The 144,179-nt window shown below is 41.8% G+C and overlaps 2 protein-coding genes and 1 long non-coding RNA gene across 7 annotated transcripts; 2 read left to right on the top strand and 1 right to left on the bottom strand.

The window, feature by feature from the left end:
- The first annotated feature begins 23,837 nt into the window (after positions 1-23,837).
- OPRM1 (opioid receptor mu 1) lies at positions 23,838-66,724 on the top strand. The gene is made up of 4 exons (XM_077349196.1): positions 23,838-24,465; positions 49,415-49,767; positions 55,681-56,201; positions 62,530-66,724. Exons 1-4 carry the CDS (start codon positions 24,248-24,250, stop codon positions 62,587-62,589), a joined length of 1,152 nt encoding a protein of 383 aa, XP_077205311.1. The 5' UTR covers positions 23,838-24,247; the 3' UTR covers positions 62,590-66,724.
- A 5,595-nt stretch (positions 66,725-72,319) lies between these two features.
- IPCEF1 (interaction protein for cytohesin exchange factors 1) lies at positions 72,320-140,624 on the bottom strand. Of its 5 annotated transcripts, none has more exons than XM_077349149.1 (12): positions 140,440-140,624; positions 119,324-119,403; positions 113,676-113,725; positions 108,648-108,684; positions 106,683-106,852; positions 97,035-97,108; positions 96,223-96,294; positions 92,572-92,630; positions 90,379-90,461; positions 82,654-83,026; positions 73,855-74,045; positions 72,320-73,596 (listed from the first exon to the last, which is right to left on the bottom strand). In XM_077349149.1, exons 3-12 carry the CDS (start codon positions 113,697-113,699, stop codon positions 73,393-73,395), a joined length of 1,287 nt encoding a protein of 428 aa, XP_077205264.1. In that variant the 5' UTR covers positions 113,700-113,725; positions 119,324-119,403; positions 140,440-140,624; the 3' UTR covers positions 72,320-73,392. The 5 variants fall into 5 exon arrangements, with proteins under 5 accessions (XP_077205264.1, XP_077205272.1, XP_077205288.1 ...); XM_077349157.1 differs by lacking the exon at positions 140,440-140,624 and adding an exon at positions 121,686-121,711; XM_077349173.1 differs by lacking the exons at positions 113,676-113,725; positions 119,324-119,403; positions 140,440-140,624 and adding an exon at positions 108,852-108,980.
- Positions 117,747-143,536, top strand: LOC143843323 (uncharacterized). Its single transcript, XR_013233534.1, has 3 exons — positions 117,747-117,862; positions 142,432-142,516; positions 143,389-143,536. It is a non-coding gene; the product is annotated as an uncharacterized LOC143843323 (long non-coding RNA).
- The last annotated feature ends 643 nt before the right edge of the window (positions 143,537-144,179 follow it).

Below are 144,179 nucleotides of genomic sequence, written 5' to 3'. Positions count from 1 at the left end.
CATTTTTGCTTTTGGGGGGAGTAGAACTTGTTCATTTGGCAGAAATGTTCTACCTTATTTCTACCTCTATGCCTGTAGAGAATTCAATAGTCATTTATGTACACAGTGATTATCCACCCTCACCATGTGTCAACGATACGCTGAAACGGCACCCAAACTATTTCATGGAACATGGAATACTAATCTCTTTAGCAACTGGCAGGTCCCTCTGCAGTCTGCACAGGGAAGAATCATATAAATGGAATTCCTTTAGGGCCATATTTTAAACAATACTTTTATGTAGCTTAATTGTCATGCTTATGTGTTCTGGAACATCTCAGCTAGATATTGCCAAACAACAGAAGGGGCATTCACATACATTTATGTGGATTGATTTTCATATTCTTATGTTCTAGAACTTCAATTTCTCCTTACTTGAATCCTTAATTTATTAATTTATTCTATTTTAAACATTGGTTAGCCACTCTCTCTTGTGTGTGCTCTGTCTCTGTCTGTATGTACATACATAAACCAATGTTTAAATAAACCAATGCTTAAAATAAACTATATTCATTGGTTAGTTTTGGTATGCATAAATTTACTCTACTGAAATCTTGTAATATGAATTGACATGAGGCATTCTGCATATTCTGCCAAATGTTCTCTGTAACTGTTTAATTCGTTTAATTGCTAAAACATTGATATCCTGCCTTTCCTCTTGGTTCAAGGCATCATTCACACATGCCAGTCTGTCACCACCTGATGTAGGCATCTAATAATAAATGTGCACATGTAAACCAGCTTTCAGAGTATGATGCCATTGATTGAATAACTCAAGATGATGAAATGCTAATGAGACCATTATTTATTTATTTGGGAAATTTAGGAAATGTAATAGAGAAAGACCTGCTACTCAGTCTTTGTTGAAGTCCATGAAATGATTGGACAAGCTGGAGGTGGGGACTTGAATGCCAGAGTATTTAAAAATGATTTGTGCAGATGGATCTCAGAATTTCTTTTTAAACCCTTTTACTAGTAGGAAGTACATCATCCAAAAGAGAAATGTGGTCAGATATAGGATGTTCAGCTCCATCAATGCAGGGTGGGAGAAAGTGTCTACGGGCAATATAACACTGAGTGATATGGAAATCTCAGCAAAAGAATGTCGTGCCTGTTGGATATGAAGATGAAATCAAGTGGAGATATATCTATTACAATGTCTCTTTCTAAAATAAAGTAAACGTGTAGAGGAATTATTAAGTATCGTAGACTTCCTTAAATTTCCTTAGTTCTGCTAAAGGTAGCAAGAAAAGGCATTTTTCAACGTCATTCTCCCTTGGGCAGTGTCGTGTAATGCCCAATGCATGTGAGCTGGAAGTGACACTTAATTGAGCAGCTGTAGACTGACTTACATATAACAAGGTCTAAGGGCATTGTCATTCAGCAGTCTTCAGCCTTTTCAAACTGTTTCTCTTCTCTTGTCATAGATGAAGGGGCCAACTGACCACAGATCCCAAAAATACCTGAGTATAATTAATAATTAACAGCCATCAAGCTGCAGCCAATTAATGGTGACCCCCTCATGGGGTTTTCAAGGCAGAAGGATGAGCAGGAGTGATTTGGCATTGCCTCCCCCTGCTTAGCAGCCTCATTCTTCCATGGAAGTCTCCCTTCCAAGTATTGATTCTGCGTAGCTTCTGAGCCTTCACAAACTCCATCTAGCCTTGACTACTAAGGCTGCTACTTTAAAAAAAAAGAATGTCAAACATTCCTTGGAAACACCAGCATAGCATACAAAAATAACATGGTAAAGAAATTATGAAGCTACAAACGAAAACTGCGTTACTAGCTGTTTGAGAAGAAATTGCAGCTTTTCGAATCATTAATGTTGCATTAGAGTTATGTGACCTTGCCCCCAATTTCATATGAGCTGATTGGATGCTAAATAGCATAAAGAGCCTCTGGATTTGTTTGCTCTCTGAGAACTGCTATTTGCTTTCTTTTTTTCCTAACAAAGCTGTGTGTCATGTTCATTTAATACATTTGCAGTGGTAGGTGATCTCTGGATTTCCAGACTTGTCCTATTGGATAGCCTTGAGTAGGCTAATAAGTACAGTTGTTTAGGATTGCACTGCAAATCTTCTCAATTACTGCAGAAGAGACATGTATCTCCTACCATGGTTTGGGCATTAAAGGGACCTTTTTTGCTCCTACACAATTGTATGCATCCTTTAAATGGGGGAGTATTGAATAGACTGTTTCATCTGCTTTTAAAATCTTTTAGCACAAGAACAGTTTAGAAGATTAGCTAGGCTCAGGCAGTTATCAAGGGCACAAGCAGCAAGTCTCAGCTCAAAAGCCCCTTTAGTCATGTGCCTTTTGAACAATTGGAGGTGGAGGCAGGAAACAGGTGGGGGAAGTGGTTGAGGGACAAAGCAGCCCAATCCAGAAAGTGGTCAATCATAGCTAAGGGTACTACATACCAACTTCAAAAGTTCTGTATTTCCCAGATCCATGGAGAAGACTTTATATATAAAGTCATTATACATAAAGAGGCTCATCTTGTGACTACTATTTTGAAAATTTGTCCTCAGATTACATGACAATTTTTGAGAACAAAAAATTCTTTATATTCTTGGATTGTTTTAGAAAGTAAAACAGACATGTACCCTCCATAGGATTCAGTGGACACACCATTCATTCTTAAGGATGGATCAAGTTAGCACAAGAGAACTTGAAGTTTAGCGGACTAATGCTGAACCCCCCCCCCCCATCCATTCAATAGTCTTACCTTATTCTTCCCCCAAGAAGTTTAGGCCATGAATATTCAACAGAGAGAATATTTTATCATTGACAGCCTTATGAAATAGTTTAACCTAAGAAGTACTGACCTGCCAAACATTACCCAATGACTTAACATTTCCTACATCCATATCAAATGGACTAGCAACTACATGGCTCATTCAACAAGATGAATGAGTATAGAACACATCAATGCTGTTTTTAAGAGGTTTAGAAATATATGACATACCATCAGGTTTTTTTCATACATTTCTTCAGTTTCCAAGAATATAGGATTGACAAACTAGTACCTATATAACAAAACAAAATCGGAGTCCAGTGGCACCTTTAAGACCAACAAAGATTTATTCAAGGCGTGAGCTTTCGAGTGCAAGCACTCTTCCTCAATATATAGTACCTATATAAGAAAGAAAAAGAAATGCAAGAAATCAAAATGGCTGTCTGAGGAAGCTTTACAAATAGCTAAGGAGAGAAGGGAAGTGAAAGGCAAGGGTGAAAGAGAAAGATACACCCAATTGAATGCAGAATTTCAGAGAAAAGCTAGAAGAGATAAGAATGCCTTCTTAAATGAACAGTGCAAACAAATAGAAGAAAACAATAGAATGGGGAGGACCAGAGATCTTTTCAAGAAAATTGGAGATATGAAGAGAACGTTTCATGCAAAGTTGGGTATGATAAGGGACCAAAATGGTAGGGACCTCACAGAAGCAGAAGAGATTAAACAAAGGTGGCAAAATTATACAGAACAACTATACAAGAGCGAGCTTAACATCCCTGATGACCACAGTGGGGTAGTTACTGACCTGGAGCCAGACATCCTGGAATGTGAAGTCAAATGTGCCTTAGGAAGTCTGAGCAACAATAAAGCTAGTGGTGGTGACAGCATTCCAGTTGAACTATTCAGAATCTTAAAGGACGATGCAGTAAAAGTACTACACTCAATATGCCAGCAAATTTGGAAAACTCAACAATGGCCACAGGATTGGAAAAGGTCAGTTTACATTCCAATCCCAAAGAAGGGCAATGTCAAAGAATGTTCAAACTACCGCACCATTGCACTAATTTCTCATGCTAGCAAAGTTATGCTCAAAATCCTACAAGCTAGGCTCCAGCAATATGTGGACCGAGAACTTCCAGAAGTACAGGCAGGATTTCGAAGAGGCAGAGGAACTAGAGATCAAATTGCCAACATACGCTGGATCATGGAGAAAGCTAGGGAGTACCAGAAGAATGTCTACTTCTGCTTCATTGACTATGCTAAAGCCTTTGATTGTGTGGAGCACAACAAATTGTGGCAAGTTCTTAAAGAGATGGGAATACCAGAGCATCTTATTTGTCTCTTGAGAAATTTATATGCAGGTCAAGAAGCAACAGTGAGAACTGAATATGGAATCACTGACTGGTTCAAAATTGAGAAAGGAGTTCGGCAAGGCTGTATACTGTCGCCTTGCCTATTTAACTTGTATGCAGAGCACATCATGAGAAATGCGGGATTAGAGGAGTCACAAATTGGGATCAAGATTGCAGGGAGAAATATCAACAACCTCAGATATGCAGATGATACCACTCTAATGGCAGAAAGTGAAGAGGAACTAAAGAGCCTGTTGATGCGGGTGAAGGAGGAGAGTGCAAAAGTTGGCTTGAAACTCAACATCAAGAAAACAAAGATCATGGCATCCGGCCCTCTCAATTCATGGCAAATAGATGGGGAAGAAATGGAGATAGTGACAGATTTTATTTTCCTGGGCTCCAAGATCACTGCAGATGGAGACTGCAGCAAAGAAATTAAAAGACACTTGCTCCTGGGGAGGAAAGCTATGGCAAATCTAGACAGCATCCTAAAAAGCAGAGACATCACCCTGCCAACAAAAGTGCGTTTAGTCAAGGCTATGGTATTCCCAGTTGCAATGTATGGCTGCGAAAGTTGGACCATAAGGAAGGCCGAGCGTCAAAGAATTGAGGCTTTTGAACTCTGGTGCTGGAGAAGACTCTTGCGAGTCCCTTGGACTGCAAGGCGAACAAACCGGTCAGTCCTAGAGGAGATCAACCCTGACTGCTCTTTAGAAGGCCCGATCCTGAAGATGAAACTCAAATACGTTGGCCACCTCATGAGAAGGAAGGACTCCCTGGAGAAGAGCCTAATGCTGGGAGCGATCGAGGGCAAAAGAAGAAGGGGACGACAGAGAATGAGGTGGCTGGATGGAGTCACTGAAGCAGTAGGTGCAAACTTAAATGGACTCCGGGGAATGGTGGAGGACAGGAAGGCCTGGAGGATCATTGTCCATGGGGTCGCGATGGGTCGGACACGACTTCGCACATAACAACAACAACAATATAAGTTAAGCAATATTTGTTTTTTAAATTCTGTGAAAACGACCTGCCCCAAATTGGGTCTTGTTGTTGAACGTTCGCCAAGTGGTGACAAACTAATACACCAAGAGCAATTCTGAAAACACTTTCCTGTGACTAAGCCTCCCTGAATGGGCCTGAGTCGGATTCTGTTTAGACTTGCTTATGATTTCACTGGGAATTAAACAATTAACCCTGTGCCCACCATGATTAACTAGTTTACAATCAGATATTTAGTAGCCCACCCACCTCACTTGTACTTACCAATTTGAAATACTGTGCTCTGCAATTTCTCTAAAGAAAATATACCCAAGAAAATACAAAATTATGTTCCATCAGTAATTAAAGAACATCTCTGTGAACTTCAGCTTTTGAACTTGTTATTATTGTATTTCATAAGCAGCATGCATTTGAAGCTGGGAAAATAAAACTGTAAAATGAAGGAAATAGATGGAGTTTGTAAATTAAAACATCTATCTCAGGTAACTATCTGGATTTATGACTCTGACTCTCAAGAACTGAGAACGGATATATACCAAGTGCCATTTCATGACAGAAAAGATGATAAAGTGGCACAGCAGGGTGAAAATATGCATATCTCCAGGGGAACATCATTTTTCAAAATTGTGTGAATAACATTATGCTTTCCCCCCCAGCAGATCTCATACAATTAAATTAGTCACTAAGGTCATGATCCAGTTACAGAACAATCCTAAACTGAGTTTTACCATTCTAAGCTCATTGGCTTTAAGAGGTTGTTGCTCTGTTTAGGAAAAGAATCTATTGATTTCAATGGATTTACTTTCCAGTGCTTAATTTTGGAATAATCTCTGGCCAAAATATACTTGTGTCATGATATGCTGTCTTGTCTTTCCAGTTTCCAGTGACTTTGTATAACAAATGTTGTAGCAGTTGCTCATATAGAGCATATTTCTACGTGACACCATTTAAAAGGTGCACATTCCTTCAGTTCAGTTTGCCTACCTTCATGCCATTTTATTCTGGACTTGGTACTTGGAACAACTGTAATGGCATCAAAGGACATGTAAAAAATATGCCCAGAGAATAAGTTAACATGTTTACTACTTTTGTTTTATATACATATAAACAGGGGCCTCATGGAAGAAAATACACTCTTTTTACAGGAAGCACAACCATTCACTTGCATCCACAGAGAAAGCCCTCAGCCTATGCAGTGCTGTCCAACTCTCCACCATTCTCTGTCCCTGACTTCAAACTGAGAAACTGCCTTCTGTTGTTTTACTGTTCCTTCCCCCAAACATTGGCAAACACCATATGCAGAAGATGAGAGCTATTGAGGAACATGGCAATGCTCCTGTCAGCTCTCTCACCCAACCCCATCAGATGATGCCCCAAGCAATATTATGTGATATAAGATTTTATAGCAATTAAGAAGACCAAACTCACAAAAACCACCACAATTTTACTGGGAAATTTAAGCTTTAAAACAGATTCAAACATGCCCTCTGGGCTTAGTTAAACTACTTATTTGCAAAAATGGTATGCTGGAAGAGAATAAGATATAGTATATGATGTCTCGCAGATACAGCCCTCTGCTGCTTGGTGGCAAGTGCTCCATTAAGGGGGAATAATTGGGTTTTTTTTTTTACTGCCATGTTGTATTGTTTCATTTGTTTTAATGGGGTTTTATTGATGTGGGATGTATGTTGTAACCCACCACAATCTGGCATGCTGGGTATAGATGTTAAATAACATCAGGAAGAGAAAATCTGCCTACCGAACCCTGCACTCTAGGGCTAGCCACTGGGAGGTTCTCTCCCCTAGTGCTACCCTCTGTCCCTGATCTTGAAGGAAAGACTGCAGCTGTATTAAATCTGTGCCTTGATTTCTAACATTGGTTAGGCTAGTAACCCATGATCAGCAATAGCCCACCCCACCTAGATCCAGCTGCTTCTGGAGATCATCTATGAGGGCAACCGGAGTTGTGTCCACTCCTTGGCCAGGTCAGAAGTCAGAATGGAATGGATCAAGAGACAGTGTTTCCTCCAGGAGATTCTGTAGCTGTTCTGCAACTCCATACTCAACTACCTTAACCAGGAATGTGAAACTGGGTGGTAGTTGGCTGAATCAGTTGAGCCCAGTCCCTGTTTTTTTCAAAAGTGGCCTAATCATGAACTCTCTCCAGGAAAGTCCCTGAATCCAGAGACGGGATGATAATCTCTAGGAGAGGGGCCCATATCTCCTCACTACCAGCTTTAACCAGCTTTAGCCAGTTAAATGCACGGCGGAAGCTACTGCGGGCTGCCACCATGCTGTTGTGGCGGGGCACAAAGCCCCACTGGACCCTGTGTATGCATGGGGGTGGAGCTCCCCTGGTGTATGCTGGCTGCCCTGCTGCAATGGCCCTGCACAGGCAACGTGGGGCAGGAAGTGGCGGCAGTGTTTTGAAGCGGTGGTTGTGGGGATCGGGGGCATGGGGCCCCCACTGCACGATGGTGGGGAGCAGCATGCTGCTCTCCCACCATGGTGGGGGTGGCAGGGACACCTCTGTCAGCTCTGCAGAGCTGCAGAGCTGGCAACAACAAGAGTTGTCCCTGCAGGGATGCTGTAGGTCAGGGGGGATTATACACAGGGCTAGCCCGACCTAGCCCTTGCCTGTGCCCTTGGGAGACCCAGGCCTCCGGAAGAATCCACGTTTCATTAACGAGGGTCTTCCAAGGTCCTGGGTCGTGCTAGGCCTCAGATGGTGGTGATGTCATGCATAATCACGGATTTCCCCCAAAGCCCCATTGCCGCCATCAGTGGCATTCCAGCCTGTGCATAATTGGTCCCTGAGAGGTATGTGTCAAAGAGGCATGTGATTGGTTGGACAGCTACCAGTCTTATTCCCATCAGCCAGGAAGAGTAAGAATCACTGTAGCAGTCTTATTTACAAACCTTCCTCACAACAGAAAAATATACGTTTGTATAGTTATTTGGTGCTCAGCTAAAAAATCTGCTTATGGATACCTGAAACACAGTCCTAGGCAAACAGTCCATGTCAAGTTTCTTCAGTTGCCAAGAAAACACAGTCTTTGACTTGAAGCAAAAGAGCAATAAATATAGTTAACTCAACATAATCTTAGATGGAACTGGGGTTCAGGAAATTAAGCACAGCATACATCCCCTTCTTTTTCCCACAAACACACACCTGTGAGAATCCAAATAATGCAATAAGCTTCAAAGGGAAAACAAACCAGGCAGCTGGAAGATAGGGGGGGAGGACAGGGAAGAAGCTGGGGGTGGGGAGATGTGAATGGAAGAGGAAGGGAATAAACAATAAATTCTCTAGAGTCGATCTACACATCTAACCACAATAAACCAAATAGCATAGGCATGCAGATGAAAAAGAACCAACATTCCAAATAGTTTAGTGACAGTGTCCAGACTCAGGAATCTCCAGGCGAGAACTGGAGATATCAAAGCTCTTACAGTGCAATGCATCAATGAATCCCAACCTGATTTACAACACAAATGCAGTTCTCCAGAGGAAGGCAAGGCAATTAACACATCAGTTGGTTTCATTTCAAAGACTGATAACTATATGCAGGATTGGGTGGGGGGTTGAAGGATACGCATTAAAGCCAAACTGGTTCTGACTGTCCACAGTCTCCAGAAATGCAACTTTGTAATGACTGTGTTTTTTTTAATTGTACATGCTGCCCATACAACATTGATTGCAGCCCACATGGATAATCTATAGCTGTCATAAAAGACAATAAATGAAGATGCAAGTTTGATACTTATTAATCTCATGGTGTTTGATTATGTTTAGGGTACTGAGATATAAACACATCCACACTGTAACCTGGATGGGCACTGATAGACATTCTTCCATAAACACCAGTGCTTTTTAAAAGGTATATTACTACAGTGCTGAGCACGCAGGTACGTACTGTCAGCTTTTCACTTGGAGATGAATGACTTGTACTGGTTCTTTAATCTGTTAAGTAGATAATCACAGGTAGCCCATAACAGGTGTTCCCCCAAAGCCTTGTACCCCAGTTCTCTAAGTCAGGAGCACTGACTTACCCTTCTATAGAAGGTTCTTTCCTCCACCCCATCCCTCGTACTAGTAGGTTGATGTCCTAGAAATATGAATTCAAAAAGACTATTCTGGGGTGGGCAACAAGCTTCTTTAACATATTGCTTTATTTGTTAACATCCACCATTGTGATGAAATAAAGAATCTAAAAGAAACTGTAATTACTTCCTGCATATAAACATAAAAACAGTACTTCCAATTCCCTCCTCCTACCTCTCCCCAATTCTTAACAGAATCAAACCATTCATATTTGAGCACCAGCTGATTCTTATATCACATTTTAATTTCATAATGTAATCTAATAGTGTGAGTGTAGCCCTTTATGACTCCAATTTAGTTTGTTTTGCTTATTTTAGACTATTTTAATTAATTGTTTCCTCATTTCATATCTCAGCTGAAGCTCAAAGAAGCTAACAGCATTTTAAAAACCCAGTGAAATTACACTGGAAATGCCATTCCTAAATCTTTCCCATTGCAACATCCAATCCGATTAACTTTGGCAAGAGCATGCCAATGACAGTGAAATAAATCCTGTTCAAAGCTACCTGAATCAACTCCTCTCAAATGAAATACTTCCTTGAATTTAAAAAAAAATGTTAATGCCTTCTGAAAAATATGGGCCATGATCCTTGTTTAGAATTTCTTCCAAAATGTTAGAGGAGTTTTTAAATAGACTACTGGGAAACCCAGGTAACCATATTTACATGCCAGTGAAGAAGGCAAGTCAAATTGTAAAGTGTTGAACTTTGGCTAGCTCATGCCTGCTATGTTTTCTGAACAAAGCGGTTACCAGACACAATTAAATGATGGAAAACAGAAAGCAAGTTAGATAAATTCATCAGCATAGTAGCTATTATCCAAAACATATGATTTACTCTGTGTAGAGGCTTTAAAGACCACTAAATTACGTGGCATAGCCATAGCAGACCTTTCTTGTTCATTAACTCCAAGAGTAGAGCATGGATCCATCTGGTGAGTGACAATCCAGCACAAATAAAAGCAAAGCAAAACATATTTAAAACCTACTCTGTATAAAGATATATATAAAAAAAAGATCATGGTTTATTTTAATTATGGTCAGTTTGTAAAATCAGGATTTGACTCACAGCTGATCATTCAAATATTAATTTGCTTCAATAGATGCTGGATTTCTTTCTGCACTTTTCCTATCTACTTCCTTCAGAGCCCTAGCTGGTGTCTCAATCTGGCCAGAACAAGGGAAACAACAGCACCCAGGAAACCAAGATTAAGTCAGAATGGCCATTATTATAAATCATGCAAAACCATAGCCAAGACAAAACCTGCCTTAACCATGGTTGCAGATCTTAGGTTGATGTCCTCTAACTACCTCTCATTATTGGAATTGTCTGTGTTCAGTTTTACTGTGGTCAGTGTAATTAAACCATCATTTTACATGATGCAGTCTACCTCTGAAGGAGACTCAGAGGCGTAGTCAATTATCCAATTATCCAATTGACTAATCCTTTCAAGGAATAAACCATGGAAACATGTCTCTTCCTTGTTGTGCACTTAAAGGAGGATGTAATATGTCCCTTTTGTGCATAGCACAAGCCCAAATTCATGCAATTCCATCTGTTTAAGAGGGGGAAGGGTAATTGCACAAACACAATGAATGCTGTCCTCTGGAGGGTGTACCTATATTTCACATTACTTTGAATACAATGTGAACAGCAGTGGTGTGCATTTCTTCTTCTGTTATCTAGAATAAATTTGGAGAACTGGGTTTCATTCCCCACTTCTCCACAGGCAGCCAACCTTGGACCAGTCACAGTTTTCTCAGAGCTCTCTCAGGCTCACCTACCTCACAGGGTGTCTTTTGTGGGGAGAGGAAGGATAGGTAATTGTAAGCCACTATGAGACTTCTTCAGGTAATAAAAAGCAGGGTATAGAAAACCAGCACTTCTTCAAATACTTAAATGTCTTAAAGGTATGTTTTTTTTAAAATACAACTTCTACTTCAAACCCTGTTTACTTACCCAAACACTTATTTTACATGTGATCATTTTACAAACAGTAGGAAGCACAAGATGCTTGTTTGCACTCCCAAATGTACTGGGTAACCAATTGAAAAGGTTGCTGGAAGCAGTGGGTCACTCCTTTGATGCTTTTCTTTCCACTTGCTTCAAAATATCTTGCCAAAACATGATTTCAAGTTGATTTGTCTTTACCAAACAAAGCACTATCACTCTTTACAGATTTTCCACCAAGCAGATTAGTGACATGGGCAGAAATGACATTCTAGTAATCGGTGGAAATGCTTTCACACAACTGCATTCATTTTTCAAAGCATTTTCCCAGAACCCTTTTTCCCCCCTCAGAAACAGTGTTGACTAGCGACTAACCAGTGAGAACACGACTCCAGTTCTGGCAAATAAAATGGCCGCAGATGTTTATTAACACAACTCCCAATGGAGGGTTGGCCTGATGCCGGTATGGGAGCCTGACCCCATCAGCCATCCGGCTGCATGATGACAGAACCATGGCGATCCGGGTCCTCGCCTCACTGCCAGCAGACGGGACTCCCTGCCAACAGGTTCCCTACCAGGCATAACTCGCAGCTGTGACAAAATTGCAATGCAACATGATGCAAAACATAACAGTATAGGGTGGGTGGAAAGGTAGCTGTTTGGGCGGCGGCTGATGCAGAGAGGATGGGCAAGCACGTGTCCTGCCTACATATAACCGGTGCTTTGTCCCTCTACTTGCTGCCCGGCCACGGCAGCGTGCTGATGCTTCTGGTGTTGCACTTCCCTGGGCACCCACCACTGCATCAACGGCAGCTGTGCTTAATCAAGGGCGGCTGTGCTTAATCAATCTTCACTGGCAGTCTTCAAGCAAAGGTTGGATACACACTTTTCTTGGATGCTTTAGGATGCTTAGGGCTGATCCTGCGTTGTGCAGGGGGTTGGACTAGATGGCCTGTATGGCCCCTTCCAACTCTAATGATTCTGTGATTCTGTGATTCTGATCATGGCTGCTAATTGGTGAAGCCATCTGTAGCATTTGGATAGAAATAGCTCTCTCACACAATATGGTGGGAACTGTCAAGTATTTTAAGTCAAGAGGCACTTGAGTAGAAACTCTTTATGGATCACAGTATGAGTCCTATCATATAATGGGAAAATACTGTGTCTGTTTCATAGATGGATCCTTCAACATTTGTTTGGAAGTAGAATGGCCAGTGTGGTGTAGCAATCAGAATGCTGAGCTAGGATTTGGGAGACCCAGTTTCAAATACCCACTCTGACCTGGGTACTCACTGGCAGATCTTTAGGCAGCCACACACTCTCAGTCCAACCCATCAAACAGGTTTGTTCTTGTGGAGATAAAATAGAGGAGGTGAGGACAATGTTGTAAGCAGTTTAGGGTACTCACTGGGGAGAAAACATGATCTAAAGAAACAAGTAGAATTGCTGTCTGATAAACATATATCATGAGCAGAATTCATTAATATCCTGTATAGTTATATCATGGAGAACTCTGGAGATCTTCAGGTTATCAGGGGGGGGTCCTTAGTTAGGAGATCAGCAGAGGTGGTCAAGGTTTTCTGAAAGACAGATTGCCACCATTAACACTGCCCTCTGAAAACTGATGTTGTGGGGTGGTACTGGTAGTGTTCTGATATGCATTATCTATAGATGTGGGGTGATTTTTTAAAGTATTTATTTTTTCTACAATCAGAAAGGAAAGGAAAAAAGAGATTATACATAACAATTTGAGACAAGATAGATTGGTGTGCATCTAGATCAGGCTTTTTCAATCAGGGTTTCATGAAACCCTAGGGTTTCTTGATGGCCCTGTAAGGGTTTCCCAAGTGGGTGGGAGTTAATTCATTTTTTAAAAAATTGTTAAACATTTATAGGGTAATATGATCATATATGGTCATGCTGACCCACCCACCCCTCTCAAAAGGGCCAGTGATGGTCCTGGAGGGGGTGGGAAGGGGAGAGGCAATGGGTGAGCAAGTACACAGCTATGCTTCCCAACCATATTCTGCACTATTGTGCCACTTCTGGGGTTTCTCGAAGCCTGGAGAAAGTTTAAGGGGTTTCTCAACAGTAAAAAAGCTGAGAAAGGCTGATTTAGATTATCTCTTCTCCGCCTCAAATTCTTAAAATATATTTCAGTTTATTCAAAGTTTACTGCAATGCCAGTTCTTTCATTATCACTGCTTATTCCATTGTACATCTTAAAAGTCTCTGAATCCACATTCACATTTGAACAAAGACATTATTATACTATAATTCAGAATAACAATTCAGGATAAATCAGGTATCATGAGGCAGACAACAGAAAATATTGTTATGATGCAATTCTTATTCTATATATAGTTATACAATTTTTCATTATTTTCTTATTATAGATTTGACTTCTGCTCTCATAGACTTTCCATCTTTCCTCAGACTCTCTTCAAACATATAAGACTTTATCATTCCACTGTCTTGAAATTGGACTGTTTTTCAAATATGACAGTAATTTCACCATTACACAGCCATTTTAGCATTCCAGTCTTCTAAATTTGGACAGGCAGCGCTTTACTATTTCACTGCATCAATAGTTCTAGCTGCATTTAACATGTTTTGGATTATCTTTTCCAAGCTTTCTGGTAGTTGATTGGGCAAAATTTCAAGTAGCATATTCTTAGAATTTGGAAATATGAAATTTATAATATTTGCATGCTTTCATCTATTTCCTTCCAGATTTTTTTTCACTTCTTTAAAAGTCTACCACATGGTAGAAAGTTCCATCTATTTCTTGACTTCCAACATTTTCCATTATAGCTTTTATCCATTTTTTCAACATCATTAGGAGTGATGTACCATCTAAAAAACATTTTGTACCAGTTTTATCTTACCATCCGACAGGCAATAACATTAATTTGGGATGTGGGACTGAACAGGCCAGTTTTTGCAGGGAACTAGACAGATTCATGGAGAATAAGTTTATCAGTTCCAACAGGTCATGATAGTTAAATGGAATTTCTACATTTGGAGGCAGTAAACTTCTGAATACCAATTCCAGGAAGCAACATCAAGAGAAGGTTTTGACCTCTACGCTGTTTTGGTAGAGCTCCAAAGAAACTGGCCAGAAAAGATGGCCATGAACCAGCTCACAAATTAAAGTTCATGATGAATTTTGTCTGGTTTGTAGTTCATGAAGTGGTAGATCAACAGGTACAAACTTTCCATGAACTTTCGAGCTGTTCATGGGGGTTCATGCCATTTTGTAAGCAGCACATTTCCACACTGACTGTTTTAGTTCAGACAAAATATTTATAAAACGTCAAAGTAATAACTTGGAGGGCATGCAAAGGAGCATCTGGGTGTACTCCCCTGCCGTTTAGATGCCTCTCGCTTGCAAAGGATCCATTCTATACACTTCTGATCCTCTTGAACTTGTGACTGTCAAAATGACCGCCTGTCATTTTGACAGGTGCATGTTCAGGAATTTATAGAACTGATCCTGTGCAAGCCAAGGACTCCTAACTCACAAGGGATCTCCAGGCAGCTTGTCTCTACTTGCCCTCCCTGTTTTGTGAGGATTGAATTTCTGGGGTCTGTGTTATGGCTACCCCAAAAAACTACCATCAGAAAGTGCTTTCTGCGGACAGGCAGTCATTTTCCCAGAAAATAGTTTCTGGGGGCAACTTCTTGGGGATCTGTAATTTGGACCCCATAAATCCAATCCTCACTGGACTTGGCAGGCAGGTAGAGAAGAGACATTCAGAGATCCCCTGCAAATTTGGTGTGTCTAGCTTTCCGCAAACTGAACCAGTTCATGAGGCTGCTTAAAGTTCATGATGGTGGCGAACAGGGTATGCCACAAACTGCCAATTGAACTGCATTTTCCTGGTTCGTGCTCACTGTGACCATTTATGCACTGGAGGTTTCATGCCAGGCTGCAGGCTGGAGTTTTAGTCATGGCAGGTGGCCCCACCTCTTCCTGCACCCACATGGGGGAGCATTTGGCCCAGTACACCTCATCTGCCCCCGATTTGTGCTCCTGCATGAGAGCTGCGGCAGTGAAGTTCCCAGTGCATAAATGGTCTGTGTGAGACAGGATGCTGGAGTAGATGCTCTATTGGTCTGATCCAACAGGGCCATTCTTATGTACTCATGTTCATATGTAAATGTGCAGTTTAGAATACACCCCAGAATACTCTGCAGATTGTCATAATTTCTCTACAGAATATCCAGTATAGAAAGGGTTACCTGAAGACAGATTATTTGAAAACCACCGAGCTACAGGGATCCTGACTAAAATTATTCGTGATAGCCACAAGGGACAACTGAACTATTTACACCACAGATGATGAGCAACCACGGCAGAATGTAACAGGTAGACATGACTTGTTAAGCACGTAGCTATCAACTTGATACAGTAGACACAAATGAGACTAGTCTCGGTATAAATGAATGTCCCTCTCATGTGAATGTTGACTTGATTTATTTTGCACAGTCACAACATATGAACAACCTTTATTGAATTTATGCTCCCCATTTATTTGGGACTGTAGGCCTTCAAGTGCTTGTCAGCAAATATTTTAGATAGCCCTCTGTCTTGAATTCTTCAGAGCTGACAGTTTTGTCACTGAGGTTTTGCAAAGGAGAGCTTTGTGGTAGATCAATGCACCAGAGTTTTGGTAAACATTACGATCTCCAGCAAATACCAAATCTGAGTGTCTAAATAAAGAAACAAGGTAAATAATAGATGCAGGAAAAGCAAAACAGACTAGTACAAACAAACAGAAGACTGAAATCTAGCCAATGATTTGCTAATGATTTGTTTATTTATCCAGATACTTACCACATGTAAAAGACATGACAAAGTTATTAGCAAATGGCTTTTTGTTTTAAAATTATAGATGGATTCTATCAACCAAATATAACGGAATTTCATGAAAAGGGTAGGGGGGAAGCAAAGGTCTGCCATTCTCTGTGATATGTTTAGTACTTTTAAATACTAGAATGCTTTCACAGCCAGACTGCAAAAAAGGGACTCAAGAGACAATGCCTTTTCAATAGAAGGCGCCCTTTGTCTCCCTTTTATCCTATATTAATTATGTTACATGCTTGAAATGGCATTAATTATATTCCTTAAATCCCAGCCTAGAAGTATGAAAGTTGTCTTCCTTCATCAGACTGTGGTCTAGATACTCCAATATTCTGTTGTCAGTCTTAACAAACTAGATACCTCTATATGTTTATATGCAGACATGAAGGTCTCCTCCCAACAGTCATTATTTAGGGGTATACTGCCTTTATCCATGGAAGTTTTATTTCAACAACTACCAGTCAATGTCATAAGAGTCCTTACTTGATCCATAGGCATGCATAAAAATAAGCACAACATCATTTTACAGACATTAACCACCCTGATTGAGCACACAAATGGAGTCATTAATCTTATCAAGTGATCCAAAATGAACCTAAACATGTTTACATGGAATCCAGCACCACTACACTCCATGGTCCAACTTTAATGGTCATGTTCTGAACTGAGGTGTGCGGTATCAGTATTCTTGCCTGGCTCTGCCTGTTTAATCTATAATTCACACAAGAGCACAGGAACTGGGAAGAAATCCAGCATCATTTCAAAGGGAGGTACGTTGCCTGCATAAGGTGGCCTATGGTCTGCAATTCATACAGAAGGTGTTAATGAACTGGTTAAATTAAATAGTGCTGGGGGAACCTGTTCTACTGAAGACTATCATTAAAGGCAGCCCTGACAACCTTAAACATTATAGAGAAGTAATTTGATCACACTCCCATATTGAACTGTTCACAGTGGACCTCTATTAAGAAATATCTGGGGAGAAATCCACGTGAAAAGAAAGGCACTTAGAAACCACGTGAAGCAGGCAGGAATCTGCTCTATTGTTTGCAAGTTGTTCCACACAATCCATATTTGTTTTGCATCCCAACAAAATATTTTCCCTATGGATTCTTCCACGAGCATTGAAATACTAAGGAGAGCTGGAAAGCTCATTTCATTCTGGTTGGCCTGACCTCCTTGTTCATTAAGCCCATGACTCCTGTCAAACTTCTATAGAAGGTTTCCATTTCTAGCATTGCCAGTGCTTCAAATGTAGATGCTACAAACCTCTTGCCTGTCTATAATTGTTCACGTGAGAAAACTCAGCCTCCCCCTATACTATTCAGCACCACCGCCTGTTCATCGTATAGCTGCAAACCAAAAAAAACTTATGAAAGTACACAGATGCTAAGCCCGTGTAGTATGTTGCATCCTGTCAGGCAAAGCTTTGCCTGAAACAACCAGCAGGAACAATAGTCCCAGACTGAGGAAACAATTGGTAACTAAGAGCCTCATGATACTGGGCTAACCAGTGCAAAGTAAGCTTGCACTTTGGTTGCAATTTCTGTAAAAGTTATCTGTGCAATTCATTCCACGTGTGCTCCAATATTTTTATTGTGAGTGCCAAAGACAGAGGTGATCTGCACATGATACATAGCCTTGCTGGACTTAAGGCAGCCCTGCTACTGTGGGGATGGACAATTGATACTCCTACACTAGAGAACACTTACTCTGCAAAAGGAACTTCAAAGACAGTTCAAGTGGTTCTCAAAACAGAACCTAGATGCCTTTTGTCAGTCTCATCTCCACTAAAAGCTGGAGTGAGTATGACAATAAACGGAGAGCTACTGCTGAGAATGACAGTTCTATGTTCAAGTTCAGCACCTCCTTTCCATAATGTGTAGTGAACTTTGCCAGTGTCATGGCAAGTTGTGTGTGATGACTGAGTTGTATAACAAAGTTGGAGACCGGTGGCACCTTTAAGACCAACAGAATTATATTGTGGGTATAAACTTCCCTGTGCATGCACATTTCTTCAGATGCATGCAGAGGTCTGCAAAATGAGTTGTGTGTTTCTCTGGAGTCTGCCTGTAGCAGCTCCTGTGTTCGTGATTCCATCCCATTCTGTCTCAAAGCTGGTTTGTTTCCTGTGCAAGTTCCCATTTTTGCAGCCTAAGGAAATGTTTAGAAGAAGACGAAGACGAAGACGAAGACGAAGACGAAGACGAAGACGAAGACGAAGACGAAGACGAAGACGACGAAGAAGAAGAAGAAGAAGAAGAAGAAGAAGAAGAAGAAGAAGAAGAAGAAGAAGAAAAAGAAAAAGAAGAAGAAGAAGAAGAAGAAGAAGAAGAAGAAGAAGAAGAAGAAGAAGAAGAAGAAGAAGAAGAAGACCTGTGGAAACAACATGTGATACAATGCTAAGGACTAAAGTTTGGAAAGGACTTCTGTAGGGATTATGCCCTGCCTCATGCAGGCAGAAGAACCTTCCACTGTCATAAACTCTTCTTTGGATCCAGCCTAGGGAACTGGCCTTGAATACAGGGATTGACTCCCTGCTGAATGACGAAAGGATAAGTTTGATCTCTGCTTTTCAGTTGAATCAAGTTCATAGGATTGTTGTGAGGTTAAGAAGAGAAGCTACCAAAATTCTATTGTAGGCTTTTCGTAAAAACTAAATATGTATGGCTCAGTTAGAGACATTCCCAAAAATGTTCAATAGAAGACCATGCTGCTTTTGCATTCTACGCCTGGAAAATGGAGATCATTCTCTGAGACAGAATCATTGAATGAAGTAACTGAAATACTAGACCAAAACTGAGGCTCCATCCCAACTTTAAAAGGGGGCAGGGAGTTTAGTTTCTTAATCCAAAAGAGCTGCACAATCACAATGGGATTTATACCCAAGAAGAGACTGTCTGCAGAGCTCCACCACCTTCATTTCTGGAGCAAATTCAAAGGACAAAATATGGTGTCTGGCAAATCTTTTTAAAAAAATGTATCCGAGAGGCTAGAGGCTTAAAAATTCCACATATTGGGGGCCTCTATTTATTTATTTTTGCCCAATGGTGATATTGATTTGCTCTTGGTGAGTTTTATTCTCACACAACTCAGGATCAGCCTTAAGTGGATGTCTGGCTGCAGGGCACAATGAAGCAGTAGCCCCCGGCCTTTGGCAATCATTGCTTGGATGCATTTCTTTAATTCCAGGTTTAGTAGAAAATTACACACAAGTGTTTTTCGAACACTCAGCATGTGTGCTCAACCAAGGCAATGCATAGCCCAAAGCATGCGGCCGATTGCTTCTTGGCCTCTAATCATATACACAAAGGACACAGCAAGGTGGAAGCAATATTGATTCCAAATACTATTTTGGAGTCACACTGGACTATTGGTTAACAACAACGTTAGCTGTGGTTAACGGCTGAAGTGAACTGCGCAAGAAGAATGTGCAGCTTACTGCTGGCTTTCTCCTGCACTGATTATATGAGGGATCGGTAACCTGGCATGGTTTCCTCTGTGTTCTATTACAAATTTAGCTGCCAGGATTGCCTTACCAAGGAGGAGAATGGTCTGGGGAGAGAAGGAAACTATCAACCTTTCTTCTCTTGCTCTTTCCTTGTTCAGGGGAAAATAATTCCAGAGCAGGTTTTGTCCCAGCTGGGGAATGCAAACATCAAAGCAGCTCAGAAGTATATGTAGCTCAGGGGGAGGTTTTTCCGGCAAGATACTGCAAGTTGGGGAGAAGTTTAAATCTCCCCACACATACATACACACTTCTCCTCTTCCTCCCCTCCAGGCTATTCATCTCCTTGACTAAGCAATCCTGACAAAGGCATCTGCAGAAGAAAAATAATCATTTAAAATCAACATTTGAGCCCCAGAGTAGTTCTTCTTGGACATTTCTATACTTCTGGTTCACTGCTATCTGATATAAACCATTAGGAAGATCTTCTCTGCATGAATTTTGAAAGGAGGGTAGGGTAGTTGCCTGGCTTCCATTCATTTCCCTGGAGCATGTGCAGAGTAAACTTCCTAGCTCTTGGTATTGACATAGAAGTGTAGTGCAGCATCCATTGCAAGGTATAGTGGGAAAGTATGAAATTATATGATGCTTATTGTTCTGACCACTGGGGGACCATCACACAAGGCTAGTATCTGGGGCATATAATGACTATGGCTGTTTTTCCTTTTTGGGTCTGACTGACCCCTGATTACCAATTCATGCACTCTACCATTCAACTCAGAATCGTGTGGTTTTGTGAATAACCATGAAAGCCAAAAATTTAGCAGAATATCTCCATTGCAGTATCCAAATGAAGGAGTGAGTGCATGGTTAAATGAAAGTGCACTTTCCGCGCTGATTGTTATCTTGAACCTCTTCCCTGCAGTAGTTCAGTAGGCGATGTTTTATTATTCTCTGCTCCCTTAAATGGGACAGACCCCAAAGCCATTTTAATGAAATCTTTAAAAAATACGCAGAAAAGGGGAGGGGAGCTTGCAACACCACGAAACAATCAGCCTATTTCTACAGAAGAATGCACAGCATATGAAGTGATAAAGGTCAAGGAGAAATGTTTACTTTATGTATATCTCTCCGGAGTCAGCTAGGACCATGCCACTTGTAAGAAGCTTTTAAAAGTTGTTGGTTCAGTATGTACGGTGCCCAATGGGAGCCCTGTGAGCTTAATAACACCTATAAAATGTAATTGTGAAAATGATTACAACACAATGGAAGACATCAATAATTGTCTGATCTTCAGAACGGTATACGAAAATTAATTATTGGGGGAAATGAAGACAAAATGTTATGGGGGAGAGGAGGTCAGGGCAAAGAGGATTTTTTTTACTTCTCCTTTTAATGCCCCTTCTCCTTCTCCAGTTGATGAAAAAACCTCCACTACAGCCATCCCTGTGTTCCAGGCATTCCCACACTTGGCCGAACCAGAGTGGTTACAGAGGGGGCTGCCCAGGCCCCATACGGCTTTGGAGAAAGAAGGCTTGGCCCCACGTTTGACCCACAAGCTATCCTTAGGATCTGTCTTAGAGTGAGGGGATGAACAGGACCAGACAAAGTCATCCCTTGATTTCAAGCTGCTCAGATGCCTAGGATGGCCCCCGTGTGAAGTTTACCCCCCTCTCCCCTTAATCCCCCATTGTCTTTGAAAGTGAACGTAGAATTAAGTTTTATAAAGAGAACATATATCCTAGGCTAAGGGAGAGTATCTCCTTGTAGTAATCTTCTGTCTTACTAATTTACTTGTTACATTTTTATCCTGCCTGCCCTCCAAGTAGCTTGGGCTGCATACATTGGTCTGCAACCCCCAAGAGATAGTTAGGGCAAGTGACAGAGTGGCTCAAAGCCACCCAGCAATCTTCCATGACACACTGGGGATTTGAATCTGGTTCTCCTAGATCTGAGACCAACACTTTAACCACTAAATCAAACTGACTTTGATTAGTAAAAGCAGCTCATAAGGCAAACACACAGGCATAAAGGCAAACATACAGAATCTAGCTCTTTGCTCCAGTTAGCAAGTTTAAGTTGTAAACAAAATACTGAATGAGGAATGATATTACAGTAAGTGATTCTGGGAATGCTTCCTGACCTCATAATTGGCTGGAATAGTCATTTATGCTAAGTGTGGAATTCAGTGAGACCTAGCCAATTAAAGCCACTGTCTTCGAACTTTCAGTATATGGTGATAAAGTGCATGTTCCCAGTGGGAGTTTAGAATACAATGTGCATTATCATTCTGAGGTGCCCTTGATTTCTCTAGTGCATTTGAAGTACATAACGTGAAGTGTGCCTGCTTCTGCTCTGTATACTTCCATTTGACAGACCCCAGTACTGATCTGTGCAAAGAGTTGGTGTGATCCCATCAAACATGTTTCTATACAGCGTGTTGTGATTTCATCCACACTCACTTCAATGCCATCTGGTTATATGCAGATACGATTATTTCCTTTTGAAAATAGGGGGAATCACTATACCAGGTAATATGGATATGGCTTCCTCAATGATGTGAGTCTAGATACTTCACTGTTGCTCCCCTCTTCCCCCCCCCCAAAAAAAAGTCTAGGCAACATACATTCGGCCCCCCAGGTGGCTTCCTTCAATGTATCTAGAAAGCCCATTGCTACTGGCAAGCACAGTACGGGATGTGAATGGCCAACGATCCCTGCCTCTTATTGGACAGGGACATTTCTAGTGATTAATGATGCAGCTCCATTGAACTATTTCATGCCCATTAAGGGGCATAAGTGTATGTGACTAACTCCTTGTAGATAAATATTTCTTCAAGACTGAGAGGCCTCCCAGTGCATCGCTCCAATGACGGAGAACTCATCTGCATCAAGACGGAATCATGATATGATATAATGAAACCTGTATGAACAAAGAGGCTTAGCTGCAGATTTATCATATCATCGATTGACATGTGCTTTATTATTCAAAGCCCAAGAAAATTCAGTACTCCATCTGTACTTCAAACCAATTAGCTACTGTTTGAAGATAATGATCTGGGGACTGATCAAAAAGTGGCTTCATGTACCAATAAACTTGTAAATGACTTTATATGTGCCAACATGGTTTACTATCAAAAGAATATTTGACGGGGCAATCTTACCTGCATATTTTTAATTGTTGTTCAGTACACGCTTAGATTCTGCTTACAAGGCATACAGGACCAATTGCCTGCCCTCCAGCAGTCCTTCCACATGATGTTAACTTTGATTTTTAAAATACATACATGATCTGGTTATTTGAAAAAATGAGCAGTCTTTCTCAGTGGTGCTGGGGTTCTCTTCAACCATTTTTTTTACTGTGCTCTGCAGCAGGAAAACTAGGCCAGAGGTCCCCAACCTTTTTGAGCTGGTGAGCACTTTTGCAACTCTTCCACAATGTGATGGGCTCAGCTTTGAAATGGCTGCTGCAGGAGGCATAGCTGGCCACGAAATGGCTGCCACAGCTTCCCCTCTAGCAACGTTTTTTAAGAATCTGCACCTCCAATCAATTCTCTGATGCTCAATCCGCCCCCTTGGTGGGCAGAAGCCCCACCTGGCCCAACCCTCTTTCTGAAAAGACTAGGTGAGGGCCAGGATGGGTGCGGGGGAGCATGGCACCCATAGGCACCACATCGGGGACTCCTGGACTTGCCAATGGCAGAAAGATCCATTACCCCAATCTTGTGCTTGCACCGGGATTGGGGGAGGGGGCAAAAGAGAAAAAAGAGACAGATCGCTGCTACCTCCCTACCCTCCCACCCCTTCTTGGAAGCGCGAGTCCATGGGCAGTGATGCTCTGCAGTTGTTGCAGAAGAAATGCGTGAATGGAAAGACCAAAGTTTCGCGGCTTGTTACATAACCCCGGAGAGGAGCATCCCGTGACCCGTGACTCATGGTTGGTGTTAATCACTTGTCGCTAGACCTCCCGCTCCTTCCCTTCAGCCGGGTCGCTCCCGCCGGCTCAGCGTCCTGTATCCTTTGCGCCATCGTTTGCCGAGTGAGGCTTTCCCGTCCTCGAAGAACTGGCCAAAGCAAGGGGGCTTGCAGAAAACAACGGCGTCATCGTCGAAAGGTGGACGTGAGCGCAGCCTTCAAGCTGACTCTGGGCAGGCTGGGTCAAAAAGAGCAGCGCACCTCAGCCCCCCCCCCCCTCAGCCCACCCCCTCGCTCCAGCAGCCCGAGGCTCCTCCTCCTCCCCACCCCACCCCCCTTTATCCAGCCAACTTGCACACGTGTTCGTGGTAGAGCCCGCTGTGTGAACGCACGGGTGCGCGCGCGCACGTCTGGGGGAAGAGAACGCCTTTGATCGTTGCCCAGCTTCTCTCGGTCTGCCTTCGCCCCCCCCCCCCGCCCGTCCCCTGGTCTCTCTGGGCGCCGGGAGAGGATGCGGTGGGCTCCGGCGGCAGAAGGTCGCGTTCTCCGAGGCGACGCTTGGGCGTGTGGCCGGCCCACTTGCTGCTCTGCCCTCGGTCTGGGGCGCCCCCATCTTTGACGTCCCTTGGATGGGACTCGGGCGCCCGGAGGCTGCTCCCCCGCCGCTGCCTTCGCGACGAACGTGCCCCGCGCCCGCCTCGCCTCGCCTCGCCTCTCCAGCACCGCGGACAGCTCCCTGGCCAGTCGCGAGGAGCTCGGGCGCCCGCAGTCCCGGCGAGCGTCCCTCCTGCGGCCGCGCGAACCTGTCCCGGCCGGAGCAGCCTCCCCGCGACCATGGAAGGCGAGCTGTGGAACCAGAGCGACGTCTTCAACGGCACCCAGCCGCCCTGCGGCGGCCCCAACAGCACCCAGGGCACGGCAGGGGCCGGTCCTTGTCCCGGGGCCGGGGTCACCCCTTCCATGATCACTGCCGTCATCATCATGGCTCTCTACTCGATCGTGTGCGTGGTGGGACTTTTCGGCAACTTCTTGGTCATGTATGTCATCATCAGGTAAGGGGGCACGCGGAGAGGGGGAGGAGCTGCCTGGGACCCGGCCAAGGACTCTTCCTGCGAGGAGGCAAGGGCACGGAGGGTGAGAGGAGCCGCTCATGTACTCATGCCTGAGCTGCAAGGGTCCCTGGTCACTCTCAGTGCCCACCCTCCTACCAGGGCATTCATGAGGCACTACTCTGGAGAAGGAAGAGAAGAGAGTAGGATGCCCTGTTGGACTGAACTTGGGGTCTGCTCTTCTCCAAACGCTTTTTGGACTCCCCACCCCCCACCCCCAGGTGGTGATTATTCTTAGGCTTGCAGGATCATCTGCAGAATTCCTGCTCTGATCATAGGAGGGGACAGGAGGCATTTAACTGTTGTGGACTGAACCACAGCAAAGTACTAGCCCATCGAAGTCTGCACCATGCCTCAAGCTTTCCTCTCCCACGCCTTGCCCCCCCCCCTCCAAAAAGAAATCTCTGCAGGGGCTGGCTTTTCCTCCCTAATATGCCTCTTACTGTCAAGGGAACAAAGATGGAGAAATGGGTGGTGGGAGGGAGAAACCTGTTCAGAAGCCATGTACCCCTTGTTTGATGTGAGCATTGACACCTTTGTGTGGGCAGCAAGAAGAGGTCTGTAACCAGAAAGTTACCAGCAGCCAACAGATCTGATTGTGAAACTAAACGCGGGGGAGGGGGGAGGGACAGAATAGTTTCTCAAGGAATGGAAACGTTCTTCTTGAGCAACAAAAATAATTGTCTAGCCACAGGTAATAAAGAAATATAAAGACATTACTTCAGATCGTATTTCTCATATCCACAGGCAGATAGGAGATCTCTCCATGGGTCAAACAATACGGACATTTACAAATGGATTATATTTTGAAACCAGCTTTCCTCCCAGAAGCTCAGGACAATGTGCACAGGCATAGTTTTGTCCACACAACAGTCCTGCAAGGTAGGTTAGGCTAAGCAACCTGGGCTCAGTCACAGTATCTTAACCTAACCTACCTCACAGGACTGTTGTGTGGACAAAACTATGCCTGTGCATGTTGTCCTGAGCTTCTGGGAGGAAAGCTGATTTCAAAATATAATCCATTTGTAAATGTCCATATTGTTTGACCCATGGAGAGATCTCCTATCTGCCTGTGGATATGAGAAATATGATCCAAAGTAATTGTCACTGAGCCCAGATCTTCCCCAGGAAGCTTCATGGCAGTGGAGACATTCTAAGCAAGGACTCCCTGATCCATGAACAGCTGTCTAACTACACTGGATCCAAACAGCCTAAAGCAAGGCTTGGTATGATCAGGATTCAAGTCATGTAGCAAAATTCTGAGCAGCCCTTTAAAAAAGACATAGCTAAGGTTAAAACGAATAATGCTTACTCAAAAATAAGTTTCTGAATATTCAGAAGGACTTCCTCCAAAATAAGAAGAGTGTAAACAATGCATGGATCAGTCCATCTATTTATCTTCCCCTCAATTTTGTAAGATCAGTCAAACACAAATGGTGCAAAACCAAATCTTCCCCATAAACCAGCTAGGAATATTGATCTGTCAAATAATTCTATGCTCTCATCTCTGAATTTCATACTAAAAAGTTTTCTCTTTCTTTCTAACAAGGAAAGATTCAAGCCCATTAAAACAAAAATAATTATTTTTTCTTTTCTTTTTTGCTAGCAAGTAAATTCCTTCCGTAAGTATAATATGAATCAAAGTTACTGTTTGAGCATCCATCTAAACTTTAGGAGTGATTTGTTGTTTAAAAAGAAAAAAATCATTTTTGTCGTATGTAAAATGCTTTTCTTTTTACAGGTGTTAAATTAGATTTATTTAATGAATGTCAGATAGGAAAGTAATCCAATTTGCTCCTAGCACAGGGCTAACATTTAAGAGAAATGAAATTACAATCAATTTCAATGAGAGCACAGCACCATCTATTGAAATGATTGATAACAACAGGTGGAAATTGCTTTGGGGAGCCATCAGTTTGAAGGGAGGATCTGCTGCAAGAACATATCTGCCTCTTCATTGCCCCCCTTCCCTTAGCCCTAACAGCATAGAACGACAGGAGACCTAAGAAAACAAACTGTATATTCTAGTCATAAAAATAATAGATCTCAAGTAAAAGATGTCTGAAGTTTCATGCTGTTATTTATACAGTGCGATAAATGACTTGCAGGCTGACTTGTATATCTGTGTTATTTATGTCTACTGGGGTTGGGGTTGGGATTTATTTTTTTTTTTACAATTCTGAAATAACAAACAGCACTACTTTCAGTTGGACCAACCAATGTCCCATGTGTTGCTTGAGCAAATGGAAGAAACATTGAGAAGCATGCCGGCAAGTGCTAGCTACTAGTTTTAAGATTTAGAAGATAATGAAAAAAGCCCCCTGAAGACACACAATGCAATCCTATATTTAGGATATTGTCCCCCTTGGGGATAGACTGGAATAACTCCAGGACTGCGGTAACAAGATGGTAAAGAATATGGTGTTATCTGCAAAGGACTCAGATTCCAGTGGTGCATGCTGGGACTGAAAAGCAAGAGAACCTCCCCTTTAAATACTGGGGTGTGTGTATATGTGTGTGTGTGTGAAATTATTATTCATAGTAGTATGAATTATTTGAACTGCTTTGAGATGTTTACATTCCACCTACTTTTCTGATGGGTTTTTTTTGTCAAGATGGCTCACATAGGGTTCCCATTGATCTTCTACACAAGCAGTGATCAAAGCTCTGCCCTTTTATTTATCTGTAGAACTAATTATTCCAGAAGACCCTTTCATCCCATCATCAAATAATGCCACATTGTTTTTAAAATAAGATAGAGTGATTGATATGATATGATACATAAATGTGAAACAGGTCTGCATAGTTAAAGCCAGTAACAGAGAAACTGAATATGGCCTTAAATTTATCCTCCCCCACTGAATGCACAGATATTTAAGAATGATGTTTCATGCTACTGGAATCATTCAACAGACAGTTAATTGCAATTCTCTAAATCAGTATTTTAAAAATTATCTAGGTTCCATTCATTTACGCATATCATTTAGCAATATATATGCTTACCAAGGCATGCAAAAGAGGTTACTTTCATTTTTAATTGAGGTGGGTGAGCACAATAAGAGACAATTAATAGGTCCCATAAGATCGGATTGCTTTCATCTGTGAGTGCAATTCGTAGTAGGCCGTTGTTCATAGTGGATATCATGGATTTAAGTGGGTCTTGTTTATTCCTTTTTATAAATAAATCTTGAGAGGAAACAAGAGGCAGAAAGGAACCTTGTCTAAATTTGCAATTTGTGCTTCAATAATCTTTTTAAAAATCTCAGATCATAAGTTGTCTGCTAGGTCCACAAAAATAAAAGGAAATGTCAAGTGTACGGAACATGTGTTGTGCTGGTAAGGGATTTACAAAACCAATCCATGTGATGAGCTCCTGATGCTAAGATTATAGACTAGGCTTTCTCAGCTAGGGTTTCATGAAACTCTGGGATTTCTTGACCGCTCTAGAAGGGTTTTTCAAATTGGTAGGAGTTTATATGTATATGTATATTAAAATCATTAAACATTTATTAGTTGATATGATCATATATGGTCATATTGACCTGTTTCTCCTCTCCCAAAATGGCCAGTGATGGGCCTGGAAGGGATGGGAAGGTGAGGGGCCCAGGTGACGGTGTACACAGCTATGCTTCTCAACCATATTCTACACGATCATGCCACTTCTGGGGTTTCTCAAAGCCTGAAGAATGTTTCAAGGGTTTCTCAATGGTAAAAATGGCTGTTACAGACTGTCTTCTTGTAGCAATCAATGGAAACCTGGATGTAGGACAATCTGTGAGTTCCAAGCTCTGCTTGACTACAAAATTCTTGGAGGCTCAGCATGAGACAGTTGATTATGTGCAACTTTCACTCCTTTTTCCTTAATGAAAAGTACCAGTTGGAAGCTACGATCTTTTTGAACAGGGCATTGGGTGGGGTGGAGGAATCACTTGTATCCTTACTTTGTGTTCCTGCACTCGACATCCTCTCCCAGGTTGTGTGCAACTGAGTGTCAAGTTTATTTTGAACTTTACTGATGGGCAAATCTTACTCTTCTCCCAATATAGGACTGCTGTAAGAGTGAAACATGTTATATACTGAACAACTTATAGAAATGACTGACAATCCCCTAGTGGTTAAGGCTGTCTTTCACAGGAAATGCTTGCAAATTAGTTTGCTTGCTTATTGCCACTAAATTGAGTTAAATGGGATTTATTTCCAATTTAAGGTACATATGATTACAGTCCTTGATTAAACGTTGCTGAAGATTTTATATATTTGGATTTCTGTAGCTTCTTGCTTTATGTGTGATTAATTAATAACACACTTAAAAGTCTAGCTCCTGACATATATGTAGAAAATACATTAGTGAGATTTTACATTAATAATATTTAGCATTATGTATTGTTCTGAGATTTAAAAGTACTTCACAGACATTACTGAAATTCCTACAACAGCCTGGCAAGGCAAATCAGTATCACTCTTTTGCCTAGCAGGAGGGCAGGTTTTTACCCACTAAAAGAAGACGCAACACCAGCTTGGGAATAAAATAGGCAACAGCTTTATTACAACTCTCACTAGAGCGCTGGCATAGCATGAGGAGGAATCCAGCTAGTATGGTCAGCAGACTCAAATGAACCTGGTCTCAAGTGGCGGCCTGGGAATCCTGCCTAGGCATCAGCCTGGAGCGTGATTCCCCTTGCCATCTGAAACCTCCTGGGAAGATGACTTAACGGGGATCCAATGGGCATAAATCTTTGTCTGGCTCTCCAAATCACATGGCAATGCAAGTTTGCCATCCCAGCCAGGTTGGCACCCTGCTCGCATATGCACCATCTCTTATGGATACCCCTATAACGAGGGAGACTGATTTGCAGACGGGTCTCCTCTAAAAGGATCCTCCAATGCCAGACCATCAGCTGTGACAAATTAAACAAGAAAGAACCCAACAACTGTTAACAATTATTTGATTAATAACTCAAACATACTGTCTGGGATGAGAGGGAGGGAAGCTTCCTGCAGTGTCTCTGGGGAGGAAAGAGGCTGAACGCAGATACGTGGCTTCTTTTAAAGGTGTTGATGATGACTACTCCTCCCCCATACCTGCCAGGAGCAACGTGTGCAAAGTGACATGCCTCCCTGTCAGAGGCAGAGGGAACTCCTGAACCACAATGATTCTCATAGGTCCTAAAATATACAGCATGAGGGCTGCTAGAAAAAGATTGTCCACAAGCATCAATCATTTATCTGAGTTTGAATTCCTACTCATAGAAGCTCACTGGCTGATCTTAGGTCAGTCACACTCTGCTATTCTGACCTATCTCACAGGGTTGTTGTGAGGATAAAATGGAGAAGAAGAGATTGGTGTAAGCCACTTTGGGACCCCATTAAGGAGGGAAATGGGGTACAGATAAAATAAATATTTTCAAGAGTACAAGCTTCTCACGATTGCAAGCTTTGCTTCTTTTTTAGACCGCAGGGAGCAGAGGTATGAATAGGAGATCTTTTCCACTTATTATTTCTTCTGTCTGGTACAATATAAAATGGCATGTCTTGCAGATATATCCCTCAGTGTGAGGTCTGTACCATTCTACTCCTTGATTCTGGTTGCTTCCTGACATTCTGTGCCTGCAAATTACTCTCAAGTCTGGAGCCAGGAAGCCTCTGCAGCAATGGGCTGTGATGGACGTGAGACAGGCCACCACATGTTGTCTTGTCAAGTACGAATCACAGCTTCCTGGGGGTAGCAGTCTGGTTTAGAAGGCATCTTCTGAACAGTGCAGAATATCAGCTCTAAGGGCCCTAAAACTGTCCTCTACATTTCAATAACATCTTTTTGTTGTAGTTTATAAAACTGAACAAATCAGGAATGGAGATTGTGAGGTGGCAAGGCTTAAACAATTTAATTTTTAAACATCAGGATATGTAATATATTTAAATGCATTCATGTGTAAAATGCAATAGGCAAGTTGTGTGGTTTTGAGAAAAAAACTCGAATGCTGGAGAAACCACTTTTAAAAGTACAGGTTGCTCCAAATGCTTTTTGACCTCTCTTTTAAAATTGCATACAGTTCAGGTACATTTCCAGATGTACGCAAAAAACAAAAACAAACCCTGATTGAAACGTTATCACAAGAGAGCACGCAACTGCCTAGGGCTGCAGGCTTAAGCATACATAATGTGGGGGGACTCATTGCTTAGTGGTACAGCACATGCTTTTTTAGAATCAGAGAGTTGGAAGGGGCCATACAGGCCACCTAGTCCAACACTCTAATCAATGCAGAGTAAGCCCAAAGCATCCAGGATAAATGCCTGTCTAGCTGCTGCTTAAAGACTCTCAGTGCTCACCACCTCCTTAGGCAGCCAATTCCACTGCTGAACTACTCTGGCTGTGACTTCTAACCAATACTGCTCAATAGGGTTGAGTGCTTCAGGTGCGAACGGCCGCTTCAAATGCTGAAGCACCCTACTCTACTGCTCAATATGTAGTTCAAAGCCATTATTGTGGGTCCTATCCTCTGCTGCCAACAGGAACTGCTCCTTGGAGTTTTACCAATGTACTCAAGGTGCGGTCTCACCAATGCAGTATACTATGCAGACTATGACATCTTGGAATTTTGATATGATGCCTCTATTGATACAGCCCAAGACAGCATTTGCCTTCTTTACCGCATTGCACTGTCTACTCAGATGTAGCTCACAGTCCACAAGTTCCCCAAGATCCTGTTCACACGCACTGCTACCCAGAAGTGTATCTCCCATCTAGCATGCATGCTTCTCATTCTTCACTTAGGTAAAAGTTTCATAGGCATACTTCCTGACATATCCAATTAAAAGTTACATTGACTTTTGAATTACCACTGTGTAGCCCTCTCCTTCTGTAAGATTCACATGCAATTGGGCCATTCCTCATGTGAGAGATCCAGCTGTAATGTACTATCCTTTGCATGAAGGCTCTTGAGAGATAGTGTGGATTATTCTGGAACAGGTTGTACAGAGCTATATAGTATTTTATTAAACACCATCAAAACCCAGGATGCTTGGCGGAATGATGTTAAAAGGTAACATTCCCAACAAGCTAAAAGTTGACAGTGGAGGATGCCACAAAAGGAGAGGATGGAGAGAAGAAGCCAATATAAAAAAGGATAGTATGTTGCAAAGGACTGCATTTTAAAATCTCATAAGGGTGGTGTAAACTGGTAATAGGCTGTGAAGGATTCATTCCTCACAGAGCCAGAGAGTCTTGAGTGACAGGGTGCTCCAAGAGATCCAATTGGTTAGCATCAGTTGAGCAGTGAAAGACATGAGAACTGAATGTTGAGGAGAAGAGAGTCTGAATTCAGCCCCAACTGAGAAGGATCTAGCACTGACCTGTCTTAGTGTAGCCGTGACAGAGAAGGGTTTAGCACTGACAGGATTTGTTTTTAGCCCTGGCTGAAAGCAGTTTAACACAGATAGAGAAGTGCCATTTCCATAATTTAATTTAAAGAGGGAGACCTTGTCCCTTCTTTCAAGCTCTGGTCTAAGCCAGCAGCATAATATCATATGGTTGCAGGATGGGACAGCCCGTTTTCTTCACAAAAGAAGCAAATAGATAAATAAGGCTGCTCAGTCAGAAAGAGAGCAAAACATGGGGGAGAAATCTTGCCTCTGAGAGAGGGAAGCGGCGAGGTTATAATTCATGTCCTTTGTAAAGGTACTAACCACCTTATTCATTTGTAAAGGATAATCAAATAACCAATATAATAGCACAGCCAGAAGTCAGTGCCAACAAGGTATAGCAAAAAAACTCAGCAGCAGTTTAATCCTCACTGGAATGGACTGACATATTGCAGACACTCAGAGCAATGAAACACTTTAATAGTATTTGGAAATGTAAGCATGAATCACCTAGTTGAATGAAACATAATAAGTGTCAAGGAGAGTAAGTCCTCAGTACTTGTTATTAAAGCATATTGTACACATGTCCATAATGGAAGAGAAGGGAAGACTAAACCTAAATTGTAGAGACAACGGGACACATGTAAAACAAGACTTGAGACATATCAAACACACTGACATCAGAAATGGGCAGTCCATCTCCCTCCCTCCCTCCCTCCTTCCTTCCTTCCTTCCTTCCTACTTAAAAGAATATAGCAGACACTGGTCATGCTTGAGTTTTCCATTTCAATCTTTAAAAAAATCCTTTTTGATTACAGAGACTCTCTGAAGACTCTCTGCATTCTAGCCACACAGGTACTATTCCTGTGCCTTTCAATCACGTCTATTTAAATTTCAGCCAACTTCACATGTGGATGTCATATTCACAAGGCAATCCTACATGGGAGTACCTTTGTTTCAAGAATTGTATAACATATGAATTGTTCCTTTGAATAAAAGATGACTAATTTCTATTTGTTTGTTTTTTAATAGGTGGATTAAAAAAAATTCAAACAAGCATAATTGAAAGCAGATACATAACCAATACTTAAAATCTTTTAAAAAGTTAATTAAAATATAAATAATGCACAAAATCCCCCAACAAAATGCACATTTATCAGGTTTTTAAAAAACATTCCCAATATTAGTGATCAACTTCCTTTAAAAACAAATTTCTATCAATGACAACTCTCTCTTATTGTTTTTCACAATCTTCAAGATCTTTCTCTATATACTTTTTCTGAAACTTCATTAAGATCTCATTATGGAGATTCCCTGGTTCCATAATTCTTCTAAGTTTTCCATATTTTTATTATTCTGGATATATGATAATTTGTTTAATAAGTAAGTCTCATTAATATTATCAATCCAATTAACTAAGTCTGGAAACTTCTTTTCTGATATCTGACAATATTTAATTCCAGAAAATTTTTGATATGCCACTTTGTCTAAACTATGCTATACTAATACTCTCTGTAACATTCCCATTTTAGTTTATGTGCTTCCAAAGCAAGTACAAGGATTCATAAATTGTAGGACTGATGAATAAGGTAAGCTTTCCAAGACCTGACCTGGCTTCATAAAATCAAACAATTTGCAAATCATAACACTAATTAAAAGTGGTGCAAAACCTGAACTCCATGTAATCCAGCATTGTTTCCAAGAATGGCCCATCAGGTACTTTTGACAAGCTCATAAGGAGGCCATAAAATTTTCATTTCCCCCTTCTAGTAATCAGGTTATTCTGTATTTGAATATGACTGTTCAGTTTTATTAATATGGCTAACAGGGATTGGTACACCAATCCTCCCCTCCATCGATATATTTAATCCTTTGAAAGAGCTGTCTGACTTAGTTATTTCCACAAGTTAGTTATGTGTTATACAAATATTTCCTCTTGTTTGTCCAGAACCAATTACAAATCAGCTTGAGTTCAGGAGGGTGCTTTCCATTCAATCTACCAAATATTAATAGATCACAATACATTTACAGGATAGGTCAAAGAAACATTTTGGATCAGATACTTCTAAATGAAATTCTCCTCCCCCCCCCATGCAAATTTATAACAGAACTCTCATTGCTTTCAAGAGAATCCTTCTACAGAAGAAAATAACGGCCTCTTTGCAAAACAACTGCCTAGCTGCTACTGGCTGTACTTGGAATCTGTTGCCTGGTGCAAAGGGCATCACTAATTGCTGGATCCTAAATGATCCAGGGAGCCACACTAGGGATACGTGCTTTTACACCTTAATGTGGTTTTCATAACAGACCAGCATGGTCTCGTTTGCTGGCTACATTCTTGCTTGCCTGCATGAGAAAGCATATTTATATTTAGCAAACTTCTGCAAAGAACCAGAAAATCAGAGCAGTAAGTTGTTATGAGGCTTGGAAATAATTCAACCAGAAACAGTCCATTAACCTCAATGTTTTCGTTTGTCAATGATTTCAAGCACCAAGCCAATGCTTTGCATGCTTCCCTGTTGCTTTGCTCATGCTGGATGTGAGCACCTGTTGAACAGTCTTGAGAATGCATTTTCCATTTCAAATGAATAGTTTTAGGAAGAAACTATCACCTCCAATGAGATCAGCCACAGATGTGCTTGCACAGGATCAGGCAGGGTTGTGTGCAGAGAATCACTGGAATGTTTGCATGCGTTGCTATGGAGGCAATCAGTGACATTGTCTTTGATAAACTCTACTGAAAGCGCCATGCAGGAAGTGCATGGTCAAAGGTGACCTTTTCAGTGATTTTCTTCAAATGTAAAACATATTCATTCTATTTTACATGTCTTATGTTGCTCAGCAAGACTATTTATTCAAAATATTTATTTACCACTTTCTTTGTGCTCACAGTGATTTATACACAAGCATATTCCCAAAATATTATACAGTATGGGGGTTTGGGAACCACTGGGCTAGAAGCTGACTATTAAAAATGTACAAATGATTTTAAAAAACCCTTCAATTAACAGCCTGCACAAAAATAAATATTGTGGCCTAGCAGATAAATGTAGGCACCAGGCAAACTTTAGGGAGGAGAGAATTGCAGTGGTGAGGTTTCTCTGCAGACAATGCCATATTCTTGTCACCACATACCTAATTTCTACAGGTGGGGGCACAGAGAGCAGAGCCTGAGAAGAGGATCTTGCTGGACAGTATGACCGTTTATGCACTGGGAACTTCACTGCCCTAGCTCCCATGCAGGAGCAGAAATCTGGGCCAGATGAGGTGCACCAGGCCAAATGCTTCCCCATGTGGGTGCAGGAAGAGGTGGGGCAACCTGTCATGACTAAAACTCCAGCCTGCAGCCCGGCATGAAACCTCCAGTGTATAAATGGTCTATGGGAGGAGATGGTCATGGTAACAGAGCTAGTTCCATCCCCAACTTCCAATTATTCATGGGCTCTTCTGTCTATCCATAAAGCTTCTGCGCTTGGGTGTGACAGACCTTTACTCCATCCTTGCTTCCAGCCTCTAGGAAACCACCAGCTAGGTTTATACCTCCAGCTTTTTTACATGGAAGGTCCTTAGCATAATGGCATGCTAGTTATTTGTTTTGGTGCTCAAATATTTAGTTTCTTTAATTTCTTTTTAAAACTGAAATTCCTCTTTAATAGCCATAACTAAAAGTGAGAATTTGCACTGCAGTATCTAATGAATTTATAATAAAGAATAAACAAAAAAATCTTTTTGCTTATAGTCTCCAATAATACTGTCAGGATTACAATACAGAAACAGAAATAAAAGGCATCATATTGCTTTTTTTGTTTGGCTCTAGCTTATGTCAATAATATGGAATAAAAAATTCCAGAGACAAAATTATGAGAATAAAACAGAGGAAAAATGAGCTTAAATATTAATTTTTAGAAACCTCAAACTATTGCGTATTTTATTTAGAATATGACTCTTGGGTTCCTTACTTTTTCTTTTACAACTTTGCTACAGTAAAGTAAAAACCTAAACATTGCCCTGATAAAAAGTGAATTATTAATCATTTTATTTTATTTTATTTTGATTTATTATATTTATTATATTTATTATATTTTATATACTTTTTTTCTAGGGAAACAATGAGACAATTTCATTTAAAATATAAGACGAAATGTAACATGGTCTGCAATATGGAGAAGATGAAGATAATTGTGTTATAGTGCCCAGACCAGCTATAGTCTCTTATAATATCTGTAATAGAATGGTAACACAAATCCAAGACTTTGGGGTATTATGAAAAATTCTTCCTAAAACAATCAGTGTGGCATTGACATTTTTCCTTTCTATATATATTTATGAAAGAGGGAGCACAGAGCACTTCCAGCCAATCATCTTCAGAGATAAACTGCATACATACATAGTTCACTTTCCCTCCATCCTTTGTGGGGTTGAAGCCCTTTTGTTATTTGTAGGTACTATGGCTTAGAGGGCACCTTGTTCACGGCTCTACAGAACTTGAGCCTTGTAATTTGCTTGAAATGTAAAAATACTGTGCAAGTAGCACTCCACTGGACTTTTGGCATAATTCTGATTGAAAAGCAGCCACTCTGAGAAATAATGGCACGTAAGAAATAATGGCAGACCAAAGGAAAAGTGTGGCAGGGATCTAAAAATGAAGCCACATTGATCTTATTTATTGATATGGAAACACATAGAATCATAGAATCACAGAATCATAGATTTGGAAGGGGCCATGCAGGCCATCTAGTCCAACCCCCTGCTCAACGCAGGATCAGCCCAAAGCATCCTAAAGCATCCAAGAAAAGTGTGTATCCAACCTTTGCTTGAAGACTGCCAGTGAGGGGGAGCTCACCACCTCCTTAGGCAGCCTATTCCACTGCTGAACTACTCTGACTGTGAAAAACTTTTTCCTGATATCTAGCCTATATTGTTGTACTTGTAGTTTAAATCCATTACTGCGCGCCCTACTAATGTGGCCCCTGAAATGGAAATTTCTATGGATATGATGTCCATTTGTCAAGCTTCAGGGAGTGCCCCTGTAGATGGTTGGTGGCTGGCCAAGCCTGGCACTCAGCCCTGCTCACTGTGCCACCACTGCTTACACTGCCCGTCTTCCACAGCCCCACACTCCATCCGGAATCAGTTTGCTGCAGGTTATGTGTGTCTACATAATCTGTGATAATCTGATTCTCTGAATTTTTTTTAGTTAAAACATTTATAGCCCACCTTTACTCTTGGTTCATTGCCATCTACAATAATAGTTACAAGTACAACATCCCCAGAAAACAAAAGATTGAAAAACAAGACCCCAAATCCCTCCCCCTTAAAAGACCTCTGCTATTCAACCCCCCACAAAAGGCCTGGAAAACAAGCAGGCCTTGCAGCTCTTCCTGGAGATGTCCAAGGAGGGGGGGGGGGCTTTCACCAGAGATCCCATCCCACAGAGCTGGAACTATGGTGGGAAAGGTCCAGGATCTAGTCAGTGGCAGATGGGCTACCATGAGTAGTGGTAAATCCAGCAGATGCACATACAGAAAGAGACATTCCTTCAGGTTTATAAAACAGACCACACCATGGAAGGATGGCAAATGTGATATTTGGAAAGGTAAGATGTTTTTGTTTATTGTCAGTCAGTCATGGCTGTCTTGAGCTCTCCTGTTAGGCTGCTGCTTGTCTGCCATTTTAGGAATCTGTAGAGAAAAGTGATGCTTTGCAGGGAGGACTATGTTATGGGCTAATCTGGTGCCATTATCTTTATAACCAGCTGCCTCACATCCTAATATGCATTTTTCCGTTATAAATTTTCTGGTAAATGAACATATTGGTCCCAAACTGCACAAACACAAAGTTAAATCCTGAACCAGTACTGTCCTATCCTAACATAAGGAATCATAGTAAAAATCCCCTCAAATTCTGAAATAATAAGTTTTTAGCATGTTCAAACTACAAGAATGTTCAAACTACCACACCATTGCCCTCATTTCTCATGCTAGCAAAGTTATGCTCAAAATCCTACAAGCTAGATCCAGCAATATGTGGACCGAGAACTTCCAGAAGTACAGGCAGGATTTCGAAGAGGCAGAGGAACTAGAGATCAAATTGCCAACATACACTGGATCATGGAGAAAGCTAGGGAGTTACAGAAGAACATCTGCTTCATTGACTATGCTAAAGCCTTAGATTGTGTGGAGCACAACAAATTGTGGCAAGTTCTTAATGACATGGGAATACCAGAATATCTTATCTGCCTTTTGAGAAATCTATATGCAGGTCAAGAAGCAACAGTGAGAACCGGGCATGGAATCACTGATTGGTTCAAAATTGAGAAAGGAATTTGGCAAGGCTGTATACTGTCACCTTGCCTATTTAATTTGTATGCGGAGCACATCATGAGAAAGGTGGGATTAGATGAGTCACAAATTGGGATCAAGATTGCAGGGAGAAATATCAACAACCTCAGATATGCAGATGATACCACTCTAATGGCAGAAAGTGAAGAGGAACTAAAGAGCCTGTTGATGCGGGTGAAGGAGGAGAGTACAACAGTTGGCTTGAAACTCAACATCAAGAAAAAAAAAATCATGGCATCCGGCCCTCTCAATTCCTGGCAAATAGATGGGGAAGAAATGGAGGTAGTGACAGATTTTATTTTCCTGGGCTCCAAGATCACTGCAGATGGGGATTGCAGCAAAGAAATTAAAAGACACTTGCTCCTGGGGAGGAAAGCTATGGCAAATGTAGACAGCATCCTAAAAAGCAGAGAAATCACCCTGCCAACTAAAGTCCATCTAGTCAAGGCTATAGTATTGCCAGTTGCAATGTATGGCTGTGAAAGTTGGACCATAAGGAAGGCCAAGCGTCAAAGAATTGAGGCTTTTGAACTCTGGTGCTGGAGAAGACTCTTGCGAGTCCCTTGGACTGCAAGGTGAACAAACTGGTCAATCCTAGAGGAGATTAGAAGGCCTTAGAAGGCCAGATCCTGAAGATGAAACTCCAATACTTTGGCCACCTCATGAGAAGGAAGGACTCCCTTGGAGAAGAGCCTAATGCTGGGAGCGATTGAGGGCAAAAGAAGAAGGGGACGACAGAGAATGAGGTAGCTGGATGGAGTCACTGAAGCAGTAGGTGCAAACTTAAATGGACTCTGGGGAATGGTAGAGGACAGGAAGGCCTGGAGGATCATTGTCCATGGGGTCACGATGGGTCGGACACGACTTCGCACCTAACAACAACAACAAGCATACTTTTTATGAGCCACGTTTAAACATAATTGACTGCCCATGCATAGCAACCCTTGACTTCCTCAGTGGTTTTCCATTCTTGTACTAGGCAGGTTCAACCCTGCTGAACTTCTAACAGCAGTCAAGGTCAGGCTAGCCTACAAAAAGTACTGTGTTTAAGTAGCAAAACATATGTGCAGCATAAATATGGGTTGTGTGTAGTGTGTGAAAGTAAAATAGGTACAATTGACTATGAACCTGGAGGAAAGGCAAAAGAGGCCAGTCCAGATTGCAAGCCAATGACAGTGGTGGTGGTGTTTTTTCCATTTGTAGGATGGGATTACATGTATGTGGGAGGCCCTGTGTCATATTTGTCCTAGACTCAAAGAAACAATGATGAGGCCCTAAATTTATGCACAATGCCACTTAATATAAATGGTACACAAGTATGAAATGGCCTGTTTCAGGGAAGAAATAAACCCCACTTTTATTGCACAGAGGTGTAACTATTTAGACAAATGTGGCCTCCTTCCATCTGCTGGCTTGGTATTTTTATATTTCCATTTCAGCTTGTGCACAAAATTTAAAAAGTAAAGTGCAAGCGTATTACAGAAATGGCTATTCAAATTTCTCCCCAAATTTTGTCTTTTTACATTGCCTGGTCTTGTTTCTAAAACAAAAGCCAAGGGAGTCTGTCATTGTCCCCTCCTTTAAAAGTCTAGATTTTGTACAGAGCACCGTGTGCTTGTAATTCACTAAAATCTTCCCTTCTTTCTGTTAATCTACATCTTCTGCTTTTCCTTCTGTATTATTAATGAGAACATGCAAGAGAGCACTAACGCTGAATCACATTAAGAGTTTTCTGGAAATGTTTTACTAATGCACACATTCACATCAGTAACATGGGAGTGGGTGTCTATTTATTTTAAAATATATAGCTATTTCCCTTCCCTAAATTCACAGTAGCTATTAACAATATTTTAAAACAAAAATTAATACATAACAAATGCACATCCATTAATGCATCACTCCATAAAACACATCTTTCCCCATCTAAAATAGAATGGTTGAGTCTCCCAAAATCTGCTGGATCATTTGGAACCCACTAAAGTGTCTGTGAGTAGACAGTGCCACTTGATCATCCACTGCTGGGAGGGAAGTGCCATTAGTGACTGTACCTTTAACAAATAATCTTTGACAAGAGACTCCCTTTCACCCCATCCCACCCCAACCTGAAGAATCTAGGGGATTTAGGTCTCCCACTATAGAACTCCTGGCAAATTTCCTCCGTCAGTGTGGGTGTGTTGCAGGCCAGCATGGCAGGCACTGGGGGAAATGGAGGGCACCAGCACTTCTAACTGAGAACTATGAAATGATGAGGGCTTGCTTGGCAGACCACCTGTCCACTGACACCACCTGTCTGGTATGTTACTGGACTGTGAAGGAGATGGTCTTGTGCCCTCTGATGAGTGTGCAGAGTGAGCAGTATTTTCCCCATAAGGGCAACCTTGTCTGCATGCATCACTCATGCCTGCTTCCCTGGAGGGTCAGCTTGCCACTTTCAAAACTTAGGGGTTCTTTTGAGGAAAGGCTCCAGCATCTATGCTGCAAATCTGATTTTCCCCAGACCACTGAATAGACAGTTTTCCATGGACCTAAATGGAGCCAAATCGATTTGGGAATCCCAAATCCTGCCGAATCTAAATCCCTATACTGATATTGGGATTTGAGTGATTTGGTATCTACTGAATCAATTCAGGCTGAAGCAACCTAATTTTTTTTAAGCTTCTCTCTCTCCCTCTGCACACCCCTAAGGTAAGCTAGGTGGAGTACCAGCAAAAGCACGAATGTATCTGGGTATGCAGTACAAGGTAAATGCAATCAAAACTGGAAAGTATCTGCACTCGAGTGGAAGATTGCTGCAACTCCTCACACTCCTGGTTGCCTAATTTATTACCACACGAATTAGCTGAAGAAAATGAAAGTTAAGGCTAAACTGTTTGTGATCCAGTTCTAGAATCAAGAGTAGAAATTCTTGTGGCAAAGCATAAGGACAAGTGAAAGATAGATAAAAATATCCCAGAACAATACCAGAATAAACTGGGAAATGTGCTCATTCTTAATTTCATGGTCAGATGTGAACAGTGTGCTGAATAGTTATATCCAAGTCCTAAATATGTCAAATGAATGTGCACTGGTTAGCAAGCTTAATGGTACCAGCCATATTGCATAGTCATAAATGGAGGGGAACAGCAGATTGAGAGAATTATTCACCTTTTTCCTCCCCCTGCCACTTCTCCAGCCAGAATGGCTCCCTTTTTGCTGTTGCTTCTATTTAAAAAGTCTGTTCTTTCTTTACTGCACATGGTTTGTATGTAACGTCATTAGCTTCTTAGACTAGAAGGCCTAAGATTTATAACTGTTAGAGATATATAATTTTGCAACAGCTTCCATGGGAAGGGCTGTGGGTACAACAGCATATTTATTTAGACCACTTTATATCCCACCTTTCTACTGCTCAGAGTGTTCCATATGCTTTATAACCATAATCAAATCAACATTACAAAAGTATTAAAAAGCAAAACTATGAAACACACTTTAAAAAACACAGCAGCAAATCTGTTTTAATGTAACAAATTTGTTTTAAAAAATGAAGCAACATTCAATGTAAGCAAAAAAAAGTAAAGTAATTTCAAATGATCTTCCAAATTATCAAATTTTAAATTGAATCAGAAACCCAAAGGAGTTGGGCTACCTGCATGGGGATAGAAGTATCCCATAGCTTTTGCAAAAGCAGCTGAGAAGGGTGGCCAAGACTTACCCAACACTACAGTTTGCGACACAGGGGGAGGGGGGAGGCAAGAAGGAAGCTTCCCTCAGGTCCATAGTGACCTCAGGCTGGGAAAAGGGCTCTGTCTCCTATATCCTGCTATGTCAGACTGCAAGTCACAAGGTACAGACTGCAAGGCCTGGGTGCTATTTAAATGAGCCCCTGAGCTTGTCTTGGCCTCTGCTTTTGACTCTTAGCTTTTCCAACACCCTCCCTTTAAGTATGATTAGCTATTCAGATATTTGTTTTTATTGTTTTTTCTGTCACAGCTTGGTGGTGATTTGGGCATTGGCATGGATCCTTGGGGGGGAAGTAGTACTTGCATGCATGCCTCCCCCATTTTGAGGGTTCTCATAAGGAGACTTACGGGTGTGAAGCAACATAGCCACATGCCCAGGTGGGGGATGCTGCCTGGTTTACAGTACTAGATGGCTGGGGACTTTGTAGAGGCCAGTGCCCGCAGCCATCCCTGGTTCTCACCCTTCCGTGGTTTATTACCCAGCAAGCAGGATGGGATTGGGTGTTTAGGCCACAGTCAAGTTGCCTGAGGCTGGGATCTGTCCCTATGCTCCACCGTCGCTCCTGGTTGTATATGCAGTAAAATAAGTTGGGGTCATTGGATTTACCAAAAATGGTTGTGTATGTGTTTATTCTTTCATCGCATCGCCCTCTGTCCCTCCTTGGACCCACTAGTCAGTTGGCCATAGCCAACTGCAACATTCTCCAGAGGACATATTCAGATTGGCATTCCCTTAGATATATAGGTCCTAGACAAGGAATGGCCTTAAATGTTAGCAGTAGAAGTTTGAACTAAATTTGGAACTCTACTGGGAGCAGGATGAGACTTATATATGTCCTCCATGATGGTCTAGTGAGGACTTGTGCAACAGCATTTTGGATCAGTTATAATTTCCAAACTGGCCCAAGGGCAGGCCCATGTAGAGTGAGTTACAATAATCAAGTCTAGAGGTGACTGTTGTGTGAATCATCATTGCTAGCTATTTTGGGGCCAGGTAGGGTGTTAGTAGCTTGGCCTGGCAAAAATGGAAGAATGCCAGCTTTACTACTTTTGTGACTTGAGCCTCCATGGACAAGGAAGCTTTGAAAATCATACCAAGATTTGTGGCCATCTGTGCAGTTGTTGATTGCACTCCTTCTTGGTTGTAGACCCCACCTTACGAAATAGCCAGCCTAGGGAGGTCAGGAAGGTTCCCACTATCCTGCCTTTGTGCAAATTATGCAAAACTTAATTATTAAAGAGAGTTTTTCTGTGCAAGCAATAGGGATGTACTATACAAAATGATTTACAAAATTAATTGGATAAATATTAAACTGCATTCTATATGAATGTTTATTGCTCATTGAAAGTAGGATATTACTGTGTAATTTCTGCATCATTTAATGTGCTGTGTAAACACTTTTGCTTTGCTTCAGTGCTGTTTTTTAGATTTGGATTGGTTCAACAATTTCTAATCCTATTGCATTTTTTATTGAATGTCCCATCCTGTTGACTGTATTAACTCACTCCAAGTGACAAAGGTAGACAATGAATGAATGAATGAATGAATGAATGAATGAATGAATGAATGAATGCATGCATGCATGCATGCATGCATGCATGCATGCAGGAAGGAAGGAAGGAAGGAAGGAAGGAAGGAAGGAAGGAAGGAAGGAAGGAAGGAAGGAAGGAAGGAAGGAAGGAAGGACGGACGGACGGACGGACGGACGGACAAATGAGATAACACAGGACCTATCATTGGGGGGGAGGGCCATTTGGCCCAGACCTCATATTCATGGAGGGTCTCAGATTTAGAATGTTGATGTTCTCTCCAGATAAGATTGTACATATGGTCATGGAGATATAATTGTCAGTTCTGAAAGAATATATTCATCATACAACTTGACACTTGTGTTCCATTACCAGGCCATACCACCTGTAGTGCACACTGAGGGCCATTCCACACTCGTCCAAAATAGCACAATGGTTACAAATTGAAATCGCTACTGTTTTGCTGTTATGCACAACGTCGTCGACAATCTGCAACACTCCTGAAACCGATCCGCAAAAAGCGCTTCGTTGTAGTGCTTTCAGGGAAATCCCAAAACGTGGATTCACCCTCCGGAAAGCGCTACACTCTTGCAGCCAATCTGCAACACTAGCGGGAAAGTTCTGTGTGTTACCATTGTTGCGGTTTCTGCACAGTCCCTCCCCCTAGCTCTCTCCTCTGATCTTCCGGCGAAGCGATCGCCATTTGTTTTTTCTCCGAGCGAGCGGAGATCAACGCACCGGCGAGCCTTCATTTACCCAGCGAGGCTTCCCTGGGTGCAGAGCTGTTTTAAGTCACCAAGCACGAAACAACACACAGCCCCGTTTGCTGGGTTATTTTCCCTTTATTTTTCACTGTATTTTTGGCCGAAAATCGCGCCCGTGCCGGGGGGGGGGTTAATTTTTTTTTCACTCGGGGGGAGCGTGGCAGCGATGAAACAGCAGCTCAAACACCACCTGCTACCTAGATGATCAAGATAATGGCCGCCCATTGGCTGCTTGACGGCCAGGTGCGGGATGAGCTCGGCAATATCGCTTCCTGGCTAGCGATTTTTGCCGAGACCGGAAACCTGTGGGAAATGATAGAAACGCAACTGGATTCCACTACAAAGCCAGGTATGCATAACGACAAATTCCACAATTTAAAATGGCGTTTTTTCATCCCACAACCAATTTGCCACATAGATCCTGGTGCGGAATGGCCCTGAGAATTAATATCCTTCTCCATTAGATGCAGGAAGGCCAGGAGTCATGCCAGAACTGTTGGTGGTGGAGGTGCAAACATAATGAATTGTTACAGCATGATGCCTCAAATATTTATGAGGCAGAAGATGGAGATAGAGAAGACCACAGTGGGAAGTCATGTTTGTGCTTTCCAAATCTTCTCAAAGGCACTTTAAGACAATATTTAGATGCATAAATATACACAAAATATAAAATATGTCTCTTTGAGTAATACATAAGATCATATGTTTAAAATGTTACGTTGATTCAATAAGGCATATAGGCTTATTCATAATTCATAATTCAGTGAGACAAGTAGTGTATAAATAAAAATTACCAGCTCACTAAATTGCTTTACTATAAACAATACATCTTGATTAGTTTGCTCATACAGATAAAATATTAACATTCTCCTTTGATAAACAACTACTCATAGCTATTCTTGCTATTGAATGAGGAAACAGTAATTTATAATAACAATTCTATAATTCCTCAAAATATAAATATCAATACCACATAGAGTTTACTCAGAGAAACTCCTTAAAATACTAAGAAATTCCCTCTAAAGTCTTGTCATTCCTGAACATTGTGAGCATAGCCCAAAGTTTCATAAACTTATTTGAAATAGCAGATGAAATTATCAGTGTTCTTTAGTGCTAAGTTAATTTAATAAGCAATATATTTTCTCAACACATAATTTAATCCAGTAGTCCCCCAACCTTTTTATCACCGGGGACCACTCAACGCTTGACAATTTTACAGAGGCCCGGTGGGGGGGGGTAGTTTACTCCTCTACTCTCAACCACTGCCCTAACGCTCTCTGATCGCTATGGTAATGTTTAAACATCCCTTCAAAATAAGATACAGACACGCCACAACAATGAACATAAGGAACATTTTATTTTCATGGAAATTTTAAGTCATGACAATGACAAGTCAATGGGAACCCTGAGCTGGTTTCTCTGCAACGAGATAGTCCCATCTGGGAGTGATGGGAGACAATGACACCCGAAGTGTGTTGTAAAGGGACGGGGGGGGGGATGAAGTAAAGGGCCGAGGGGGGGGAGAAGGCATCCTTCATGGCCCACCTCCAATTAGTCGACGGACCACGTGTTGAGGATCGCTAATTTAACCAATCTCTGAGTTTGTGGGTCTGTTTTACCCCCGATCTCACAGCATGGATTCTTTTAGCCACTGTAAGAAAAATTAAGACCCATTCCAAATTCCAAAATTATGTAATATTTCTTATAACCCAGTAATATAACCTTTGGATCAAAAGGTAAACTAATATTTTACATACCAATAATGAAAAGTATTACAAAATCCTCCCAAACCAATATCTTTATGTGTTTGCAAAGCTCTAAAAGATATGAACAAAATTGGCACCAAATGATCCACATTTCTAACAATTATCTTATATATTCCTATGCGTAATATGTGAAATAAGATTTCATTGAAACAAACACTTAAAAAAATTCTGCCTAGGCAAGGCAATGTTGAACAAAAAAAATTCACTCTGTAAATCCATTGATTGTGGTAACTATAACAGACTTCTATATTTTCAAACAAAAGAGAGATTCACAATAGATCCTCTTCTGTACTAATTATCATATTGAACAAGATTTTAGTTGGAAGGAACATCTAGGATCATCTACCCCAACCCCCTGCACAATGCAGGAATCCACAATTACCGGCCTACCCACAGTGACCCCAATTTCATGCCCAAGTAATCCCCCCACCAAAAATCTCCAGAATCCAGCATGGCCTGAAGGAAATTCACCTCTCACCCACAGTAAAATCACCATCAGAAAGTGTGCAGATGTCTCCTTTTTGCAAATTAACTTCCTTCTCCATGCCTCGTAGCAAAGCAGTCTTCCCTGATAGGTCAGGGCATTAGTTCAAAGACTTTCTGGTTCAGGCTTCTCTCCCTGTCTTAAAGTGACTGTGCTCCAGAAGCCCTAACTTCTCTCTGCAGAGATTTGCCTCTTGGATTTATTTCCCCCTCCTCTGCTGTCTCCAATTCTCTCCCCCTCCCCATTCAAGAAAAGAAAGAGACTCCTGCTGTGCTTGACACCACTCTCTGCTCTGAGCTTCCCCAATCAAGTGCAGAACACTTTCTGTTTTAATGGGGGGGGTAGAGGAAGACCTGAATTCAAATCAATCTGAATTCAGCAGGATCCATGATGGAAAAAACAAAATAAGTGCAGAATTAGCCTTGGTCTCCAAACTTGTCACCATCTTTGTAGCCCTCCTCTGGACATGCTCTAGTTTTTCTACATCTTTCTTCAGTTGTGGTGACCAAAACTGAACACAGTACTCCAAATGAAGTCTTACCAGAGCATAGTAAAGTAGTAACATTACTTCATGTGATCTGTACACTATACTTATTGTAATACAGCCCAAAATCCCGTTTGCCTTTTTAGCTACCAAGTCACATTGCTGACTCATGTTCAGTGTCTGGTCTACTAAGACCCCCAGATCCTTTTCACATGTTATACTGCTGGGACAAGTCTCGTCCTTCCTATATTGATGCATATGATTTCTCTTTCCTAAATGCTACCCCTCCCAGTTTAGTGTCATTTGCAAATTTAATAAGTATTCTCTCTATTCCTTCATCCAAATCATTTATAAATATGTTAAACTACAGGACAGATCCCTGAAGCACTCCACTCATCGCTCTTCTCCAAGAAGATGACAAGCCATTTACAAGCACCCTTTGGATGCGGTCAGTCAACCAGTTCTCAATCCACCTAACAGTAATAGGATACATACCACATTTTACCAACTTGTCAATAAGAATATCATGTGAAACTCTATCAAATGTCTTAATGAAATAAAAGTAAACTATGTCCACAGCCAAAGGTAGTAACTTTCTAAAAAATTTTTGATAAGATTAGTCTGACATCACTTGTTCTTGAGAAAGCCATGCTGACTCTTTGTAATTACAGCCATCCATGCAAGCTGGTCAAGGAACAACTGTTTGATTATTTGTTCTAAAATTTTGCCAGCTATACCCATCAAGCTGATGGGTCGGTAGTTACAAAGTTACAAAGATGCTCCTTTCTCCTCCTCTTGAAGTTGGGAACAATAGTTACCCACCTCCAACCTTCTGGCACTTCACCTGTTCTCCAAGAATTGCCAAATAAAATGGACAGAGGTTCAGCAATAATATCTGCAAGTTCTTTTAGTACCCGTGGATGCAATTCATCTGGTCCAGAGGATTTGGTTTTATTTAAAGAAACTAGTTTATGGACTACCCCTACAATGATCCTAGGCCACAACTCCCTTCCCTCATCACGTGAAATGATTTGCAACACAGAGCACAACAAAAGACTGAGGAGAAGTAAGAATTGAGCACTTCAGCCCGCTCTTCGTCATCTGTTACAATGTAACTTTCTGGTCCCCGCAATGGTACTACCATGTCCTTATTTTTCTTACTTTGAATATAACTAAAGAACCCTTTTTTGTTGTTGTTTTTAGCATGTCTTGCTAGCCTAAATTCACACTCAACCTATATACATTGGTTATTTGTTTATATTCCTCCATGGTTGTGAGGTCCTCCTTCGATTTCCTAAATGAACCTTTTTAAATTCTTTTGGAGGCTGTTTATGGAGCCACCCTGGTTTCTTCAGGTGCCTCCTAGGCAAAAAAGCCTAGCAATAAGGTGCAACTAAGATGGTTGGGGGAAGAGGCAGAAGGAATCAGACCCTGCAACACATGGATGCCTTTTGTCATTAATCTCCCTGTCCCCACTTTATGCATGAATGGGGTAGACACATTGCCCCATTGGCATCTTGCAGAGCCTCAGACATAGCAATTTAAATGTTGCATGGCGTACTCAGTGACATTTTTCATGGAACAATCTGAAATGTTTTTGGGCACCCTCAGGGCTGTTGCTTCTGAGGATAGTTGCTACCTATAAAGCAGCCATCATTTTTACGAGGGCATAGAAAATGCACAGGGCCATTCCACACCTGATAAATATAGTGTAATGCTTACCTTGTGCAGACACCATATTTTGGGTGTTTTGCATGATGTCACCAACATCCAGCGTCCAAGCAGCAAGCTGGTAGCTGTATCTTCCATTTTAAAGCGCTAGCCGGGGAATCACATAAAGTAGATAAACTATGTAGCACAAGCTAGAGGAGAGCAACCAGCAAGCCACATGCCAAGGAAATGTGTGGAGCCGAAGTAGCACTATCTCTGCCTCCAGTGCCCACCGTTGCACCCGCCTCCTTCTCCCTAATTGTGCCACAAAGAGGCAGGACAGGATAATTTTGTGGTAAAGTAGAATAGTGAACTCTTCCACTAACTGTTATTTGCGTGTCACAAATGGTTCTAACTTCTTCTTTTCTCCTTGACATGTGAAGAGCATTTAGTAAGTGTGAAGTGCTTTTCTGGAACAAGGTAAAAATTTAAGATTGGATCCAGTTGAAATTTCTGCTGACAGAAGGGATTTGCTGATACACTCACATAGAATCTCTGATTCTCCTCCTGTTCTCCTCTGTCTCCACCAAACCAGAAGCAGAATTTAGAGAGACATTTTGGACTGGTAGGGAAGGGAAAGAGGGAGAGATGTTCCTTTCCTCTGAGGGAAATCAACTCCTCCTTTCACTGGATATCTTGCCTGGGATCCCACCCTATTATTCCATGAAGATGTTTTATTTCTGAGTTTTGTTTTCATTTGATGTTTTCATTCTTCTATTTTGTTGACTTTTCCAGATACACCAAAATGAAGACTGCAACCAACATTTATATCTTCAACCTTGCCCTGGCAGATGCCTTAGCAACAAGTACACTGCCATTCCAAAGTGTAAATTATCTCTTGGGAACATGGCCATTTGGTACAACCATTTGTAAGATTGTTATCTCCATAGACTACTACAATATGTTCACAAGCATTTTCACTCTTTGCACTATGAGCGTGGATCGTTATATCGCAGTTTGTCACCCAGTCAAGGCTCTTGATTTCCGCACCCCCAGAAATGCCAAAATTGTCAATGTCTGCAACTGGATTGTCTCTTCTGCCATTGGTATCCCAGTCATGATCATGGCAACCACAAAAGAAAGTAACGGTAAGTACGGATTCCACTTTCGACTTTCATCTTTGTCAGTATATGACATATACCTGGATATCACTGATCCACATATCTGAATTCTTATGGTACTTCCCAAGGCAGCTCAATTATTAAGAAACATCCAGAATTCCGATAATACTACACCTCTATCAAAATTGGAATCCCAAATGCTTTCAAAAATGGTGCTAGTTGTACAGTATCGGATAGCTGAAATTTGGCCTTCACATAGCTCAAGAACACCTGCTCCCTAGGAAAACTTAACATTGGCAAGCTATGACATAGGACAATGTGCACCTCCAAATTGTTTATGTGGCTCCATGCCACACAGAAAGCTGAAGTTTGATTGAATACTTGATATGCATGTGCTATTCAAATAGGCCAGGATATACTGATCCTTTAGAAAGTTTCAAAATAGGAAAGTTTTACACTTAGTTATTAAACAAATTTATTTATTTATTATTTATTTATTTATCATACTTCTATATTGCCCTCCCCGGATGCTCAGGGCGGTTTACATTATAACAGAGAACCATACATAAAACAGTCTGTAGAACATGTACATCAATAAATTATAGCGTTTGCCTTGTAACTGTGACCATTATTTCAGTAAGAACACGTGGAGTGGCATGTGAAATGGACAGCTGGGCTTTTGTCGTGTCTTCACAGATTTCAGCCAGATCAGGATTTGGGGGAAGAGGCTTTCTAGCATCAGACAGAAGCATACAGAATACTGGGACCGTTTACTAGGATGTGGTCATAAATATGTATACAACTGGCAGCAGCCAGCTGTAAAAACATTTATTTTACTTTGCTCAAGCATTTATATTTTAAAATTCTGTATTTAAAAAGGCTTTGATTGATTACTTAGTAAAAACTAATTTTTAAAACATGATACTGTTTAGTGGAGACTTGTTTGTGGTTGAGATCATTTTAGGTTGAATCTGTTTCTAGAGCAGAGATTGCACAGGAGAAGAGGAAAAATGGCTTTTTCTTTAAGGAACAGATGGCAGACGTTTGGTATCAAGTCATTAGTTATCTCACTCTTTTTCTCCTGACACAAAAGAAGGGACAGAATATGAATGGAGACAGCGATAAATGTCCAAGTTATTCAAAATGTATTATTTATCAGCTGTGATCAATATTACTCCAGTCAGTTTGAAGATCACTTAGAAACCTTGCCTTCTGTTTCCATTCTTTAAACATTTGATACATAGATATTTATTTACACTCCACTCCTGCTTTTCTCCCTGTCAATGGGATTCAAAGAGGCTTAGTTTTATTTAAAACCTGCTAAAATAGTAAAGGTATTTAGGGCATTTGGCCTGCATTAAAAAAATGCTGGTGGTTTCCTTCTCTCACACAGTTTCATGAATATGCGCTGGTCTTTAACCGATTAAATGACCAATTTAGGGTCCTGAAGTAAACAAATGGTCACAAAATCAGAACTTTATTTTGATGCTGATTTACTGTTCCATGACGTTCCACTGCTTAGTAGCTTTAAACTGCCTTAAATAGAGTTTTCATTATCCTCACTGAATACTGCTTAAGCATTCTGTAAAAAGGAGAGATAGGGAACTATCCTAATTTATTCAGTGGGGCTTAATTACTCCCAGGAATGTATTTTTGGGATAACATCCTCAGAGCATTCAAATCAGTGAATGATTAATGATTAATGCCATATATCCTAGGCTAATATTTTATAGTTGCTAACAATGCAAAACAATATTTTGGGGAGTTGTGCTACTTTCATTCTGAGACTCAAACAATCCAAAGAAAAACAAACAAAAAACATGGCTAGGAGTCACTTTGTATCACCAATATCACTGCACATATGAACCACACATCCCATCCCAAAGAATCCAAAGGAGCTATGTAGTGTTGAGTCTGGGACTGCTGCTCATGCAGACTTGCTAGCCCAGAAGCAACTCACAAGTTATGCGGTTCAAGTACAGGAACTGTGTATTTCTTTCTTTATTTTGTATATTGATATTCCATGATCTCAACCAGCTATGGTTCTTGATATGATGCAGCAAAAATGGGAAACTTACAATAAACAAGTAAATGATTAGGATGTGAACAATGATTAAAGGCAACCATCAAAAAATCCCTTAATATAATGAATAAATCTTGTTGTTGTTGTTATGTGTGAAGCAGTGTCTGACCCATCGCGACCCCATGGACAATGATCCTCCAGGCCTTCCTGTCTTCTACCATTCCCCGGAGTCCATTTAAGTTTGGACTGACTGCTTCAGTGACTCCATCCAGCCACCTCATTCTCTGTCGTCCCCTTCTTCTTTTGCCCTCGATCGCTCCCCGCATTAGGCTCTTCTCCAGGGAGTCCTTTCTTCTTATGAGGTGGCCAAAGTATTTCAGTTTCATCTTCAGGATCTGGCCTTCTGAGGAGCAATCAGGGCTGATCTCCTCTAGGACTCAACGGTTTGTTTGCCTTGCAGTCCAAGCAATTCGCAAGAGTCTTCTCCAGCACCAGAGTTCAAAAGCCTCAATTCTTTGATGCTCGGCCTTCCTTATGGTCCAACTTTCACAGCCATACATTGCAACTGGGAATACCGTAGCCTTGACTAAGGGCACTTTTGTTGGCAGGGTGAGGTCTCTGCTTTTTAGGATGCTGTCTACATTTGCCATAGCTTTCCTCCCCAGGAGCAAGCGTCTTTTAATTTCTTTGCTGCAGTCCCATCTGCAGTGATCTTGGAGCCCAGGAAAATAAAATCTGTCACTATCTCCATTTCTTCCCCATCTATTTGCCAGGAATTGAGAGGGCCGGATGCCATGATCTTCGTTTTCTTGATGTTGAGTTTCAAGCCAACTTTTGCACTCTCCTCCTTCACCTGCATCAACATGCTCTTTAGTTCCTCTTCACTTTCTGCCATTAGAGTGGTATCATTTGCATATCTGAGGTTGTTGACATTTCTCCCTACAATCTTGATCCCTATTTGTGACTCCTCTAATCCCGCCTTGCTCATGATGTGCTCCGCATACAAGTTAAATAGGCAAGGCGGCAGTACACAACCTTGCCGAACTCCTTTCTCAATTTTGAACCAATCAGTGATTCCATGTTCAGTTCTCACTGTTGGTTCTTGACATGCATATAAGTTTCTCAAGAGACAAATAAGATGCTCTGGTATTTCCATCTCTTTAAGAACTTGCCACAATTTGTTGTGCTCCACACAATCAAAGGCTTTAGCATAGTCAATGAAGCAGAAGTAGATGTTCTTCTGGAACTCCCTAGCTTTCTTCATAATCCAGCGTATGTTGGCAATTTGATCTCTAGTTCCTCTGCCTCTTCGAAATCCTGTCTATACTTCTGGAAGTTCTCGGTCCACATATTGCTGGAGCCTAGCTTGTAAAATTTTGAGCATAACCTTGCTAGCATGAGAAATGAGTGCAATGGTGTTTGAACATTCTTTGGCATTGCCCTTCTTTGGGATTGGAATGTAAACTGACCTTTTCCAATCCTGTGGCCATTGTTGAGTTTTCCAAATTTGCTGGCATATTGAGTGTAGCACTTTTACTGCAGCACCTTTTAAGAATTTGAATAGTTCATCTGGAATGCTGTTACCACCACTAGCTTAATTGTTGCTCAGACTTCCTAAGGCCCATTTGACTTCACATTCCAGGATGTCTGGCTCCAGGTCAGTAACTACCCCATTGTGGTTATCAGGGATGTTAAGCTCACTCTTGTATAGTTCTTCTTTGCCACCTTTTTTAAATCTCTTCTGTTTCTGTGAGGTCCCTACCATTTTGGTCCCTTATCATACCCATCTTTGCATGAAATGTTCTCTTCATATCTCCAAGTTTCTTGAAAAGATCTCTGGTCCTCCCCATTCTATTGTTTTCTTCTATTTGTTTGCACTGTTCATTTAAGAAGGCATTCTTATTTCTTCTAGCTTTTCTCTGGAATTCTGCATTCAATTGGGTGTATCTTTCTCTTTCTCCCTTGCCTTTCACTTCCCTTCTCTCCTTAGCTATTTGTAAAGCTTCCTCAGACAGCCATTTTAATTTCTTGCATTTCTTTTTCTTTGGGATGGTTTTAGTTGCTACCTCCTGTACAGTGTTGCGAACCTCCATCCATAGTTCTTCAGGCACTCTGTCTATCAGATCTAATTCCTGTATATTCATCGGGGATATGATTTAGTTCATACCTGAGTGGCCCAGTGCTTTTTTTTACTTTCTTCAATTTAAGCCTAAATTTTGCAACAAGAAGCTGATGATCTGAATCACGATCAGCTCTTGATCTTGTTTTTACTGACTGTATAGAACTACTCCATCTCTGGCTGCAGAGCATATAGTCAATCTGATTTCTGTGTTGACCATCTGGTGATGTCCATGTGTAGAGTTGTCTCTTGGGTTGTTGGAAAAGAGTGTTTGCTATGACCATTGTATTCTCTTGACAAAATTCTACCAGCCTGTGCCCTGCTTCATTTTGTACTCTACTACTAGTGCTCTCTCTCTCTCTCTCTCTCTCTCTCTCTCTCTCTCTCTCTCTCTCTCTCTCTCTCTCTCTCTCTCATGCAGAACAAATGGACATCATGTCTGTATTCATTTCAATTACGGGGAATGCGCCAATAGCTGTGTTTCCACCTCAAACATTAATTTAGAATGCCAATATTTTAAGTAACAATGCATCTATTGTAAACCCTTTTAGAGTTGCCATCTCAGGTGGAGAACAAGAAATTCAAATAATAATAAAACAATAGCAATATAATTAAAACCATAATAATATAAAAATGTTAAAAAGTTGTGGCAATTGTCATTTCTCATCTCTGTAAATGGTATGGTTTGGCTTATTAGTATTACAAGTGGTGGTGGATGTGGGGGGGAGAGGAAGAGAGGCCAAATTTTGTTGTTCTAGTATGTTCCCTGGCTGGCCTCAACCAAAGGCCCAGATGAAGAGTTCTGTTTTACAGGCCTTGTGGAACTTAGCAACCTCTGTCAGTGCCCTGATCTTTTGGGGGAGCTTGGGCCACCAGGCAGGAGGCCAGATATATATTTTTGTTGCCCGACTCATTCAAAGTTAATCAGCTCAGCATAAGTGCATTTTAACTTACTAGATCACTGAGGAAGCTGGTCTTTGTTCCTCATATGTTTCATGTGTTGTTGTTGATTGTATTACACAGTGTATATAACTGAGATTTTATTAATATGTTTAACATTGTTGTTGTTGTTTCGATTTTTATTTCCTGCTGCTCTCGAGACCGTCTCATGGTGGGTTACAATAGTCCACAATTAAAACCCCCACTAAAACCCCATTAAAAATTGTAAAGGAACATAAAAATTACAATACATAGATCAACTTGCATGGTGGTATAAATCCACTACATCCCACCCCCTCCCCCATAAACATCATCCAATAGGGAAGTGGAAAGAGGAGTGGATAGAGTTGGAAGGGACCTCCTGGGTCTTCTGGTCCAACCCCCTGCACTATGCAGGAAACTCACATCCCTATCGCTCATCCACTGTAACCTGCCACCCCTTTAAGCTTTCACAGTATCAGCCTCTCCATCAGATGGCTATCCAGCCTCTGTTTAAAAATTTCCAAAGATGGAGAACCCACCACCTCCCGAGGAAGCCTGTTCCACTGAGAAACTGCTCTAACTGTCAGGAACTTCTTCCTGATGTTTATACAGAATTTCTTTTGAATTAATTTCAGCCCATTGGTTCTGGTCCGTCCCTCTGGGGCAAGAGAGAACAACTCTGCTCCAAACCTCTACATGGCACCCTTTTAAATACTTAAATAAAATATCAGCATGAACTTTTTGTTTTAGCAGTGCTTTTAACATACTTGCTTTGAATTATAATACAACAAGGAACATGTGTGTGAGGTGGGGTGGAAAACAGACATTTCAGAAAATGCAATAATTCACTAATATTACTCTGGTTTTGTTTTCACAGGTTCTATTGATTGCACCCTTGCATTTTCTCATCCAACATGGTACTGGGATAACCTGCTGAAAATCTGTGTTTTCATTTTTGCCTTTGTTATGCCAGTCCTCATCATCACAGTATGCTATGGACTTATGATTTTACGCCTGAAGAGCGTCCGAATGCTTTCTGGCTCCAAGGAGAAAGACAGAAATCTCCGAAGGATCACAAGAATGGTCCTTGTAGTTGTAGCTGTTTTCATAGTGTGCTGGACTCCCATTCATATATATGTTATAATTAATGCCTTGGTCCGTATTCCAGAAACAACTTTCCAGACTGTCTCCTGGCACTTCTGCATTGCTTTAGGTTACACAAATAGCTGCCTTAATCCCGTGCTTTATGCATTTCTAGATGAAAACTTCAAAAGGTGTTTCAGAGAATTCTGCATCCCAACAACTTCAATGATTGAGCAACAAAACTCCACCCGAATCCGACAAAACACTCATGAACATGCCTCCACTGCCAACACAGTGGATAGGACTAACCATCAGGTATGACTAGCAGTGGAGATGTCATCACTGGATTCAGGAATTCCTCCTCGTGATGACATGAATTCTGAAGTTACAGTCTTTACTGATGTATAGCTTCTGAAATATTTACAATGCCCTTTTGATTTATTTTCTTTAACTGGGGTTTTATAGAGAGAAGGACTTATATAAGCTTGTTATATAGCTTGAGTTCCCATCAGCTTTTGGGTAACCTGGGATCTCTTAGATGCATGATCAAGTCCCATGTATGACTCATTAGATGAGGAAAGAAATGCCTTCATGGTTTTTACTCAATGAATGTTTGTTACTGCTCAGTTTTCCAGAACTGTATATATTAACATACTTAATTAGAGCCATGGTCCATATAAAAATGGGCTATCAGCTTGGACCATCAGCCAGCCTTATGATCAGCTCTGTAGGCTTTAAACTGTCTTGCTCCTTAGCTCCTTGTTTGACACCTTGATAAACTTGCTATATATCTTTAGATATATCTCCAGCATCATGCTCTGTACTTTATGAGCATTTTTGATGATCCATTTTCATAGCAGTGTCTTCAGGATGTCCATTATAATGTTATTAAGGTGTAAACTTACTCTGAGGTACTTATCTGGCTGGCAGTTATTCATATAAACGCACAATAGGGAATTCTTTTGTGGAGAAGGTTGTGTGGGCTGAATATACAATTTTTCCATTATGTTCACTTAGTGCGTAAAAGCAAAATTATGTATCTAAACAAACTTCACTCAGTCTTGCCTAATATTTTTAAAGTGGCTCCTGAAGGTATCATAGAGCACTTTCAAATCTGTTTTAAAACAGTAAAAAATAACCAAAAAGGGTAAGTTGTTTTGTAGTAATAGAGTATTATTCTGTCATACCCATACTATAAACTGAAATTAGTACATATGATAATAAGAAACTATGATAGCGATTAGGAATGAATGACTTATATTCCTATTCCATGTTTGATTATTCAAATGCTGTGACAGCTCTAGTATTACCCCACTGATTATATAAATAGCTGAGTTATCCATTACTGGCAACAACTTTAAATTAGTCATGCATATTGCCATGCAACATTATATTTTTATACAACTGAAGTTTCTAGTACAATTGTAGGTAGTACATACATCTTTGCAAAGTTTAGATACAAACATAATAAATCATCTATTTCTCTTGAAAGCCAGTATAAGAATCTTCAGCTACAAGAATCAAAATGGAATGGGGTGGATCCTGCAAATCACAAGATCAAGCTGCTTATGGAGTTGGACCTTCCCCATTTTCCCCATCAGCCTCCTGTGACTTCAAAAAAAGTATTTTGTCCACATGGTTCTCCTGACCGGTATCAGGGTTTTTTTGGAATCACAAGAAACTTTGGATTGATGGAGAAGGTGAAGAATCTCTACCTCTATGAGCACCATCCACTGATAGTTCATAGGATCTAACTTTATAAAAATATCTTGAAACCTACACTTTAAAACCCTGATACATGACAAGAAAACCTTCATACAAGTATAGCACTATCTTAGTACTACCCTCAGAAATTGATCATTAATGTTAAAAAGAACTCATAAGAGATATTACTTACTTTCATGATCTACTACAATGAAGATTGACTTCCATGTCTAAAATTGTGGTTGAACTGAAAAGCCCATTCTGAGTGTCAAAGAAATTCAAACCACTCTAAAACTAGACATACAGCTTCTTCCTAAATCCTTCCCAATGATCTAGTGTTTAGTCAGTGGTTTGAATATTGGTATTATTTATTTCGTGTATTTATTTCATGTATTTCTATGGCACCATTCCATTCAGGAATACCCAAAGTGACTCGCATAATGAAATACAAACAAAATAAAAAGTAATTAAAAACCTAGGAACAATTAAATTTCTTTAAAAGCCTTCCTGAATGGATATGTCTTCAAGTGATACCTTCATGTGATCTTTAACAATTACTAACAACATTTCATTCAGGAGGGAATTCCGCTGTTTAAGGATGGCAACCAAGAAGGCCCCACTAGATAAACTTCTGAAAGCATCAAGTCTCTCATGATCACCAGTGCCCCTAAATTCACTCAGGTGGAAATGATCTTTCAGGTCCTTTGAAACAAAGCAATTCAGGGCTTTAAAGATTAAAACACAGCAATTAAGCCTGGAAACAAGTTCAAAATTAGCATAGGTGGTTATATAATGCACATTGTAATAGTGCCCTGATGTCATTTGAATCGTTTCATTTTATTGCCACAGGGGTATCCAGGTATAGCTTCTTCAAAATTAATTCTACATAGAACACATTACAGCTCCTGGAATGGCCACAGCTGATTTTTAATAAATACCCATCGACATATTTGCCACCTGTTTGTTCTGAAACAGGGAGCACCTCTGGATTCAGAAATCTTGTTATCTGCCTTGAGCTGATAGAGGAGGGTGGACAACAAGTGGAAAATTAGTGTCTGAATTTTGTGGAGAGTCCAACCCTTCCAGAATAAGCTGTACGTCAATATCCATGACATCATTGTTCCTGATCCAAAAGCAATTCCGTTTTATGTGGATTTTCAGTTAATTGACTTTCATTTAATCTTTGATTGCCCCTTGGCACTGGCTCAGCATTTTTACCACTTTGTTGGAATTCGGTTGAGAGACAGAGTTATGCATAATCAGTGTATCAGTAGCACACCATACCAAATCTCCTGATGATCTAGAGCTCATTGACTTCATCTATGTGAAGGCTAAATGTGATGGAGGACAAACTGAAACCTTCATTGTCTGATGATTGCTTAGAATATTATATTAGAGAAATGCTCCTGTAAATAATTCCTGAATCTAAAAAAACCCACAACACAATATAAAAGCAGTGAAGTCCCTTGCCTGCTTTTCTGGAGAGAGAATGTGAATACAGAGATTTATGAACTTCACCCCCTGCTCCCATAAATTGTTTTCTATAACACTTTTCATTTAAAAAATAGTATTGAAATTGGTCTTGAGATTCAGACATAGAGGTCTACCTAGTGGACAAAATTAGCCAAGGGTTCACCATTGGCATGCCACCTCCAATACTATAAGAAAAGAGCATCTGTGTGCGACAAGTTTTCATATGAACATTCTGTCCAGTATTCTGAACTCTCTCAAGAATGTTTCCTATTTTTAAAAGGTGAGGGTATAATCTGTGTGGCCCCAAATCCACATTAATTCTTGTCATATAATTTCTGTAGAACAAATATCTAATGGGAGACTTTAGACCTAAATTACATGAGAATTCCGGGCATGCTCATAAAGAATTCTGTTAAGTTCCTATGTTTTTATTTCTTAAAAAACTAAAAAACAGTCTTCTTGATTATATTAGTTGAAGAGCAGTCTCCTGTGAATATTTATTGGCCACTAAATAGAATAGGCCATTAGTACCTTTTCATTCGCTTTCGCTTTCTAACTATTGCATGGGGGATGGGGGTGGCCAGTTGAGGGTTATGTGATTATCTTATGAAGAAAAGATAAATAGTGTCTGGCCTCTTCATTATGGAAATCAAAAACAGAGAAGTAAACAGAAAAGAGGAGCTGCCTTTTGGAAGACTATGTATCTCTCAAGCTGGTATTTTTTCATCCTAGCATGAAATTTAAAGTAACCTCTATTTCTTCTTACTATTAAAATGGCACATACTAGTTCTTTAAAGATTTATCAAAACTGAGGAAAAACTTATCCAACAATAAAATTGATGTTTGCAGCAAAACTCTCATTGACTGTTTATGCACTGGAGGTTTCATGCCTGGCTGCAGGCTGGAGTTTTAGTCACGGCAGGTTGCCCCACCTCTTCCTGCGCCCACAAGGGGGAGCATTTGGCCTGGTGTGCCTCATCCACCCCCGATTTGTGCTCTTGCATGGGAGCTGGGGCAGTTCCCAGTGCGTAAACGGTCATTGTGAGGATCTGAAATGCTAGTCGTGGAGCAGGGCTCCAGATACAATTAAGCCAATTGGATCCATGAGTCATCCATAGATCATTGGAACCATTAAGAGCTTCAGAAATAACTTGGATGGAAGAACAGTGTTTGCAGAGCCAAATATATATCTGAGGTATCAATAAAGGCATCTACACATAGCACTTAGCGTAAGAAACTTAAGTTTTACAAATGACATATTTAATTTTAAGGTCTTCTAAATCGCTCTGAAGTTTATTATATATTGATGGACTTAAAAAGCATTTTAATGCATTCAAGATTGTGGCATTATTCTAGGATGTTCATGCTAACAAAGCCACATAGAAAGAGATATATATGATGGTAAAACCTCAGCCATTCCCTGAAATGAAAGTATTTTCAATATAAGCATATTTAAAACTGGCATCATTCATTAAAAGCCTGAAATCCCACTGCACACCACTGCAACCTAAGAGACTACAGTAAGAAACATCACAGGAAGCAGTCATTATATCTAATATAGTATAAACAGTGAATCTTTGTTCAATCCAGTAGAAGTATGCTGGTATGCTGGTTTATCTCAGTTGCATCTGTCCCATTCAGTCTTTTCTGTTTTTGCTATTTGTTTGTGAGAACCTTCTAAAGGTCTCAAGTGAAATAAAAGTATTTGTGTTGAGATGAACCCAAGGGTCAAATGCTGAACAGTCAAAGGCATCAGTCACACAGTTGAGTGGATCTATTATACCTTTTCCACACAATGACTAAAGGCCAGACCAGCGCTCATCCGGTAGTGGGGCTAATCTCTGCTTCCAGATGACAGCAGCACTGGGCCGGGCCGGGCCCAGGTCTGGCCCAAATCAGGCCCTCCATTACCCTGCAGCAAGGGAATGTGTATGTTTCCACATTCCTTTTTTTGCCCCAGGTGCCAACAGGGCCTATTTCAGGGCAGGCCCATATGGAAGGGGAAGAGTTTTTTTTTTTTAAATCCCACCACCATGAAGTGTGGCAGAACCTCTCCATCCCAGCTGCCTCACTAGGTCCAGTAGGAAAATCTTCCTCCATCTGGACCCGGGAAGAAGCGGGGCAAACTGTCCTGTTGTAAAGAAATGGTGGCAGCTCAGAGGGCTTCCACCAGTGCAGAAAGGGTCAGAATGAGTTTTTCCAACCAGTGTCTGATTATTCTGGGCGAGATAGAATGTAACCAGAAAAAGGGAGTGTTGGAAAGGTTTTATGGAAAGTCCAGTGGAAATGGTAAAAATGGAAGAATGATTTTGGTGGAAGAAATTGGTTTAAACAGATGAGCACTTGAGGCTGGGTGAGATTGTTGAACATTAGAAAAGGAGCAACATTTTGATTTTATGAAGATCCCTTCAGATGGGTTCAGAAACATTAAAGGTCTACTGTAGAGTCAATGCGCTTTTTAAAAAGAGGAGAAACTGCCTTCCTGTGGTAATAATTTCATATCTTATTTTATTTTTAAAATAATATTTTTTATTCCAAGTATGAATGAGTATTGTGTCCATAACTGTTCAGAAGTAACACGCTTGATTGTTCACACTCAATTGTTCTTTATACATGTGTTGAGTGATTCTTGTGTTATATTCAACACATATTCAGCTGACTGTGTGTCTGAAACTCCTCATTTATCCAGCTTCATTTGTAAAATGGACCTGATCTTTCTTACAAGCAAGTATGTGCATGTATATTCAGGTTGTACATGCTTTCACTGTTAATATGTGAGCTATGCTTATATCCCATGCTATTCATGTAGGCACATTCTCATGTTATGCCCATGTCACAGATATTATATTGGCTGTAAATGTTCTGTGGGTGCCTGATGTGTAAGGTGATTCACAGTTTCCTGGAATTAGGGATATGGGAGTAAACACAACTCAGTTATTTTCACCTTCTGCTACTGTGACATACTGTGACATACTGCGACATTCATGTGACAATTTAATCAAGCAAACTGTCTTGCAATTTTAGCTCATCCAGCATCACAAAGAGCCCTGGGGCATGCTGTTTCAGTGGAGTAACACTTTCTGAACAAAACCTCTGGGATTCACGGGAGTTTAATCTAAGGTCTCCCAGTAAGCCATCCATTGGGTGACATATTCACATTTATGGTGATAAAGGGCAGGATAAAATTGTCTCCATAAATACTATGATACTAAATTGGTCACATCAGGTGCTGCTCATTTTCCATTGTGATGAAACATCTATGCTTATGTTGGAAATGGCCCTCTCTTCAGCCTTTGTCCAGTCAGAATGTCATGTGAAAGGGTATTCTTGACTACGCAGAAATACTTTATTCCACTTTGTTGACTGATAAAGGAGGAGCAAATGCTGATCAAATTCACCACTCATGGTTTGAAGACAGCTAGCTGAGGGAATTAGCTCATTTCTCATTGTATTTCTTTCCTTTCAGTTGGAGCTTCTGGAAGCTGAAAACCACACCACTGCCGTCACAGGGCCCCCTGCCGTGTAGCAGCCACAAGCCAGTGCCACTGAGTGGTCACACTGTTTGCAGTGGGAATGTTTAGGAAACTGATTTCCCTCTCCCTTTCCCAACCAAAGGCATCAGAATGATTTGCCTAAATGGCAGATTTTCATGATACGCTTCAATATGGTCACAATATGGTAATGGAATGCTACACTCATTCTCTTGGAACTAAAAGATAGTCACATGAAATATACACAGTTTCTAGGACTGTCCTATACAATATCCAGCTTACAAAACAAAATGTCCTCATAAAAACAAATATGAATGACACAGGAAAATGCTACCCTGACAGCAGTTAACACTTAATGAAACAGAGCAGTAGTACATCCAGTGCATTTGAGTACCATGTTAAAAGGGTTTCAGTGATCCTTTTTATGTACAGTTATTTTGTTACAGGATAATTTTCCATAAATATATTGCCAGCACACCCTACTCAGTGGGAAAAACAGGACACAAACTGGCTGTAGTAACAACATTTCCAAGCTACCTCTGAGCTACAAAAATACCCACTATGTTAGATGAACCTGAAATTTTCATTTGTCAAATAGGCTGATTTCACCTGGATCAATAGTTCATTCACACAGGAATGTAAACAAAAAGGTACTCTCCATCCATATTCTATGCTGAGTTAATGTCTCCTCCTTCTCGACATAGTTTTGAAAAAATCTGAACAATAAAACAATGGAATGTTCCTTTCAGGTAGTTGTCAGCATGTTCTGACAATGTTTTGGTGTTATTTCTGATTTTATCAAAAGCAGAGAATAACTATTATGTCTTGTAAATACCATTGTGAATACTTGTACAGTGTTAACAGTATAGCAGCAAAATATATGAGGTATTTTTCAATAATGACATTCATTTATTTAGCCTATATCCTGTGTAACTCAAACAGCTCTTTTGTATATTTAATGATAGAAGATAACCTGCATTTATATATTATTTCACTGGCCACAGATGTACAATAATTTATGTAAGTGTGCTGGGGGGGGGTGTATAAATAATATCATCTGTGAAATCATTAAGCATTATTACTAAGTATATTTAGAAAACAGATTTACTATTTAAGCTGCACAAAATTATGAATTTCTTTGACAATTAAAAGAAAGCTTTATTTATATGCAAAGTTATCCTAGATAAGGTTTCTGTTCCATTTAACAAATGCCTTCAAGTAACTCATACAATTAACAGCTGACACAAGTATATTCTATCGAAATAAGAGCTATCTTGTTTCTGGCCTAAGCAACAAAAATAATCATAAAGGCAATTTGTAGCTATATTGCAGTTTTGTACTGGCTGCTCAGCATATGCTGTGTAATTAAATGATCAGCAATTACCAAGAAAGCAAAAAGCACTTTGATGAATTTGTGTGCATTGTAAATAAACTGCATTCCCAGACTGCTTTCTCTTTTTAAGCTTCTACTACTGCATGCCCATGGCTGCTTTATTGTTAAATTATATAGGTAATGCTTGTCTCATGTAAAAATATTTGGTCATGACATAAATCCATTCTTTACATGAAAGTAAATTCAGAATGTTTATACTAAGATAAATAAGCAGCATCTTGACATTTTGTGTTCGTGTGTATGGGAGATTAGCAAAACACAAAAAAGTGCCTTATGTCTCAATATTGTTTTGAAATCATGCCTTCTTGGGTAACTCTTAGCTATTAATACATTGTATTTTTGAAGAGTTGATTTTAGTAACTGTTTGGAGTATTTATTCTTTTTAAGGAAAATAATGCATTGCTACCAGTCTGTCCCACCAACTAGTGGCTCGGCATCCTGCATCAGGTCTAAACTGATTTCCATTCTGCCTCTTAGCCATGCATCTGTTGGGCTTGTCACCCTTTCCCAACGAACCCACCAGCAAGACCTTGCTCAGAAGAAAAATGACAGCAAAACTACTAAGTGACAGTCACTCAATATTTTGATCTAGAACAAAAAGGAAGGTCTCTGGGAAGTCTGAAACACCAGAATTGGCCGGAAACAAGTAAGATTTTAACTGAGACAGCCCCCAACCATTCTTATTAGACTTGTACCCATTCCACACGGTGGCAGCTGAACCAGGCTTCCACTTGTTCTTTGCAATGGGGCAGTTTGCTCCCGCTGCTTCTTGTCTCTCCATAGGGGACCATTTCTGACAGCGCACACCACCCACCTCAGATTTCTGCCTCCACATGAGGCAGCTGGGATGGAAAGGTTCCATCGCATGGTGGGTGGGATGGGGTTTCCTTAGGAATGTGGTTGCAATACCAGGTGCCTAAACAAAAAAATGCCCCAGGTAGGTTGGTGGTGCTGCACAGCACCATGGAACCGCCCAGGGCAGTTTTGTCTCTCTTCTAAGACACCATAGTTGAACCAGGGCAGGGGAGGAGCTGGACCTGCATAGGCTGTGTTGGCACCTGGGGCAGAAAAGGAATTTGGAAATATCCACAAGTATATTTTGATTCTAGTCAAAGGCTGACCCACCGCGGTCCAGTTGGCACCAGAGATCATCCATCATAGTGACCAGCATGGTCTCCACCCAATGGCCAGGACAGAAACCAGACTAGTATGGGTCTATGGCCAAAGTTTCCTCCAATAGTGCATCATTGCACCATTTCTGAGATTTTTCAAAGCATGAATAATGTTTCAGGGGTTTCTCAACAATAAAAAAGTTTTAAAAGCCTGGCCTAGTCCTTTAAACTGGAAATACTAGAGTAATGCCCCCTTCCTTGAGAGCTTCCTTTAGTTTCAAGAACAGGAAGTCATTTCTCTTCTGTAGTAATCAAATCCTGCCAGTCGTTACATGGAGGTTGAGCATGAATGCAGCAGATATATATACTTCCATTTTATTGGAAAGTATATGGTTTTTTTATAGTCAACAGTTGGTCATTCTAAGTCTCTTGGCGGTAGAGTTTAAATAATTCTGCTCAGAAGTAAGTCATGTATTATTCCTCGGAAAATAACTTTAGTTCAAGCTTTCTCAAACTGGGTTTCATAAACTCTGGGGTTTTGCAACGACCCTGGGTGGATTAACTAATTTTAATATTTTATTTTTTAAAAAATGATCAGGTGATATGACTATTTATGGTCATGTTGACTTCCCCCCACACACACACACACACATAAAGGGCCAATGATGAGCCTGGAGGGGGTGGGAAGGGAATAGACCCTGGCCATACAAATTCTTGCTGGCCACATCACATGTGGTAGCGAATGCAGACCAAAGGGGTAAGTATTCTCATTTTAATTTAACTGCAGTGGGGCCAGTGAAGTGGCACGCCCCAGCCCTGTTTCTGCAGGCTCCATTTGGTGAAGAAAAACAAACTGTTAGCTAGCCCATAGTGCAGGCATGGTTCTGTTCAGAAATCATCTGAAAATATTTCTGTGCTGTCAGTTCCTGTGCTGTAGGATTGGCCTGGTGATGTCACATTCGGTGGGAATGTCTGGGTGATGTCACTTCTGGTGACATGTGACTTCTAGGGATGTGGCAGGAAGGTGTAGTCCGTTGACATCACTTTCTGGAAGCCTAAAGAATGTTTCAGATGTTTCTCAATGGTAAAAAGGTTGAGAAAGGCTGCTTTAGTTGCTAGAGGATTTTCATATTACTATTTGAAACATTTTCTTCTACTGGATCCAAAAATGGAAAGGGAGATTAATCAAAAACACTTTAGGTAGGAAACAGGTCCGTTAATATCTCTGTTCTGTCCTCTTATAGGTTTGTGGACTTATTTTTAACCATCTAAATAGGTGTCACACTCAGTGTTCATTTCAAAACTTTTACTGTACTCTAGAGGATACTGTAATTAAAAGAGAAGTTGTGGTTTCTCTGCAGTCATTAGCTTTTGAAGACCCTTGTGATCACTTGAAACCATTATTTCTTTGATGCTGGGAGTGGGTGGATGCCTCTCTGAGCCTAGCAAGTTTATTCTATGGGTTAGTCAAAGCACAAGGGTTTGAAATGTTCATGTCACCTTGTTGAAAACACTTGTGGGAAACCCCTATGGAAAAATATAAACAAACATTGAACTGTGCTTTTCTGAGAAGGCACGACCATGTATTGTCCATGTATTACCGCAAGTGATATCATCTTGCTTTCTTGCTCCCTTCATGCACAATAATAAAGAAACTGAATCAAATATGCTTTTCTTTCATGTCATTATGGATATGGCCAGAAATATGGTGGAACAGTTGTTGGACTTGACCCAAAAAAAATCATAGAAGATGTTGAAGCCCTGAAGATCAGTAAGAAGAAGACAAAGTGGTAATAATCACTTTGTGTAGATTAGAAGCCAATTAACCCATTACCAATACATACAACTTGTTTCGGCCCCAGTGCAGAAACATCTGAGAATTGCAAGAATATCCAGCTTCATAGAAGTGGTGATTCAAGAATGGTATATTGGCTGAGGTCCAAACGCCATTCATGCATATGAGAAATTTGTAATAACTGTTTTTAAATAGACTTTGCTAAGGTAAAAAGTCACAAGAATGCAGTAACATTTTTAGATAATTATTAAAAATTGGTAAGTATAAATAACTTTGTGTGGTGTTTGAAGTTATAAGATAATGAGGTAGCCAAGAACATGTACCTTTATCTAGTGGGAAAGTTAACTATTGTTAGGACATGTTTTTAAAATCCTATAAATATGGAAAGTTGTATTAATCAAGAGCTTTTCAGATGCTTTTGGGCTAAGAGACTTTTACAGACTCATTTAATTATCTATGTTAGCGATCCCCAACCTGTGGGCCGTGGACCACACGTGGTCCGTCAACTAATTGGAGGTGGACCGCAAAGGACACCTTCTCCCGACACCCCGGCACTTTACTTCATCCCCCCCCCCCCGGCCCTTTACAACACACTGCAGGTGTCATTGTCTCCCATCACTCCCAGATGGGACTATCTCGTTGCAGAGAGACAAGCTCAGGGTTCCCATTGATTTGTCATTGTCATGAGTTAAAATTTCCATGAAAATAAAATGTTCCTTATGTTCATTGTTGTGGCGTGTCTGTATCTTATTTTGAAGGGATGTTTAAACATTACCATAGCGATCAGAGAGCGTTAGGGCAGTGGTTGAGAGTATTTACTTGCATCATACACCCAGAATTAACCTAAAGAATTACTGAGGTGTCCCTATAGCTAGGAATTACATGATCTAGGAATTACACGATAAAGCTAACTAGATCTGAGATTTCTTAAGTGCATTCCTATGCCTGAATCAGGCCTGGCCAGAGTTGATTTCAAAAAAGGCAACTTTACAAAAAAAGGGGGGGGGGATAGTTAAAAGGAAACTGAAAGGGAAACAAAAGAGAGTCAAAGACCTAGAGCATCTGGCCCGGGGAGTAGAACCAGCCCTTCCAATGCTCTTATCCAGCCCATGAGCAACTGGTGCAAGGGAAGCAAGGCTGGAAGCTGCTGGGAGGGGGGGGGGGTCAAGTGGGCATATGCAGTGAGGTGTGTGTGATCAAAGCTGTCATTACATAGAAAGGAAATAGCTATGGGGCAGGATTATGAGACTGAGGTAAAATAGTGTGAGCAAAATGGCAGTGAAGGTGGAGAAAGAGGAGGTGTGGAGTTCAAATAAAGTTCAATGTTGGTAAAATGCAGGGCTATGTATGTTCACTGGAACAAAAAAGGAGTGATGGCCACAGGCATAGACCGCATTACAAGGGAATTAGACAGATTAATAGAGGATAAATTCCCTTTAGTAGTAGCCATGGTGACTCAGGGGAACCTCCAGGTTCAGAGACAATAAATCTCTGTTTATCAGTTACAGGAGGCAACATCAGGTGGAAGCCTCTATGCTTTGTTGCTGGCCCTCCAGAGGAACTGGTTGGCCAGTGTGTAAAACAGGATGCTAGACTAGATGGAACTCCTGTATGCCTTTAACAGTGAGATAATTTTTACAGTGCTTGTAATATCGTGATTACCCAGCAGGTGGTAGTCATGTACCGGTTTCATCTGTTTCAAAGTTCAAGTGCTGTTGGTGTTTATCCTAAATTTAAAATCCGGATGGGCAAGAAGGGGACAGCAGGTAATATGCTTTTCATTCTTTCATGAAATTAAAACAATTCATTTAACATTTTTTATTATACATTAAGTAATAAAAAGGAGATAAATTTTAATGAAAAGTGTGATTTTAAGAATCTTAACCAGAGCTGTACTGCAACATCAGTAAAAATCCATTTGATTGATTTATTTATTTCTCATGTTGGGTGGGGGTGATTGAAACTATGTCATGGAAAGTAGTTGAACTCACCCCCACTACTATTTTCACAAATTCAGACTGCACTCTGGAGCCCCTGTTCTGTGGGGGAAATGTAATCTCTGGGGGAGAGGGGATCAGGAAAGAGTTAAACCTCTTTTCCTTCCATGCCCTGCCCCTGATTTGGCATTATTATTTGGCATTAAAAATACTAGAAGTTCATTCAGGAATCTTCCAAAATCTCACCAACCATGATCCAGTGCAACCACAAAGTGCCCAGTTTGATTTTCAAGTCTGTCATGAACTCTCTTGGTGGCTTTAAAATAGCCGGCATGATCACCTCTCCCACCCCAACCATATGAGGATATGTTGTCCCTATCACAGCCAGAAATCCATTCTAGAACCAAAGTGCTTTTGTAAGATCAGCCTTCTAAAAGCACATGGGCAGTGCTAGAAACTATGGGAAATGTGTATTTACAAATAATTGCCCAATATCCTCTGTATGGGAATCACTTGGTGACATGCTGCAAATTGCCCAGAATCATTACTCCCCACTTATGTTAATTGCTGTCCATCTCTGTGAAGGGATAAATTTAGCAAGTCTGAACTCTTTAATCCTGTAAGGGCCCACAGCTGGAACATTTTTGTACCATAATTAAGCAGTGAAATAGGCCGTCAGCTGTGGCTAGATAGGCACTTATTAGGGATGCTTTGGGCTGATCCTGCATTGAGCAGGGGGTCGGACTAGATAGCCTGTATGGCCCCTTCCAACTCTAAGAGTCAATGATGCTATTTAACAGAAGGCTAGGGCTGCATTTGGTAATGTGATCCTTGTGAACATTAGATAGTGCTGAAATTAGAATCTAAATCAGTTCAACCTGTAACATCTGACTTTGTCAGCCTTCCAGAGATTAATCTACTCCCTTGCAATATTTTCCTTGGAAAACACAAGGAAAACCCTGCTTTTCCTAGAGAAATTCTGTCCATCTTGAAATGTGTGTTTACCTATGATAGTAACTTTGAGGATCAGTAACTTAAAAGTACTACCCTGTATTCAAATGATGGAAACTGAAGGACTTTACTCCCTTGAGCTGCCTTTCAGGTTTTATTGAATCCCCTCCAGCTTCTACAGACAATTTCTTGTCCAGCTTCTTTTAAAAGGAGGTCTTATGAGAACATGGGGGTCACTGCAAAACAGAATGTGCTCCTTGTAGTGTCAAAGGTGTTAAGCATGCCCAAAGTTGTAGGAGCCAGCCTGGTGAAATGGTTAAGAGCAACAGCCTCTAGTCTGGTGAGCCAGTTCCCAGCTCCTCCTCTTCATGCAGCTAGCTGTGTGACCTTGGACTCATCACAATCCTGACAGAGCTGTTCTCACAGATCAGTCCTGTCAGGGCTCTCTCAGCCTCACCTACCTCACAGGGTGTCTGTTGTGGGGGAAGGGAAGGCTTTGAGACTCCTTTGGGTAGTGAAACACAGGGCATGAAAACCAACTCTTCTTCTACCAGACTATTTTTCATTTGTGAGATAAAAAGCAACTGTGTTTCATACTACCTAAAGATTAACATGGAACATTTATTTTGCTGGTTTTTAAAAGAACAGGGAAAAGAACTTGCAACATTCCAGGGAGCAGCTTAAAAACCCTACTAAACAAATAAAAATGGAGATGTATGCTGCATATTGTAGCTATCAGGTCATAAGAAAGCCACTTCCTTTCTATTCTTAGAAAAGTAACTAGTCATGTAAATTAAAAGGACATGTATTATAATGATAATGGTACCTTTTATTAAATAATTTCATACCAATGCAGAGCTGGGATTCAGAGCTAAAACAAAAGAACATAATGGTTATTAGTACTGCCCTATTTTACTAGCAGATTTTAAAGAGCAGCAAAACAATTTTCATTTGGGAAAATGTTGATTTAAATGTTTATTTTAAATGTATCTGTTTCTTTCATTGTTATTTCCATGCAGCCAAATGTCTCTGGTTGAACAGATCTACATTATTTGATTTATACTGACAACATATCAGATGTAATATCACCCTGTGGCCTATACAGTCATTGAATGACTGAATCATAGAGTTGGAAAGGTCTCCAGGGTCATCTAGTCCTATCCCCTGCATATGGTAGGAACTCACAACTACCCATCTACAGTGACCCCAATTTCAAAAGCCCAAGTGATCCCTCCACCAAAAATCTCCAGAATCCATCCTGGCCAGGAGGAAATTTACCTAACATCCCATAGTGACCATTAGTAATTCCCTGGATATGCAAGGAAGGGCCACAAGAGACAAACACTGGCACATCCCTTCCTGCCCAGCCACTCACAATCTGCCCAAGTTCATAAAATCAGCATTTCTGTCAGATGACTATTTAGCCACTGGTTAAAATCTTCCAAAGAAGGAGAACCCACCACCTTCCAAGGAAGCCTGTTCCCCTGAGGAACCGCTCTAACTGTCCAGAACTTCTTCCAGATGTTTAGCTGAAAATTCTTTTGAATTAATTTCAACCCATTGGTTCTGGTCTGACCCCCTGGGGCAACAAAAAACATCTTTTAAATGCTCCATCTTCTATATGGCAGCCCTTCAAGTATTTGAGGATGGTCAACATATCGACTCTTAGTCATCTTTTCTCCATGCTAAACAGATCAAATTCCCTCAACCTTTCCTCATATAACTTGGTCTCCAAACCCCTCACCATCTTTGTAGCCCTCCTTTGGATGCGCTCCAGTTTGTTTACATCTTTCTTCAGTTGTGGTGCCCAAAACTGAACACAGTATTCCAAGTGAGGTCTTACCAGAGTGTAGTAAAGTGGTAACATCACCTCACATGATCTGGACTCATTTTGATACAGCTCAAAATGATAGCACCTATGTGACTAACTCAGGAGGGAGAAAAAAGCAGGTGCCACCATGGCCTTATACAATCTCCCTAATGTTTGACTTTGCCAGAACTTCCATTGCCCAGTTTCAGAATGTATGCCAGAAGGGCAGGTCTAAGCCAATCCACTGTGTAGACTGCAGGTTAGAGTGACATCTGTTTATGGAATTCTGAAAGAATTGGAGTTTACATAGAGAGTCAGGTATGAAGAATACAGCATGCTCATGGTGAAGAAATTCTTGCACAAAAACTGCCAATATACATGCTTTTTATGAAGAGAATATCTTATGCATTACCATGAGCTCATAGTTAAGCAGGGATTTGAAGCAAAGTCTCCCATGCTCCAGGAAACAATAAAGGACCACATATGGAGAGAATGCCATGACTTGTTTTATCTTCCTCCTCCATTCCTCATTTCACTCACAATTAAATAATTGCCCTTTTGCTCAGAACTGTCACAAAGCCCAAACTGTATGGTATCATCACATGGACTAAATGATCCCTAATTGGCTGGGATCATGTACTGAGGCATTAGTGTTTGGTTGTTATTGTCTTTAAAGTACCAAAAGAGTTTCAAGGTAGAGGCAGGGAATAGTGCCTAGCATAAACTCAAGAAAAAGTAAGGAAAGTAAAGTTTGATACACCTTGGGGAACTTTAAAAAACATGGTTTCCATGTAAATATTATACACACCTATGCATTTCGATGCACATGTCATTAAAATACAGTTCCCAACATTCCCAATCACAAAGGACAGAACACAGAGAGGGACTGTAGAGATTTGAGCAAGTCTTTAAAGGCTGGTTGAGACAAAACTAACTCATCAGGAAAACAGGGGAAAGGGCCACCATGTGACATCATGGGCTTTTCTAGAACACATCAATCAAATGCCCTCTGCTTACAAATGTTACACCAGTATTGATATGCTTTGCACAGACATTTCTGTAAGATGTATTTTAATGTGTTTTTAAATGAGTAGTTGAATTCCCTGCTCCATAAAACAATCCCTCCCCCACAAAAAAATAGCAATGGCAAGGAATTTATTTTATTTTGTCATGAAAAAGAGTCAAATGTAATCCTTCCCACAAGACTCAGAGGCATATCTTTGCTTTGGCCATTCTTTATGCCAATAAAGGTACTCTGAATCTGCTTTGGCCATTCATAAATAAGGATAGTTTATTATTTCACAAGATGTCCAGCAAACAGCATATAAAAGATACGGGCCCTGGCATTAATATCATTATTCTTTGAGTGCTTCAAAGGGGTGACTATAGTGAGGAGTAACATGTTTATTGGAAGCAAACTTTAAAAGCCAAGCTTTTAAAAGCATTTTTATAGTTTAAACTTTTTGCTTCAGTCCACCAAGTTTTTATTTACAAAATATACATAATCTTTAAAATACAAACATCTACATGCTGAGTTTACTTAATAGTTCTCACTATGAAGTTTGGCCATTAAAAAAAAATGGGAATGCAAATTCCCTCAGTTAGATAAATGTTCTCAGAACGTCACCAAGTCTAGTTATCAGCATGTGAGCCTTTAGGTGGCGACATCTTTAATCATGGAATGCGAAGGAAACAGTGTGATGGGCCGTGGGCTGAATTTCATCTCATACAGAAGTGACAAGCTCTTAGAAAACCAGCAAAACTGGAAACAATCGCATCTTGGACTTTCCATAGATGGAGAGAAACACAGGCAGAACAAGTAATATACTGCCCACTGTGCTCAGATAGTACTTTCAATGAAAGAAGCTTTTTGTGGCGCCTCTGGCTCCTCGATATTCTCTTCAGACACATCCAGGACATCCTGCTGCGGATAGATATCTTGAACCAACAGAGAGTTTGTGTTCTTCCACTCTCTGTACTTCCTGGCTGTTAGTTTTCTGTCCTCCAGCAATTGGTTAATCATGGCCAGGTCATGTTCTTTGCACTAATGAACAAAAACAAAAAGGTTTGAGGAACAGAAAACACTGAGTTATAAAGGACCTTTCATTTCTGAAAGTGTCCAAATTACATTTTTGTTCAGAAAATACACATACTAGGTAAACACCCGGGTGTTAATTACAAGACTGGCTTCATTAGGAACAAACAGTTTTCAGGGATGACTGAAAATCCTATGAGTCACAGCCAATTAAATAGGATCCCACCCCCTCCTCTGCATGAGCTTAACACCTCCATAAAACCTTACCTTTAATGTACTATTCAGTGCTCGGATTTTGTGGAGTTTCTCATTAACTGATGGATTTTTACTCCTTTTGATAAAGGATTTTCTCAGCTCTCTTTTAGTTGAAGGTCGGCGGTCCCCAATAGGAGATAAACTGGCTTGCTCTAAAGACTTGTAAAGTTTCTCCATTTCATCTATGGAGCATTTCCCTTGTTCTGAAAGAAAAATATAAGTGTATATAAGCCACAAAGTTCGGTAGTTGCTAGAATGATATCAAAGTGCTGTTTGCCTTGATAGTCAAATGAAGATAGCAATAGCAAGAGAAGAGAATGAACAATTGTAAAAACTGAAATGTTGCTTGACCACATTTCCATTTTCAAGAGTTGCTGTGTGTCTGAGAGATGGTTTCAAATGGAACACATCACACACTAGTCAAACCTTTTCAACTACAAGGTCTTCATTATATGACACCTGCTAGTCAAACCTTTTCAACTACAGGGTCTTCATTATATGACACCCACTAGTCAAACCTTTTCAACTACAAGGTCTTCATTATATGACACCCTGCCCATAGTGAATCCTTTGGCTCCTAGACGTTCTAGATGCCAAACACAAAGACCATTTCTGCACTGGGAACTTTGCTGCCCCGGCTCCCATGTGAGACCACAAATCTGGGGTAGATGGGGTACACCAGGCCAAATGGTCCCACATGCAGCAACCTGATGTGACTCAAACTCCAGCCTGCAGCCGGGCACAAAGTCTCCAGTGTAGAGACAGTCAATGTATCACATTCTCCCAGGTATTTGTCTGTGGCAGGAAGTGTTTCCTCAGTGTACTTCTACACCTGTACTTCTATCCCTTGGTTTATTCACTGTTTCCCTCCCTCCCTCTGCTCATATTTCACTTTATTCTGATTTTTTTCCACCACTATGTTTTCTGTTGGTTAGCATTGTGCTGCTTTAAACATATTTAACTGCTGGCTACAATGCTTTTTTTATGACAAGTTTAATTTTGTTTCTGTTTTATGGCTTATATTAACCTGTGTTTTTACACCATATGTGGAAGCCACCACAAGACAATTTTGATAGGTGCTAGAGTATATATGTCTTGAGTGGCTAGAAATATGGACTGGTGTTATCATGATGGAAGAGTCCATACCAATGCCGTGTGTTCCTGGGGGCTTCTGGAATGCAGATTCTCTTTGCAAAAGGACTGAATTATATGCCAGAGCAGTTCCTTTGCATCTGTGTAGCTGTGTCATGTCATTGCCATGAGGAAGTGTTTATTGGCATCCACCTTGAGACTGCTACAATTCATTAATGATCCTGATATCCTGAGGTTTGTTTTACTACACTGCAGCAAAACAACTATCACCATGAAAGAAAAAGGGAACACAGAGCAATAACTAAATAATACATATTTTCCCTAAGGATAGATTCAAATGAGTAGCCGTGTTGGTCTGAAGTGGCACAATAAAATCAGAGTCTAGTAGCACCTTTAAGACCAACAAAGATTTATTCAAGGCATGAGCTTTCGAGTGCAAGTACCCTTCTCCAGACGAAGGGTGCTTGCACTCGAAAGCTCACGTCTTGAATAAATCTTTGTTGGTCTTAAAGGTGCCACTGGACTCTGATTTTATTATATTTTCCCTAGAAGAAGAAAACAAAGTTGCTTACCGTTTACGGTAACTGTTGTTCATTGACGTCTTGTGTGCAGGCACACATTGGGACTGCGCACGCGCAGGCCTGCCGCTCAGAACCTTCCCTAGCTAAAAGTCTCCAAAGAGGGCGCTCCACACCGCTACCACGCATGCGCCGGGTTTCCCGCGCACTGATCACGAGGACACGGGGCGGAGCGCCCACCCTCCTCAGTTCTCTGCCGCCGCTCATCGGAACGAATCCGATAAACTCTCAGACTCAGCGGGGCAGGTGGGAGGGAATGTGTGCCTGCACACAAGACGTCAATGAACAACAGTTACCGTAAACGGTAAGCAACTCTGTTTTCATTTTCCGTCTTGTAGTGCAGTCCCACATTGGGATTTTCATGAGCTAAATACCTGTGGAGGTGGGTGAGTCCTCTATGAAAAAAGTGAATGCAGAACCGAAGTTCCAAATCGAGCCTCTGATCTTGCCGACAGATCGATCACATAGTGTTTGATGAAAGTGCTTTCAGTAGACCACGTTGCTGCCCTGCAGATGTCATGAAGAGGAACCTGCCTGAGGAATGCAGCAGAGGTGGCCTGAGCTCTCAACGAATGTGCCCGCAGGTGTAATGGGCATGGGAGTGCTGCAGCCTTGTATGAGGCACGAATCGCGGACACCAGCCAACGAGAGAGGGTCTGGGAAGACGCCTTGCATCCCTTTTTGGGCCCCCAATAACACATGAACAGGGACAACGATTTCCTAAAGTCCCGTGTCCTATCCAAATAATAAAGAATTGCACGTTTAACGTCTAAGTAGTGTAGTTTCTGTTCTCCCGGTGATTGTGGGTTTGGGGAAAAAACTGGAAGGGAGACCTCTTGTGAGAGATGAAACTGAGAGACTACCTTGGGTAGAAACTGCCAATCTGGATGGAGGACAACCCTGGAAGGGAAGACCTTCAGAAAGGGGGGATCTATTCTCAGCGAGGCTAGTTCGCTGACCCTTCTCGCAGAGGTAATGCCAATTAAAAACGCTACCTTCATGGATAGCAAAGCCAAAAAAATGGAACCCATGGGTTCAAAGGGAGGACTCATTAGGGCCTGCAGGACTACCTCCAAAGACCACCGTGGGACCGATGGTTGATGGGGTGGAAACAAATTCGTAAGACCCCGGAGAAAACGTTTGGACAATTTATGGGCAAATACTGAAGTGCCCTGCACTTCGGCGTGGTAAGAGGCCAACGCCGCCAAGTGAGTCCTGACAGAGGTAACTGCCAGACCAGAGTTTGCTAATTCCCATAGGTACAACAGGACCTGTGGTAAGGGACAAGTAAATGGGCAAAGATGTCGTGATAGGCACCAGCGCTCAAATCTAGCCCACTTATTTCCATAACTTCGCCTAGTAGAGCTTTTTCGGGATTGCAACAACACTTCCCTCACGCTAGGTGGGAGGGGTCCGTCAGTGGTGTAATCCGCTATGCCGTAAGGTGAAGCCTGGATAAATCTGGGCATGGTTGGGAATCGGAAGTCAGGAGGGCAGGGTCCAACGGGAGTCGGATCCAAATGCCGTTGGCCATCAAATTCAGCTTGGTAAACCATGGCTGATGGGGCCAAAAAGGGGCAATCAAAATCGCATCCGTATTGTCCGCCGACATTTTCACCAACACCCTCGGGATAAGAGGCAGCGGGGAAAACGCGTAATGCAGAACCCCTGTCCATGTGATCTGGAACGCATCCCCCAGAGACTGGGGGTCTATCCCCCCTGGGGAGCAAAACTCTTGGGCCTTCGCAGAATGTGCCCTGGCAAAAAGGTCGATCTGGGGGGTTCCCCATAGGGAAAACAAGCGGCTCAGGACCAGGTCGTCTAGTGTCCAGTCGTATTCCTGAGAAAACACCCTGCTCAATCTGTCTGCTCTGGTATTCATGGAGCCCGCTATGTGTATAGCCCTCATGTCTGCTTGAATCTCGAAAAGAATCTGCCACACTCTCAGTGCCTCGGAGCATAGGGCTAAAGACCCGGTGTCCCCCTGCTTGTTGATATAGAACAGGGTCGCAGTGTTGTCCATGTAAAGGAGAATCCGCTTGCTCCGGCATAAATCTGAAAAAACAGGTATCTCGCTGACTGCCGGGTCTTTCTCAAGGAGAATAGGAAATCATCCGTTGTCTTAGCAAACAGCGAGGATTTCTCGAACGGCATGTCCTCACCCTTGACTCTGGTTTCAAGGGGAAGGGATGTATTTCAGAGCCAGGAATGGCGACGGACAATAGCAGAGGCCATGGATCGGGCCGCGATATCTCCAGCATGCTTGCCTGAGTTGATACCTTGTTTAGAAGCTTTGATCGCCTCGGCCTGGATCATGCGGGCAAGGCTTCGTTGCTCTTTGGGAATCAGCTCGATATACTTCGAGAAACTCTCCCACAAACAAAGTTGATAGGCGTTGATAGGTAATTGGCTATACGGAAACTGAGCGCCGAGGGGGAGTAGACCTTCCGTCCCAATGTATCCAAGCGCCTGCTCTCCCTGTCTACCGGGGAGGAATGCTGGCCAGGTTTGCGTTTCAACTGCATATCATCTATGATGGACGAGGTGGCAGAGGGATGGATGGAAAGGAACTCCGAAGAGTCAGGCTTCACCCTGTACAGGGATTCAATTTTCTTCGGTGCCGGTTGCACCGACGCAGGTTTGTCCCAGATAGGGACCGTCAGATCTTCGAAACCCTGGATAATAGGCAGGGCAATATTCGACGGGGTATTAGAATAGAGTCTGCTCAGGATCTTGTCCTTGGGCCTTGCATCCGACATTGAAACGTCCAGGTCAAGAGCCTTCACCATGCGTAGGAGCTGCTCTCCATACATTCTGTAGTCCTCAGTAGGCAAAGCTGAGGTAGGATCTGCCAAGGCCTCATCGGGGGATGGATCCGATGCGGACTCTGGGCTGGTGGGAATCGGAACGGACTGGGGCTCAAATGAACCCGACGGAACAGCCGACATCATAGCCGAAGCACTGTCAGGGAAGTCCAAGACAGGATCTTCCTCCTCGGCCATAGGCCGGTCCCATTGGCCGACATATACCGGTGAATGCCCCACAGGGACCTGGGTCAACGCCACCGAGGATCCCTCGTCTTGCACATCCAAGGAATAGGATTGCATTAAAGGCTCTCGCAACGGAGGCGTGGAGGACCGACGAACGGAACCCATGGAACCATGTTTTGGAACCAAAGGTTTGTCCTTGTGCTTGGACTTTTTCGCCTTTTTAATGGGAGGATCGGCCGAAGCGCCCCGTTCCGAAGGCAGTAAAACTAGTGCCGAAGCAACGTTAGGAACCTCAGACGCCACTAGGGGTCTCTTAAGAGGTTTCGGAGAGCCTCTTGATGGCTCCATGGCAGAACGGACAGAGGAAGGTCTGGATCCAAGAACGGATGGGGCCTTCGATGGTGCCCGAGATGGAGTCGGCTCAGACTGGGGACGTGGAGGTTCTGCCAAAAGGGCCTTCTCCCAAAGTGCCGCCTTCAGCCTCGCGGCTCTATCAGAGCGGGCCTTCGGTGTAAACGTCTGGCAGATTAAACACGAAGGTATGGAGTGGCCCTCACCCAGACAAATAAGGCAACGGTCGTGCTCGTCCGTCACCGGCATCTTCACAGCACACTGGCTACACTTCTTAAAAATAGCTTCGGAAGCCATCCTGAAGAAATTTTTGAAAAATATCGCTGACGCAGTAAGAAAAGATGAGGAGACTTACAAAGGACGTCCACTAATCGTGGCGGCGAAAAGAGAACTGTGGAGGGTGGGCGCTCCGCCCTGTGTCCTCGTGATCAGTGCACGGGAAACCCGGCGCATGCGTGGTAGCGGTGTGGAGCGCCCTCATTAGAGACTTTTAGCTAGGGAAGGTTCCGAGCGGCAGGCCTGCACGTGCGCAGTCCCAATGTGGGACTGCACTACAAGACGGAAAATGAAGAGTTGGTTCTTATATGCTGTTTTTTCTCTACCTGAAGGAGTCTCAGAGTGGCTTACATTCGCCTTCCCTTTCCTCTCCCCACAACAGACACCCTGTGAGATGGGTGAGGCTGAGAGAGCCCTGATATCACTGCTCGGTCAGAACAGCTTTATCAGTGCGGTGGCGAGCCCAAGGACACCCAGCTGGCTGCATGTCGGGGAGTGCAGAACTGAACCCAGCATGCCAGATTAGAAGTCCACACTCCACCAAGTTAGACATAAGATACTATAAACAAAAACATGTAGGAAGTCAATCTATTAGGAAAAAATTGTACCACAATGCCTTCATTTGGACTAACTAAATTTACCCTTTTTTTCTTTGGGATCATTTATTTGGTTCTAACAATGGCATGATGTAACATCCTATGAGTTTTCTGGAGCTGTGGTTCTTGAAACAGTGTTATGAAGAACAGCAGAACAATACTGCTGCATCCTACCAATGGCCCAACATCTTTCTATGAATGAGATGCCACAGAAAGTCTACCTCAGGGCATAGTAGTCCTACTTTCTGCTTTAATTAGCAGCTGAAATTCAGAGAGATATAGCCCAAGGATGTGGCAGCCCATCTAAAACCTACTGATCTCTCTTCTATGAGTTTCCTTTTTTAAAATCTAGCGAATCCTGGGGTCCTAAGATATTTGTCATAGACATGTCTGCAGCTGCCCATGTGAACAGGCAATACTGATTCTTCCTTGTATAGCAAGGAAATTATAACAACCTATAACAACAATTATAATTATAACAATTGTAACACAAATAAATCACAAACAATTCCCTTGAGAAGAAAAGATGGAAGCCAAGTTGGCTCCATAAGCAGTTGTCAAAAGATTTGAGGAATAAAAAAAGAGTCATTTAGGAAATGGAAGGAAGACCTTATTACCAAGGATGAGTGTAAACAACCAGGGGGACTGTTAGAAAAGCTAAATATGAACTTAGGCTAGCAAGAAATGCTAAACATAACAAAAAAGGCTTCTTTAGTTATATTTCAAGCAAGAAAAAGAACAGGGACACCATATGACCACTGAGAGGCCAAGAAAGTAAAATTATAACAGATGATGAAGAAAGGGCCGAACTGCTTAACGCCTGTTTCTCCTCAGTCTTCTCTTGCATGATATTTGTGTTGACACGTAGGTAAAATGTGGTATGGATCCTAATTCTGTCAAGTGGATCGGTACCTGATTGACAGATCATACCTAAAGGGTACTTGTAAATGGCTCAGCATCCAGATTGGTGTAGTGGTTAGGAGTGCGGATTTCTAATCTGGCATGCCAGGTTCGATTCTGCGCTCCCCCATATGTAGCCAGATGGGTGACCTTGGGCTCGCCACGACACTGATAAAACTGTTCTGACCGAGCAGTAATATCAGGGCTCTCTCAGCCGCACCCACCCCACAGGGTGTCTGTTGTGGGGAGAGGAAAGGAAAGGCGACTCTAAGCCACTTTGAGCCTCCTTTGGGTAGGGAAAAGCAGCATGTAAAAACCAACTCTTCTTCTTCCTCTTTCTCCTCTTCCTCCTCATCTTCCTCTTCCATTTCCTGCTTCGGTGTACAATCCCTGATTTTTCTGGATGGTCTCCTGTCCAAGTACTAGCCGTGTCCAATTCTGCCTAGGTTCCAAGATCAGGAGAGATTATACTATCTTGGGCCATCCAGATCAAGCATGTATATCCTACAAGCATACTTTATTAGAGAACAGGAACAGGTAACAGTTCTCTGTTGAGTACAAACCACAGCAACATCAGGAGGCAACATTGGAGGAAGGCCTCGGCCTTTATGTCCTATTGTTGGCCATCCCTATGTCCTATTGTTGGCCATCCAATTGTTGGCCATCCCGAGGACTAGATAGATCCTGAAGTGTTCCCCAACCACCGGGCTGTGGTCCAGTACCGGGCCGTGGAGGCCTTGGTACCAGGCCGCGGCGGGGGGGAGGGATGCGCCGGCGCACCAATAGGCGCACCTTCCTCCCCCCCTGCAGTACACACTCACTGCACCGGGAGCGATCACCGCATCGTAGCACAGTGAGCACCGTGCTGCAGGGGGAAGCACGTGCGCCCGCCAGCATGCTGGTGCCTGCAAACGCATCATCACAGAGCTGCTGCACCTGCGTGTTTGCGTGTGCCGGCACCTCCCCCCTCCCGCAGCGTGGCGCTTGCTAAGCCAGGAGGCAGCCAATCACTCCTGGTGCAGCAAGTGGTGGGGGGAGGGAGGCATGCCAGCACCCGTGCCTCCCTCTCCTCCCCGGTCCCCAGGCCTCCCTCTCCCCCCCCCCCCGGTTCCCAGCCTGAAAAAGGTTGGGGACCACTGCTGTAGGGCTCTTCTCATATTTTTAGGAGACCATTACATTAAAGTGTTATAAAAACTTTTCTAAAAATACCAGTCATTCTAATTTAGCTATTTTTATGCAGTTAATAATGACATTCTTGGCACAAGTGTAGAACATCCCAAAGCAGTTTCACCAAAATTCATCATAACAGAAACATACAATACAAAGCTTAAATGTATGAACTTTTGTAATCATGACAAAAATATTCTTTACTAATAGCTATTTTCGTGAGTATGCAATGTTTAGATGTTCTAAAATCTTCCTGGCAGATTGTCCATGGAGATCAAGGAGATAGACACAAATAATGCCTGACCTAGCATAACTATATTGATAAGTGCCATTTCCCAATTGTGAATTATACATAAAGTGAGTTGTATTGTGTTGGACCACTAATCTATCTGGCAGTTTTGACCACTGGGTTGGCAAGCAATAGCCCAGGATCTTCTCCTCTTTGGTCTTTGCCAGCTCTGCCAGCTGAGACCCTTTTCATTAGACCTGCCATGTACAGAAGCTTGGCTCTTCTGCATACAGAACATGGGCTCTTTTCCATTGCTATGACCTTGCCTGTGATTCACATGAGAGAGGTGTGAGTAAAAGAGTTGACACAAGGTCTAAATATCTTTGACGACAACTCAAACTTTGTTTATTTGTATTGTTATTTCAAAATATAACATGAGGGTTGCAGGTGTTGGGTAATTTCTCAAATGTCATATTCAAGTGGATATGCTTGATGCAAGGACAGCCATTACGTACTATTTCCACACATCAAAATATACTGAAATAGCACTTTCTAATAAGATCATTTTCCACAGATAAAGCAAGATAAGTACTGCTGTATGACCCCAACAGATCTCCTCTTCCTTGGCTTACCTTTAGGTTGAGCTTTCAGTACTGTTTTTCCAGGCTCAGCTATGTAATCCTTGTCTTGATTTAATACAGTTGTACTTTTGCTGAAAGAGTTCTGAAAGTGGTCCTCTGATTCCACAATGCCACTTTCCATTGTTTTGTTACAGTCTGTCATTACCAGGCAATCGGGATCTTGAGAGTCATCAGTGACAGCTGAAGATGGATTGTCTACTGCTTCTCCAGTTGACGCACTGTTAACAAAGTCAAGCCATGATTGTCTCTCTGGACGCAACACTTTGCACAATGAGGAAGAAGAAAAGCCCTGTGACTTCCTACTACTTTCAGGGGAGCATAAAGAACTGGACACACGGGATGCTGAGGGAGGCTCTTGCTGGTCCTGTTTCCCAGAGTAAGACAAGGAAAGAAAAATGAGTTGAGTCATAAGGTGGCCCATGCAGGACACTGTCTTACCCACCATTTTCTGACCCACCCCATTGGGTGGCAGAAGTCTGTAGTCAAATACAATGTGCACTAAAACTGCTTGTCTTGGCTGCTTACAGGAACGCAGACTGAATTAACTACATCACCTAAGGATAAGGTGACCAGATTGTCCCACTTTTGGAGGGACATCTGAGGTGACCTGGCAAATTGTACTTATGTTGAAATTTAAAATATATATAGTACAATACTATTTTTGCATTCTATGCATTCTATTAAACTTTTTGTTACTCCATATAGACCAAATTTTTAATCAAGAACCCCCCCCCCCCCCCGGTCAATGGTGTCCCGCTTTACCAATGTTGAAATCTGGTCACCTTATTGGCTGATAAACTTTTTGTGAGACCACTTCTAAAAGTTTAACCATCACTGAGGTAAATAATAAAACATAATTAGAGTCCAGTGGCACCTTTAAGACCAACAAAGTTTTAAAGTATAAGCTTTTGTGTACGTGAACATTTCTTCAGATAATAATGACCGGGGGGGGGGGGGGGAGGTATGGAAGCATTTTCTCTTTAAAACAGTTCCCAGGAGAGGCAACATAAAATTACCTAATAAATAAAACCATTTAGGCTTTCAGTGCAGCAATGTTCCACATCACAAAGCAAAACAAAAAAAGATTGGAAGTGAAGTGCTTTGTCGTGGATGAATTTATTTCTGGAAGGGATATAATCTTAACTTGTTAATGTAAAGAGCATTTCCACGAAACAATAAATTTCCGAGCATGAATAATACAACATGCAGATGTTTGCCTCAGTAAACAAATGTCTGTCTTTGGGAGATTAATTAGTCTTTAGAGACTATTTCAAACAGCAATAGTAAACAAGATATGCCTTGACAGCCCATCCAGGAATCCCTATGAAAACAGGTCTGTTTTTTTAAAACACATAGGGAGGAGTTTGCAAGGAAGCTTTGTTGTTCAGGTTTGAGAGAAAAATATAATTCCTGCCCTCCTTCCCCATATACTAATTTCCACAGGTTTTCTCAAACCATCTGTTTTTTGGTTAGTCAAAGGAAATCACATGATCTACCCTCAGAGGTACTTCCTTTGCTAGTGTATCTGTGCTTTTGGAGAGGGGGAAAAAGAACATTCAGGCGGATTCCTCATGGGCGGAAAAGCTGGAGGGCACCCAGATGGAAGTGGTGCTAATCCCCTCTTCCATGTGACATCCCCTCCAGGCTGGCCCCCTCCCTAGTGCACGCTCGGCCACTGTTGCCTCACTTTAAGGGTACGTGAATATTTTCCACATTCCCTTAAGCACCTTGGGGGCCAATGGGGCCTAGACTTTTGGGCCCAGCTACTCTCCATCCTACAGAGGCCCGGAGGGGGCAAAAAATGCCTCCTCAGCTTTGCAGTGCTTTATGTCCCCATGGGGTTAAATGGGGCTCTTCCCCCCCCAGAAAGATGGGATTGTGTTCTCATGCAATCTCACCTTCCTGAACCCCCCCCCCCATCCCCCATGCAGCGGAACTTTCTGCCACGTCTGTGTCCTCCATGGGGAGACAGAAAGTGGTGGAGCAGCTCCGCCACTGAAATGTGTACCCCACAGGGATACAGAAAGCAGCAGACTAGCTCTGCCACCAAATGTGTCCCCCATGGGGACACAAGAAACAGCAGAGTATGGTGCTCCACTGCAATGCATCAGCGGTGGCCCGATGCAGCCACCACAGTGTGGAATGGCCCTCAGTAGAGCAACATGCTGGGGAAAGCAAAAGGCATGAACCAGCTGATAGATAATTCTAAAAGATCCTCTCAGGAGTTCTTGCTTTGCCTTTCCTTCTGCTTTCTCAGGGCCAAATTGGGCTCCTTGGGGTGCAACAGTTGCTCCCATGGATGCAATGGTGGGACAGGATGGATATATGGAGGGAGTGAGGGCTATATTAGCGTGATTTGTTACTAGGATAGGTTTGGGCACTGCCCTTACAATTCCATCTCTCCACCCCTTCTCTCAACGTCACCTTGTCATAAATGCAGATGCTGGCAAGGATATTTGAGGAAGACAGTAAAAGAATGGACAAAATGAATCTTCTTGAATGTGCTTTGTCAACAAGCAGGATGAAACGTTTGGCTGTACATAGTTAATGAGGCATTTAGCTAAGCAACTTATACCCACCTGACAAAAGGAGGTTAATCCCCATTCCCAGTAATAATTCCTACCCTTAGTGATGGGAGTGGGAAGAATAAATGTTGATAACTTGTTTGCAGTCCTGTATGAATGTCGGATTAAGTTTAAGACCAACCAACCAGTGGGATTTACTTCTCAGTAAACCTGTACCCAGTCAGGCTGCTGTTGATATGAGGTTTGGAATGTCCTTTTTTATTTTGTTTCTAATTTCCCTTATTTGTTGTTTGGATGTATTATTATTGCTACGCTGCACTTTAAGCTTTCCAGTGGACAATGTGGGGAAGCACATTAATGGCATATTGGCCCTCCTGACTTGCCATATGAGGAAGGGCTGGAGTTCAGTTTCAAGAAGTACAATCCTAAAAACACTAGCTTGGGAGTAAGGTTTATTGAATAGCCATGGGTAGGATTCTGAGTAAACATATTTAGGATGGAACTGTTGTCAAGGTTTCACTTTCAAGCCAATCCAGTTGGGCTCTAGGGCTGACAGCCTTGTGGTGGGGCCTGGAAGTCTCCCAAAATTACAACTGACCTCCAGGTTACAGAGATCAGTTCCCCTGGAGAAAATGACTGCTTTTGGAGGTGGAATCTGGGCATTACACCTTGCTAAACCTTGCCTTTCCCCAGGCTCCACCCCAAATCTCCATGAATTTCCCAACTTGGAATTGGCAATCCTATCTTCTTGCTTCCAGCCAGTTCACCTCAAGGTTTCCTTTGGATGTCTCTTGAAGATTACAATGCAGTTACCAGTCAATTATGCATCAAACAATTGCGCTCATCTTCATCATACTTAATAGTATAACAATCATAAATCAAAACAGACAAACAGTAGCCATCTTGGGCTAATTCTGGAATAACTGAGTTACAAGCCACTCACCAGAAGCTCAAAAATGAAATCATTTTATTTCATTATAACAGTGGCCCAGCATAAACTCTTGCACCCTGATACTTACAACGTTTACAGCATGTCTGACTCTTCATTTTTATAGTGCATACAGAATAGTTCATTTTATGATACTTGGCGATATTTTTCTCCTCTCACTCCCACAGAATTTAAGGAGGATAGAATGATTAGTGATTACCTTATCTTGTTGAAACAGAAGGGATAATTTAGGAGAGGATATTGATGGCAGCATGACCCACTATCCAAACAATATAAAACCAAAATTAGCATTAGCAAAATCTGTCCCAATAGTCAGCTCCTGCACAAGCTAAGCTATTCCCTCCCCATTTACAACACCCTGTGTCTACCCAACTTCTTTCATTCGTTAGATTGCTAGTCCTTAAGTATGTGTCTGAGGAAAAGCTGCTGAATAAAGTCTTGGGGCTTGCTACAGAGGATGAGCTGTCTCACAGGATAATAATACCAAAAATACATTAAAAGGTTTAGCTCACAAGAGTTACAAGGACATGATATGAGATTCTAGAACATTCATTGCCATGGCAGAAATAGCACTAAAGCACATTCAGGACACAGTAGAGGCAATATTGTTGAAGATAACTGTAGATGGAAACAATGCAGATTTAAAGGGAATTTCACATATGCAGGGAACTATTAACTTATAGGAAAGTTCAAAACCTAAAAGCCTGGGGTACTCGTATGAAGAATTACAATGTCTCTACACTAATGCGCAGAGTATGGGAAACAAGCAGGAAGAACTTGAAGTCCTAATAAAGGAAGGGGACTATAATCTAACAGGCATTACAAAAACCTAGTGGGATAACCCTCACAACTGGAATAATAGGATTGAGGGGTACAACTTATTTACTATATTACTGTATTACTATCCAGTGCTAGTATTACTATATGTTAAGAATATATATACTTGTGAGGAAAATATGTGTCTGAGCATGAGAGTTCAGCTGAGAGTCTTTGGGTAAAAATAGAAGTAGGAAATAACAGATATTATGGTGGGGATCTGCTACAGACTGCCAGGCCAGGCAGAGGACTTGGATGAGATGCTCCTAAACCAGATTACAAAGTTCTCAGAGAGACAGGACCTAGTGGTCATGGAAGATTTGAATTACCCAGATATCTGTTGGAAGACCAGCTCTGCTAAAAATTAGAAGTCCAATAAATTCTTGACTTGTCTTGCTAAGCTTCTTTTCCCAGAAAGTAGAAGGGGAAACCAAGGGGTCTGCACCCCCTCTATTCCTTCGTCCAAATGCAGAAATCCCAAAACTGTGGCAAACTGGAATAAGGCCATGAGTTGAAGGAGGAGTGTTGTAGAAATAGTTCATCAAGAGACTAGATTTTCAGTTTGCCTAATATCACTTTGGACCCCCTTAAGGAAAATGGTGAGGCTCAAATGAAGTAAGTTAATGATGATGTTGAAGAAGAAGAAAAAGAAGACTAGAATGCCACATAATGAACAGAAGATGACTGTTCAGTGGCTCTTTGAACTGTGATTATTTATCATGTGAACTGTAGTAATCGTTGGCTCTTCAAACAGGATAATGTTTCCTATTTATGTATGTCATTGCTGCAGGGTTCAATGTTTATGGAAAATAATAGCTAAGAGAATTTCTGACAGCTCACTCATTATCTCAACTTTCAGTCTTTTAAACTATGCTGAAGAGCTCTCAGGGTAGTACTGTGTGATAATTCTTCATTTCATAACCACAGTTTGTCTTTGCAAAACACTGGAAAAGAAGTTCAGGTCCCCAAGAAAGTGAATTGTTGGAAAGTTAGGGAACTGTATTTATTATTTAGACACTGCTTTGCAAAGGTACCATGATATAATAGAATTAGATATATATAGAGTATATTGTTGGGGTAAAATATGATTATATTACTGAGATGTCTACTGGTATGAATAGCTATAAAAATGAAGTTTTACACTGAAGAACAATTCTAGACTTCATATTTCCTTGAATCTTTATACATACACACACATGCAAACTGAGCCCCATGAGAAACTCATGGGAAAATTCCTTCCTTGGCCCCTGCTTTGTCCTCTGGTGTGATGGAATATCAAGGTTTAGTGCATCAAAGAGTCTGAGAACCCTTGAGTGACAGGCTGTTTAAATGGAATTCTGTGGAGAGCAAAATGGAATTCTGTGGAGAAATGACAGTTGGAAACTGACAGTTGAATAAGAGACAGTTTATCCCTGACTCAAAACTGGGAAGGAGGCAAAGAATCATATAATCAGAGAGTCTGAAGGGGCCATATAGGCCATCTAGTCAATGCAGGATCATTTTTATCTTCTAAACATGAAGTGTCCATGAACCTCAGGAAATTATATTTGCAAATTAAAGCACAAACTAGAAAGAAAGCCTCTCTCCTCAAAGTTTCAAAGCCCTTGTTGAAAAGCAAAAACATATTAGCTGAATTTTCTGTGATTACAATTTTACCTCAGTTTTTATTATCAGTTCACCTGATTCATCCTACCCGATTCCATCTGACCTTTCCCTTTCCATATTAAGTAAAATACTTTGTCCATTTTTAGACTTTCAAAACTTTTTCATGAGCCCCATCTACTGCAGTTCTCCCTCCTCCTCTCATCATGTGGTGGGGGAGTGATGGTAGCTCCTCGTCCCACCTCCTCCCCACTGCTCTGCTTGCCAGCTCATTGCCCTTGCTCTCTCCAATACTCTGCTCTCCCATCTTCCCCCAGTCTGTCCACCCATGCATATTCCCCCCTCATTCATCAGACGAGCTACTTACCAGCCATAATACCCAGCAGAAGCATCGCTACCTACTTGCCATGACAGCTCACTCTATCTTTCCCAAGTAGTTAGGGATGGCGCCTCTTCTGCCATCCTGGCTTGAATGACCAGAGATGTAGTGGCAGTTCCTTCTTCCACCCACCCATGTTGCTCTGCCTCCTATCTACCTGCCCACTGCCACTCTGCTCATCAACCTACCCTTCTTCAACCCATCTGCAGTGCCACTACATCTGCCATCAGGCAACAGCTCTGGCTCCAAGGGAAGTCTGATGTCTGTGTATAGGCAGACAATACTCCTCAGACTAAAAGGTAAAGGTATCCCCTGTGCAAGCACTGGGTCATGTCTGACCCTTGGGGTGACGCCCTCTAGAGTTTTCATGGCAGACTCAATACGGGATGGTTTGCCAGTGCCTTCCCCAGTCATTGCTGTTTACTCCCCAGCAAGCTGGGTACTCATTTTACCGACCTCGGAAGGAAGGAAGGCTGAGTCAACCTTGAGCCGGCTGCAGGGATTGAACTCCCAGCCTCTTGGGGAGAGCTTTCAGACAACATTTCTGCTGCCTTACCACTCTGCGCCACAAGAGGCTCACTCAGACTAGGTGGATTTAATTCCTTTTCTTTCCCCCCCCCCCCAGGTTTTCAGATTTTTCTGCAAACTTAGGAAGATTCTGATCTTAAGATTTAAGTATCCACAGATGGGATCATGTTTTGAATTAGATATGAATTAGAGCCATCTTGTCTGTAACCTGGTTTCAGACTTCTAATCTGGCAAACCAGGTTTCATTCTCCATTCCTTCACATGCAGCCAGCTGGGTGACCTTTGGTCCTCCACAGCACTGATAAAGCTGTTCTAACCAAGCAGTGATATCAGGGCTCTCCCAACCTCACTTACCTCACAGGGTGTCTGTTGTGGGGAGAGGAAAGGGAAGGCGCTTGTAAACTGATTTAAGACTCCTTCAGGCAGCGAAAAGTGAGCTATAAAACCAACTCTTCTTTTTCTTCTTCATGTTGATTTTGTTGTAAATATTACTAATTATCAAGAAAATGGGGGGGGGGGGTCCCACAGTTATCTTCCCCTAGTATCTTCTGTTAAGGGGTCAGGCAACTGGTGATATGAAACAGCTACTTGGGACTCCCAAAAGAGGCTTATAAGTTAGAGCAGACAATACTGATTTAAACAGACCAACTGCCTCCTTCAGTTAAAGGCAGTGCCAGGTGTTCAGTCACAACAAATTTACCAGGAGGCATTTTATGTTTCTCTCTCTCTTTATATTACCAACCTTATGAGAAGCCTTCATATGCATGCATTGAATTATCAAGAAAACACAGTAGAAGAACAACTGACAAACTTTTAGTGCAGATCATTTGTCAAAGAGGTACCTTGTGAATTAGAGAGGATGACATTTGTACAAGCCGTTTAGCAAGTGGAAACAAGCTAATTACTATAATACATACCAAATGAGGCTGGTCTGAATACGGAGGGGGTGGTGTCTCTATGTTTATTTCTGGTTCATCATGATCACTCTCACTATAGCACTCTGAAGCAAAAACACAACATTAAAAAAATGCATTGTATACTCTTTTCAATGCTCTGGTAACAAAAGCAGTTTTTGCAGTTAAATGCGAAACGTATTTTGGCCCAGCCATGCATACAGCACAATCTCTATGCAAAACAGGGTATTGTCTACAATTCCCAATCTACCAAGCTTTTACAAAGAAACATAGTGGTTGTGGTTAGGGGAAAGGCAAATAAAAAAAATTACACATAAATTAGTTCATGCACATGCCGAACAAGGCTCCAGAGATCAGGTTATTTTAATTATATTTCCAGCAATTAAATACAGATAATGTATGCTTCATGAACTGAGATACACAGTTATCTTCCAGGCCCAGCAAGGGATATGCTGCTTGAAGAAGCCTGTTGAAACATGAATACATAATTGCAAAATATGTCCAGTGCTAGCAAAATATAGGACTCTCCCACAGTATCATAGAGTTTTTTGCTAAAGGATGGCCCTCTGCAACAGCATATTTGTTACAACGTTAAATATCTCTATCCTGGATCACATATCCCAAAATAATCAAATGTTAAGCCAGTACCTCAGTTCTATCATTAGCAGAATTTGGTCAGTACTGGGTTGAGCCTTCATAGATTCCTTGGAGAGTGGGGGATCTTGCCACTCTGCTAAGCAAAGTAACACTTTGATCCTGTCCTATTCTGCACTTTGTGCTTTCTGCATCTGGCATCCCAGGACAACAGAGAACTGTCGCCTATCTATCTTACTTCCTTCTTTCTGTTTAGTTTAGCAAGGATACATTTGGCCTACATGGCCATAGAGGAAATACACAACTTATGTAATTTTTTTCTGTTCCTTTCTATAATTAGCAATTTCCCCTGCTCTTGTTTTGCTACAATAGATATCATACAGTACAGCATGGTGGTGGCAACACCAAAAGCATGAAGATGTCAAAACATTTGGTATAAAGTCATAAAACCATTAAAAGTTATAAGGCACATTAAACGGGAGAGAGGGCTCACATCTATTTTGACTACATTCCTAACAAGGCCAAGATTTTTTTCCAGTAAAACTGGGCTGAATATCCTTCACCACCACTATTAATTGCTTAATGTTAGAGTGGTCTATTGACTCATATTCAAACCCCAACTCAGTCACAAAATCACTTGTGCTGCTGCTGCACAGGGATTGTTTCCTGCATCATGGAAAGCAACAAGCTCTGAGATTAAAAGGTAATCTCCACATGTCATCATGCTCATTCCATGCACAAGTTGTTCTTGCTCAGATTTAGGATACGGGATTGGAGCCTGAAGAGGGGAGGTGAGGGACCTTAGTGGGGTAAAATTTCTGGAGGGGAGGGACCCTAGTGGGGTAAAATTTCTGGAGGGGAGGGTCCTTAGTGGGGTAAAATACTATAGATTTGGCCTTTGAAAAAAACATTTTCTCCAGGGAACTTTGTGGTCTGGAGAAAAGCTGTGATTCTGGGAGATATCCAGGCCCCACCTGGAGAATGGCTCACCAGTTATAAAGATTAACTAGGAGAAGGAAGAACCATTTACATTGCTATAAGCTTCTTAAAAACCCAGCACGGAGTAGTCGTTAGAGTATCAGAATTTGAGAGACTCAAGTTTGAATCCCAATTCTGCCATGAAAGCTCCCTCAGGGCCAAACCAGACAATAGGGATGAACCAAGTGACTGCACCACTGAGGGAGGTACTCTGGTTCCCATCATGCTGCCTTCAAGGACACAACCCCCCCTGGAGGAAAACAGGATGAGTCCCTCCTCCCCCTGCACTGCTCTACTGAACAGGATCAGGCCCTTGCAAAATTAGCAAAGTGAAGGGATTCCAGCTATAAAATGGCAGCATCCCAGGCCCATCCCCAGGGATGCTGAATTGTCTAGTTTGGCCCTCAGTGGCCATAGGGATTAGAACTCTCTTTCAGCCTAGTCTACCTCACAGGATTGCTGTTGTGAGGATAAAATGGGGGAGGGAAGTGCTACAAACCACTGTGGGTGCCCAAGTGTGTGTGTGGTGGGGGGGGGGTAGGACTATCTATAATAATATATAGAAAGTGGATGAGAAGTAAAGGTTGATATACATAGTATTGGGATTCCATCCCCTAAGCATACCTTCTTCATTCTTTTTGATGACTTGCTTGACAACAGCCAGGCCTAGTTTGTTTAGCCATCTGTGATTCAAAAGAAAACATATGCATTTGTACACAATAGACTATCAAGGCTATGTTAAAACATGTTGCAGATCAATATTTTGCAACTGTCTCTCCACATTATCTTGAACTGAAAATTCAGCTAACAATGTTAACACACCAGAGCAACCCATGAATCCTGTATGGCAAGTTATCCACACCAATTTTTTTTCAAAGCTATGGAATACTTTTTATTACCGATGGAAGTAACATAAGCACAACTTATTTGAGCATGCATTGAATGTTTTTTTTTTCTGGTTAGATTGTAATTTGTGTACACTTCTTATTTTAGAAATGTTTGCATTTGCAACCAGTTTATTATTTCTTTAGTTTTAGTTGAACTTACAAGTTTTCCCCTTCAGTTCTTTTCTCTGTTTTGGATTGGTTGAGGACACTTCTCCCACCCGCTTTTTACCTGCTTTCCCATTGACTTTGTATCTAGTGCATCATATAAGAATATACCGGGACATTGTCGTCTAAGAACATGACCAATTCCACACAGAGGTGTTAAACTCATACCTCCTCCTGCTTGCAAATATGCATTTGTAAGTCACGCATTTGCAAGCCTCCTGGTAGGAGACCCCTCCCACATTTTTCCACTGCCTCACTGCAAACATCTTCCCCTGCTCTTTGACTTGTCGATCATTGCAAGCCACCAATCTTAGCACAGTGGTTATTTCAGGGACTCAAACTTCCTTCCCTTCCCCAAGCCTCAAAATTAATTTTTTTTAAAGTGCACATCCATGTTGTTATGGAGAAACGCCACAACATGAAACCATTTTTTAAAACTAACACTTCCTCATTGCTATGCAGAAATGCCACAACACTGAAACATTCCCTCCTCTTTTTGGGATTCTTGGTGTAATGGTTTTCATTTATGTTTGGCTAGATTTGTGATAGGATGGCCGGGTAACTGGACCCCAATGAGTGATTGTTTGTTCACAGTAGGGCTTTAAAACAAAGAGCACTAATGCCTAGTTAACTGGGAAAGGGCTGCTTCATCACACACACACACACGCACCACTCTTACCCACCACTAGAAAACATAACCAGGAATGTGTTTTGGCTGCCTGATCCCAAAACTACCATGCACGCTGATGATAACATTTTATTTTAACTTAGGGAATGTAGCTTTGCAACACAGACCACAGCAACACAGACCGCGTCAATTTTAAAAATCTCAATCAGGAAATGGAGAGGGGAGGGTGGGTGCAAGGGCCAGAAAAACACTGCAGAGACTGTCATGTGTTTCTCTCTCCACACAGGCTTGCCCCTGGTTGCTCCCCAATGTGAAGTTACAATAAGAAGTGGAAAATCCAGTTTAGGTGATTTCCCTCATCACGAGGCAAATCTGACCAAAATTCGTGCAAGCCCCTGCACAGCCATGGGTTGCTGCCGATATCATGTGGAAACAGCACTAAAACCCGCAAGTGATGTGAGGCTGTCCAGGGGCAAATTCCTCATGCAGAAACAGTCCATGTCTTCCAGAGTAGGTTGTGAGACACCCAGGTTCAAATCTCCCTTTGCCATGGTAACTTTCTAGGGAACCTTCCATCTGTCACCACTGTATTTCATAAGGTTGTGAAGATAAAATGGAGAGAATCTTATGAACTATTCTGAGCTCTTGGAATGGATTGTAGGACAGAAACATGCTAGACAGATATTAATCTCCAGCATTAGGCAGATTAAGAGAATAGCCTGAAACATCTATTTCCTCACCCTGGCCCTTTCTTTTTGTGTTTTAAGATCCAGCTTGGATGACTCAAAACTTGCAATCTATTGTGCATTACGTTGTTGGTCCTAATAAAAAGTATTACATGCTTTTCTTTTGGGATTTTGTCTGTGTCAGAATGTGTAAGCCTTCTATTCTACCATCCTGTGAATGTTTATATAGGGGTGAGCCCCATGGAATGCCATGGGATTTATTTCTGACTATGTATATCTCCTGTTGAACTGAGAGTCACATTATTTCTAGAGATGGATATGAATTTTTGCCATTCTGTTCAGTTCACGACTTATGGCTAGTTCATGAATCAGACTGGTTCATATTGGTTTGTGAACCATTTAATATTTAACCCCCTGCCTACTGCTCCCTGCAAAAATGGCTCAGAACTATTTAAACCTGTTTTCTGCTCTTCAAGAATAGCCGTGAACTGCACCAAAATTTATGGAAGTTTGTGGTGGCTCTTTAGTCTGCAAACATTTCTTTGTGAATCTTGAACCAGCCAAAATTCCTGACAAACTTTAGTTCATCAGCCAATTCATGTCCTTCCCCAACTATTTCCCATCATGCCTATTTGGCATTGTAATCCACACATTTTTCAATCTACTGACACCCTATAAACAGGGTGGTCACAGGCTGTACTCTTCTGTCAGTTACAGCAGTCCATTTATGCAGACTCCTCTATCACTGAGCTTTCATAATTGATTACTCAGACAATAAATTGTGTATGCCATATAGTCTAGGAAAATCTATTGTGACAGCTCAACAGCAGAGGACACTGTATAAATAGCTATGTGTATCCAAAGACAGACAATGAAACGTAAGGTCAGCACGTGTGTCAATTGAGTGGTTAACTAATGTCAGTTTACCACCTGTTATCAGATTATGGACAAAGGCTGTCAAGTATTCCATGAAGCCAAAAATACCACTACATGGACAGTGGCAGGAACTAGGTCCACTGCAGCAGGTGATTAGAATCATTAATTACAATTGCTTTGAAATTCAAGTCACCATCTCACAATAATCTCACATAATGACCAGAAATTTCTAACAGTGGCCTTCTCAATATTGTTGATGTACTAGAAATGCTTGAATATTATTTGCCATATTGGACCAATTGGCCAGATCAATTCAACTGGGTAGCCATGTTGGTCTGAAGTAGCACAACAAAATTTGAGTCCAATAGCACCTTTAAGACCAACAAAGATTTATTCAAGGCATGAGCTTTTGAGTGCAAGCACTCTTCCTCAGACAATGGAACTTCAACTGAGCCCAAAGAACTTAGCATTTTTAGCAAAGAATTATCACACTGTATAATTTGGATTTTATGACAAAGTTTACTTATTTGGTACCAATTTACGTTTTCCTTATAGCTACACTCTTATGATCCTTGCTCCATTTGTCTGAGGAAGAGTACGTGCAGTTGGAAGCTCACGCCTAGAATAAATCTTTGTTGGTCTTAAATGTGCTATTGGACTCAAATTTTGTTGGCCAGATATATTTTGGTTTGTTCAATGCCCAGGCCTAATGCAACCAAAGAGACAGAATGGAAACCTATTAACAACAGCAAGCAGAACCCGCAGGGAAAATGTGGTTAGCTAGATAGAAGAACTGGCATCAGTTGCTCTCCCTCTTGTGTGAGTCCTGGAAAAGATGGTAATAGGGTAATTTCTCAAGATGTTGTCTTCTGACTTTTTACAATAGTACCCAGCTTCCCAGGAGCTATTAAATAAGTTAAGAGGCTGCAGTGGAAAGAGAGAGATGACAAAAATCCCTTCTGTGAATTTCCTCTAGTCATAGTAGCATAGGGTCCAACCCATCTTAAAGCAACAGATATTTGCTTTTACTTACATAGTCATTTCCTCTGCATTTTCTGCAGCAAAATAAAATGTCTTGATTTGTGGATGGGTGATTTTGATAGCACTTCCAAAAAAAGAGAAAGAAAAAGAAAACAAATTCAGCATGTATTCATATAGATGAGAATAACTATTTGGGGTAATTTTTAAATATATATATTCCATTAATTTGGCCAATGTTTTATTATTTCACAATAAAATATAAAAATAAAAAGTGACATTTTGAGAATTATGATCAGTCAATTTGCATCTCTTCTGTACTCTGCGTTTGGGGGGGGGGGAGACCCAGTTTTTGCCAAGGACAAGTCTGGTCTTTTGTGAATTAAGGGATTATAAAATAGGATTTAGTATGACTATGGTAGACATGCATTTCTTTTCCACAAAAGAAATAGTGGAAATCAGTGGTTAAAAATGTACAAAATATGACAGATTTTGGGGATAGATCTGACACTTCCCCCCAGGTCTGGAAAGCATTATACAGTAGCTTTTGCTGTGGAAACTTTGCTCCATTAATATCACTGATTTATTTTGAGCTACAAAAGGCCACCTGTCCTGCACATATGACTTCATACAATAGAGACTGAAAGAAATTCTCAAAACAGTGATATTGCAGTACAGATTACAGTTAAATCCTTACCCTGGAAGAAGCACCATTACTATTTATACTTTAATCTATTTGCATAATTGTTTGAACTTTGCTAAATCTAAGTCTCCAAACACTCCAGCTGTTCTCTATTAGTTTCACATGTAGACTTTGGCTTCTGAAAAATTATTTGCCCAAAGCTCTGGGTGTAATGACAGACTTACTACTTTTTCTTGCACTCCGTGGCTTGATCCACTGTGAAGTTTGGAAGGCTGAGGAATCCTTCTGCTTTCTCTGCCTGAAACAAAATAAGCCATCAGCATCAACTGTAAAATTTACCAAATTATTTATCAGAATCATACACTGAAAAATGACAGAAATGTATATAGTATTTCTAACTACAAGGAGTTAGAAATATGAAAGGATATATCCAAGGAGCAGGGAGAAAGGGACAGGGCCTCTGCTGCACTCATCTAATATTTACCAGCAGAGTAATCTGAACATTGCAGAACACAGTAGTATACACAGTAGTATACTTACTCTCACAAGCAACCACTAGGGTTGCCAGCCTGGAGGTAGGACCTAATGACCCCTCATAATTACAACTGGTCTCCAGACTACAGAGCTCCCTTGAAGCTCCCTTGAAGAAAATGGTTGCTTTGGAGGGTGAGGCTACAGCATTGTACTCCTCAGAAGTCCCTGTTCTCCCCAGGCTCAATTCCCATATATCCAGGAGTACCCCTGGTAACCCTGTACCCCACCACTCAGTCCCTCACCAGTTGCCAGGGAGGGCCAGGGAACAACCATACAGTACAGCTGATTTAGAAAAAAGCCAAATATAGAAGTTAGAGTTCCTACCACAAGAAAACTGATTTAGGACACATCTATCTGTGATAGAGAGGAATTCGTGTATTACAATTTCCATCACAGATAATATAGCTGGATTACATCCTGTTATATAAAATGGGTTGAGGTAGTGTGTTGTTGGCAGTATTATGAAATTGGAAACAGTGGAAATAATTGTCACAGGCTGACCATAGATACACTGAGGCAAGCTTTCTCAACCAGAGTTTCTTGACAGCCCTGGAAAGGTTTCTCAATGGGTAAAATTAAATTAAATTAATTAATTAATTTTATATATATTTAAAATTAAACATTTATTGGGTGATATGAAAATATATGGCCATGTCAACGCCCCTCGCAAAATAGCCAATGATAGGCCTGAGGGAGGAAGGGAGAGGCCCTAGGTGGCCATGTAACAGTATTCTGCATGATTGCACCACTTCTGGAGTTTCTCGAAGCTTGCAGATTGTTTCATGGATTTCTGAATGGTAAAAAATTTGAGAAAGGCTGCATTGAGAACACAAAACAGGGCCAACAGGGCCAGACTACTGGCAATATTTCTGATCTCTTACATCTAGAAAGATCTGCCTGACCTATCAATTTGTCTCAATCACAAAAATCAAGGGAATCTAACCTCGCTTCCACTCTAACAATTTATAAAGCCAAAATAGTTCCACAGATTGTATATGGAGTTCCTGCATGGATTGCTGCACTTAACAGCAAGTTGGAAAGCCAACAATCTTCCTTCTTTAGAAGGCTGTTGAATGTATCAGGCTGCACTGCAAATGTTAAACTTGCAGCAGAACTTAACCAGCAAACTCTTGAAACCAGAGCCTGGCAAAACACCTTTAAATACTGGGCTAAAATATACTTTCATGAAGCACCAAACTCCCTACTCTATAACCTGCTAGGTCAGCTGTCCCCACCCTCCGGTCCGGAGACCGGGACTGGTCCGTGGATCAGTCGGTATCGGGCTGTGGCTTCTCCTTGTCCTCCTCCCCGGCTGCTGCCTCGGGGGCTGCCCTGCCACTCTGCCGCCAGCTCACCTTTGGTGCTATCTGGCAGCTGCCATGGCTGAGGCTCCCCTTCGGCATGGCACTGCGCAGCTGCTGCTAGCAGCGGCCCCCAGTGGATGGTGGGAAGTCAGGGGTGCCGGCGGGAAAGCAAGCGGAGCAGGGGCTCAGGTGGTGGCAGCGATGTCCCTCAGCAAAAGACTACCCCCCCCCCGAGCCTCAGTAAAATTGTCAAGCGTTTACCGATCCCCAGTGATAAAAAGGCTGGGGACCACTGTGCTAGGTGACCCCTATTTTTTGAAAGCTGCAAATAAGAGGATATTAGGAAAACTGCAGCACATTGGGCTAGATGTCCATCTACTAGTTGCCCAAGATGAAAGAACAATCATGAGGCAAACAATGCAGAGAATAGAGGACACAGATGTACAGATACTGAGTTCAATGTCCATCAGCACTTGCTCCCCTCAGTACTGGGGAATCCTCCTTGTGTATAGATCGTTTCATGCATATTTGGAAATATTTTATGACAGTTCAAACAACTAAATATCCTCCCTTTCAATGTATCCAGAGACCATCCTTTGGTTACTCCTTTCACTGAAAGGTTGTGTCTTCATGGATGTGGTGTTCCTGACACCTATTAGTGGAGTGCCCCATATTTCTCCACTTGCAAAAACCACTGGTCAGATTCCCAGCTGGGAACGCGAGTCCCCCAAGCCACTGCACTCCCTATCCAGGGAAGGGTCCCCCCGCAGGATGCCAGAGGAGACACAAACCTCTTCTGGTCCCATCCCAGGCCACACGGCCATGTGAAACCTGTGCCTCCCCCAGCCGCGTTTGACACCCACTCACAGGTCTGCCCCCTATTTAAAGAGGTCTCTCATTTGATACATATGTCAGGAACCTGACCTGCAGATTGGCTCACTGTCTTCCACAACCAGTGGCACTCTTCCATAGTCTAGGCTTGTGCCAAATCCAAACACTGTGAAAGTCTTCCAAGACCCTGCTGGGCTGTCTTGGCAAAAAAAGAAAAGAAAAAGAAAACCTCTCTAGCCTGTCCTTCACAGATTCAGCCAAGCTCCTTCATCTCCCCACCCCCACCCCACTGTATTGCTGGTAATGTCCTGTTTAGTGTAGTGGTTAGGGGTGCGGACTTCTAATCTGGCATGCCGGGTTGGATTCTGCACTCCCCCACATGCAGCCATCTGGGTGACTTCGGGCTCACCACAGCACTGATAAAATTGTTCTGACCGAGCAGTGATATCAGGGCTCTCTCAGCCTCACCCACCTCACTGGGTGTCTGTTGTGGGGAGAAGAAAGGAAAGGCAACTGTAAGCTACTTTGGCCTATTATGCACGGCTGCTGTAATGGCAGTTGGCAGTCACATGGAAAATGCGGAGGAGGAAGAAGCGAGGCAAACCACAAATGCACGGGACGGAACGCAACGACGGCAAAACCCGGAGCAGCCTTTGGCTGCGGTCAACGAGGCAGCGATGTGGAGCAAACAAGAAGAGAGGTGAGCGTGGTGCTGACTGAGGCAGCCACGGCAAGTGCAGGAACAGGCCCTGCCGGCGGAACCGAAGGGCATGGAAGGGGAGAGAGCAAGCACACCCAGAAGCCCTGTACACTACGGACCTCCCCGATTATGCACACGGCCACTTTGGCGCCACTTCTGGTTGCGCCCTGGTCGCCCGGAAAGCTCCACTTTCTTCAACGTTTCACTAAAGCAGCTTTTTTGGTGGCCTACGTCAACTCTGCGCCTTGCTGCCACCAGCAGCATGCATTATTGGTGATTTCCTCTGCCACCATTCCACCCTAAATGTGGACCTTCCCCTCCGTGTATAAGAGGCCTTTGAGACTCCTTTGGGTAGAGAAAAGTGGCATACAAGAACCAACTCTTCTTCTAGCTCCTAGGTAATCTCCTTTGTCTTATACCTATGATTCGCCGTAGGCCAATCTACCAAGATAAATCATTTCCACCACATATAGACTCATTGATACGATGGTTCTTTTTGTACAGAGACATTAACGCCCATCTCTCGATCTGGCTAGGCCATTTTATAACTTCCTACCCATGGAAAATTCCATCATGTGCCCACTATGCCCCCTATCATGCCCCCACCACAAGCTCAGCATGACCCCCTCTCCCCCCAAATCTATAAAAAAATCTGGCTTTGACAAGCCAAAGTGTGCTTCTAATTTGGGACCCATTCAGATCACCCTACATGCTGGCCGTGTTGACTCATTCTCTGACCTCTCTGCTCTACAGGACTCTCTGCTCTACAGGACCACTATTGAGATTGCAATCTCAATAGTGTCATTCATTTATCTTTTCAATGTAATTTTCTCATTCATGTTTCCTGTAAATAGCTATTGGATTTTCCTGTTCTTTACATATATATTTATTCTGTTGTTTTCAAAAGACTTTTCATACATTTTTCATTGTTATTGGCTGTTTGCTTTTGTCCTGTTGTACTTTTCTGGAGGTTGTTTTGAAGATAGCCTTTTTCTTTGTCTTGCACTAGAAATGGGACAGTAAACAGCACAACCACATGGCTGACACATTGCATGAGTCTTTCCCATGATGGACAAATTAATGTGTTTAATTTAACAGATTAATTTCTTGAATAACTTATTTTCCAAATTAAAATTTCAGACATATTTTTAAATACCATGATTTCATAATGAATGTAATAGGAACATAATAAAACCAACATAGACTTTGATTATTTTTAATGGATTTAAAATGCAATTTTATTGTGTGTTTAAAAGTGTTAGCTACCTTGGTGGTCCCTTTGAGGGTAGAAAGGTAAGATATAAATTTTGTGTGTATATGTGTGTGTATTAGAATGCATATTTTTAATATCTTAAAACTGAACCATGACGATCCAACAGATGAAAGCTGCTTTTTACGTTAAATGCAAAAATCAAGGCGGAAGTACCTGATTTTATTCCAAGAGGCTTACTCACAGGAAAGTGTTTTTAAGAGGGGAGTCATAATGAATTATGGTTTCTTACTACACCTAAGGTCCAGTAAGTCATTACAAGTGCTAGGATCTAGGAGGGCTATTCTGTATTTCATCAAGCCCATTTGTATGGCCCATAAAGTCTGTATCACGTGCAGTTCTCAAATTGAGACTGTCATCCTGAATTTCCTGCATTCTGCAGGGGGTTGGACTAGATGACACTGGAGGTACCTTCCAATTCTACCCACCAGACTGTGTCACTGTTTATTTTCCATTTCACTGTGAATTATTCTATCCAGGAACTACCAGATGTTGCTTGAGAAAAAGATGACTAAATACAGGTTAATCATGTGTTTTTACTTCATTCAATAAGTTTTCTTCCCAAAGGATCATGCATAGGAGTATCAATGGAACATATAAGGAAATGAACTTCTTTAGCATCCTTGTATGCACACAGAGTACCAAACACATATCTGCTTCTGCAGTCTAATTTTGAAATGCATTCACTTTTTTATTATGAGCTGGGATTGAATAATGGTTCTATCTAATTGCAAACTAAAAGGTGATATCCTAGGAACAATGAAAGGAAGAAATCTGTACAATGGATCTTTCCCTTTTCCTCTTCAGGACCCTCCCCCAAGCAGGATACAGCAGGGGGGTGCAACAAGAAGGAGAAATAAGCAGGAAACACTCTGCGTACATCCACTAACATTACTATTGCAGAATCTCTTGCTGCATGTGTGGAAACACTTATGTAAGAGAAAAGAGCCTGATTTCTGCCTATTTCCTTTCAAGCTACAGCCTCTTCTTCCTGAAGACACCCTGCCTCCAGCTCCCCCCCTCAAAAAAAAAAAAAAACCCTGTCAGGAGCAGCTTTTAAGATTTGCAAAAGGCTACAAAGGGGAGGGAAATCAATTAATTCTGTGAATTCTTTTAGTGTTTTGTTCTACAGATACTTGTAAGGAAATACAAGGGAAACTTAAACGAGTGTACACAGAATTACCCGTTCTTTTTCGCCTAAATCTTACTTGAAGAACCAGTTTTCACATCAACCTGCTGTTGCTATGCTACGCGTCCCTGCATCTGGAAACTGCAGATTTTCCTTCAAGATGAACCAGATTGTTGCTTCACAAAACATGACCCATAACAGCAGCACACCAGGAATGAGGAGAATGAATACAGTTTCTTTGTACAGGGTCTCAGCCCCCACAGTCTCATTACTGCATTGACTCCATAAAGTAACATCCCTGCTTTTGTTCTCAGAGCAAAGGAGAGAGAGCTGTGTGCCCAGTTATTCAAGTGGAAAGGGACTTCCCCCCAGTCACATTTACAAAACAGTCAATGTCAACCACCCCCATTTTTCTGCAACCACGGACAATTGCAAATGATGCAGGTGATGAACTTTCCTCTGCTTTAAAGCACTGGAACCTTTTGAACTTTTAAACGGTAACTCCCTTCAGACAACATTGTATATGTTGAGTTCAAATCCCCTGGGCCAGATGAAATGCACCCAAGAGTGCTCAAAGAAATTTCCAGAGAACTTGCAGAACCCTTGTCCATCATCTTCGGGAACTCTTTAAGGACTGGAGATGTCCCGGAGGACTGGAAGAGAGCAAATGTTATTCCGATCTTCAAAAAAGGGAGGAAGGATGACCCGGGAAACTACAGACCAGTGAGTCTGACCTCTGTTGTGGGGAAGATAATGGAGCAGATATTAAAGGGAGCGATCTGCAAACATCTGGAGGACAATTTGGTGATCCAAGGAAGTCAGCATGGATTTGTCTCCAACAGGTCCTGTCAGACCAACCTGGTTTCCTTTTTTGACCAAGTAACAGGTTTGCTGGATCGTGGAAATTCAGTTAATTACTTGGATTTTAGTAAAGCTTTTGATAAGGTTCCCCATGATGTTCTGATGGATAAATTGAAGGACTGCAATCTGGATTTTCAGATAGTTAGGTGGATAGGGAATTGGTTAGAGAACCGCACTCAAAGAGTTGTTGTCAATGGTGTTTCATCAGACTGGAGGGAGGTGAGTAGCGGGGTACCTCAGGGCTCGGTGCTCGGTCTGGTACTTTTTAACATATTTATTAATGATCGAGATGAGGGGGTGGAGGGACTACTCATCAAGTTTGCAGATGACACCAAATTGGGAGGACTGGTATGCGGCACTGGTCAGACCACACCTGGAGTACTGTGTGCAGTTCTGGAGGCCTCACTTCAAGAAGGATGTAGATAAAATTGAAAGGGTACAGAGGAGAGCAACGAGGATGATCTGGGGCCAAGGGGCCAAGCCCTATGAAGATAGGTTGAGGGACTTGGGAATGTTCAGCCTGGAGAAAAGGAGGTTGAGAGGGGACATGATAGCCCTCTAAGTATTTGAAAGGTTGTCATTTGAAGGAGGGCAGGATGCTGTTCCCATTGGCTGCAGAGGAAAGGACACGCAGTAATGGATTTAAACTACAAGTACAATGATATAGGCTAGATATCTTGGAAATAATTTTCACAGTTAGAGTAGTCCAGCAGTGGAATAGGCTGCCTAAGGAGGTGGTGAGCTCCCCCTCACTGGCAGTCTTCAAGCAAAGGTTGGATACACACTTTTCTTGGATGCTTTAGGATGCTTTGGGCTGATCCTGCGTTGAGCAGGGGGTTGGACTAGATGGCCTGTATGGCCCCTTCCAGCTCTATGATTCTATGATTCTATGTTTTGGTAGTCAGTTGCAAATGGATGTTTTGTGCCATTTCAGACACAAGTGTGCTGGCAACCAGCTACCAACAGATCTTATTTACCTTTCCATACAAAGCTACTAGTGTCCAGTTAGCTGAGCTACTCTTTCTACTGTTTTCATCTCTACTTTGTCCTTCTGAATCACTGTAGTCTGCAGTTTAAAATGTCTTCAACACTTCAACACTTCCCACATGTTTTCCTGCCCTTTTTACTGCATGATCTTTCTCAACCTTTTTTTGAATGTTCTAAGTAGAATCATAGAGTTGGAAGGTGCCATACAGGCCATCTAGTCTACTCAACACAGGATCAGCCCAAAGCATCCTAAAGCAGTGGTCCGCAACCTTTTTAAGGCTGTGGACTGCCTGCGGTGGGGAGGGCGATCGCCCGTCCGCGCATGCATGGCCACGAATGCGCAGCGCGCATGTGCGGCAGCAAACACGCATGTGCGGCACTCCAGTGCATGCACACATTGCGCATTTGCACCATGTGCATTTGCGGCCGCGCATGCGCATTGCGCATACACGGCTCTGCTTCCCTCTCCCCCCTCCCACAAAAAGAAACTTGCCGGGCTGCAAGCTAATCAGCCGCTTTTGAGGCCAATTTGCTTGCAGCCTGGGAAGTTTCTTACTGCGGGGGGGGGGAGGGAGCCGCAGCCCAGGGACCACCGTCCTAAAGCATCCAAGAAAAGTGGGTATCCAACCTTTGCTTGAAGACTGCCAGTGAGGGGGAGCTCACCACCTCCTTAGGCAGTCTATTCCACGGCTGAACTTATAATGGTGAAGAATAAGACTTTTTGTTCTCCCTGACTTTGCAAGGTGAATAAACAGTCACTAGCTCATATTCATTCTGTCTTGCACCAACTTTGCTGCAGATGTTGTCCCTTTGATTTATTATTTATTCATTTATTTATATTTAAATTTATATCCCTCCACTCCTGGTAACCGGCTCATGGTTTGATAAAAATCCGTAACAATAAAATTCCATTAAAATACCAATAAAACATTCCAAAACAATTACTTAAAAGCACATGGCAGTAAAAATCTCAGCCTCCTGGGATAGGAGGAGGCTATGTCAACAAAACATATCCAAAGGAGGGAGCTCATTCCTGCACTGGCCTCAACCATAAACTCAGCGGAAGAGCTCCGTCTTACAGACCCTATGGAAAGCTGACATTTCCTGCAGGGCCCGCTGCTCTTCCGAGAGCTCATTCCACCAGGTAGGGGCCAGGACCAAAAAGGTCCTGGCCCTGGTCAAGATCAGGCAAGCTTCCCTGGAGCTGGGGCCGAGATTCCACAATGAGCCAAAATACCACAGGGATGCTTGGGCATATTGGTATTTGGAAGCAATCCTCTCTACTCCTTGGATCATCTCTCTGTTCCAAAAGCTGACCAGGGCTGTGACAAGAGACACTGCTGTAGTCTAAAAACTCATGGAGAGAAGGTACAAAATGTTGGCAGAGTAATTAATACTGAGACAGTGCACAACCCAATTAAAGAGTAGGACAAAGGTTTATTTAGAAATTAACATACTTGAAAGGAAAAAGGAGAGATAAGTTCGTAACTACATCTCTAGCTGTGAGAGAGGGAAAGACATAGTGTGGCACTTCCAAACAAGAAGGGGGAAAGTGCCCTAAGAGTAGCAGTCTGCAGACAGACAAAGGATGATACTTAACAGGAGAGAAGGTTCTGACCCCTATCTAATTATCTTCATGCTACCCCCTGCAGGGTTGTCTTCTCTTCAGCTCTGCACACCAGACAGTGCCTTTCCCAACACAGAATTTTAGGGATGCATAACGTCAGGGACCCAGAATCCCCCTGGGGATTCAGGAAGCCAGGCAAACTGCTGAGTGTTTGTGTGTATGTTAAAGCATCATCCTTGCTCTGATCAAGCACCTTTCATGTGCTGTTTTGAATGAAAGAGGGGCAAAGAGATCCTTGTTTGGGAGCTCATGTCAAATTTCGGGAGCTCTACAAGATTCAAAGCGAACTGAAGAGAAATCCACATTGGTCCCTGCAAAAAAAACCAAAACATACTTCTCTCCCCTTTTCTTGTTAAACAGCAATCAGGGAAGGTACCAGCCATTAGCTAGGGGAGCACCCATGAGTACAAAACTCCTCTCGGGAAATAAATATAGGTTATGTATGTAGGCTCACTTTCTCATAAAAACTCAGCATCGGTATCTTTTTTAATGCAATAATAGAACTATATAAACAGAGTGAACAACAGGCCAAATTTCTAAATGCTACATTATATGTTGCAATAAAGACCAAGCTCCTTTCTCCCTTTTTTAAAAAACCTGTAACCCACAGAGGTGATTGCTTTGCTTACCAATTGATTGCTGTACCAGTATAATGATGAACCCTTCAGCACACACCAGAACTTTTTCCATTTGCTGCCAATGAAACTTCCTTTTTCCTTTTTCTTGTAAAGCCATCCCTGGAAATCAGCTAGTCCCAAATCCTTACAGGAGATCCTTCGGCGGCTCATTACACAAATTCCTGTATAGTTGAAGACACAGGGGAACATGTTTTTGGAATTATGTATAGAAAGAGGGAGCACTAGCAATAGTTTAAAACCATCTCTCTGCTAGGAACATTCAGTGAAAATAAATCACTCAAAACAAAGCTTTTTAGGAAATCTACACAGGCACATTGAGAAATATAGATTACAAGTCAAAGTTTTAATTCAGTGGCACCTTTAAGACCAATGGAGTTTTATTACCAGATTTAAGAAACCAAACAGGAATAACAAGCTAACTTTATATGGTTACCATTTGTTTGGGTTTAATTCCAGGAGCGAATATAGTTAAGGAAATAAATATGGGCAGATGTATCAATTATGGAATGCTGAGAGTACTTAAGTAACAGCCAACTTTGCTACCCCACACACTCAAGACAACACAAGCACTGAACTATACCATCTCAAGCATATTCACTTTCTCATCTTCTAACATTGTTTATGCCATTAAATGCCAACAATGCCTTTTGGTTCTTCACAAAGGGCAAGCAGATCAAACCCTATGCCGAAGGATAAATGGACACAAATCTGTGAGAAACCCATAGGAGAATACTTCAGCCTTCCAGGACACTCAGGTGACTTCAAAGTAGCTGTATTATTGCAAAGGGACTTCAAGAACAGGCTAGAAAGGGAAACTATGCAGTTGCAAGATATTAGGACAGACAAAAAATGGAATTCCCGGGACTCAACAGAAATATTGGTTTCTTATCTCTTACATATACTAACCTCATTCTGTCCATGCACCAGTCTCCCATATAACATTCTCTGTCTTTTATTTCATTTTATTTCTTATTTGGAACAGTAGATTAGAAAAGTAGATTGTAATATAATGTCAAGTATACTATAATGTAATGTAATTTGGAATGGTAGATTGGGATGTATTTCTCTGGTCTGGGGGAAGGGGAGACAACTCTAGACAGCTAATTGCTGCTGCTGCAAGGGCACCTCTATGTTTGAAAAAAGATGGATGGAGAGTAATGGCATTGTCTCAGTTAATTACTCCCAGTGTTCCACAATTAAGGATTAATTTGCCCGCCAATCTACAGTTTTGAAATATTTATTTCCTTCACCATGTTCTCCCCTGAAATTAAACCCAAACAAGTGGTAACCTAAACTTGTTATTCCAGTTTGATCCTTGAATCTGTTAAACATCTTCATTATGTTGCATACTAATTTACTTCTCACTCTATACCAAACCAATATGTATGAACTGGTCATAACTTCCATTTCATTGTTTCTGAAGAAGTGTACCTGCACAGGAAAGCTTATCCCTTGAATAAAACTCGGTTGGTCTTAAAGGTGCCACTGGACTCAAACTTTGTTCTGTTGCTTCAGACCAACCCTGCTACCCACCTCAATCAGATTACAAATCAATTACTGAAGATTTTTCATAAGGCAAAAGTATAAAACATTAAGGCTTCAGTGATCACAAATTATAATTCATGTAAAAATTAAAAACACCCTTCAGAAACAACTGTGTTATTCAATCATTGTTTAGTGACATACACAAAAGAGGTTTCTAATCAATTAAGAAGAAGAAACAACAGACATACTTTTAGACATACCAGCTCTCTCCAGAACTGACACACCAAAGCAGCTTAGTCCACATGAAGAGCATGCCGTCATTTCTTTTTCCCCCTCCAAATCAACACTAAATTCTACCAGGTCCGAAGAGGAGCCCTCTACCCACTGCGCAGTGCTCCACAGAAACCTCTGCCTCTCATGGACAAGACGCCACACTGAACAGAAAGAGGAACAAAAGGAAGCCTTCATTACCTTGACTTTTCTTCCTCGTCTTCTGACGCAGGGGAACCTGCAAGAAATGCAGGAAGGAAAGAAAAGAGGAAATTTCAGATTGTGTTGCAACATTGGTAGAGAAAGGAGGGGACTCTCTGGAGGAGGAGGAAGAGGAGGAGGAGGAGGTGGCAGGGCTGCCTCAGCCTCGAATGGAATCTTTCAAACATACATTCACTCACTCACCACTATTCAGAGGAAAGCAAGTAGGTGAAGCAGAAAATGCTTTAATTAAAATCGATGCATGTGGAACTTCACAAGTGGAACAGCGTTAAGCCTCTGACACTCGGAGCTTCCTGTTTCACACCCACAGACCGTTATGCTTCATACGGGCAGCACATTATATCAAATTCAAGCAAAACAAAAGGCTGATGTTGATGTTTCACTGCCTGTCATCAGCTATCCCAAAGTCCCACTGGTACTCAAAGGGCCCAAATAGGCATGTTGGGCATTGGTGCAAACTTGCAGCATGCCATGACCCTCTCCACAGAACAAGCTTACAAAGAGCCAGAAAAACACAGCAGGGAGGGAAGGGGGGGAGGGAAGGGGGGGAAGAGTTGCATCCAGTTCAGAGTCCAACTAATTTAATCCCTCTGTGGTCAAGCAGACAAAGGACCAGGCTACACACACTTGTACACCATCAGTGTCACACTGCTTGCTGATCACAGACAAAGTAGATTTGTTCTTTCTTGATCCAGTTAGCAGGACTAGAACTGATGGGTGGAAGTTAGATGGAAGCAGATCTATCATAAATATTAGGGGAAACTTCCTAATGGTAGAAGCTGTTAGACAATGAAGCAGACTGCTTTGGGACACCCCTTCAGTGGAGGTCTTTAATCAGAAATTGCTGGGGTTGTTATAGATGCCTATCTCTGCACTGAGTAGGATGCTACACTTGATGGCCTCCAAGGTCTATTTCCACTCTTAACAGTCAATGACTTACTCCTGATGACTAGCTGTTGCATATACTGAGCAGTCTTTCACTGAAAATTTCATGGTGATCTGTGGTGCTTGGCCTATGACCTGTATTTCCAAATCCACATCAGAGTTTGATGTTGCACTCATGGGGCAATGAATTTGTGCCACAGAGTTAGTCACTTTCGTGACCTGTTTCAGTAGGGGACATACCAAAAAAACTAAAACTGTTTAATGCAGTTTTGAAAGAGATTTTGAAAGAGGTATAAGGAAAAGGAAAGGAAAAAACTAGAAGGTAACACTTTAAACAAACAAGCTAGGAAGGTGCTGTCAAAAGAGCATGGCAAACCATCCCCAAAATAAGAAAAGCTTCAGAGAGGAAGCAGGTGTGCAGTACAGCCTATTTTGTGTTCAGCATCTACTATAACATTAGAGGTGGGCTTTCCTCCTCCCAGGGCTTTTCCTGACTTTCTGTCATTCCTCCACCACAGCTGTCCTTAATTTCTCCCTTACTCCTTCTTACACCCAGAGAATTAATCATATTGCAATGGACAAGATTCATGCTTAATCTGCAATCTGTGATTGCTCAGAGGTTAAGCTAAAACTACCCTCTTAGGTAGACCAAAAATGGCAGACAAAGTGTTTCTTTTAGTCTGCAGTCTGTCAGGCTTTTGCTAAATCACCAGCATCAACTCTGACCTGGGGCTATTATGCATGTACTGGTTTTCACTGCAGTCAGTTTGTCAACCCTTTTAAAAAATGTTTTTAAAACATTTCCATTTATACATGTGCTCTGATACTACATTGGTGTTTTGTTTTTTTGTTTTTTTCACAGATTATGCATTTGAAACAGGGGAAACTTCTCCATTGTGATGCAAAGTCACCTGACTGCCACTCTGGCACATGCTGCCAGCAGGGCCTCATGGGAATTGTAGTTCATGGGTACTTTAACAAGAAATTACTATGGGAACACACAGGCTTTTGAATGCCTCAACCTACCATCTTCCCCCTTTGAGGTATACTGTTCCCCGTAGAGAGTGGGCAGGATAAACCATAACAGACTACAGAAGTTCCCATGAAAACTTAAAGCCCACACCATACTATCCCCACCCCTATGAAGTATTTTTTAATCACTGTGAGCCCAAAATGGGAGCCTCTGCCCATAGCTTGAAGCAGCTCTGCTTCCTCATTCCCCTGTAAGATGGAACTGGCATTTCAGACAGCTGCTGAGACCACACTTGGTGGTGCAAGGAAGACCCCTCTGCTTTGCCAGCCTGATAAACTGTCAAGCAATACCCGCCCCCCTGCCATGGTCACTGATCAGAGGTAGTAAGTACTTGTGTGCTACATTTATACAGAGAGGCTACAGTTTTGTAGTCTCAGGGAAGACTGTAGCAGGAAATGCCATGCATAACAGAGAAGTAATTCTCATTTACATGGCAATACAAGTTGGCTCAGTGGCCAGGGAGACTGAAACAAATTGTAGGTTCATGTCATCATTGACACTGAGGAGGCAGAGAATCAGCAGCAGGAACCTCAAGGTCCCATTGGTGAATGAAAGACTGTGACCAGAAAAAGTGCTGTCATAGGGGCTCACAGGAAGAGACCAAAAACACACTAATGTTTATGCATGAATAAAAGGCCATTCTCAGCACCGTTGTAAAAGAAATTCACTACAAAGCTACTTTTAGATACCTTGCTGAAAAGATGCAGTTTATGTTATGGGGGGGGGGTGCCATGTAGAATCAAAAATACTCTGTTGGGTTTCACACATCGAAAACATTGCCATGTGCAGAAATAAAAACAATAATGTCTTTTTGGGCAGACATTTTGCAATGTTTCCTGCCATGCATAATCCACCCAGATCTTCAAGCAGCACTAGGGCCCACTGGTTATCTGGCTAGCAGTTTTCCATGAGGACGAATAGGAGGATCTGAGAGCCTTAAGTGAAAGATTTCTGCTGTTTGTTATGGAGATTTTTGAGAGATATTTGAGTGTAGGATCCTGCTACATGTCCTTTATGCTAAATGTGGTATCTTGTGCCCGGTGTAGCAGTCTTTTTCTTCAGCACAAGATTTTTCTCTTAGTGGAATAGAGTTATCCCCTTGAGCAAGAATCCTAATTTATGAGGGAGACTCAGGAGGATCCAAGTCAATTTCATAAATCAATTTCAAGACCAGTTTCAATGAGAATCCTTCCTGTTTAACTGAGTCATGACTTGGGGCTCTAGATAGAGCAAAAAAAATGAAATGAGACATCATCTCTGTCCCAAAATGTATGTGGAAATGGAAATTCTATTGCATCAACAGTATGATGAGTAAACAGCCTACAGCTTTGTCATAAATTTAAGTCATCCGTAGAATTCCAGGTTTGCAGTATGATTGCAGGAAATGGTTCTTGTCACCCAATTTCACTATACCCCACTAGAGTCATATACTGTAAATACATAGAGTTAGGATCCCTTGTTAAGATTAGAAAATCTGAATTAGATATGCTTTCAATTCCAATGTAGAATTTTGTTCAAAAGTATAATGAAGCAAAGCATGTGCTTTGACGATGTACCCATGTACAGCCAAGTTTAGTTTTGTAAAAAAAATTCTTGGAAACCACTCTCTCAGAAAAGATCTTTGCAAGACAATGTTTCTCTAGATGAAATTGCAAAAAGCTGTTTTTTTCAGAAATGAACAAACCATGTCATCTTTCAGAACTGCAAATGAACTATCTTTAAGAACTAATATACATAATTAGAAGAAAGCTTATTGTATACAATTGGGATACCAATAAAGGATAATATGTTTGTACTATTTCACAGGGGACATTGGAGGAACTGTGTATTTAGCATAGGTAGATTAGGAACTTACTGATATTTTTTCAAATAGTCTTCTCCTATGTCCTGACTGGTTCAATTGGAGACTTCCTGCTCCTTTGAACAAACTTCCTCCCTGCCTGCCTCCAGAGCAACAGACAGTCAGGATTCTTTCTCTCCCTTCTTACAAAGCTGTTTCTCTTCTTAATAAAACTGTTTTATTCCTTTAAGCAGCCTAATGATTTACACCTCTTTGCATATTTAAGCTCTGCCAACAAATCATAATGTTCAAAAAAGTTCCTTCTCCACATGCACTGTTAGGTAAATCAGGCAGCCCATGCATGGGAATTGAGTAAACAAATTCACATGTCACTGTGCTACATCTGATTAAGAGAGGGGACCTCAGATCCAAACTGTGTACTCTGCAATTAGTTCATCACCCCTGCCAAAAAACCCTTACACCTGCAAGTGTAACATATCAAGAAGAAGCATTACATTTGTAAGTCAGGTTTTTAAAAGAGGGAGAATTCAGACATGCAAACCTCCACTAGTTTTCAGAAATGTGACAGCTACACCATATAGCTTTTCTGAATTTTTCTCCAGTGCACTTCAAAATATTATTGTTTTATAGCCAAGTTTACACAGATAGTAATTCCTGAATATTGAGGCCTACAAATGTCATCAAGAAGCTGCCTATGAGCACCATTAATATCACAGAGAAGACAGTGAGTTCTGATAGTTTTTAATGTAAATTATTATATTGTTTTAATATGTTTAAAATGTTTTAACTATTGTTTTATTCCATAAATGTGGCAAGCCACCCTGAGCCTTTGGGAAAGGGCAGCATCTACATTTGGAAATGAATAATAAAAATAAAACAAATAAGCAATGTTAATGGAAAAGTCATAGATACATATCATTGTGATAAAGACATCCTTGGGTGTGGACAAATGCCATAGAATCTAGGCACTAGGAAGGGACCTATTATGTGTATATAGTTTGTCCCCTTAGGTCCGTTGTATGGGACTACTAGTTCTACAGCAATTGGCCTATAATCCCCATAAAGTAATTCTTACAGCAGTTTCAATATCCATTAGCTTTTTGAAAAAAATACCACCTTCCAAAGATGTAATAAATGTACAGCAAAGGCCTTATGATTTCAACATATTCTGTAATCGTTCGCCCAAATGTACAAAATGAATTGCGCCCCCCACCTCAAACACATGTGTGTGCATGTGCACACATATTCACGCACACATACACACATCAAGATAAGCAAGAATACTTACTGGAACTTCACCATCAGCTGCCATGCACAATATTGAAATTGATGGGGAAGCTGGAAAGGAAAATATCAAAATAGCTTAGTTAAATAATTTTCTAAATATGTGTGCTCAAAAACACGCTGTAGATAAGTTAGAGCCAAATGTGGGGAATATTTTCTACCTTTTTTTCCTTTCCTCCTGAGCAAGACTGCAATGAACCCTAACAAGAAACCCACCTCTTTTGGACTGACTCTCTGTTAATCTATAAAAGAAAGAAAAATCCTAAATGTTCTCTAGTGTTACTTATCAGTGCCTATTTTAGGCAAGTGCAACATATGCCTTTCTGTGTCATGTACACTGGACATCTGGAAACCGGTGAATTTGCTGAGTTACAGCATTAAACATTCCCCCCCCCTGTAAGTCCTGGGAACTATTTCCTTGAAATAGACATAATGTGAGGAGGACTGAGGGAACAAACTTCATGTGAATGATGTGCATTTCAGCTTCAAAAAGCAGCTATGTGGCACAACAAGACACAAATCAGAATTACAGTGCTATGGAAGGCAAGGTAACTCTCCTCAAGTGCCATTTCCCTGATTAAAATCACCCCCAACACACCCACATACACACAGACATGCATGGTTGATTTAAACCCTCAAAGGGAGGAAAGGGAGAAACCAATATTCTATTTGTACTCCTGTGAATCAAAGCTGGATTCACTGGAATCTTTGGATTTCGTTCCACTCTCTCAGGTATTTCTTCAAAACCAAAAACCCTCAAGAATTTCTCTCTATATGGCCTGATATTTGAAAATCAACAATTTTAATCAATGTAATGATCAGCTGGAACCTTATAGGACACATCTTGCCCTGCCATAGTTTCTTGAAGACTGCCTCAGCTGAGGTGGTAGTTTATTGTCTGGGGTGGGGCAGTTTTGCATGTGTTATCTTTTTTCTTCATTGTTCTCTAATTTTCGTAAACCAGTGTTATTGTACGGTGTATTGTTTCTTCATTTATATATTCATTTAAGTTATGCTCAGCGTTTTCACACACAAACAGACACCCACAAAGGGACATAAGGCAGCTTAGATTGTTTTCCTCTCCTCCATTTTGTCTTTGTAACAATCCTGAAAGATCAGTTAGGCTGAGTGTGCGTGGCTGGCCAAGGGTCAACCAGCAAGCTTTCATGGCAGAGCAGGGATTGAAAACTTGATCTCCCACGTCCTAGATTAGCCACTAAACCACAACACACTAGACCATATTGCACACATTGGATGTCTTTATGGTTCTTATTACATTGTTTTTAAGTTTTTAAATTTGCTTTGATGTCAGAGAGAAAGGCAGACTAAGTATGAAATAAAACATAAATATATTAAAATAAGCTCAGTCTAGGAGGGTGACAAACAAATCATACTCTACCACACAAAGGCATTTACTCCAAGATAATGCAGCTGGTACAAAAAGAAAGAGCAAAAACTCTCTGCACAGTATATGCTAACACCAAAATACACTAGACAAAAAGCCATCTGGAACCATATATTGTCATGTAGGAGGCTAGTTTGGAGAAGGAAGATGCGATACCGTTCTTTAGCAAAAATGGCCACAGTTTTATTAACACACAACCAAACGCATAGGGTTGGAGCAACAAGGGTATGAGCCTAAAATTAGCAGTCCGCTGACTGCACGACCCGCATCACCCAAGAAGGAGCCCATCAAAATACCCCGCTGGGTTAGGGGTCTCCTCCTTGAGTAAACCTAAACTAGGGAGATTACCCCAGTGGAAGGCCAAAGGACGCAGACCTCCTTGGTTACCTCCAGAGCCATTTGGTCATGAAACGAGCTCACAAGCCTACCCATTGAGTCTGCATGTGGCTCGTTACCACCACCCCCTTTACGGAGGCTCCATTCCCGCTAGGATGCTGATCACACACCGGCTCCCATCAAGATAAGCTCATACTCTTATGCACATTCCACTGTGACAAATAGAATATCAACCAAAACCCAAATAAAACAGGGAGGGTGGGTTGGTCGCTTGCCCTGCGCTCCGGCAAAGAGGCGGGAAGGGGACCTGGCAGGCATCCTAAATGGATGTTCCAGCCCCGCATCCTCTGACATGCCACAGGAACTGTGACACCGCCAGGGGGCTCCCCGCACTGCATCCACCTCTGACGCCGCTTCCTCCTCCCACCCCCCACACCACAAAAAGCGGCACGGGTAAGTCCATGATGCTCATTCTCGACCTGGCCATTGCTGAGCATACTTAAATTCAGAGACTAGAGACATGAACAGGGAGAACAGATTTTTCTACCAAACCTGAAAAAGCCTCAAGTCTGTTAAAAATCTGAAATCTTTCTTTAAAAAAAACAACATTGTGGGAAATCTTTAAAAACCCAAGCTGATAAAAAAGAATGCCTTGCTCTTCTGTGTTAAGCAAAAAAACTATAAGTCTTCAGGGGCCCTTTATCCAAAGGAAATTAAACTCTGTAACACTTCATCTGACCATCTCACCATTCAAGGAAGTGGAGTGCATGTAACAGCAGATTCTTAAAAAGAAAATCAAAACACTAGTGAAGCACTAAGCAACTGCAAAACAAAGAGCCGGTGTAGTATATTGGTTTAGAACAGGGGTAGTCAAACTGCGGCCCTCCAGATGTCCATGGACATCTGGGGGGCCGCAGTTTGACTACCCCTGGTTTAGAATGTCAAACTAGGATCCCGTAGACCCAGGTTCAAACCCCTACTTGGTCATGAATGCTTGCTGGGCAACCTTAGGCTACTCACTCTCAGCCTCACAGGGGAGCTGTAATGATGAAAGGGAGAATGGGGGGTTGTAAGCATCTTTGGGTCTCTAGTGGGGAGAAATGTGGGGTATAGGGATGTCATAGAATAAAGAGAATCCAATGATCAGTTTTTTCAGTCTAATGTCTTCACAAAGAACCCTGCTGATGCCACTCCACAAATCTTTCTGAATAAAATGCTATATGTATCCAACCTAATTGTTCACAATTCCAGATAGGCCTCCTCAGTGTTGGGTTTAATAAGGCAACTGACACAGACTTGACACAGCAGGAAAGCTAATAGTCACAATTTTAAGAAGCAGAAGATTAAAATTAAGCTTTTCAATTGGTATTTAGGTAATTATAGAAAAGATTTGATTGTTAGATGCTCCAGAAGACATTCTTGGGTCAACATGACCTGCTGGGTATTGTGACAGTACTTCCCTCTAGTACTTGCTGGTAGCTGACGTCATTTTAAAACTTTTGATATATTTTATTTCACAGAAAAATTGTGCTGCTGCAGAGAAACAGGCAAGCAACACAGATATAATAAATTGCCACAATAGTACAGTTTCAGCTATTTTAAATAACACTGGGGTTGGAAAGGTTGGAAAGTGTTATTGGAAGGTACTGTTGGAAGCAGATTTTTTTTCCCCCATCTACCCCTTTCCTGGCATCACTTTTTGAGCCCTGGAAAAATATGCTGGGGAATTTATTTTCATGTATTTATTTATTTTGTAGCTTTTAAGTCACCCCTCTCTGAAAAGGCCTCAAGGCGGCTTACAATCTGTTCCCTCTTAATAAACCAGTAAGAGGTGTTGGAGTGGGCTGTGTCCATGATCAAAACTCCCAGATTGGCCCCTTGGCCCTGGACTGACAAGTGGAGAGGCCAAACAAACAAGGACCTTGTAACATCTTGTAACACTGACAAGATATAGTCTGTCAGGCAAATCCTTGTAAACAACTGAGAAGCCATATTCTTATCAGCTTAAGGTTCTAAACATTTTCCAAAAGGCAGCCCCACCTATAATGCTATACTGTAGTGACAAAGAGTAGCTAACTCTGGTTCAGGAAATTCCTGGAGACTTGGGGTTTGGATCCTGGAGAGACAAGGATTGGGAAGGGGAAGGATCTCAATGGGATATAATGCCATAGGGTCCACCCTCCCAAGCAGCCATTTTCTCCAGAGGAACTATTCTCTATAGTCTGGAGATCAGCTCTAATTCCAGTTGATCACCAGGCAACCATACAGTGTTCTAAACTGGATGTTACCAGAGCATCTGGAAATGTCTTCTCAGAATGGGGGAGGCACCAATGAAAGCAGGAAGGCACTTTATGTCACAGAAGTCAACTGCTCTTCAGAATATGGCCAGCTCTCATGGCATCCCATCACTGACTCGACCCTCACAATTACTACAGCCCCATCCAGAACAGGTTGGTTTATTGATCAGATTATGCTGTCTTTTGTAATCTTCAAACCACACATAAGAAAAACACAACAAAATAAAACCTTCACAGCAACAACCAAAATAACCTATAATCAAATTTATATTACAGCAAGGCCTAAATAAAAAAGCCATCATCGGAAACATTAGCTAGATGTTGACATTGATATATCAAGTACTGCCCAGTATAAAAAACACTTCCTCAGAGACCCGAAGGCTATTGCTAGTGGGGCCATGTCAGGCAAGTGTGGCCAGATGACACCCTCGTGATATTCAGAAATTGCAGCACATTCAAGAAAACATCCAGGCTGGAATGGATACCATTAATCTTTTCCATCAAGTACTTAGCAAAGTCATCCTTTTGGGGACCTGCACTTGGAATCTTTCTGCAGACGGCACTGCCTACACAGCAGTGATGGAACAGTACCCCCCCCTTTTTTGTTGACATCACCATATGCAGTAGTCTACACAGTATGTATTTGTGTAGATAGATAGATACATCACCACAAAGCACAGGCTCAGCCACTGTAAATACACACGCCTATAAAGCCATTCTATGAGCCTCTTGTGGCGCAGAGTGGTAAGGCAGCGATATGCTGTCTGGAACTGTCTGCCCATGAGGTTGGGAGTTCGATCCCAGCAGCCGGCTCAAGGTCGACTCAGCCTTCCATCCTTCCGAGGTGGGTAAAATGAGTACCCAGCTTGCTGGGGGGTAAGCGGTAATGACTGGGGAAGGCACTGGCAAACCACCCCGTATTGAGTCTGCCATGAAAACGCTAGAGGGCGTCACCCCAAGGGTCAGACATGACTCGGTGCTTGCACAGGGGATACCTTTACCTTTACCTTTATAAAGCCATTAAAAGTCAACAAACTTCACAACAGGCCAGAATAGACCAGAAGTATTAAAAACTAAATATAAAAAAAGATTTTTCTAAAAGTAGCTATAAGTACAAAAATAAAAGCTGAGACTGGATCTTATAAAAGAAATCTTCAATGTTGTTTGGAAGTTATATCCCAAATGTAAACAGCAAGATAGGAAACACCTTTGTCATCATGCAAGCTATAAGGGACATCAAAAGTTAATCAGAAAGCAAGGAAATAATACAACAAAACAACATCCCTAAATGAGGAGAGCCTTATGGATTATAGTAGGGGAAAATAGTCTCTAATCTTATGTGGAATTGTCTCCAGTTTTTGCAGAGAGGAAAATGGACGGCAGTTCCCAAGAGAATGCCCTGTTGTTGTGCGTATTGTATTGTGCTTATACTTATTCATTGAATATATTTGCCACATCTCCATAGACAGAACAAGGCTCTAGGCAAGTGGTATCAAAGGTTAACTTTCAAAAGTGTATGTTTTGATTTAGTCAAAATGGTTGATATTTTGATATGCCTCTTGTAGTGAATAATTCAGCTGGCTATGCCCTCGTGTGGCAAGAGGTGGTACTTACCACTCTTGGAACCGAAGATTGAAGTCTGAGTGACGTCTTAATTTGGGTATCAGCTTTCCTGTGCAAGCACACTTCTTCAGCTACAATAAAACAGAAGTCACCCATGTTAACTTATATAATATAATGTAATGGTTGGTGACTAGGGATGTGCACTCTTCAAAAATATGTATATTCAGTGCTTGTTAGATTCAAATCAAATCAATTTGAGTATATCTGGATCACCTAAATCCCAAGTTCAATATAGGGATTCACATGATTTGGATATAACCAAATCGACTCAGTTTCAGTATAATGGGGCCAATCAAGTCAATGGGAAATTTTGCCAGTGTATCTATTCAGGGTGTGTGGGAGGGGTGAGAGTTTGAAGTAAAGGCACCAAATTTGCATCATAGTTGCTGGAGCATCTCTTGAAAAGTTTTCAAGTTTCAAAAAGTTTGGACCAAGAGGTCCAATTCTACAGGCACCTGATTTGGGTGCCCCAATTGGACCTCCGTTGTTTTCTATTATGGGAATAAAAGGGCTAGTCAACACAAGCCCAGAGAATCTCTGTAGAGAAATTGAAGGGGGGGCAAGGTAAGCCCTGCAGAAAAAAACCCTACCCATAAAACCCATTACTCTCCTAAATTATCCCACACAACCTTGGCCACAACCACCCCACCTACTAGCCACCTAGTACCCACCAGCACCACCTACTAGTAACCACCACAGAGCCCAAAGAACGAAATAAAAGAGGAAAACTGTTAAAAATATTCTTCTCAAGTCAAAGCAGGTTAAGTCTTCCCCAGCAATAATCCATGTAGCCCAGTAGTTCAAATGACCAAGTGCAGGGTCTCCCAGAAACCAGGCAGCCAAGTCAGGACAGTCTCAGAGCAGCAGTGAGTAAGCCAAAGCTTCACCCAGCGGCACATATTCTCTCCACCAGACTCAGGGAAACAATGGAGTCAGACCCTTGCTTTTATGCCCTCTGACCATGCATAGAAGGATTTCAAAAAATAACAACCTTCAGTGATTGACCAAGAGCAGTTTTTCCCCAAACCAGCTCCCCTATTGGCTGAATCCTCCCCTCCCCAAGCCTCCCTCCCCATTACCTTGGCTGAAGCCTGCAAAAAGGTCCGGACCTTGTTGCCATTGCATTTGCACAATGCATTGCAATGAGTGGCCCTAGCTCCCACTAGGGGTCTTCACTGAGGGGTATGGATAGGGAGGTACAGAGCTAAGTGATGGCATCCAATTACAAAGATATGAATGACTTCTCCTAAAGGCTTTACACAAAAGCTGAATAATATGAGGCGTCAGACTGTGTTCTGTGGAACCCTGCAAGACCACTCCCTTGATGTAGATGGCTGGTCACCAACTACAATCCTTTAAGTCTGATCCATGATTGATGATTTAAACCAGTCCAAGGCACTGCTTTGATTTTCAAACACCTTGAGAGGATGGAATGAAGGCTGCAGATAGATCCAGTAGTTATAGCAAATGAGCATGGCCTTTTTCTACATTCAGATGGAGGTCATCAACTAAAGCTACTTAAGCTGTCTCCATCTCATAAAACTGCGTGAAATGAGACTCAAAAGGGTCCAGAGCACATGAGTTATCCAAGCAGACCTGGAGTTGGTATGTTCCTGCTTTCTCAATCACTTGGCCTAAAAAAAAAATTGTGATAATGGAACACATTATTTTTGTGTAGAGATTGTGTTTAAGCTGATAACTACCGCTTTCATTTGGGCAAGGAAGCAGCCTTGAGTTAGTACCTGATTTATGATGGACATAATTGTTGTGGTCCTTAGATTATTTTAGCTCCAGTTGAGCTACAGCTTTCAAAGTAGATGTTTGGATGCAGCAGCATCATATCCACTGCAAGTTGATTACAACCATTGGCACTGTGATAGGTTACAGTGCTAAAAAAACAACAACAACAACACTATTTTGAACATCAGACAATCCAGATTTTTAAATGTGTCACTGTCAGATACCCACTCAGTTTCAACTGGATTAACTGGAGCATCATACTTTGCTTTCAGATTTAGACATAAATAATGGGTAATTAAAAAAAAAACAGAAACAGACATAACCCAGTCAAAATTAAGTACTTTTTGTGGTTGTTCTATTGATTTCAATATGAATGCTACAAGTTTAAATCCCCTTGAATCAGTGGAACTTAGAAATGCTGAATGTTAACTAGACCAGGCATCTGTGCTGGCTAGACAAAGGAAAAATGGGAAGGAGGAAGTGATACAGATCATTGCAAAATAGAAGCTATTGTCTACACTTCATGTGCAGATGTCACATTGTAACCTAGACAGCTATATTTCAAGAAGAGGTAAGCACTAAAACGATAAAGTTTTAATCAAATTGCACATACCCAGGAGCCAGGAATTCAAAAGCTGCCACCTTCTTTGCCCTCTCAAAAAGTGACAGGAAATTCCTGTTACTCAAATTAGTTGCAATGAGAGATTACCCAAGAGGAAACCTGTGGAAAATCATGAGTAGGCAAACCAAAGGAGTAAGCTGGTTGGCATAACAACAACCCAAAGCCAGCCTGAATGAATTTAAAATCAAGAGAGAACCTGGAGAATTATGTTAAGATTTCATGGAAGCCACCAGTTTACATATCGTGCCCATAACCTATGTGTACTGAATCATCATTCAGGGCCTTAACTAGAACAATTGCATATATACAGTCTGTAAGCATGAGACATACTTGGGTTTAGTTTATACAGAGTTTGCTCTTAATCTCCATACTTCTTCAAGTTTCCATATTGACCCATTATGCACGGGGAATAACATTCGGGGTGGAATGGTGGCGACTAAAATCCCCGATAACGCACGGAGCCAGCTGCAACCGGCCGCAGCTTCAGTGCATGCCACCGAAAAAGCCACGTCAGCAAAACGCGGAAGAAAGCACAGCTTTTGGGTGACCGGGGCGCAACCAGAAGCGGCGCCGGGATTGCCGCGTGCATAATCGGTTACTCTGGGTTTTGCCTCCGTCACGCCCCCTCCCGTGCATAACCAGTGTGCTTCGCGTCTTCCCCCTCCGCGTTCTCCATGTGACCTGAAATCGCCGTTTCGGCGGCCGTGCATAATGGGCCATTGTTAAAATTGTCAACTTGTCACCGACTGTCTGCTGAACTGGCTTTTTGGAACTGGCAATACACTTTAAGAGATCTGGTTTGGTATATTGGTTAGGATTGCAGACTTCTAATCTGGTGAGCCGGGTTTGATTTTGCACTCCCCCACATGCAGCCAGCTGGGTGACACTGACCGAGCAGTGATATCAGGGCTCTCTCAGACTCACCCACCTCACAGGGTGTCTGTTGTGGGGAGAGGAAAGGGAAGGCGAATGTAAGCCACTCTGAGACTCCTTCAGGTAGAGAAAAAACAGCATATAAGAACTAACTCTTCGTCCTCTTCCTCTTCTTCTTAAATTCAAAGAAGCATAGCTTGTTTTACATTCCTTTCAAAAATAATGTTATGCCCCTTATTTATCTCATACCAGGTATCTAATACCTAATTGCAATCAAATGGCTTTTCATTCTAATAGCATGGTGAGGAGAGGCCTTTTTAAATAAACCACTTAATGTACTCAGCTCCTGGCAATGACTGTAAAGCCATTCAGAACTCTGTATATCTAGGGTGGCCAACCCTACCTTATGAAATTCCTGGAGATTTGGGGGAGATCATGGGGAGGGCTCAGTTAGGGGAGGGACCTCATTTTATTAAGGGGAACTGATCCCTGTATGAAGAGTAGCTACAATTCTGGAAGATCTCCAGGTTCTACCTGGAGGTTGGCAATCCCAGCCTTGCCTTAACTTTGAAACATTGCTTTACACTGCAAGTTACACAAGCATGAATGGAGAGTTAATGATAGGTTTTAGAAATCCTGGCAATCCCCACAATCAAAAGGTTGTAGTGGAAGTAACAGTGACTGCAGCTGTCAGCCAAGTCTCTCAGCTGTGTCTTGTGGGAGGAGGAACTGTATGGCCTGAAATAACAAAAATACTTGTTTCTTTTTCTAAACCACTTCTCTATTTTATTCCACTCTCAAACATCACAGTAACAAACAAAGGGGTTAGGAATTTCCCTGTTGCTGGATTATATTTATTAGCTAGATTTGACTCCAGTAGCACCTTAGAGATCAAGAAAATATGTGAGAACACAACACTCAAAACCCAGTGGGGGACATTTTAAACTTCCAGGTCATTCCATTGCTTACCTAAGACTGGCAGTCCTCAAATGGAGAAGCTTCAAGGAGAGATAACAACATCAGGTCATCGAACGTGAGTTCACTCACAAGTCCCCGCCCCCCTTCCAGGTCTGAATAGGGACATAGGATTCTTATTTCACTACAGAGGCTGATTTTCTGCCCCCCCCCCAATCAAGCTGATTACAACATGCATGGTACCTTTGCATCCTCCTCCTTCTCAATGCCCCTCCCACCTTTGGACTGGGATATAAGAGAACTTCATTCCAACTTATATATGATGAAGGGAGCTTTGACTTTGGAAAGGTCAGAGTCGGGAAATTTTGTTGGTCTCTAAGGTGCCACTGGTCTCAAAATTAACACATACAGATATCTGGCAGTTGAATTTCAGCACTGAAATCTGAAAATGCTCAGAGTTTAATAGAAATCCTAAAATTCTCCAGTTTCAAATATCAGTTCTGTTCCTGCTCAAAAATCTCTCTCTCCTCAAACTGAGCAGGTTGTAATAGTTCTCAGCTCCAACTTTCAGATCTTACCCAAAGGTTAACAATAAAGCCTCATTTTATCCATAAGGACTGAGAAATGAATTATTCACAGCCCTAAATAAACAAATTCAGTTCCATCAAAATCTGCTCTAGTTTTATTTCCCCAACACCATATTGAACTTAGTGGATGAGTCAGAGAAGTCCATTTCTCTCAGAGGAACCAGTGAAGGAGTTGTTATGATTCAACCAGCTCACAGTGAGAAGAAGCTCAGTCTGGCTTTGCCTACAAGGCCTGACCTCAGGCTCCCTCACTGCCAGTCATTCCCACACACTGTTCTCATGCAAATAGGAGTCCACCCACCAGCTCAACGTGCAGTACCCTCATCACAAGACAGTACTGATACTCTGACACACATGCTGTTTTATGCTGAACATTCTCTTTCTGCATCAGTTTAGAGCTCACTCTTTCCACCATCAGCAACGGAAACAAGGGAAATATTTCATTGGAAACCATAGATCAGAGAACTAGTTTCCTAGGTAGATGGCTGCTTTCATTTTCACCCTTCTTAAAAGCAGTGCTTATATTTCCATCTCACCTACCTGGGACATGTGAGGACCCAGATCTTTGAGAATGCTCACCATAACCAGTTTCATTCAGTCTAGCTGAGAGAAGATCTGCCGGGCTACTGGCCCAAATCTCAGTGGCTCGTCTTGCATTCATATAAGGGCTCTCCGTAAATATTATGACAAACATTACAGCAGGCTGCAGTGCTTGGCATCCTTCCAAATAAACTTGCATCGTTGAAGGTGAAAACGTTAAGCATCCCTTCTGTTAATATTCCTGATTCCCCAAGAAGAAGAAGAAGAAGAGTTGGTTCTTATATGCCGCTTTTCCCTACCCGAAGGAGGCTCAAAGCGACTTACAGTCGCCTTCACATTCCTCTCCCCACAACAGACACCCTGTGAGGTGGGTGAGGCTGAGAGAGCCCTGATATTACTGCTTGGTCAGAACAGTTTTATCAGTGCCGTGGCGAGCCCAAGGTCACCAAGCTGGTTGCATGTGGGGGAGCGCAGAATCAAACCTGGCATGCCAGATTAGAAGTCCGCACTCCTAACCACTACACCAAACTGGCTCTCACAGGCATCTCCAGCTTGGTGTAGTGGTTAGGAGAGTGGACTTCTAATCTGTCAAGCCTGGTTTGAGTCTCCACTCCCCCACATGCAACCAGCTGGGTGACCTTGGGCTTGCCACAACACTGATGAAGCTGTTCTGACCGAGCAGTGATATCAGGGCTCTCTCAGCCTCACCCACCTCACAGGGTGTATGTTGTGGGGAGAGGAAAGGGAAGGTGACTGTAAGCCGCTTTGAGCCTCCTTTGGGTAGAGAAAAGCACCATATAAGAACCAAATCTTAGGGGCTTTTTGCACGCCTTCAAAATAGCACAATGGTTGCCAATTGAAAACGCTACTGATTTGCTGTTATGCACAACGTCGTCGACAATCTGCCACACACCTGAAACCAATCTGCAAAAAGCGCTTCCTTGTAGCGCTTTCAGGGAAATCCCCAAAAGTGGATTCACCCTCCGGAAAGCGATACACTCCTGCAACCAATCTGCAACACTAGCGAAAAAGACCTGTGCGTTAACATTGTTGCGGTTTCTACGAAGTCCCTCCCCCTGGCTCTCTTCTCTGATCTTCCGGCGAAGCGATCGCCATTTTTTTTTCTCCGAGCGAGCGGGGATAAACGCACCAGCGAGCCTCTTTCAGTTTAGAGGCTTCCCCGGCTTCAGTCCCTCCCCTTCAGTCACTAAGCACAAAGAACAGAGAAGCCCGTTTGCTGATGTATTTTCCCTTTATTTTTTACACATTCATTCAGCCGAAAATCGGGCCCGTGAGAGGGGGGGGGATTTTTTTTTTCACTCGGAGGGAGCGTGGCAACGATCAAACGACAGCTCAAACACACTAGGCAGCTGGATGGGTCTCTCCGTTGCAACGAATTAACACAGATTCGTTGCAATGGGTCTGTTTTTTTTTTTTTTTTAAACCTTTCTTAAAGGGAAAGGGGCTGTTTGGGAGCATGCTAACGGCTGCCCATTGGCTGCTTGACGGCCAGTGGTGGGACGAGCTTGGCAATAGCGCTTCCTTTCTAGCGATTTCTGCCGAGACCGGAAGCCTGTGGGAAACGCTACAAAACGCAACTGGATTCCACTACAAAGGCAGGTATGCATAACGACGAATTCCACTATTTTAAATGGCGATTTTTCATTCAGTGACCAATTTGCTACAAAGATCCCAGTGCGTAAAGCCCCTTATTCTTCAAAAAGGATGCTTAGAGGGCAGCAGATTTACTGTCCCACATCCGCTCTCTAGAAAGATATGTCACCTGAGGTGCTTCACAAAACTTATATCTCACTCGCTTGCTTTTTCCTGAAACTCAGAAACTGCTGTTTGTTGCTCACCCACCCACAGTTCTTTACCCTCCGTTCAACGGGGAATAACTGGATCTTATTAGCTCTCATATCTGTTTATGTGTTTATATGAGTTTATGGGGTATATTAAATCCTGTTTTTAATGTTTGCCACCTTAGGGTCCCTGAGAAGGGTTGAAAGGCAGTATAGAAATGTTTTGAACAAACAAATAGATATTCACCTTCCCCAAGTTCTAACAGACACTTGAGCTAGGGTTACCAACCTCAGGATGGGATCTGGCGTTCTCTCCAAATTGCTCTCCAGATTACATGATCTGGTTTCAGGGGGTGGGGACTGGCAGTTTCCAAGGGGGCTCTAGGGCATCACACAGAGCTCCTTTGTCTCCACCCCCCTTTGCAGGCAAGATGGCCAAATCTCCAGGAATTTCCCAATCTTGGCAATCCTAAATTTAGCAGGATCACTAAGGAACCAACTCCTTTAGGAAACATCCATAATTGGTAACACAATAAAATCAGAGTCCAGTTGCACTTTTAAGACCAACAAAGATTTATTCAAGATGTGAGCGTTCGAGTGCAGTCTGACAAAGAATGCTTGCACTTGAAAGCTCACACCTTGTTGGTCTTAAAGGTGCTAGTGGACTCTGATTTTATTGTGCTACTTCAGACCAACATGGCTACTCATTTGAATCTATAATTGGTAACAAACATTAACACTGTTTGGTATAGGATTTTACTCCAATTTCTTAATTCAAATCCATTTGAGCTGATCAAATGCCAGTTTCATCAGCATACCTTATCCCTAGCAGCCTCCTGAATCCCCACCGCCACCCTGTCACTGCTACTATGCTGAAGTTTAGAACAGAACCTATCTTTGTTATACATGACATCCTGTTCTAGAGGTCACTACATAGGGCTGCCACTTGAGGGATCTCCCAGAATTACAACTGACCCTCCCATCGACATATAGCTGTTTCCCTGCTTTAGAATATGCATGGCATCAGATCACACTGAGGTCTTTTCCCAGGCCCACCCCTAAATCTCCCGGAATCTTCCAGCTCAGAACTGGCAACTGTTTCCCAATCTTATCGACGCCATTTAGGAGACCTCAGGAAAGAAAAAATGATGGAAATTGCTTCTGTGAATCCATTCCATTTATGTTAATCTAAGACCTATAACCTACTTCAAGTAATGTATCAGTCTACCATCTAGCCTTTCCATTCTACTTTGACTGTGTCATGTGTTTTATGTAGTGAGGGGCATACCTCTTCACAGGCAATAAGAAAGGAAGTATGCAACCACATCCATAGACAAGGTGAACCTGAAGTATCACAGGTCAAAAAATGAATAGACCAAAGAATCAGAATGTTTCCCATTACATTGTTGGAAAGAAAAATGGTTTACATTAAATACCTTAACTGCATATTCAACAAGAGTCAGCATGTATAGTGCAATCCTTTCCAAAGTTACCTCACTCTCAGCCCATTAAAATTCTATGGGCATAACCTGGAGTAGCGTTGCAAAGGATTGCATTATAATAATTTTAGGAACATAAATGTCAGTGAGCAGAGTAAAAAACTATGTGATCAGGATGGACAATTTTCACAATTTTAGAATGTGACTGTTTGGATGTGAACATTTTTTTCAACCTTTGCTGTTGAAATCTGGCATTTATACATGTTTTCCTTGGAGTTTCTCATAAACATAGTGCATTCAATACTTCCTCCCCCCTTCTCAACCAGCTATCAATGAAAAAAAATTGTGACTGGCAATGCTGTAAGGAAATTCATATTAGTAGAACTTGCTTGAATTTTTATTTCCAAATTCATAAAAATGTGAACTCAATGTTTTGATGACAAACCTGTAGCTACTTTTTATAAGATTTTATACAAGGGAGGAGCTAAAAATGCTTGATAGATATCAGTGAGGGTAGAATCTAGAGCTCTTGTAAGTTGATTTATGGTACAAAAAAATCAAATACCAACTATTTATTCTAACAGAGGAGCTGGCAGCACATGCAGAACCCTGGGTAGAGATCACGGCAATTTTCTGTTCATGATTTTAAAAACAATAAATGTATACATATAATTTCCACTGCTGAAGCAACAAAAAACAAAACACCTGCTTTTCTCTTTAACTGTGATAACTCCTCTATTATACAAATACATACAAAGCTCAAATTACGTGTTCATTTGTATATTTCCTGTGGTCTCCACTTGGTGGTAGTGTCTATTCTCTGTCTGGTTAAGTCTTGGTCTGGATACCAATAGATGCACCACTGGAGGGAAGCAAACCATACCAAATAAAAAGCTGCACACTTATGACATTATTCAAGATGAGTTGTTCACAGTGCAATGTTAAATGTTTTAAAAGAAGTTCTGATGGTTTCCAAAATGTTCACTTAACATTAACAAGAGAGATTTGCATCCAAAAGTGAATGTATCATGTATCTTGATTTCCCAACACCTGAACTTCCTGTTCTAAAATATTGCAAGTTACCACTTGGCTCTCAGTCATTTTTCTTTAGAGCCCATACTTTCTGGCCTATTTTACACTCACTACCTGTAAATGGCATATGAAAACATGGCACCTGTCTCAAAGCATCCAAAGGTGCTATTTCAAGTTCAGCTTGAGGAAATTTTCTGTTTCCTTACTCGATTTGTTTACTTTGTTTCTATCCCACCTTTCTTCCCGATGGGAACCCAAAGCAGCTTCCATCATTCTCTATTTTATCATAACAACCCCATGGACAGCCATATTGGTCTGAAGCCACAGAGCAAAGTTTGAGTCCAATGGCACCTTTAAGACCAACAAAGTTTTATTCAAGGTATAATTTTTTGTGTGCACTTCATGTGCATGAATATACCTTCATATACAAGTGTGCATGCCTTGAATAAGAATATGTTGTCTTAAAAGGGTCACTAGACTCAAACTTTGTTTTCCTGTGAGGTAAGTGAGGCTGAGAGTATGTGTCTGGCCAAGGTCACCCACCTAGCTTCCATGGCAGTGGAAATTGAAACCTCAGTCTCCCAGATCATAGTCTGACAGTCTAACTACTAAACCATGCTGGTTTCTACTTGAACCATAACATCTCTACACCAAGATGGCTCAAATGCCAGTCAAGACACACACATCTTAACAGCATTCTCTTAGGGAGGCGATCATCTTCTTTCCCCCTCTGCTTTTAGACTCACCTCTGACACTAACAGTGATTCTAAATGCATGGGAAGAAAGTGAAAGGATTCTGGACTTAAAAGCCTGCTAGCAGTGCCCTAATTTCATTATCCCCCCCCCCCCCCCGGATTTACTGGAATAAGGGGTTTTAGAGTAAAGGTTTACTGTTTAGTTTTTAAATACACTTCAGAGTTAGACTGTTGTTTCCCATAATTTATGTAACTATTGTACATTTGTTTCCTCAGACAGCCAGTCATCAGGCATTTAACTATTAACTGCTTTCTGAGCTGTGAAAGGCCTTACCACATATTTCTTGCTTTACCTAGAGAATGAGGCCTGGAGGGAAGTTGTGGCTGGGAATGTTTCAAGAGCCAGTGTAGTAGTTAAAAGTGTTCAGTGAGGCCTAGGGAGACATCACTCTGAGTAACATTGGGCCAGAAAATGTTGTGAGCAGCCATTTCAGTTCCCACAAAATTTAAAAAAACAGGAACAAAATCCTCACAATACCCTTGATTAGGACTAACCAAAATGACCCAAACGTTGTTCAAGCATTTGACCTTCCCAGACCTCTTCATCAGGCTGGATGTTGCAATTCTTTTTCAAAAGACAGAGGGCTGGGAAAGCATACTTTTAGGTCCTGGTGTTAAACATCCACGGTGGGATGCATGCATGCAAATAGCTTCACTTCACTGCTGGTGTTAGGTTTTCTCTAGGAAACACCAGATGTTTGCTGGCATCTGATCTTTGTTCACTCCTTGGGAAATACAAAAACCAGATAAGAAGAAGGGTTGGTTCTTATATACCCCTTTCCTCTACCGGAAGGAATCTCAAAGCGGCTTACATCCACCTTCCCTTTCCTCTCCCCACAACAGACACCCTGTGAGGTGGATGAGACTGAGTGAGCCCTGGTATTAGTGCTCGGTCAGAACAATTTTATCAGTGTTGTGGTGAGCCCAAGGTTACCCAGCTGGCTGCATGTGGGGGGAAGAGCAGGGAATCAAACCCAGCCCGCCAGATTAGAAGTCAACACTCCTAATCACTACACCAAGCTAGCTCAAATGCCAGTCAAGACACACTATTTCTTGTAGGGTAAGAGCACTTGGTAGTCTTTATATTTACAATGTCTGGTATTAATTTCAGTTGCTGCACAAGGAATAAATTCAATTAAAGTCAAATTGGGTGTTTTTATCTTGTGCTGATTACACAGTCATTCTCAGGTTAGACAATTTCATTCTCAGGTTAGACAATTATTCTTTCAGTTAAACCTATTCCACAAGGCTGTTATGAGCATAACATAAAGAAATGGGATCATAATTCAGAGTTACCAACTTTAGTTTGAGAAATTCCTGGCTACTTTGGGGTGGAGCCTAAAGAAGGTGGGGTTTGGGAGTGGGAGGGACATCAAGTTATAACTAGAGTCTACTTTCCATAGCAATAGTTTTTGATGTGGGGCACATCTTCTGGCATGCCTCATCAAACAAAAATGTAGACGGACATGACATTCATCATCCCACCCATGAAGCATGCCAGAAGATGAAGGGCCCAGCCAGTAGCATGCTGGTCCCTGGGACCTGGGCAGCCATTGCATGACCCACTGGGGTCGGCAGCAGCTGCCCCAGTCCCAAGGCATTCAAAGTGGCTGCACCAACCCCTGGGGCCTGGGAAGCTGCTGTGCAACCCATGGGGGCCAAGGCAGTGGCGGAGGAGCAAATTAGCATGAGGGGGGAGAGGAAATGGAAGGGAGTGAATGTGTGCCCACACATACTTGCATGGGTACGTGTGCACATGCAACTCACACGGGTTGAGGGAGAAGCAAAGGAGCAAGTTAGCAGGAGGGGGGAGGGAAGGAAGTGAGTGTGTGTGCATGCCTGTTTGCTTGCTTGGAGGGAGGTTAGGAAACCCATAAGTAAAGGGGGGAATGGAAGGGGGAAGGGGGGAGTCTGTGTGTGTGTGTGTGTGTGTCTTTGACCGTTTATGCACTGGAGGTTTCATGCCGGGCTGCAGGCTGGAGTTTTAGTCGTGGCAGGTTGCCCCACCTCTTCCTGAACCCACACAGGGGAGCCTTTGGCCTGGTGCACCTCATCCAACCCCAATTTGTGCTCCTGCATGGGAGCTGGGGCAGTGAACTTCCCAGTGCGTAAACGGTCTTTGTGGGGGAGGGGAGAGGAAGCAGGGAGGAAATTGAGAAACCAACAGGTATGGGGGGAACCAGGGGGGAAGGGAGTCTCTGTGTTTCTGTGTGTTTGTGTGTGCAATGGCTTCTTAATTTGGAGAATTGGGTTTGATTCCCCACTCTTCCTCATGAACCCTACTGGGTGGCCTTGGACCAGGGGGGAAGTTCCCTTAGTTTTCCCCATAAGAAAGCAACTCTTCTTCTGTTCCAGAAACTCAGATATGTGTGGACCAGCAGGGTTGATTAGGGGTACACCACATACATGCCAATGGCAGAATTTTTTTTTTTACTTTATTAAAATCTAGTTGTGAGAATGTCCCAAACTGAAATTATCCTCTGTCTGGGGAAGAGGCCAAAGCAGTTACTGTCCATGTGAATAAATGGAAATTCTTGTTTCATGGACAGCGAACCTGGCTGAAGACAGTGTCTGTTATCAGCACAATGTCCGTAAGGAACATATCAAAGTGCGGCAGGATTTTTCAAGAGTCCTCTAGTTTCAACAAGCTTGTTTCAAATTTCAAATTCTGCACAGATGAATTAAAGATTTCACATGGCTCTTTCTTCCAGGCATAAAAAATTAGACCAACTGTTAAAAACCTCAGCGCACTCAGAGTATACACATGACAATATTTTATCAAAATACCAGTGATATACCTACAAGAGTTTCTAATCTCGGCCTCCATGTGAAAGTCCTACTTTTTGATTTTGCTATAAGTAAAGAAGTGGAAAACCTGCAAGGACATGCCTGACTGACTGCGCATGGACCAACACTAACAAAAGACATCCCAGATCCAAAAGTCTTGTAAGTGGTAGAAGGAAGGTTCCCCCCCCAAAAAAAAATTATTTCCCTGAATCATACTAAATAGTTATTCACCACTACCCACTCTGACAGTTTTAAAACTACATTTAATGGGATAAAGATTAAATCAGAGATAAGCATCAAATTCATGCAAGGCTAGCCTCCCCTTGAGGCTACTGATTTAAGGTGCCTTGAAGGGTTGCAAACTGTCAGTTACTACACATATTTTTTACAGAAGCACCATTTGGCTTTTACTAGCAACCATCTGGCTTTTCTATCTATCACAGCTTCAAAAATGCTGACTCTCCCATAAGCAAGATGGTTTCCATTCAATCACGGAAGGAGCTCTTCCACAAGCAGAATCCAACTCCATGAGATTAGTGTAGAAGTTAAATGTAGAAGTTAAAAATCAAAGTGCAGACTAAAAGAAATGACCTCGCATAAGATGCCAAAGCACGGCTGCTCTTTTAGGTAGCTCGGCCCACAGCAAATACCAGAGAAGGAACACTGCAAAGAGAGAAATAGCATGAATGACAGAATCCAAAGGCACCTCACCCTTTGATGCTAATGGAGATAAATGTTTTTTCTTCCCTTTTAATCACAAATGCTAAGAAGTTACCCAGTCAGGATATGCCTTCTGCCTCAATGGATTTGTATTTGAGAAAGAGCCAGCAGTTCTCTGAGTCTCGGCCTCCATATGCAGCAGAACTTTTTTAAAAAAACAATTATACTGCTTTAGAATGCAGGTGAGGATACCATTTTTAATGCTCTTCTCCAGAGAGGTCCAACTCCATCACTTAGGCTTTTGATAGAGCCTCTCAAATCCACTCAGGCACTTTCTCCCTAAAGAAGACCAAACAGCCAGCCAGCCCAGAGTGCAGGTATTGTTCTGTTCAGGAAGCTAAGGAGATCAGTTTGTACTTCTTATAGCTCCCCAGCCCCCCCCCCACCTCGGAGATTGGCATCTCTAGCAATTTGTAAAAGTCAAATGTAGGTGTGGGTGGAGTGGGTCTAATGGACATGTCAATTCTAGTGACACAGGAAGAAAAGAAGAGGCCTGGCATGAAGTCGTAGAGAACTGGCGTTTTCACTTCCTGTGACATGTAACTTCTGGGGGTGTGGCTACCTGACCTCACTTCCCAGGGTCCTCGCAGCCTGAAGAATATTTTGGGGGGTCCTCCACGGGTCAAACACTGCCCTATGGAAATTTATGCTTCGATAAATCTGTTAGTCTTTAAGGTGCCACAAACGCCTCTTTGTTTTTCTATGGCACAAGCATATTTTTTTAACAAGTCTTAAGTCCTTACAGAGATTTAAGGGATACAGACTGATGCTGGGAAAGTTGTTTACTACTTCCAGGTTTTAATAAGTTTAAGTCTTCTGATCTGAGCCTAGGAAATTGTTTTTACATCTTTTTCTCTCTGATCTGACCTCCTCATATATACTTTTCTCCCCTTTCAATCTTTCCAGTTGGTTTTATTTATGTCGACATACAAGCATGGTAAATTTCAAGCTATAATTTGTGGCTTCCTGTTTCCAGAATCATTCTGAAGTAGTTCTCATGTGGCCATTCTTTCAGCTAAATATTTACACATACATACACTGCGCATAACTCTTACTTATGGGTAAGGACTTGACATAGTTTCACATCATTTTTCAAGCTCTGCATATGGTTTGTATCATGACAACATACTGAAAATATGTGCCTACAAAACACATTTAAAATGTATTTATACAAACCATTATGTTCTTATCTTTGAGGTATTTTCTATATATAGAAGAAATGGAAGATTAGATTTCCTGTTCTCATTTCCTACCTATGTATATGTATATGTATATGTATATGTATATGTATATGTATATGTATATGTATATGTATAAAGGTAAAGGTATCCCCTGTGCAAGCACCGAGTCATGTCTGACCCTTGGGGTGACGCCCTCTAGCGTTTTCTTGGCAGACTCAATACGGGGTGGTTTGCCAGTGCCTTCCCCAGTCATTACCGTTTACCCCCCAGCAAGCTGGGTACTCATTTTACCTACCTCGGAAGGATGGAAGGCTGAGTCAACCTTGAGCCGGCTGCTGGGATCGAACTCCCAGCCTCATGGGCAAAGCTTTCAGACGGCTGCCTTACCACTCTGCGCCACAAGAGGCTCTTATGTATATGTATATGTATATGTATATGTATATGTATATGTATATGTATATGTATATGTATATGTATATGTATATGTATATGTATATGTATATGTATACACACACACATTCCAGCTGTGGGGTTCACTTAAATGCATTCAAGTCATTAACTATAGTAAGATTTGGTATAGGAAACTAGCTACAAGGTTTTCATGAGAAGTTGCCAACCTCCCTGATGGAACGAGATTTCCAAGTATTACAAATGATCTCTGGACTACAGAGATCAGCTCCCCTGGACAAAATGGCTGCTTTGGAGGGTGGACTCTATGACTCCTGTTGAAGCCTCTCCCCAAACCTTGCTCTCAGCTCCAACTCCACATTTTCAGGAATTTCCCAAACCAGAGTTAGAAAACCCACTGTGTCCTAAAGCAAGATAGTAAAAAGAATCTCAAGGCCCCTGTCAAGCATTCATTTGAATTAAAAAATTTTATTCATTCATACATACATTCTATTTCTTAGCCATCACTCCCAGGCCTGCTCATTTGTGGTAGCTTACAACAGTAATTAAAACAATAACATATAATAAAAACCAACCCTCAACCCTCTCCAACCCTAATATAATTCTCTCAAATGTTATTGGGGCACGCACGAACCAAACCAGGAAACAAAATTCGTGATGAATTTCGCCTTGCTCATGGTTTGGGAAGTCGATGACTGGTCCATGGTCATGGCCTTCCATGAACTTTTAAGGCAGTCAAAATTTTTCATGCCAGTTTGTGGCCAGAGGAGAAAGTATGGATTTAAAGGAATTGCACAAGGCCCTAAATAGCTAAGTGGCTGGACATGCTTCTGCCACTCAACTATTTTTGATGCTTTCTGATAACCCCATTTAAAGATCCCATGGACCCTATAAATGAGTTTTGCTGGACTTGTAAACAATGAACTGAACTGGTTTGTCAGATAGCTAACCATTTTGGTCCAGTTTGTGATTTGACCACAAACCATGAACCAAACCACATTTTTGTGGTTTGTGCCCATCCATGCTGTAGTGGCAGTATAAGGTAAGGAAGGACATTTTGCTTCTGAGAAGCAAAGAAGAAATTATATATTGTATTTTATTTTCGCTTACATCAGCCTTGTAACTAGAGCTGCAAACTTTGACATGGGAAATTTCTAGATATATGGGGGAACTGTCATAAAAAATGACAGCCGTGGGCCTCATTCTATGTTCATTTGGATGCCATTTCAAAAGCTAATTACGTAAATGATTTCATAGAATCATAGAATCATAGAATAATAGAGTTGGAAGGGGCCATACAGGCCATCTAGTCCAACCCCCTGCTCAACGCAGGATTAGCCCTAAGCATCCTAAAGCATCCAAGAAAAGTGTGTATCCAACCTTTGCTTGAAGACTGCCAGTGAGGGGGAGCTCACCACCTCCTTAGGCAGCCTATTCCACTGCTGAACTACTCTGACTGTGAAAAACTTTTTCCTGATATCTAGCCTATATCGTTGTACTTGAAGTTTAAACCCATTACTGCCTGTCCTCTCCTCTGCAGCCAACAGAAACAGCATCCTGCCCTCCTCCAAGTGACAACCTTTCAAATACTTAAAGAGGGCTATCATGTCCCCTCTCAACCTCCTTTTCTCCAGGCTGAACATTCCCAAGTCCCTCAACCTATCTTCATAGGGCTTGGTCCCTTGGCCCCAGATCATCTTTGTCGCTCTCCTCTGTACCCTTTCAATTTTATCTACGTCTTTCTTGAAGTGAGGCCTCCAGAACTGCACACAGTACTCCAAGTGTGGTCTGACCAGTGCCGTATACCATGGGACTATGACATCTTGTGATTTTGATGTGATGCCTCTGTTTATACAGCCCAAAATGGCATTTGCCTTTTTTACCGCTGCATCACACTGCCTGCTCATGTTTAGTTTACAATCCACAAGTACCCCAAGGTCTCGTTCACACACAGTGTTACCTAGAAGCGTATCCCCCATCCAGTAGGCATGCTTTTCATTTTTCTGACCCAGATGCAGAACTTTACACTTATCTTTATTAAATTGCATCTTGTTCTCATTTGCCCATTTTTCCATTGTGTTCAGATCTCGTTGAACTCTGTCTCTATCTTCCGGAGTATTTGCCAGTCCTCCCAATTTGGTGTCATCAGCAAACTTGATGAGTAGGCCCTCCACCCCCTCATCTAGATCATTAATAAATATGTTAAAAAGTACCGGGCCAAGCACCGAGCCCTGAGGTACCCCGCTACTCACCTCTCTCCAGTCTGATGAAACACCATTGACAACAACTCTTTCAGTGCGGTTCTCTAACCAATTCCCTATCCACCTGACTATCTGAAAATCCAGATTGCAGTCCTTCAATTTATCCATCAGAACATCATGGGGAACCTTGTCAAAAGCTTTACTAAAATCCAAGTAAATGACATCAACCGAATTTCCCCGATCCAGCAAACCTGTTACTTGGTCAAAAAAGGAAACCAGGTTGGTCTGGCAGGACCTGTTGGAGACAAATCCATGCTGACTTCCTTGGATCACCAAATTGTCCTCCAGATGTTTGCAGATCGCTCCCTTTTATATCTGCTCCATTATCTTCCCCACAACAGAGATCAGACTCACTGGTCTGTAGTTTCCCGGGTCATCCTTCCTCCCTTTTTTGAAGATCGGCATCACATTTGCTCTCTCCCAGTCCTCCGGGACATCTCCAGTCCTTAAAGAGGTTCCGAAGATGATGGACAAGGGCTTTGCAAGTTCTCTGGAAAGTTCTTTGAGTACTCTCGGGTGCATTTCATCCAGACCAGGGGATTTGAACTCATCCAATGCAGCTAAATGCCTCTCGACAACCTCTCTATCCATGTTAACCTGCCACCCAGACACTGTCCTTTGGCTATGGCCATCTCTAGATGTGCCTAAACACTTTGACCTGTGGGAAAAAACAGATGTAAAATAGGCACTAAGCCTTTCTGCTTTCTCTGCATCTTCCGTTAGAGTTTGTCCATCCGCACCCAACAGTGGGCCTATTGCCTCCTTCACTTTACGTTTGCTCCTCACATAGCTGAAAAATCTTTTCTTGTTACAATGGGCTTCCCTGGCCAATCTTAGCTCACCTTCAGCTTTGGCCTTTCTTATGATTGATCTACAGTGCCTAGTAACCTGTAGGTACTCTTCTTTAGAGCTCTGTCCTTCCCTCCATTTCCTGAACATTTTCCTTTTCTTTCTTAGTTCCTCTTGAAGTTCTCTGTTCATCCAAATAGGCTTCTTAGAGCTCCTGCAGTGTTTTCGTCTTTCTGGGATAGTCATTGATTGAGCATGCAATAGCTCCTGTTTGAGTAGTGCCCACCCTTCACATGCTCCCTTCCCTTCCAGCATTGTCTTCCATGGTATAACACTCATCATGTCTCTGAGTTTATTAAAGTTTGCCCTACGAAAATCCAACATCCGTGTCTGGCTACAAGCTTCCTTGGCTCCCCATCTCAAAAGGAATTCTATGAGGACATGGTCACTTCCCCCTAGGGTCCCCACCTCCTTCACCTCATCCACCAACTCTTGCCTGTTGGTCAGTATTAAATTTCATAGTATGACATGCACTGCATACAGAAAAATGATATCTTAAGTTAGAGATCCCCTTCCACATAAACAGATAGGGGATAGCTTCAGGATGCCTAGATTCTTTTGAGCACGGTCTTATGCCTTCTCTCCTGGATTTTTGTTGTTTGTTTACTATCAATTTGATGCAATAGCCAAGATACTGCTTGGTGTAGAGAGAGCCAGCTTGATTAATGGTTAATAGCTACAGCTTCTAATCCGGCAAGCTGGGTTTGATTCCCTGCTTCCCCACATGCAGCCAGATGGGTTATCTTTGGTAGTGCTGTTCTCACAGAGCCCTGGTAGTACTGTTCTCACGAAGCAGTCCTGTCAGAGCTCTCTCAGACCCACCTACCTCACAAGATATCTGTTGTCAAGAGAGGAAAGAAAAGGTGCTTGTAAGCCATTTGAGACTCCTTGAGGTAGTGAAAAGTGGGGGAGAAACACTAACTTTTTTCTTCTTGAATCAGTGATTCCCAACCTGGGATCTGGGGACCTGGTGGGAGTGGAATCACTGCAAGAATCCATGAGCCCATATGCATACTAAGCCTTGTCATTTCCTCTATCAATGGATACTAATAGTGAGACTACTACTGTGTCCTTTTTTTAAGGTCCATACTTGAAAAGCCGGAAGATCAGCAACCTAAATCTTTAGGGATTATTTATTTATAAGATGTGTAAATCTGCCTTTCTCCCAGATAAGTGGTATATATTATCAGTTTAACAATATATATGCTTTAACAAATAAAATCAACCAGCAAGAAACTTAAAAAAAACAGAGTTCACTAGGGACTGTGTCCTTGAAGATATGCCCACAACCATCTTGAGGAGCTCATGGTTCTTCTAAGCATTCTGTTTTATAACCATTCCAGATTGCAGGAGAGATGTGAATTTTCTAATTTACTCTTTGAGACTATCCCACAAAATAGGTGCAGGCATTGAAAAAGAGTGAGCAGATCATGCCCTCATGGGGTCCGCAAAATCAGAAGATATTGCTGCTCTGAGAAATTTTCCAGCAATGATTGTGTGCCTTTAACAATTGTGTGACTAAAAAAAAATTGATATAATTTATGCTTTCTGCCTTAATTTCGTCTTCTCACTTCCCTTGCCTGTTCAATTCTTCACTGATTAGGAATGATATTATCCTATGCTTTGGAATTATGTACCACATATAATCTTTTTTTAATCTAAGCTTTAGAAGATTAGCTGGTCTGTAGTGGTGCTAGAATTTGCTGTTTGAATATATTTATATTCTACTTGTCTCATCAAACTATGGATTTATGTATTCATATGTTTAACTTACTTATCTCACTTATTTCTATGATTGATATGTATTATACAAATGTTAATTCAAATAAAATGATACTAAATACTTGGGTCCTCTGCGTGTTTGCACAACAATAAAATCCCCGAGTTCAACTGGATTGTGCTAATCACATGTAAATATACAGGTTTACAGTGTGACCTTAGTCCTATTTACTTAAAAGTTCAGTGAAGACATCCAGTCAGAATGGTAGGACTGCAGCCTTGGTCAAATAGATCCTCTGGATTTATATATTGTTTGCATTTTCTTAATTTCTTATACTGTTTGACTTCTGCATGAAGGAAAGAAACAAAGTACTAGCTTGATGAGGGGCGGCGACATAGGGAGCTAGAAAAAGAAATCCTGTTTTATTCTGGCTACTTGTCTTAAGCGTTTTTCTTTCACATGAACTTTCTGGGGGGAAAAACACAAATACAGCTTTGTGCTTCCCTGAAAGCTCTCCACAGTTCTGGTCCAAGTAAATATCAACACTATGTCTATTTGAGAAACAGAGAAAGTGCCTGTTGAATTGTACAGACAGTAGCTGATTCTGAGCGTGGATAAGATCAGCAGTTTCCTTCGTACTAATGTTGTATTAATTTTACTCCATGTTCGTCATTGCAGCCTTTATCTGTAGTTCCTGGTCAACTCCCCCCCCCCCCCCGATGCAATCCGACATATTATTTATAACTGATCATCGTAAATGAAAATTATCTCAACCAATGTTCATTTGTCTTGCGACTGTTTAACATTACACAGAATAGTTTAAGTCAAACAAAATATAGTTTCTTTTCCCACCCACAACAATGAGATCATACTTACACAGACACTTTCTTCATGGTGATCTTATAAAGCTCAAGAAACTCACTGAGCTAAATGTTGTCTTCTATTCCAAGCTGCAGCCCTGTTAGAATAGATCTTAACATCTCATAATATCTGGGGAGTATTCTTTAATCCTGTTGCACATACTGTGTAAGCCCATTCCACACTCTTTGAATATGGGGAAGTTTGTTGCTCACTTATGTAATTTTCAGTATTGTTACGGTTGTTAAACCTCCATTGCAGCAGCCCATTGCTTTAAAAAAAGGACCTTCAATTGGGCTATCTGGAAGGAAGTGGTTTCATTGTGTAGATGATTTGCTTTCACTCTTGGACCAGTTTTCTAATTGTCTTTTTCACAGAAGCAGTAATTGTTTCCTATGAATAGAAAGAACTTACTGCTTGCACCTTGAGATTTTCCCAGAAAATATCTAATAAAGCAGGTGTGCATACCATGATTCACACATGCCTACACAACAGCAAAAGCCCTCTTTTTATTGTTGTCCCTCCAAGCCCTAAAATGTTGAGGGCCGTGCATCTGTGTATTGTTCTCTTGTTGCTATGTAACTCTTAGAACAAAGAGCTTTGCATAGGACAAACCCTCAGAGGCATAAACCTAAAGGCCTTATGGCTACCATGAGGTTCTTTTTAGTGTGGTACCTAAAGGCATCATTAGTCCTCAGCCTGAGGGTGAAGCTTCCAGAACTGATATCCCTGGAAAGAAGTCTTTAATGTCTCTTCTGTAATGGAGCAGGACTCCCTAATTTAGAAGCCTCTAAATTAGAGAAGGTAGCTATTTTTCTTTATGTGTAAAAAGCAGAACCTCTGCCAGGTTCACAACTCTTCTCTGTTTGACTGTGTAGGCTCTTGTAAGGATTGCTGGTCTCCAGGCACTGCATGGAGCTCTTGCAGAATTGCAACTGCATTTCAGGTCACAGAAATCAGTTCTCCTGCAGAAAAAGCACTCGCTTCCAGATGGGAGTCTTCTCCTGCATTTTCCGACTGCCTTGTCCTGGCTTTTCACTTCCTGATAAAGTTGGTCAGTAGACCGGAAATCAGGACAACCTGCATTTTCCCCCTTCACCTTGGATTGTCAATCAATGTGACGTAGCTCCAGCCACCAATCACTTCTCAGTTTGGTGTAGTGGTTAGGAGTGTGGACTTCTAATCTGGCAAGCCGGGTTTGATTCTGCACTTCCCCACATGCAGCCAGATGGGTGACCTTGGGCTCGCCATGGCACTAATAAAACTATTCTGACCGAGCAGTGATATCAGGGCTCTCTCAGCCTCACCTACTTCACAGGGTGACTGTTGTGGGGAGAGGAAAGGGAATTATAAACCGCTTTGAGACTCCTTTGGGTAGAGAAAAATGGCATATAAGAATCAACTCTTCTTCAATGAATTTTCATTCCCTTCCCCCCTCTTAAGCCCAGAAATATATATATATTTTAAATCTTCCACAGTGCAATGCGTATCCGCACAAATGTTTGAAAAGTGATGAGCATGTAGTGATTTTAAGGTTACCTGTATTCAACCTAGCAACATCTTCTGACTGGCCGAGCACAACCAATTGCCCTCACCACACCCAAAGTGTCCCCATGGTATTCACACCACGGCACACCTTTCCACAATTTTGTTTTCTGCTTGGAGAGAAGAGATAGTGAGTGGTGATGAAAATGGCAGATCAGAAGGTGATGGCTGCACAGGTGAGCACAATCATCAACTTGATCTCTGCAGCCCTGATGGTCATGGGGCATGAAAGCACCAAAGTCTCAGCAACAAATCTGTTGTGATACTTCCCCAGGCCACAAACCTTAAAGTAGCCCCAGTGACTCCTTTTCTGCAGCACTGTGGAAGACCTGAGTGGGTGGGCAGGAAATAAAGCTGGCAGGTAGCCTCACCCCAATCCTTAGAAGATCCTGCTTCTGCTGCTGCCATGGCTGCTAGCTTTCTGTAAGCAACATGAATATTTCACACCATTTCTTCTGCTTGCAGGTTTAAAAGAGTGCAGAGTCCGTGGGAAATGCAAGAATGGCGAGAATGGAAGGATGGGAAAATATGGGGGTTGATGCACATAAAGGTACAGAACAGTTGCCCTTTTCAGGTCTTACATTTCACTGCATGCATGCAAAAACACTAGTCGATACGTTCAATCACCATTTTATCCAAAAGGTGCCATGTGCATATTATCAGGGCAGCTGGAAATTTGTGTGTTGCACCTTTGAAATAAATGGCAGTCATTGTATTGGGAGTAATGTGTGTTAGCATGTTCTCCACACATATGTGGTGAATTTCTGAAAAGGGTTAAAGAAAAACAAGGAACTGGGGCTAAAACCTAGTTCACGAGTCTTGGAATCTTTTGTAACATGAAGTCAATTCATGTATTGGAGAAGGTAACAGGAAACAGCCCTTTGCTACTGCTCAAAGAGATACTTATTTAGAACAGTTTTATGTTGCCTTTCTACCTAATCAGGGTCCCCAGTGGAAAACAGCACTTAGAATGACAAAATAATTCCTAAAATATAAAAACCTTCAATACCAGTGCCAGGGAGGAGGCCAATAGCCATCAAATGAAACAATGAACCCTTCACTTGCTGGCAGAAGACACTAATGAAGGAAGATAGATAAATGTTAGAGGAGTAGTTTATTTGGCATTTGTTCAGCATTAGTAGAATATGGCCTGCTGCTGCTTCAGTTTTATTATTGCCTCTGCTGCTTTGTACCTTAGTCTTTCCTGCCCCAAATGGTTAAGTTTTGCACTTTTACAAAGTGAAAGCCATGACTGAATTTGCTGGTGCTCTGTCTGTTTACTAAGGCTGTTTTGTGCTATTTTCCCCTGGGAAAACAGTGTCCTTATGATGCCATTTTGAATAATAATGATGATGATGATGATGATGATGATGATATTATACAAGTGCATTAGAGTTCTTCCCGTTTCACTCTCATCTCCAGAACTTTCAGAAATGGATGGGCCTCTGTAGCTGAAACGTCTTTCATCACCACACCCTATTCATAAACATTAAAAGGGCTCCAAGCTGAACAAAATTGTTTTCAAGATTTAGAAGTCTCCTCATCTGACGATTATTCAGACATTTTGTGGGCTGGCTTTGTTTTCCTGGTCAGCGGGAGGAGCTGAGGAAGTAAGAGAAGTCAGTAACAGCATCAGTAGACAACACATATGATAAAGACATTGTTTTTAACTGAGAAGTTCCATTATTTGTAATGTTTTATGTCCTGCTTCTAGCTTGAGTACTGTTTTATTAATTTCATTTTAGGATGTGCAGTATTTCTTTTTATGCCAGGCTTATTTAGGCTTTTAAAAATTGTTTTACTGTAATTATGAGTCACCTCAAATAGGTCTCAAGGGAGTAGGATTAAATTTAGTCTACCCTGCATTTACTAGAAAGGAGCAAGAGACCAGTAGCCCCTTAAAGATTAACAAAATTTGTGGCAGGGTATGAACTTATGAGTCACTGTTCAAATTCCAAAGAAATTAGCATTAACTCACAAAAGCTCACGCCCTGCCACAAGTTTAGTTAGTCTTTAAAGTACGACTGGACTCTTGCGTTTTTCTACTCCTAAAGACAGACTAACACAACTACCCATCTTGACATTATTACTGTAATTATATCTTGTTACTGTGTTGTCAATTTTCTCACAACTACCCTGCGAGGTAGGCCTGGTCTCTCAGAGCAGAGGAAAACAATGTGCAGTCAATCGCACTACTACCTCTCCCAGAAGTA

Source organism: Paroedura picta, chromosome 1, assembly GCF_049243985.1.
Source record: "Paroedura picta isolate Pp20150507F chromosome 1, Ppicta_v3.0, whole genome shotgun sequence".
Classification (NCBI taxonomy): Eukaryota; Metazoa; Chordata; class Lepidosauria; order Squamata; family Gekkonidae; genus Paroedura; species Paroedura picta.
The sequence above is the reverse complement of the archived record's forward strand: the minus strand, read 5'-3'. Positions and strand labels throughout refer to the sequence as shown.

Bases quoted from the DNA above. Each gene is read 5' to 3' on its own strand.
- IPCEF1 (XM_077349139.1), bottom strand. From the start codon at position 108,497: ATGACGGCATGCTCTTCATGTGGACTAAGCTGCTTTGGTGTGTCAGTT. The intron at 106,853-108,424 runs GTATGTCTGTTG...TCAACTATACAG, and splicing joins GAGAGCTGGTATGTCTAAAA to GAATTTGTGTAATGAGCCGC. The intron at 97,109-106,682 runs GTAAGCAAAGCA...ATTTTGTTTCAG, and splicing joins ACTGGTACAGCAATCAATTG to GCAGAGAAAGCAGAAGGATT.
- OPRM1 (XM_077349196.1), top strand. From the start codon at position 24,248: ATGGAAGGCGAGCTGTGGAACCAGAGCGACGTCTTCAACGGCACCCAG. The intron at 24,466-49,414 runs GTAAGGGGGCAC...TGACTTTTCCAG, and splicing joins GTCATGTATGTCATCATCAG to ATACACCAAAATGAAGACTG. The intron at 49,768-55,680 runs GTAAGTACGGAT...TTGTTTTCACAG, and splicing joins AACCACAAAAGAAAGTAACG to GTTCTATTGATTGCACCCTT.